At 36.6% G+C, this 122,408-nt stretch overlaps 1 protein-coding gene across 1 annotated transcript; it reads right to left on the bottom strand.

Annotated features, from left to right (window-relative positions):
* Positions 1-5,009: 5,009 nt before the first annotated feature.
* Positions 5,010-64,840, bottom strand: SH3BGRL (SH3 domain binding glutamate rich protein like). The gene is made up of 4 exons (XM_058536254.1): positions 64,653-64,840; positions 18,402-18,587; positions 13,650-13,730; positions 5,010-7,422 (listed from the first exon to the last, which is right to left on the bottom strand). The coding sequence occupies exons 1-4, from the start codon at positions 64,695-64,697 to the stop codon at positions 7,390-7,392; spliced, it is 345 nt and encodes a 114-aa protein (XP_058392237.1). The 5' UTR covers positions 64,698-64,840; the 3' UTR covers positions 5,010-7,389.
* Positions 64,841-122,408: the final 57,568 nt, after the last annotated feature.

The raw sequence follows: 122,408 nt of genomic DNA, 5'->3' as shown, positions 1-122,408 counted from the left end.
TTGAAGAGTCAAGAAATCTTGAAAAGGAAGAACAACGTTGGAAGACTCACAATTCCCAATTTCAGAACATACTGCAAAGCTACAGTAATCAAAACTGTGTGGTACTGGCATAAGTATGGAAATATAGATATATGGAATAGACTTCAATGCCCAAAAATACACACTCACATTCATGGTTATTTGACTTTTGACAAGGGTGCCAGGACAATTCAATGGGGAAAGAATGATTTTTTTATGCAAATGGTGCTTGGACAAATGGATATACACATGCAAAAAAAAAAAAAGTGAAGTTGAATCCCTACTCCATATCATATACAAAAAGTAACTCAAAATAGATCATAGACCTAAGTGTATGAAGTAAAACTATAAAACTATTACAGGAAAACATAGGAGTAAGTATCTATGACCTTGGATTAGGCAATGTTTTCTTAGATATGACAGCAAAAGCATAAGCAACAAAAGAAAAAATAGATAAATTGGACTTCATCAAAATTAAAAACTTTTGTACTTCAAAGATACCCTCAAGAAAATAAAAAGACAATCCATGGAATGGGAGAACATATTGAGAAATCACATCTCTGATAAGATGTGTATTTGGAATATATCAAGTACTGTTACAACTCAACAATAAAATGACAAATAACCCAATTAAAAATATTTGAAGGACATATTTACAAAGAAGATATACAAATGATTATAATCACATGAAAAGATGCTCAACATATTTAGTCATCAGAGAAATACAAATCACAACTACAATGAGTTGCCACTTTACAGCCGCTAGAAAGACTATAGTCAAAAAGACAAATAATAGTAAGTGTTGTCCATGAAATGGAGAAATTGGAATCCTCATATACTGCCGGTGGGAATGTAAAATAGTGCAGCCACTTTGGAAATGTTTGGCAGATCCTCAAATTGTTAAACATAGACCTACCGTATAACCCACTCCTATATATATACCGCAAAGAACTGAAAACAAGTGTTCAAACAAAAATATGTGTATGCAAACATTCATAGCAGCATTACGCACAATAGCCAAAAAGTGGAAATAATCCAACTCCCTATCAAGTGATTAATGGTTAACAAAATGCGGTTATACCCATACAATGGAATGTTACTCAACAATAAAAAAGAATGAATTACTGATGCATGTTACAACATGAATGAATTTAAAAACATGGTACCCAGAAGAAGCTATTCACAAAATACCATATATTGTATGATTTCATTTGTACAAAATGTTTAGAATAAGTAAATCCATAGAGACAGAAAGTAGAATAGTGGATGCATAGAGTTGAGGGAGTGGGAGATGGGGAGTGACTGCTAATGGATTCGGGGTTTATTTGTTGGGTGATAAAATGTTCTGAACTTAAATTGTGGTAATGGTTGCACAACTCTGAGAATATACTAAAAACTATTGAATTGTACACTTTAGAGAGAAGTCAAGATGGCGGCATAGGCAGACTCTGAACTCATCTACTCCCATGGATACAGCCAATTTACAACTACTCTTGAAAAAACTACCCCTGAGACAGAACTGAAGACTGGATAAGAGGAACCCCTGCAACAAATGACAATCTTAATTGAGGTGGAAGAGGCAGAAATGCCCTTCTGGAGAGAAAAAAACGCCACCATCACAAGCTGCAGCACTTCACGGCCACCCAGGAGCAGCCCAAAGGTACACAGCCTTCCCGGGAGGAGTGGGGGGCCTGAGCTGGAGAGCATGCCCACTATAGGCATTTTTTGGACCAGCACAACCGAGACAAGTGGCATAATATCTGACTTTGCTTGCTGCTAACAACATTGGGGAGTACCCCCAGAAAAGCTGGTTCACAAAGAAATTAAAGCTGGCTCTTAAAGGGCCCATGCACAAATTCACCCATTTCAGACAGCAACCTAAAATCACCAGAAAGAAAGGTGCACAGTCCTTTGGTGAAAAGAGACTCATCTGATAGGCTCTGAGAGCATCTCAATGAGAGGTGAGACCTCTTCAGGGACTGGGATATTGGCAGCGGCCATTGTTGTGACCTGATGTGGGCATACAGACACAGATGCTGGCAGGCGCCATTGGAGTTCTCCCTCTGGCCTGCTAGCCCAGGGTCTGCCCCACCCACTAGAGCACCAATTTAATCCAGCTCAGCCAGGGCAGGCAGCCTACCCTAGGGACTGGCCCTACTCAACAGCAAGCCCTCAGGCAACTTATGGGCCTCCTAAGTGAATTGCCTAGATTCTCTGCAGCCTGGCATGTGGGTCCACCTCTGTGGGGTAGGTCATGTGTGAGGAGCAGGTGGAGTGTGGGGCAGTGGTGGAGTGTTTGGGGCTCCCACCTTGGAGAGACTGGGTCCGCCTCAGGGGGTTGGGGTGCACGCACGAGGCAGGACTGTGTTGACTGTGTGTGTGGCCCTGTGGGCGGTGGGGCTTGTCAGCTGCAGAAGACTTGTGCTTCTCAAAGACCCACATAGGGGATTGGCCCCACCTTCCAAAGCCTGAAACTATTAGGTGCTCCTGTGCCTGAGGCCAGCCCCACCCAGCTGCAATCCTCAGAGAGCTGATAAGAGAGGTAAAGGCTGGAGGCTTATAGCACTTGATCCCCTGAGTCTAACAACCTGCCACGCTGGGAGCCTACTCACTTAATAGAAATACTGCTAAAGGAATGTGCTATTAGACCTTGCAACCAAATGTGCTGGGGCTTCCCACACCTGATAAAGAGACTGAAGGGCCCACAACTACAACAAGGGCCCACAACAACTACAAGCAGCTGAGCATTACAACAGCTGGCCAGGGGGACAGCTCAGCCTCCCTGGGTACCTATGGGAAGAGCAACCCAGCCACAACAGAAGGACACACGTAGCCCACACAGGGGTCACTCCTGGAACATTTGGAACTGGTGACAAGAGGGAAGCACAATGCTGGGCCTCATAAGGCATCACTTATATAAGGTCACCTCTCCAAGAGCAGGAGACGTAGCTGACCTACCTAATATTTAGACACAAGCACAGGGAAAGAGGCAAAATGAGGAGGCAAAAGAATACATTCCAAGTAAGGGAACAGGACAAAACCCCAGAAAAGGAACTAAGTGAAACAGAAATGAGCAACCTACCCAACAGAGAGTTCAAACAAAGAGTGTTAAGGATGCTCACTGATCTTGGGATAAGAATGGATGAACTCAGTGAGAACAGCAACAAAGAAATTGAAGATATAAAAATGAACCAATCAGAAATGAACACAATACTGGAAATGAAAAAATTCACTAGCAGGACTCAAAAGCAGGATAGAGGATACAGAAGAACAGATCTGCGAGCTGGACAAAAGACTAGAAGAAATCACCCAAGCTGAACAGATAAAAGAAAAAAGAATTAAAAAGAGTGAAGACAGTGTAAGGCACCTCTGGGACAACATCAAATGCACTAACATACATGTTATATGTGTCCCAGAAGGAGAAGAGTGAGACAAAGAGGCATCGAATCTATTTGAAGAAATAATAGCTGAAAACTTCCCTAACATAAGGAAAGAAAGAGACATCCAGGTATAGGAAGCACAGAGAGCCCCAAACAAGATAAACCCAAAGAGGCCCACACCAAGACACATCATAATTAAAATGTCCAGAATTAAAGATAAAGAGAGAATCCTAAAAGCTGCAAGAGAAGGACAAGTTACATACAAAGGAAACCCATAAGGCTATCAGCTGACGTCTCAGCAGAAATCTTACAGGCTAGAAGAGAGTGGCACGATATATTTAAAGTGCTAAAAGGAGAAAACCTACAGCCAAGAATACTCTACCTGGCAAGGTTATCATTCAAAATGGAAGGAGAGATAAAAAGTTTCCCAGACAGGCAAAAATTAAAGGAGTTTGTCACCAAGAAACCAGTACTACAAGAAATGCTAAAGGGACTTATTTAAGGGGAAAAGAGAAGACCACAAATAGGAAAAATTATATATTTCTGTGATAAGAGGGTAATGGATACAAACACACACAAAAGAGGTTAGATATGATATCAAAAACATAAAATGTGGGAGGAGGGGTGTTAAAGAGTAGAGCTTTCAAATAGAGGTCAACCTAAAGAGACCATCAACTTAATATAGATTGCTATATACATATGTTACTGTATATGAACCCCATGGTAATCACAAACCAGAAACCTATAATAAATACACAAAAAAACCGAGAGAAAGGAACCGAATCATAAACTAAAGAAAGCCATCAAACCACAAGGCAAGAGAGCAAGAGAAGAAGAAAGGAACAGAGAAGAACTACTAAAACACTGAGAACAAAAAAGTTAAAAAAATGGCAGTAAGTACATACTTATCAATAGCTACTTTAAACATCAATGGATTAAATAGGGTGGCTGATTGGATAAAAAATAAGACCCACATACATGCTGCATACAGGATACTCACTTCAGACCTAAAGACACTCACAAACTGAAAGTGAAGGGATTGAAAAAGATACTCCATGCAAATGGCAATGAAAAGAACGTTGGGGTAGCAATACTCATATCAGACAATATAGACTTTACAACAAAAACTGTAATAAGAGACAAAGAAGGGCACTACATAGTGATCAAGGGAACAATGAATTGTACACTTTAAATGGATGAATATTGTGGTATGTGAATTACATATCAATGAAGATGTTAAAAATGCAATCATGCTAAAATAATTATATTAACAGTATGGATACTATTTAGGTAGAAATTCAAAATTTTGTTTGCTAAATAAAAAAAGAGATAACTGATAATATTCAGGGACAGGGTTGGGGAGGCGGGGAGCAGAACACCAGAAGGTTCAAATTAATCAAATGTGAATGTCTCTAGATGGAGATTGGATTGGTGGTTACCAGAGGGATAATTCAGCACAGGTGTGTGGTGATGGGTTGTAATTAGTATTTGGGTGGTGAACATGATGTAATCTATGCAGAAATAGAAGTATAATGATGTACACCTGAAATTTATACAATGTTATAAACCAATGTTACTGCAATAAACAAAAAAATTTTTTAAAAATGTGAATGTCTCTTAATCAGTTTTATTGGAATTATTCAAAAGAAAAGAAATACCTTTTATTTTACATAGAAATATATGATATCAATGTCAATCTTTCTATGTCACCAACATCCACAACTGGGTAATAAAAACCATGTGAACCTTCCTTTTTCCTTTTGCTGAATGAACGGGATATGTGCAATGAAACCTGACTCCACAAAAGTTCTCTGTATTTAGACTTTCCCAATCAAGTAATTAACAACCTCTGTTTCAAAAATCTGTTTCCCCCAACACTCAGATTTCCACAGAAATGTTGACATTTAACAATACAATCAACAACCAATTTGCATTGTTTGGTGAAAATGGAAATCTTTCTCAATGTCACATATTCTTAAGGGCAAACCAGCTCAAAAATGGAAAATAACAGATTAGCAGGTCTGATTTACAAACAGAAAGATGCCAAAAGTAATATAACAAGTAGCAAGGATTATATTTTCCAGGCAATTTTGTGAAAATTCTTTATAAAGCTTACTTTAATACTCAGAATTTCACTGGCTTTTCTTGTATCTACCAGACACACAGTGCTCAGCTGACAGAATGAAAGATTTCAATTAAGGAAGACTTAATCCAACCTATTACTTTACATATACATATCTACTAATTGTAAGGTATAATCTAGTGGATATAAACATCTCAAAAATGTCATCTATTTTTGGAGAATATTTTGACATTGTTAACTTATTTGATGATAAGATAAAAGTAAAAATGGTCACTTAGAATATTGTAAGTAGCATCATCAGCATTTAATAAAGCTCAGGAGAAAATATAGACCAAATTTATTCTAGCATTTTCCAGCTATTACAAAGCACCCTGTTTTCCCTAGTGTTCTCCACAGCATATTTTTAAACAATGGAATAGTTCTTTGTTTGACTCCTGTATATACTGCAAAATTCAGAACCCTAAAAGGGAAATTTAGAAATTGCATTCAAATTGTTTTCTTTCTGTTATTTTCTCTTTTCTTCTTTCCCACCCTCTAAAATTACATATTACTCATCTAAAATTGCTATTACACTATTTAGAAATTCCAGGAACACATAAATTATGTTTCTAAAAGTACTGAGTTTATTTTAAACCATCGCATCAAGTTTGAATCTCAGTAAACAAAGCCAAGTCTTCACTATACGTTGACTTTGGCAAAGAGCATAGACTTGCATACATCAAATGATATGACAAAGTAATTTAAAGTAAAGGGAGTTTGCTTTAAGTAATAAAGTGGTGTGGAACTGAAGTACAATATGTACATCTTCTGGGTAAGTGATTTAGGCCAAAACGTTTCTTGTCTTCTTAGAAGTTTTCAGAATTAAGATTTTAAAAATTGACCCATTTATCAGATGCTTGTGCTATTCACTGGAATAGAGGCATAGAAAAGATTCTCTTTACTTAGATTAATGTATTCACACAATATATGCCTAAGTTCAAACAAAAAGGTCAAATATCTGGGAGATAGTGGCATTCATGATCACAAGTTGTTTTAAAAGGGTGAAAACACTAAGATTTTTTTTCAGCAAAGACCCAAGGAAAACCAGTCTTGGGCAATGAGTGCCAATCTATTTTATAATAGTTAATAAAAGTCTGAGCTCTTTGCAAAAGGATGTCATTTTAAACTTAGTTGCCATCCCACTTCCATAATATACATATGCATATTTCACTGGGGCAAGCAGCTTAGAAACATGATTGTATCATAGCTGTGTATTTAAGCAAGGAATTTATCAAGTGAATGCATCTATTTTTTTTTTTTTTGTGGGAGGTCATCTGTTCTGGTCGCTGAAATATGCAATGAAAGGCTACATTTAGAAGCCTTGAAAACCTGTGGTTCAGTACATAGAAGTTTCAACTATAAAAGAATGGGAATGTTATAATTATCATAGGAAATTATAATGTCTCACATATAAACATTACCTGAAACTATTTTTTAATCACAATAACGTCACATCGAAAAGGTACATACTTCACTAAAATTAATGAGGCAATTTGGGAACAAGAGACAGATTGTTTCTTTCTCTCTCTTTTAAATTCCTCAATGTAGAGCTACAGATATACTTAAGCTGCAATAATAATACCAAAAAGGGGGTCAGGTGTTTGCTTGTTAAAATCATTGAAGTACATAAAATGCCAGATAATACTATTCTACGACATCTACTTAAAATTTTATGTTCATCCCCCATTCTTCTCATATAATGTTCACATTTTAATTATATTTTCATTTTGATTGTTTGCATGCAAAAACAGCAACTAATCTATTATTTTAACATTAAGCCTATTTTTTTTGAAGCCAAGATAATTTTGTTATTTTATAAAAGCAATGGAGACTCCTTTTTCAGGATGCTGAAGGCAGAATGTTTAAGATTCATGCTTGCTGCTTTGCCTGAGCTTCTGCTTCCTGAAATGAAAAAACAAACAAAACAGATTTAAATATCACAAAGCAGACATCCATGTGTATTTTGGTTAGACTATATTTGAGCTGTCAAATTACTAAGAATATTCAAAAGCAGAAAAATGACCTTCAAAAAAGACTACTTAAAAATTCTTAACAGAAAAACTATAAAATAGAAACTTGTTTTTAGAAACAGATGTAATAGAGGACTGCCTAATAATTACTAATTGTTTGAAATAATTCCATAAAAGCAAGTGATTTATAATTATAGTTGATATTTTATCTAAAAGTAGCTGATTTACTTTTTGTGTGACTTTTTACAAAAACTGAGTGTTCAAAAGCATTGTCACCTAAAGTTTACACTTAGTTGTGTTTTGTTTAACTAAGGTTTAAATTGCTTAGAAAATACGCTATTTGTTAAAATGTTGTTGCTTTTAAGTTTCATGACAGTAGACACAAAAAGAAGACAGGTTGTCTTCTCTTCTGGACAGCGAGTACCTCTGGCATAGGAACTCTGACCTATAGGTTTGCTCTGGCACCTAACATAATACTTGACACAAAATACACTTCAAGGAAAGTTTATGGAACTAAAGATGGGTGGTAAGAGTGACTTTGGTGAAAGAAACTTCAGATTTAAGTTGTAGAAATCACGTATGCTAAACAATATCACTCTAAACACCTGTCACTAATTGAACACTTGAATAATTGAGTAATAGTCTCAGGAAGAGTGGGAGCAGCTGAATATTCCAAAATGAGCCTTTGATACTAGGCCCCAAAAAAAGGGAAAAAGCAAAAAATGATGCTGCATTTTTACAAAAAAAAAGAGGTAGAAATGAAAGACAAAAGGAAAACAGAGAAAACGCTGTAATTCATTCTTAATACATCCTTAACAAAACAGATGTAATACACTACTGACTCAACCTTCCAAAATTCCCAGTCAAAAAAAAAAAAAAAGTCCCGAAGTTCTTTGGAAACTTCTAACAAAGTGTTTCGCTGTCAAAATGAATATATATTAGACCTACATTATGCATTTTATTTCATTTTATAGAACAAGCTTCCAAGAATTTCCTCACACAACACAATGAATTTTATACTAAGATCCCTCAAAGGCCTAGCATATATAGTTGGGGAAGCAGCTGTATAAAAATGTGAATATGTCCTAATGTGAAGTCCTTCTTCTTATGAGCATCCAGTGCCTCTGAGTTACTACTATTTTGGAAATAGCCTAGTTCCCTAAAGTCACATCCTATCAATCTTTGCTGTAATTCATAAATTCCCTAGCTCTCAGTTACCCTTTTGTTTTTTTTCGCTGAGTACATGTCACCTTGAGCTAACATCTATTGCCAATCTTCCTCTTTTTGTACGTGAGCCACTGCCACAGCATGGCCACTGATAGACAGACAAGTGGTGTAGTCCGTGCCCAGGAACTGAACCCAGGCTGCTGAAGCAGAGCACACTGAACCACTAGGCCACCAGGGCTGGCCCTCGATTATCCTTTTTAATGGAAGAAATTACTAGCACAGACATCCAAAACAAAAGGCAATTCAAAATTCTTTGTAATTTGTTTTTAGAATACATCATATTTAAAGTAAATTATTTACTTATCTAATTATGTTTTATTCATAAAATATGTAAATTGTGCTAAAAGCTTTATTATTACCTAAAAGTAAGTAGTCAACATTTATAGAATCATTAGTTATCTAATCAACCAGAGAGCTTTAGAAACAGGCATATGAGATGTTCTCCCCCTCTACTCCCAATATAAACATCATTCCATAAATGCATTGATTTTGAGTCAGATAATCCTGAGTTCAAATTCTGCTACTCAATTATTATGTAGCCTTGGACAAATTATTAAAATTATCTGAGCACCAGTTTCCTCCTCTGTAAAATGGCATTGAGGACACCTAGCTCATAAGGATGGTGTAAGGATAAAATGAGATGTATATGAAATGTCTATCTCAGGCCCATTGCAGGCATCATGCTTTTCTCCTCTCCACTTTTTGACTAGTAAATAAGATCAACACCACAGCTATGTGATATTAACAAAGAGTTTCTCTTGGAGATGCAGTAAAATACGATGGGGTTAGTAGAAATAGGAATACTTCAAATCTCACAGCAGAGGCAGATTCCATGGTCCCTCCCTAGAGCAGGGTGGTTCAACCAAAGCTAATGAGAACATTTCTCTAACCAGCATCCTCTATTCCCTCAACATATTAGTGAACATGACTTTTCTGGGGGAATGGTTTTCCTCTCAACATGAACATCATCAAATTTTTACTTTTTAGTAAAATTATATCAGTTATTTTACCTCATATCTCAAAACCATCACCTCCACTGCAAATCAAGAAATGCTAGTGCTAAGAAATGATCTTTTGCATTAATAAAATAGACTAAATAGCAAATATTTACACACTTGGTTTTAAACATATCCAATATATAACAGCATATAAAAATTATTTGTCTTCTACAGAAAGATTCCTTGCTTTGTGGAAATATTTGCCATAGGGTACTTTTAAATATCAGGCTCCCCAGTGCATTGGTTTTCAATAATTTTTAAATGTAAAGACAATGTATGCAAATTATTTGGAAAAAAAAGAAAGGGAGAAAAAAACATGAATCCTAGCTATGGTTCCTTTCAGTCTCTTTTTTTCCTATGCATAGCTTTTAAATGTAATTAGAATATTAATTATACAGTAAAAACAATTCTGTAGCTCATTATAATGTATCTTTTCATAAACTACCATTTTTTAATGAGAGCACAAGTTCATTCAGTGGACAAACTATTTTTGTTGACCCTATTTTTGGACATTTAACTCGTTTTCAAAGTTTCAGGATTATACACAACACTTTGACACATACTTACATCCATAAAGTTCATTCAGTGTTGAATTAATTTGGATGACCCTACTGTTAGACATTTAACTTGTTTCCAAAGTTTTAGAATTATAAATAACATTTTGATTTATGGTTTTATCCATAAAGCTTTTTCCATGTATAGAATTATTTCATTAGGCTATAATACCCAATGTGAAATTACTGGGTGAAAGACTATAAACATTTTTGAGATCTTTGATACATATTTGCCATTCTGGTTTTCAAAAGGGAGTACCAATTTGTGCTATCACCAGTAATATGTGAGAGAATCTGTTTCAATGCACTCTTTTCAGCATTGAGTATTATCACTTTATCTTTGCTAATTTCAGAGATGAAAACTGTATCTCATTTTATCACATTTCTTTTATTAAGAGTGCATTTTTCCAATGTGGAATAACTAGTTGTATTTCTTATCACATATACTTTCTGTTCAGCCAGTTCTTCCTGGAAGGCTTATTGTCCTGTTAAATTAAAGAGGAAAAACTCTGAAAGCTGAGCTGAAGGATAGAAAAATTACCATTCTGATATCAAATTTATCACTTTTAGTCTTGGAAAGAACCTGTTAAATACTAACATTCAAAATCTCCCTATCACCAATCCACCCTTCAACTCCATTGTCAATTCCAGAACTCTTGTTGTTATCCCAATAAATCAGCTTCCTCTTGTTCCATCTTTGATAACATCCACTGTTCTTTTCTCTATCCGTACTCCTAGGCTTGAACAAGGATGGAAAAAAAAACACTATAACCAAGCTGACTGGCTCTACTATGGGCTCATCAACTGCAACATCAGCTGGGCTCTCCATCTTGCTCAGTTCTCCTTCCATTCATGATCTTAGCCTACTCCTTAGCCTATTTTCAATGAGTGAATCCTTTCAGTTCTCCTCAAAATTCTAATGTCCCAAATTTCCCATCACTCCTAGTAGGAGTAGTAGTAGTAAATGACTTTTTTTCTTATCTCATACTAAAGATAAACATTTTCAAATGTGAACTTCCCTAATTTTCCCACACATTAAAATTTCTATTTTTATCCTTCTCTCCTCATTCTCTCCAGTCTCAGAAAAAAACTGCATGTTCTCTCCCTTTCAAGACTAACTCCTTGGGGCCGGCCCCGTGGCGTAGCAGTTAAGTGCGCACACTCCGCTTCTGGTGGCCCAGGTTCGGATTCTGGGCATGCACTGACGCACCGATGCACCACTTGGCAAGCCATGCTGTGGCGGCGTCCCACATAAAGTGGAGGAAGATGGGCACAGATGTTAGCCCAGGGCCAGTCTTCCTCAGCAAAAAGAGGAGGTACTGGCATGGATGTTAGCTCAGGGCTGATCTTCCTCACAAAAAGAAAAAAAAAAAAGACTAACTCCTCCCCTGGATCACTCACTTTTCAGTTTCCTCCATGACCTTTATTTCATTTAGCAATCACCCAGGTTAGAAGCCCCAGAGATAGCTTCAATCCCTTCCAGTTCTTTACATACACAAGCATCTTATAAATTGCTAAATCCTATCACATGTAATTTTACTGTATCTCCTAAATCCATCTCTTTCTTTTCATGACTGCTGTCCCACTTTAGGCCCTCTCCATTGCTTTTCTGGACTCTTAAAGTACTCTCTAATGGGTTAGCCTATCTCTAATATCTCATTTCTCCAACGTTTCACAATCCATACAGCTGCCAAATTTATTTTCTTAAGACTTAGATGAAATCATATGTTAAAATACAGAGATAATCACATCATTGTCTTCCCCCTTTTCCCACCATGGCTTTTAGATGCCTAGAGGATAAAGCTGAAAGTACCTAGCATAGCATTCCTAATCTGGCCCCAACCTACCTAGTCAATCTCACCTCCTAATGCATCCCCCTTTATTTAATATGCCCAATTCTGGAGCCATGCTGCACTACACTCTGCTCTCTGAATATACTATCATGTGCAGCTACATCCCAATGCAGTGGTTCCTGTTGCTGCCTCTGTGAAAGACACTGTAGTCTCACTTCAGTATTTTGGAATCCCTAACAGCTCAAATGCCACTTCATCTGTGAAACCTTCCCCAAACTCCTTTTAGTAATTTATGATTATTTCCCATGGATTCCTACAGCACTTTATTCACATCAATCATACGAAATTTACCACAGTATGTTTTGAATTATTTGTAGACATATTTGTGGTATAATTATTTATATACATGTCCTTCACTAAGTTATAAACACTTTGAAGGTAGGGACTACGCTGTATTCTCTGTATTTGCCTCACCATCAATGTCAAGTCAGTACTTGACACTTAATAAATACTTATTCAATGAATAAATGAATGAAGGACTCCAACTTTTAATTAAAGGAGAGGGAGTCATCAGTCACAGAAAACAGACTATCCTTCCTTTCATACTTGCTCTAATCTGCATTGAAATAAATGACTTAACAACTTGGGTTTTACTAACTTGTTTAAACAAAAATGCCTTACCTAACATTTCTTTCAACTTAAATTATACAAAGCCTAAAGTAAGACATTTTATCCATGGAAAAAGAAAGCTGGGCAAGGAAACAGAATTTCACAGTGACTCAGACAACAATGCTAGTAAATGGTCTCTAGTGAAAAATCAGACAATAACACAGACTCTCAAAACTGGAGAAGGAGCTGGAGTTAGAAGAATCTGTTACCATAAAATCAGTTGCTAAGAGATAAACATAAAATAATAGAGCAAGGGGCATACATTCTGATTAAACCAGTCTGTGTGGAGATCTACAGTAAAAGGTTAAGGTATATTTAAAGTCCATAGCTTTGAGATATTTCATTAAATAGGCAATTTAATTTTTGATTCTTTTCTTTCTATGGTCTCCCCTGGGAACACTGCCACTTGAAAAATTAATTTGTTGTTGGCAGGGAAAAAGCCCCAAATTTAGCGAGCAATTTAGTGACCAGTTTTGAACTCAAATGCTCTTAGTTAATTTGAATGGATGACTCTAGCATTTGCTCTCACACAAAGACAATAGATGCTGCCAAGAAGATTACTATGAACTAAGATGCTTTCTGTCGACGTAGAACCACGCATGACAGTGGGAATAATGGAGTCTTTAAAATTGCTAACCACTTATTTGCGAATGGGTCAATGAGAAATTTGCTGCCTTTGGCAGCTTGATGGGGAAGTCACTCCACCTACCTCCTACTCATATACTTGATATGTATTTGATTATGCACATCTGTCTTCTCTACTAGGGATTAAGTGCATGCAGAGTAGGGACATTTCCTTTCAGCCATGTTGCACTGCCTCTGGCTTAATCTGAGTACTTAATAATGGTAGAAATCTTACTGATTACAAAACCAAGCAGCAATAAAATAGCTATAAAGCAGGTAAAAAAGGAATCATACCTTTGAACCAGGTGGTGCTGTCAAGCCTAAAAAGGCATACACTGCATTATTTTCTCTGGCTTCAAAGAAGGCATCATAGTCCTTAGTGAAAAGAAGGCAAGAAGAATTAGCAATATACAACCAACAAAGGAAAGAAAAGAGGAAATTTATTTAAAATGACCTGACTGATCAACCTCCTTGGGGGCAGACAGGCTAACAACTTCCATAATGCTAGAATTCTGGAAAGAGTAGTCAAGAGTCGAGGCTCATTGGGTTCCATTTAATGTGGGTGACAAGACACATGCTGCTCTGTGGGGCAGAAACCGTAAAATGGCTTATTCCACATCACATAGAATTTAAATCTGCCTCAGGGCAAGCAGCTTTCTCCCTAGTTGGCCCAAAACAGCCAACTATTTGCCAGTAAGAGGTTGCTTATTTCTGGTAAGAGGCTGTTGCTTCAATTCCTCATTATTTCTCTTCCATTATTTATTAAGGTAGAGATGTCCTCAGAACCTACAGCAAACCAGATATTAGCTAGTTATGCTCAAAGCCAGGAGAAAAGTAAATCTGCGCTCTGTTTGGAGGAAGGGAATGAGATTTTCATGAAATATGACCAAAAGAACAAACAAACACTAACAGGTTTCAATCTGGGGATCCAAGAAAAACATCACATGACTGAATTTGGTTGAGTTTCCTACAGTGATCTTCTAAGCCACCAAGCACGCTCCAAAAGTAACAAATAGAATTGCCTAAATTTGACTATGACGTATAATCAATAGCAAACCTACTTAGAAAACACAGCCATTGTCTATACTTGACCTTAGTTTGTTTGATTTAAAACACACAGAGATAAGCTTGGCATTTTGGCTGATTTATTAGAGATGAAAGCACTCGCTATTTGCTGGCTTCTCTCGTGACTGCCTCACTAACAGATTGCCAATTACAGGATTCTTTTCTAGCATGTATAATTCTTGGCACTTGGAGGATCTGGAGGTATAAAGTTTAGAGCCTCAAGGTCATCAAGCCATTGATGACCCTAAATTTGAACTCCACCCCAAGAAACATCAGAAGTTTTCTCTTACTTAGGGATTCTTTTAACTCAGTCAGAATTGTTTAGAGCAACTGGGATCTCCCCAAGGATTGACTCAAAGCATCTTTTTTGTGTACTCTAGATATTGACAAAGGAATAAATCCTAAACAACAGGCATATACGAGCAGCCTCTTACACTCTCTGAGCTCACTATTCAAAAGTGAAACTAACTGGACCTTGATACCAATTCCATACTGAGAAACATGACCTATAAGCTACACAAGGTAAACAAACAATATACATCATATCCACACTCAACCACTTGGAAATAACCTCAAAATGCTAGTTAAAAGAATTCAACAGTCATACAAGAGATTTTTTACTGACTATCATCAAAGCAACAACAACAACTCGTATCAGTCTTTAAATTCATGCAAACGAAAGTAGGTCTTCAACTGTATTAAAATCTGATCATGAAACGCTATGTAGGGGATTCTAGTTATCTCTGTTTCAAGTGTTTAGGGATCAAAATATATTATCACTTGTTGGTCTTGGACTTAGCAAACACAAACAGGTTTGTAACTCTTGAGAGAAAAGAATATCAGTTTCTCAATGAAGCCAGGTTAATTAATTTATTCCACAAATATGTATTGAGCATCTACTAGGTGCCAATCACTGTTCTTGGTACTAAGAATACAAGAGTAAACAAAACAGACTGTGACACAGTCTGCTTCTTCTATAGGAATTCTCTTGAGGAAAAATAAAGATACTTTATTACAACTCTGGGATTCCAATAACATTAATTCAGAATGTATTCTACCATATATTGGTATCATATTAATTATCATTTCATGGAAATGTGTTTGAGTTCTTCATATACATAGCGTAAGCTCTTTCAGAACAAAGATTATCCTTATAAATTTTGTATCTTCTATAGCAGAGCCTCATCTATGTAGGTAAGGTAGTACTTTCAGTCACATTCCAGTCTGGAAATAAGAACCTAAGCCATAGTTAAATGGTTCTCAACAGGAGGTCATTTTTCCCCCAGGGCCATCTTGCAAAGTCTACAGACATTTTTGGTTTTTCACAACTGGAAGGGTGCTACTGGCACTCATGGATAGAATCCAGGGATTCTGCTAAACATCCTACAATGCACAAGGAAGCCTCTCATAACAAAGAATTATCCAACCCAAGATGTCAATAGTGCCAAAGCTGAGAAACCTTGAAATAGTTTAAACAAGGGAATTTAATATGAAGAACTACTTAGAAAGGATTAATATGCTGAAAGCCAAACAGAAGATGATGAGGCAACCCAGAGATTAGCAATGGCAGGAAGCTGCTAACACAACTAGGGCTGAAGAGAAAAGTGGAGAAGGTGTTATTACAGAACCTAGGAGTTGGGCTCCTGGTAGAGCTGGTACCACAAAGGAGATGCAGCCACTGTCATGGATACTTCCAGAAACAGGAAGGAGAGAGATACCTTGGCTTTTCCTCTCCTCCTGTCCTTCACTCTCCCAAGCAGTATCTTCTATTATTGGCCAAACCCAATAGGTAGCCAGTTGGCATTGGAGACTAGAAAATGTAATTAGTTAGGGTCAGCCCCCAACAATACAGAATGGTGCAAGAAAAGAATGAAGATGCGATCTTTGAGTAAACAGGAAAATGAACAATACAGTGGTTTAATAGAATGAGTAAGAGTTTCTGGGGTCAGCCTGGTGGCGCAGTAGTTAAGTGCGTGCGCTCCGCTTCAGCGGCCTGAGGGTTCCCAGGTTTGGATCCCGAGTGTGAACCGACGCACCGCTTGTCAAGCCATGCTGTGGTGGCGTCCCATATAAAGTAGAGGAAGATGGGCACGGATGTTAGCCCAGGGCCAATCTTCCTCGTCAAAAAGAGGAGGATTGGCATCGGATTTTAGCTCAGGGCTGATCTTCCTCACACACACACACACAAAAAAAGAGTAAGAGCTTCAAAGTAAAACAGATCTAGGTTTAAATCCTAGCTGCATCACCTACTAGGCTTGTGATTTAAGAAGTCAATTAACCTCTTCTAGGCCTCAATTTCTTCATCTACAAAATAGGAATAACAATACTTACCTCATAGGATTAGCATGAGGACTGACTAATATAATATACAAAAAGCATGTAGCGCAATAGCTGACATGTTTTCTATGAATGATTGCTATATACTCTTCTCCCTAAGAGTATGTGTAGGGTCAAATCTTAATTCTTATCATTATTAAACTCCTAATGCAGCGCCTGGCACACAGCAGGCACTCAGTAGAAGCTGGATTCCTTTTCCATTAATAAATACTTGGTTGAGTCTCACTTCCTGCCCCTTCCTTTCCATCTTCCCATTTCTCAGTGATACTTGCCTTATTTCCATAACATACTCCATTCCCTTGCAGTGTGGATCCTGAGTGAGAAACCAACCAGGTAAATGTGCTTTCTCAAACGTTACCCTTATAATCCAAAATGTGTTTGTTTTCAAAAGTCAAACAAATTGAAATTTCTGCTTCAAAAAGGAGAGGTTAAGACAATATATGCTGGCTTAGATTAGACTACATGAACTCTGAGGTCTCTCCAGGCCACTGAGATTCAACAATTTGCAGAAATTTCAAATATAGAGGCATTGAGTTTCACTATCTAAATGAATAGCTTCATTGTCTTTTCTTTATCTGCAGGGTATGTCTTTACACATCGGCCCTGTTTGCAGCAAAAAATGAAATCTTCAGGCCTACCGCAGAACTGACAAATTCAATTAACAAAGAAAATACGTTGTGCCAATAACCTTTTCAGTTTTGCCATACATCTCCCCTAGATGCTCTGAATAGGCACATGAAAAGATCCCCACCAAAAAGTGTCCTTCTCACTCCATATAAACCTATGAGCTAGAAGATTTGGATTGCTGCCTCTAAAAACATTTGTTCCTCACTCATGCTAATTCTGAGGACATAGCAATGCAAATAGTTCTTTACTGGAAATTCCAATAGCCCTTACATGTGCTTCTGTACCATGTCATCACATGGATATGGCTTCATAATCATATGAACATTTGGAATATTTAATTGTTCCAGGTGTGTATGATTCTTCTCACACTCCACTCACAATCAGTTCCTTAAGAGAAGAGGCTGTGTTTTATTTATACTTGTACTTGCCATGGTGCCTAGAATGGCCCTAGGCTACAAATGAATATACAGGGAATGAAGAATAAAGGAAACTACTCCATGGTTTAAATAAAGACTAAACAAGATGGCATACCTGAAAGCACCAGTCACAAAGCAAAAACTCTATTTTTGTTTCCCTCATTCTTTACATGGGTTAAATTAATTAACTTAAAATTTTAAGAAAATTCATTAATGATACCAAAATAAAAGTATTACTAGCTTCAAGCAGAAAATAAGATATTCTTCTTTTTTAACTAATTTTAATCTAAATAAGTAAAGCAGCTGACCTCTTTTCAGAGGCTTCTTCATGGACATACCAGAAATAATACAATTGCTCTGGCTGGAATTAAGATGAAGAAATGTGAGGCCAACTATATGTCCAAGGTCTATTTTCATACATTTACAGGAAATTTTTTGGTAGATGACTCCTAGTAGAAGGCAAAATACCCCAGCTGCCTAGGATGGAATGAGAGGATGAACAGGAGACATGACTGTATGCAGATTTGGGAGTGGGGGTGAAAGATAGGATGGATTTGAAGCAATCCATTTGAAAGAACAAGCATTTAGATTGGTTCCTTACCCCACGGTACTGGCTTTCATTGAAAATCTGAGGTGGCAAGGGGTACCCTGTGGCTGGTCGACTGTTTTCAGGTACATTTTCTCTCATCCACTTCCGGTTTTCTTCATTGGCTGCAATATCTTTTTCTTCAAATCCTATTTTGTTAGCTTCTAAGAAACCAAGCACATCTTGCTGTTTCTTCTTAATCTAGGACCCAAAGGATAAGAAACTATATTGTTGAACAAACAGCTTTTGTTGTTTTATTTTTCAAATTCAACAGAAGTCAGTGTTTCCGAACTAGCAGAAATGAATTCAGACGTGGATCAAGATTTGTGGTTTCACAGAAGATATATGGTTTTCCCTCTTTATTATTTTGTTGTTAATGATGTCTCAACTGTACTGAAGAGCTTTCAGCCCACAGATTCTTTCATCAACCTGAATTTTTCTTTTTTCCATTGAAAATTCCCACATCTAATGATGCAGAAGTAAGGCTGACTGATGCATATCAATAACCTAAAGTTTAGTTAACTCAAAAGTATGAGTAGTGAGAAGCTGTGTTTTCTGATTATCTACAAGCTTCTCTTTAGTTCCAGCCCTTGTTGAAAGTCTTTCCAAACAACCAGAGTCTACTTCCTGTCTTAACAAGCATCATATAGTAAACAGAAATTAATCTTTCCTTGAGAACGTTACAAGCCTCTGAGTCTCTCTGCATTTCAATTTTCACTGTTTAGGATAGAAACTGAATAAAATGATATAACAGCTAAGCCTGCCTGTACACTATGTTTGGAATATACCTGTACCACTCATTAGCCCTTAACACGTGCTGCTAAGGGATCTTTCATATATGTCTGTGCTACTTCTTCAGCTGGATTAACAGGCAGAGATAATACACTTACTTTGTCTCCTAATCATACCTAGGAGAGAGCTTTAAAATAGTAAAATTAACATTTTTTAGTTAGGTTTCTCTTCTGATATGTATTTCTATTAGAACCTTAATTCACACATCTATGGTAATTTACCCAAATTTAAAACTATTACTTAATATTTCTGAGCTGCAGAGCACAATCAATAAAAGTTTCTTACGGAGTCACACTAAAAAGACACATGGAGCAGAAGCATCAGAAATATAAAATCAAAAGAAGCAGTCCTCCTAATGGAAATAAAAATGCAAAATAAAAAACTTCCACACAGTCAAGTCCCCTCTGGATTTACACCCCCCCACACACACACACATGCATGGTGGGGGATCAGAATTGGCCACCCCAAAGTGTGTCTCTTCGGCATGAGGAATATTTTGGGTTGGTTTACTTTTGAAAACTGAAGACTTGGGAGAAGCCCTGAAAAGTAGAACTTGTGCTTTGTAAGAGACATTTACATTTGTAAGGGAAATCTCCATTTGTAAAGGTATCTCCCTCTCTGTACCAGGAAGAAGAGGGGGATGACTTTTTCTCTAGAAACTCTTATCAGTGCAGAAGGCAAGGACTTAAATCAGCATAGTAACCTTACTCTTGTTTACTATGCTTTTCTGGTAATTTCCCATAGCTGACTCCCCCCACCCCCAACATCCTCCTTTGTCTTTTGCTGAAGATAGTATTTAAGATGAGAACCTCTGCCATTTTGGCAAGTTACCCAGTTTTTCCTGGGTCTCTCCCATATATACATGTTATAAAGCTTTGTTTGATTTCCTCCTGTTATTCTGTCTTAGGTCAATTTAATTCTTAGCCAAGCCAGAAGGACCCAGAGTATGTAGAGGATAGTCTTCCTCCCCTACACATGCATAAACAGAGATTACATTTTTGTCCTTATAACTTGCTTGTGATTGTGGGTAAGTAATTTTCTTTCTTATCACATACCCCAGTAAAAAAAATTCTCAATTTCTCCCAATAGGAACTGAAATTTCTATAGGCTATTTAGATCAGAGTAGAATGCCCTTCTTTAAAGATCAGCTACAATACAGCAAAATTTGCAACAAGGCAATTTTTCTAACAGGAATTCTATTTCCTTATTAGATTATAAAATCGAACTTTCACTCCTAAATATCCCTTTTAAATTCTGAGGAAAATCAATGTAAAAGTCAATAAATAATCAGAATTGAATGTCTAAAGGACTAACGCATTGGTGGAAGGCTCAATTAAATTGGTGGTTTTCGATCTCTATGATACAATAGGGGTGTTTAGTTAGTGTGAAGTGTGTCAAGTAATCTGTTGATCATTTGCATATTTACAAATTTAAGTAGATATAAAGATGCCCCATAAATATGGTACTTTTGGGCACTTGGCATCCCAACAGATATTTTTGAATGAATGAAAAGTTAACATTGTAGCTAACATATTAAGAATTATACATGGCCCTGGATGAATGTCGTCTGTTATGTCTGTGTGACAGACAAAAAGGTTGAGGACTTTTAAGATAAATGACTCTTTGAGGCCTTTGTCACCTTACTGAATGCTTACTATGCTGAGAACACTGTTCACTGTGTTGAGTTAAGATGGTGGTTATGTCAAATGTGAACATTTTTTCACCTTTGAATCTTCAGAGAATGTAAAAAAATTGTTTCCTAACTTGATCATATCTGTAAGTCCAAAATTTTACCTATCAAGTTTATTTATTTTATTTTTTTTTGGTGAGGGAGATTGGCCATGAGCTAACATCCGTTGCCAATCTTCCTCTTTTTGCTGAGGAAGATTGGCCCTGAGCTAACATCTGTGCCCATATTCCTCTATTTTGTATGTGGGTCGCCGCCACAGCATGGGTTGATGAGCAGTTCATCAATAAGCGCCCAGGATTCGAACCCGCAAACCCCAGACCACTGAAGTGGAGCGCATCAACTTAACCACTACACTACTGGGCTGGCCCTCAAATTTATTTTTAACAAGGAATATTTTATATCTAAAGAGTTATTGCCTTTCTTATATGCCTAGAAGCACATGTTCACTACAACACATCCTGACAAAGGGGATTCAGGTGATGCTAACTTCCTAATTCACCAATGGGACTTAAAGAGACACAGTGAACAGATGTGACTGAAAACCATATACTGCCAGAACAATTAGGAATGGGTGTCACAAACGTTCACTAAGGGATAAAATTTAAATTTCCTACAGGAAAAAAAACATCACTTTGGAGTTAAAAGGTTATTGATATCCTTTTCAGCACACAAATGTATTTGCAAATGGACAGTGGCACTGTCCAGGAATTTAAATCAATCTTTTTCAAAGAGCAAACCATGCTCCTCACCTCCACCCATAGAATGCCAAGTTATTTCTGCCTACATGTCAGGGTTTGAGATTTAAGGTATCCTTCCCTCCAAAGTCACAGAGCAGGCCTACTGAGCAACTGGTGCCTGGAAGAAACAACTGCTCTCCAGCTAGTCTCAGTAAGCTTCTTGTCTGTCATGCCAAGGGTCAAGTTTCTCTTAAAGGAAGCAAACTGACAAGGTTTCTGCTTTAGTGTGAATGTTCAAATGCAAAGGAAGAAAAAAACTTCAATAATCATGCTTCAAACTGGAAAAATAGGGTTTTTTCATGAAAGTGCCAACCTACCATAAAACATTTAATCAGGGTGGGGTTTTTGTCTTATTTTATAATCAACCTCTGCCACATCTTCTCAGCTGACACTTTAATGAACATTGACAGAGTTTCCAACTATGATGCACTAACATCTAAAATGATTGTCTGAAACTATATTTAGTAGCTATTCAACAATATTTCTTGGGTGCCTCTTCAGTGTATAAGAACTTTATAAGGTTCTCTAAAATGTCTAAAGAAAAATAGCAGAGATTCCCTCCCAAGATTACAATCTAGTGGGAGGGATCAGGCATAGCTATATTAAAAAATTCAATTACAACATAATATTTAAATATAAAGCTAAGACAACCATACAAGGTGGTTAGGTGAGAGGGGCCAAGTGAATGACAAAGCCAATGAGTGCAAGGAACTTAGAGGAGAGAGCAAGCACTTATTGCTATTATCAATGCCACTTAGACTAAGCTTAATAATGATGGCATGAATACTAAATACTACATCCATCTATATTGCATGCAATCTATAGTTTTAGCGAAAGGATGATGTACTTAGTATAAAAGTTCTATATGACTGGCCAGCTGTGAAAACTGAACTCAGAATTATAACATATTACACTAAAACAATGAAGGTAAAGTATTACAAAATGAACTTGGAAACTTTCTAAATGGATGGTCACAATTTCTATGACTAAATTCTTACACATAATTGAAGTCTATAAATTAATAAACAACTGTGTATTTTGTCCTTTTTTAAACAGGTTATAATTTGTGACCCAGTCAACTTCTGCAAATAGAAATTCAGATATATAGATCCCTCCAATTGGTTCTGTTTATTTCAAATGCTGCCCTAGGAAGGGCCATTCTACTTTGTAGGAAAATAATAAGCCTGTCTTTGCCTAGTCCGTGACTAAGGATTTAACAGTGGGGTGAAGGAGGAGTGAAAAATAGCATTTAAAACTGCCTTTTCAGTCTTTTACTCATCTACTTAGAAACTAAACCTAAAAGGAAAATCAAATCTGAATCCCCAGTTAGTCTTTTGGCACTGGATCACTGAAGTGTTGCCACTGTATAGTTTGCTAACCAGAGAGATCTTTATGCATTTTTAAATGAATACTCTCATGAGTTCTTAAGGCATTGGCTTCCTATTGCTCAATGTAACAGTACAACCGCAGCAAGAGACACTCGTTTTCAGCTTGCTTGTTTTGCAATATTTTCAAAAATGCTTTGGTCACAATCAGCCATGTAAAACTTATAATTCATATCTCTCTTTTTTTTGTGTGTGTGAGGAAGATGAGCCCTGAGCTAACATCCATGCCAATCCTCCTCTTTTTGCTGAGGAAGACTGGCCCTGGGCTAACATCCGTGCCCATCTTCCTCCACTTTACGTGGGACGCCGCCACAGCATGGCCTGACAAGCGGTGAATCAGTGCACGCCCAGGATCCGAACCTGGGCCACCAGCAGCGGAGCACGCGCACTTTACCGCTATGCAACGGGGCCGGCCCCTAATTCATATCTCTTTACCAACAAGTCTGCAACAAATCTGGGTTAAGATGACTATTAAGAATTTTCTTGTTGATTTTCCACCTCTACCCCCACTCCCTGGAGTTCTTCTGACAGATGTTCCAAGATGTGGCAACATAACAGCACAAGCTAAGGTTTGCTATTTTACTGCTGCCAAAAGAAAAAAAAAATTCTGTTATTATTTTCTTTTTTAGTTGCAGTTCTACCACATCATGTCTAAAGAGACGCTAAGGCCCAAGTAATTTAAAAAACAGAGCCTAGTGTGAAAAGAGGAGAAAGTAGATATTTAAAGGTAGTTTCTCAAAAATAACCACGTCTTAAGGTGATCATAGTAAAGAAAGTGCAGTCTTGCCCATTTTCTGGGTTAAAAAGGCTTTTCTTGACTAAATAAAATATCAGTTCTGAAAAATCTCATCTATCTAGCCCTTTCTTATCTGGCACTTTTATCTGTCCATACTTTTTTCCAGAGTTAGAAGGAACTTTATTCCCTCTCCCATTCCTTCAGAGATGGCTTTATGTGTAGACCCAGGAGGCTGTGAAATAAGCAGCACCAGGAGTACCAACCTACCCTAAAATTCTACTCTTCCTCTGATGCCTGAAACCCTACCATGACTGACACTACTTTGGTTTTCATAGAAAGAGAGGCAGTGTGCATGTTTGGATTGCAGGGAGGGACTGCTTGGAGAGACACAGGTAAGGAAGACAGTGAAGTTTCTTTGTTTTAGAATTTTTTCTCAGCGTTGTCCCTGTATAAACTCTAACAGAAGATCACAAGAAACAGCAGCAGAAATCACCTCCCCAGAGAATCCCAAGAGGAAATTTCCAAGCCTTACTACCCGTCTCATTCTTTTATTTTTTTAAATAAGCAACAACCCATCACTTAAAAAAAAAAAGTCCAACAACCTTTTCGAAGAGCACAATGATCTGAATACAATGCACTGCTCGCTTGGAAGTAAAAACAAGCTGTTTTTTTACTAGTCAGTAGCAGACAGAGGGATTAAGGTTCCTTCTGACTCTGAAAAACAGTATAGACAGAGAAAAGCTCCAGATTAAGGGTTTATAGGTAAGATTATTCAGAATTGATATTTCATTTAGTCAAGAAAAGCTTTTTTAATCTAGAAAATGAGCATGACTGTACTTTCACCTCTTGCAGGTGAACTTCATTCCCCTGTAGTCTTATCAAATGTACATGCCAAGAGAAGTGTTAGAAGATTAATAAATGATAGACATAGATTTGACCAAAGGCTAAAAGGCCACAGAATTGAAACATCTACTGTAATCCTGCTGCTATACTGACTCCCTGTGGCCAATTCCAACTCCACCCCCTACTGCTTAACTTTCAAGGTTCTGCATAATGATGCCCTGCTCTATGTACCTCTCTAAAAATATGCATTCCCCTCCCCATCCCAGATCAGATCAGGCTGCCTTTATTCTTCCCTGAGCTTGTTGTGCCCAAGACCTTAGTGCTTTTTCTTTGTTCCCTTCAACCGCAAGTCCTCCCTCTCTCCACTGATGCAATTCTAACTTATTCATCCAGGTTCACTCCCTCTGTGAAGCCATTGGTGGCGACTCCAGTCCTCTCCCTCTGACCTCCTACAGTCTGTGTCACACAGTCTGGAGATTAATCAAATAGTACCAACATTTGCTAATCTTTCCACTTGTCAAAGTCTCATCTCTCAATTAGTTGACAAGCCTCCTGAAGGGAGGGGCCCCGCCTTTTGTTTATGTTTCCCCACAGAGTGCTCACCTCCAGGCTGCACACAAAGTAGATACTCATTACTGATTGATATCACAATTTCATTTTAAATTCAGCACCACCAAAATGCTTTTTTTAATTTTTAATTTTAATAAACTTCAATTTTGGAATAATTTTAGATTTACAAAAAATTTGCAGATATAATACAAAGAGTTCCCATATAGCTCTCACTCTGATTCCCCTATTGTTACCACCTTACCTCACAGTGGTACATTTGTCACAGCTAAGAAACCAACATTGATACAGTACTATTAACTAAACTCCAGACTATTTAGATTTCACTAGTTTTTCCACTAATGTCCTTTTTTTTTTTCCTCAAGATCCCTTCCAGGATACCACATTACATTTAGTTATGTCTCCTTAGTCTCTTTTCATTTGTAACAATTTCTCAGACTTTTCTTGTTTCCCATGATCTTGACAGTTTGGAGGAGTACTGGTCAGGTATTTTGTAGAATGCCCCTCAATTCAGGTTTGTCTTATGTTTTTCTGATGATTAGATTTCCAGACTCTATGTTTTGGAAGCAAGTCAGTAAGTCAATTATACCTCAATAAAGCTGGAAAAAAATAGTCCAGCTCTATAAAGCAAGCTAAGTGCTCTTTTTAAAATTCTTACGGCATACTGGGAATCTGACAACACTTTCTAGAAAATTTTGAAAAAAGTTAGGGAAGTTTAAGAAAAGTTACGTGGCTATAATCAGCAACCTATAAGAACTTATTCAAAAGTAATACACGTCAATCTTAGTCATAGTCTTCGTCAGTCATAGTCTTTGAGGCTGACTGTGCTGAATTTCTCAAAGATTATTATCTGTAAATATGTCTTCAAAGGAAATTTCCTGAATTAAATATCTCATCAATCAAATTATATTGATGGGTTCTCCAAGATGAATTGGAGAAAACTCCATCTATTAGTGGGTTTTAGTTATGTTTTAGCCACCTCTTTCAATATCCAATATTTCCGCCACCCTCGAAGTACCGATGAGTGCAGAATGTACAATATGCCTACGTACATTCCATTTACCTAGGATTTGAGTGCAGAAAGATACTGACGATGATTAATATTTGCACACAGATTTTTGTCCATCCCCAACTAGCAAAGTAAGTCCTTATTCTCCAAAATATCACTTGGAAATCCTAGAACAAAGCTGATTAGAAGACAGAGCCTCAGAAATCTCCAGAGCCAAACATGGCACCTCAGTGCTAGTACATTCCATGGTAGGGAGATAGCAGCTGCTCTAAGCAAAGCATAGAAGGATTGAAGCTCAAAAGTTTCACAAGATTTAGAGCTTCTGGGCTCACAGAAGCTATGGGTCCATCCAACATAGAGAGACACTTCAGGGTATCAGAAGGTGCTCAGTAATTATTCCCAAATTCACAGGAATTTTAAGTTGTGGCTGTGTTCAGACAAGACTGGAAGACAGATATTGCCTTCTTATTATTCATACCAATTACAATTACCATTTATAGAAGGACAATTAAGTGACAGCAGCTAAAGTGGTGTTTTACATATGTAATTTCATTTAATATTCATAATAGCCCTGTAAGGTAGACATTATTACCTCTGTTTTAAAGATTAGAAGACTGAGGCTCAAAGAGGTTAAGTAAATTTACCCAAAGTCACAAAACTAGTGGGTGACAGGGCTGGCATTCAAACCTAGATATCCCTAACTCCAAAGCTGAAGTTTATTCCACTACATTTCTCTGTCCAGCTTCAAGATATTTTCTATGCATTTTTTTCTTAAGACACTTTTATATAAGGTCGACCACCTCTTACAAAAATAATACTGCTTCTCATGTGTTCTTACTATATAATTTAATTTTAAATTCTACTTACCAGACTATGATTTTGCTTCCATTATCATCCAAATGAGTGTGTACACAATTCAATCAATCTCCACATCATTATGAGCAAAAAGTGACTGGAATACCCAATTCCAACTCTAAGATCCTCTACTGCTAAGAAAGAATTACTGTTGAACCTCTGCCTAAGTAATGCTACGGGCTACCATTCAATCAAGAATGCAGTTTGTAAGTACACACTGGGCTTCAAGCCCATTGTTTTTACTCTGATAAAGGTAAAAATAAGATAGAGATATTATTTATGGTCTCAAGAAATTTATAAATTATAATTATAGAATTATAAATTCCACACTAGCAGATAACTTAAGCAATGGAACCTAGCCAGCCCTTAATTCAAGTCTGGCCTCTTTCTGCTGCAGGGAAGTGAGTGGATTAGGGCTGGGCTAATAAGGGTAAACAAAGAGACACAGACTTCCGGCTTTAAGGTGTGCTAACAACGGGGGCTGCAGAATTTTATATGTATCAGGTCCCTCTCTGCATTGCACCAAATGTAATCCCACTCTAAAGTATAATATAATAATTATTGAGTAAGTGCTTCCTATGGGCCAGGAATTATACTAAGCCCTTTACATGTTTTTTATTTAATTCTCATAATAATCTTACGAGGCAACTGCTATTATTTTCATTCCATACTCACAGATGAAGAAACTAATGCTCAACTAGATTAGGAACTTTCCCCAAAGCACACACTTGCTCAAGATCTGTCAGAGTAAAAAGCACCACTTAAACACTAAGCATAATGAATAACAAAATAATGTATCACCACACTTGTTATCTCATGCTAACTAGACTGTCAACTTAATGATGGCTCCTTGAGTGCATATATGGCTCATAATTATTTTGTATCATTCTTAATTCCAAAGATTGGCCTAAAGTAAGAGCAAGAAAAACCTGTTGATAATATTTTAAGAGTTTTATACCAGGGCAAATTTTCCTAGATGACTTCTTCTCCCCTTTCCCACTCTGAAGTTCTGTGATAATGAAACAAGGAAACATGTCACAAGCAATAAAAGCCTCCTGGAACTTTAACACCTGGTAAGAAAAAGTTCCAGTGAAGAAGTGTCGGGGGAAGAGGGAGAATCTCCCTCTGCCCTTTTCCTTAAGGTTCTTATGGCTGGCCAAATAATTAACAAGACAGGTTAGCAGGAGAAAATAATACCAAGTTTAATAACATGTATACATGGGAGAAAGCAGGGACACTGTTTCTCAACACAATAGCAGAAATTCTCGTCTTAAATACCATGTTCAGCCAATGACAAAGGAGGATTTTGGGGGTTGGGGGAGTCAGTTACAGGAGATTACCACTAAAGCACAGTAAACAAGAGTAAGGTTTATTATGCAGCCCCAAGGCCTCACCTTCCACATTGATAAGTCTCTAGAAATGAGCTCATCCCCTCTCTTCCCAATACAGAGAGGGAGATACCTTTACAAATGGAGACTTCCCTTGTAAATGATTGTCTGGCAACTCCTCGCAGGGCCATCCAAAGAATGTGGCCAGAGAGACAGAACTCCTGATAAGATGGGCTTGTTGGTGCCTTTTCTATTGTAACCTCTATCCTACATTATCTTTATAGCAGTCATGATAAATCTGTTCTAGGAAGGAGCCACCATGTCAAATTCTTTAGGCAGTTAGTGGGGGAGGTCAAATGTCCCTAGAGAAAACAACCAAGGTAAAGAGATAGATTTTAGGGTGGCCAAATCTTGATCTCCCACAAAAGCAATGATTCATACAAACTCTATTGCCTTTATAAAAAAAAAAAAAGTTGTGTCTCCATTTAAAACTCTCACATATTTAGACAAATAAAGTGTGAGGTTGAGAACATTCCAAAGTGCTTCCACAAAAGTGTCAGTGACTTGTGACCATAGATGGCTCCAGGAAATGAGTGCTAAGGGAGAAATAGGGTAACAGATGCTTTAGGCTGTTCTGGCAGCTTTGGGAGTGCCCTTAGAGCAAAAGCCTTCCTTGAGACAAATCACACTAACTGTTATAATCAAGTATCAAAGCTGAATATTTGTGACAAGTGCTAGTCTAACATATATGGATTTTATGTTCCAAAAAATTTCAGACTAATGTTGCACTATGAATTTAAAAATAAATAAACCAATTCATTCCAGCCTCCACATTCCTGCCCTAATCACTATCATTATCAATTCAGTACAATGAGTTTCTATACAGATTTCAATCCTCTTTAAGAGAAATTTGTCATAATAGAATGAAGGGAATTTGATTGGTATATGAAGAGGTATAAAATTAAGAGGTATAAAATGCTGGTGATTTTATAGTAAGCAAAGATGTTTTCCAACTCACCATCTCTCTATGAAACAAATTCTGGCAGTAAGAAAACCTAATTACACAAACCACGGCTTTCTCCTAAAGCCACACTTCCTGCAAATGCTACAGGGCTTCTAATTCCGGTTAGACAGATTCTCCAGGCAGCCTTCCCATATAAGGATAAGCAAAAATACACAAATCCTCCAACAGACTGACGTAAGATTACAGGGCAGGCAAATGAGAACCAAATATGGTAGCTAAATTCTCCAGCTCACAACAGATATTTTTTTCAAAAAGGCTGTAACCACCAACTCCGAACTATCATTTCTTGAATCACAAGAAAAGTAATAAGCAATTAATCTGTTCTTATTAGTGTTAACTGGATCACAAATATGAGCCAGCCTACCATGTATTACAGTAGCTCTGCCTTTTTCTTCTTTTCCTTTTCTACTACAGGAAAGGCTACTGTGAAATGTGCTGCTAAAGCGGACACATTGAACAACAGGGTACTGCATCTGAATAAATAAATTAGTCCAATCTGCCCCTGTACAGAAGGAAATACAGATTTCTCAAGTGCCCCATGTGAACAGCTTCTGCCCCATTGTAAGGAAGGTACTGTCCTACACTACACCAAGAAAAATATTCATGTAAGTAACATCATTTGGTACTAAGGATAAGTCCTGAGGGGATCACTGTCCTCACTTGAACTCCAGAATAGAAGAACACCCTGAGATCTGGTTCATGGCCATAAAGAGAAGATAATTTCCCCTACTTCTCACTACCAAAACCCCATGATTAAGAGCAGGTAAGATACTGTCTTTCTTTCCAACGATCATAACTCCCATTAGCATTATCATATGCCTTGGTAATTTTGAAGGCTATTAATTCAGTCAAAGTCAAATAAAATCAGAAGCATTTTGAGAGTGTGCATCAAGACCCAAGGAAACATACATGTTCCTTGATCCAATAATTTCACTTCTGGACTCCTAGTTTAAGTAAACAATGCAAAAAAGGGTATAAATCATGTTCCTGAAGAGATCATGCAATGTTTTGGTGTGGTTTTTTCATTGTTGTTATCATTAATTTGTTTGTTTTTCAGTGGTGGGGGATTGAAAGTTGCCTGCATATACAACCATTTGGACTTGGTTAAGTAACAGTGGTGTGATCATTCAAAAGATTGCTGTGAGCACACAGAAAGTGACAACAGTATGATTATGTAGCAACAAGAAAACATATTTATGATATAAAGAATGAAAAAGGAAGTCTAGAGAATCATGTATTTGCTATGATTCCAACTGTGAAAAGGAGAACTGTGTATTTTTTAAAGACTAGACAGGAATTCAAATACAATTATTACAACTGCTTAGAGATAGCAGGAGTGACTGCTTAGCACCTTGCTCGGGAAACTAATTAAGTTGTGTTGGGAGCATGAGATTATGGGGATCCCCCTGCCAAGTTTCTCCAGTGTTGTTATACTGCTTTACATAATTTTTTTAAATATTTCAAAAAATCAATTCATGTATATTGAGCTCTTAGTAGAGGCAGCATAGTATAGTGAAAAGACCATAGACTATGGAACCTGTGGCAGACACACACTCTCATGTGGCCCCCTATGATCCTCACCTCCTGGTATTCACTGCCTTGTATAATCCCCTCCCCCTGGAGTGTGGGCAGGACCTGCTACTTGCTTCCAATCAACAGAATATGAAACAGATGATGGGATGTCACTCTAGTGATGATTTTATGTTATGTAAGGCTTCATCTTTCTAGCTGACTCACACTAGAGTCTCTCTCTCCTTTGTTGGCTATAAAGAAGCAAGCTGCCATGAATACTACAGCCTCAAGGAAGTGAATTCTACCAACAACCACATGAGCTTGAAATGGATTCTTCCATAGTGGAGCCTCCAGATGAGACACCAGTCCTGACTGACACCTTGATTGTAGCCTTGTAGAAGATTCAGCTAAGTTATGCCAGGACTCCTGACCCACAGACACTGTGATATAATAAATGTGTATTGTTATAAGCCACTAAATTTATAGTAGTTTGTTAACACAGCATAGAAAACTAATACAGAACCCGAATGACTTGAATTTGAATTTCAGGTCCTCCACTTATTATCTGTGTGACTAAGCAGGTTGATTAACCTCTCTGAGTTTCAAATTCCTCATTTATTACTTGAGAGTAATAATACTCACCTCCCAGAACTGTTGCACAGAAAATTATAGATAAGAGAAGCAATGGGCCTCTCAACAATGCCTGCCACAAAATAGGCTAGACTGTAAATTATAAGATCTCTCATGGCTGGAGCCTTGTCTATCTTGCTCATCATTTTATCCAGTGCCTATTATCATGTCTGACCCATAGCAGGTGTTCTGTAAATACGTAACAAATGAATAAATAAATGAAAATAAGCTCTCAAGGAATGGTAGCTACTATTTTAAATACACATAAGGAACTGTAGTTATACATAAAGAGAGACAACTCTTGCCCTCAAGGTATTAAAAACAATGAATTACACCATAGAGCATCAATCACAATACAGGACAATCACAATACAGGACAGTTTTTCCAGAGCAGTATCATATAGCGAGGATATGCAGATGAGCCAGACTCTGTAATCAAACATAAGAAAATTTTCTCTGCACAATTCAATGTAATATTTCTTTTAATAAGCTGTGATCAGTATCAATAGAACCTATACATGAGGATGATAAAGAGATCTTTAAAGCAAGCAGTGTAGTCACTAGGTAGTCAATATAAGGCAAGTGGTTTGTAAAATGCTGGGCTGATGGCTGCGCATTCATAAAGTCTAGTGACTTTCCTTACTCACTTCATGGGGGTCTGCTAAGCAAGATGGGCTGTTTAGCACACCCAGCAAATGTTTGAGGGACCACTCAGAGACTTTAAATTTCTCCCTGAGAAACCTTAGAAAGTTGCAATTATTTATTGTATTACAGTAAAATTCCAGAAGTGTTGTACTCAGAAAAAGTGTCGATCAAAGTAAAAAATTTTATTCTGATAATAGTCCATAAAAAGGTGCTTCTAATGTAAAAGAGTCTAATAGAAAGTTGACTGGCAGCTAAATATTGTTAAGCAATACATTTCTTGAGCCCTAGAGTCAATTTCCATTAAAAACATCCTGCCATATTGTAAAACTGCTCTTTTTCCTAGATTGGCTTCTTTATCTGGCATCTATTAAACTGCTCCAAATGCAAAAGAATTACCATTCCCAACTGATAGATAAATCTGAAGCAGTAGAAACAATTCCAAAGTTAAATCAATTTGAACCACAAACACTATACGCACAACACTCAGCTAGTTTTCACTGAAAAAAATCCACCAACATTTGTTTCTGTGAAAAGGGGAAGACCAAAAATATTGCGAAACAATGAGTAAGGAAGTCATTGACAATCTCTGAAAGTCCCCCAAATCATTCTATGAAGACCAATAATACTCACATATACAAAGACACATGCATATTCTCAGAAATGTAATTCCTAATAAATCTAGGTTGAAAGAAAATGATTTCTCCACTTCCCTTTACTTTTTCAAAGGGGAAAGAAGCTGTCTGTGCATATGACCTACTGCGTTTTCAACCCAATAAAACGCCTCTTTGCTAGGACCAAATTGTCTCTCAGTACAACAAAAATATTTTAAGGCAATGGTCTTTTGAATTCAAGAGTGGCATTATGGTGGCAGTAGAAAGAAGGGGAACAAAACATAAAGAGTGATTCAGGGAGGTTTGATCTATTGCTAATACCATCACTCAAGTAGGGAGAGAATCGCAACCTAACACCCATCATGAAGCAAACCATCAAATGCAGGAAAGAACCATAAAGCTTTTGCTTGTTGATCAAATTCATGGAAATGGCACAAAATGCCCCAATTCAACTTACTTAAATTCAATTTATTTACCCTTAAAAATTACTATTCTATCAAATACATAATAACAGGAGATATCAAATCTTTGTACACGTTATCTAACTGGGTAATTTTCACAAATAATTCTGTCAGAATTTTAGATCACAGGGTCAGCTTTCCAAACAATGAAACTTTGTCTAACTAAATAGAATGCTTTGTTAATATCATATAATGAGACAAATATGCATGGCTTTATTTATTTTACACACTGAAAACAAACACAATCACCCCATTAAAAGCTGACCCTTAGTTACAGTCTATTCTAGGTAAAAGATTTTAAGTGGCCTTATACAAACATATGATGATTGCAATTTTTTGCTTTTTTAAGGATTTGCGAGAATTTCCACAAAGAAATGTATATTACTAAATGTTGTTTAACAATCTAAAGTTGTTTAATGAATGTTTCCTCAAGGTTGTACAGGCTCAGCTGAACAGCTCGGAGAACAGCTGAGTTGTGAGGATCTGCATAGAAAAGGCGTGTTACAAACATCGGAAAGGCATGTTAGATACAATATTTTTAGAAGTCAGGATGGGAAACCAATCTTTGGCAGACAAAAGGGACTCAGTTAAAAAGAGGATTGAATGAATTAACACATATAAAGTGCTTAAAACAATGCTGGCACATAGTAAGCATTCAATTAATGTTAGTCGTTGTTATTACCGATGTTATTATTATTTCCATAGGTGAGGAAGGCAGTATTGGTGATTGGCAATAATACTGAACTTTGAGTCAGAAAACTTGCTTCAAAATTTGTCAATTCTACCTAATGAATATGTGATCATAAACAAGTCACTTAAATTTTCTGGGCCTCAGTTTCCTAATGTCCAAAAGAGGGACATAACTACTTACGCTCATAGGTTATTATGAGTATTAATGCGAACATATGAGAATGTATAGGAAAGAACTTTGTAAATATAATCAAATAAGAATTTAATTCAATAAAATCACTTGACTTTTCTCTCTTTACCATACTCCTCACTTGATTCTATCTAATCCCCATGGTCCCAAGTCTCCAGGCTGTGTCTGCTTCCTTACTGGGGGTTCCCTGATACTTCAAAGCCATATCAGGGCTTCTCTGCACTATTATCTATTTTCTCTCTCTCTTTCTCTCTTACACACACACATACACACATACACCACAAAACTTACTAGACTTCAGGTCAGTTTCTTTCTTTTTCCCCTAGAATCCTATGTACTATATCTCGGTTGGTTCCCTGGACTAAGACTAATTCCAAACACTACCACTTCTTTTAGAAAGTCAGTATTCATTCTCCAAACTATGCAGTTTTCAGCCCTTTAAGAAAGATCTGGCTTGGTCTTCCAAGTCCTCAGCTCCATAGCCCTAGTTATACATAGCCACTTGATGCTATTTGATGCTGTACCTGTTGTTCAAAATGCAGATTCTTGAGTCACATTCCCATAGATCCTAATTCAATAGGTTTACAGTGTCCATGAATGAAATTTCTAACAAGTGTCCTACAAGATTTCTGAAGCAGGTGGTCCCCATACCACACTGTGAGAAACAATGAAATGTTTATAGAACACTTAACATTGAGTCAACTGGCAGCCATGTCAGGACCAACAGTTGAGAATGAGAAGTAAACAAATAAAAAATAGTTGTCAGCTAGAAAACTGTATAAGTTCAGTAAGGAGCAGTCAGGTGATAATACCCCAATGGTCTCAGGGAAAGAGATGGCTGGTTACACAACTAAAGTGAGTTTGTGCAGTTGGTGTAGGTTATATAATAACAAGGAGAAAAGAAGGGAGGGAGGGAGCTAAGAGTAGAGTTGGCAGTAACACATGAGGATAGAAGCCATGAGTACAGTTAATAAGTGGCAAAATAGGGATTTGAACCCAGATCAAACTGATTTTGCTATACTAGTGGATTTTTCAAACCTTAGTGTGACTTGTAATATAACTCAGGAGATCTAGACCTGGACGCAGGAATCTGCATTAGAAAACACCCCTATAGGTGCAGGTGGGCAGTCTGTAAATCATAGGTGAGAAACAATGAAGTATTGCTTCTCACTGCTTGCGTAAGTCACTATTTCTCTCCCTCTCCCTATTTCCACGTCAGCCTTTCAGAGATACCCAACTACCTAGCAAGTCCAAGCCTTAAAAACATAAATTCCCTGAGCTCTTTCCTCTTTTTCCCATCCTTGCAATTTCTGGGTTCTTAAAATTAGAGACTCCTTTAAACTTCCCAAAGATAAGGGCAACTACCTTTCTGAGACAGCTCGGTAGTGGTCTCTGCCAAGCATACTAGATCCTAAACCACTAAACTCATAAACACATGTTTTCTTTTCTTAAAGTTAAAAATCATCATCATCATCATCATCATCATAATGATAGCCTTACATTTTATCAAGTGCACACTATATGCTAGGCACAGTGTGAAGCATATCACATTCTTTCTTAATCTTGAAAAGAAATCTGTAAGGTTGATATTATCTTTATTTGAAAGATAAAGAAACAGAGGCTCTGAGAGGGAAAAGTTAAGTAATTTACTCAAGATAACTACCAGTAAATGGTGGTTTAAACCACTACATGGGATTCGAATCCATGCAACCTGAATCCAAAGTCTGTACTCTTAATTGCTCAACTCTACAGCCTGTGGAAACCCAGATGTTTCATGACTACTTGCCAACTCATAAATATCTGCAATAACTACCAGCATGAGTCAAAGACAATGCCACAGAAATTTTAAAGGCAGGTGAAAGGACATAGCCCAAAGCCCAGAATTATAATCCTTCACGATATTAGAACATGCCTGATAAATCTCTATTACCAAGCTTATAGAGTCATGATTGAGTATTTGTGTGCCTCAAGATCCAGAGAGGTTTAATGATTTTAGAGGGAGACAGAACTGTAAAAAAAGAATAATTCCAGTTAAGTCTCATCTAAGAACTTTGAAATTTCCATAAGATCTATTGCTATGTTAAATATCATGTATCCTCTCACAACAGAAGAAAGTTTTTCCATGTTATAAGAAAAAAAATTCAATGGAGAACATTTTGCTGTAACATAAATCATAAAACAATATAATCAACAATCACATCTACTGGCTGTATTTAGATGCAAAATAATCAGAACAACATTGGAAGAAAAGAATCATTAAAATCTTAAAAAGGAAAATCTGCACTGACCATTTCCTCATGCATAATGCAGAACTGATTTTATAATGTTTGCTTTATTATTTTTAGCAAGTGAACAAGTTAAGGAATTTCTACTTTAGTGCAACCTATTTGTAGTGAGAACCTACTTCTTTACATGCAATTTGAGGAATTTAGAAAGGGCCAATGAAGGGACCACCTATGTTTTTGTGACTTGCTTCGGATGACCTGTGAAAAATAGATTATACTGGACCATGGAAAGAGCCTAGGCAGTAGAGTTAAATATTAACAGTAAAGTCAACAAAAGACTAAATAATCTGTTGAATGATGGTCTAGAAACAACACAAGCGTTCTCAACAGGATATTCAAAAACATTGAGGTAATTATGATGGGCCTGCCAAATGAGGAAGTACAAAAGCAAACAACTGCTATAATTTCTGTGGACTCCAGGCTTACCAGTTCAAATTCACACTTACTTTACCAGCATTAACAATAGCTAACTTCTGCCCTTCTTACTAGAATAACCATAACATAAAATCCTAGGTATAGATCTCGGCTGTGCAAATTTAGTCGCTATAAGAGTTTGGCCAAATTATTCAAATACTTTGAGACTCGGTTTTCTTATATGTAAAATGGGCATAATACACCTACTTCATAGAGATGTAAGGACTAAATGAGAGGAGGAATGTAAAGTGCCTGGCTTTAAGCCTAGCATTCCAAAAGCACTCGTTAAATACAAAGTCTTTCCACACCCATTTCCTCCTTTTCTCCTAACTCATTCTTCAAACTTGAGCCCAAGTCCTACCTTCCCTAGAATATATTTTAGGCACACTGATTTTCCTTATATCTGCATTCTTATAGAAGTGGTTTCTGATCTGTGGTCCAAAGATCACTGTGGGGAGGGGGAGTGAGGAGGGAGGAACAGAGTTATCTTAAAGGGCCTACAAAGCTCTAAGCACACAAAGCATTTTCTAGAGACTGAAAGAGTAAGTCTTGCACTGAAACATACAACTATATTTTCCAATACGTATAAATACTGTTGTGTAAATTATAATACAAATTCATTTCAAAGTGTTACCAAATTCATGGTAGCTTTTTGTTATTTTCTTAATCAATGGACAGCAAAAATTCAACTACTATAATGGTAGATTTCCATATTTATACTTTGAAAAGCTGGATCCCACTATCACAAGTGGCTCTATAGTTGTATGATGTTCTCCAGTTGTTTCAAGCAGGCCTGGACCAGAGTGAAGGAATTGAGGCACTCATCTCGAGTGAAAACTTAAGGGGCACCAAAAAGCTCAGTAATCAAGACAAATAATATTTTCAAAAATTTTAATAAAAATTAATGCAAAAAATATATGATGAACAAAATATCAAAATTTTAAATAAAGATATGATCTGACAGCGCCAAGATTATGGTGAGGTGAACGAGGTGAGTCAGACAAGTGCAGGGTCAGATCCTGGTTCATAAACATATTGAGGATTTGACTCTGCACTCTGCATGTCTAAAGAAGAAGGAAAGACTGGGTCACTATTTCACAATATGAAAAGTGTTCATTAAAATGTTCAGCTGGATCTATTAAAGAGTAAGCTAATCCATCCCATGAGTGCTTTCACAAAGAAAAAGTTGCCTTTGGCATGCAAAAACCAAAGCAAGCACAAGAAAGAGAGAGAGAGAGGGCTTGAGAAGAGAGAGAGATGGGTATGCACATCGAAAGTCTGAATTAAGTAATAGGAAAAACAGTTCTGAAAGAGTATCAATTAAGCAGTAAAAGTCTTGCTGTTCAAAATGGCTGACAGCTAGCCTACATTTATTTCCAGAGGGCAGGTGACATCACTTTCTTTATCATTATTATCATCATCACTACTATTTATTGAATACTTACTGTGTGCCAAGCACTACAATGAGAGCTTTATCTTGTTTAGTCATCACAATGACTGTGTTGTATATGTACTCCTATTACCCCCACTGTATAAACTGAGTTTCAGAGTGAATTAAATGACTTGTATACAGTGCTGTACCTACTAAAGGATTTAGGTACAATATGAAGTTACCCAGGTATATCTGTAATAACAACAAAAACAATAATATCAAATAACATTGAAAAGTTACTGTTTTAAGCACCGTACTAAGGATTTAAACTTTGTAACAGCCAAGTAAAGTAGGTATTATTATCTCTGCTTTTTTACTGAGGCTTATAAAGGGGTGTGTGTGTGTGTGTGTGTGTGTGTCTGGATATATACTATATATATCTAAAATAAATTTCCAGGCCCAAGATACTCAGTATATCTAGTCAGCCATTCTCCAAGCCAACTCTAGGCCTTCTCACCCCAAACAGGGTGACTATGTGGCCCCAACCAATTAGATCTTTTCCATTTTTCTCTACCTTGTTCTTAATTCTTTATCATATAAAAGATTCCTTCCTTCTGCCCCATTTTGCAGTTCTCCAAATGGAGACTGTCCGCTTCGTGAAGTGTTAAACAAGGTTTGTTTGTATCACCTAAATTGTTTCCTTTAATCATTTTTTAACTATTTATATATATATATATACACACACACACACATACATATATATGAGCATAAATATATATTTAGCATCTACTATGTGCCAGGTATTATGCTAAGTACGACACACATGATCTCATTTAATTTCATTTGCTAGTGTACAGAGAACGTTGCTACTGCAGCCTTGTACCCAAAGCTGCCGCTTTTACAACTTGGGTCTTCTAACAGCTTGGCATTAGTCTTTATCTGACTGAGTTCCATATACTATAAGGGTCTGAAAGAATTTCCTAGAGACATTATTGCTATAGCCTATGGAAACTAATGAAGGTTACAAAACCAGAGCCAAAGATTCTTGGAATTTAAATGGAAAATATTCACATTTTAATCCCAAAATAAACTGACCAGCATGGTTGTGTGGTTTTTCTGATAACAACTATGTGTCATTTTTCTACACCAACAACCAATTCTCCAAATATCTGACACTAACTGGTGTCCAATAATACAATACAATTCTGAGACTACCTGGAGTTAGATCAGAGCCTGTAGATTAGAGGGCTCAGTCCCACAAGACTGCCCTCAATTCAGAAGCCAGCCGCAAGTGGGGTTCCCAAGTGATCCACACTTCTGCCTGGCCAACTACTAATCAAGGGTTCCCACAACACCCCCTCAGGATTGGTAATTCACTAGAACAACTCATAGAACTCAGGAAAGTGCTCTACTTACTATTACAGTTTATTATAAAGGATACAAATGAGCACCCAGATGAATAGGTACATAGGATGAGATTTGGAAGGGCCCCAAGCACAGGAGCCTCCGTCCTTGTAGAGTCAGGGTGCACCACCCTCCTGGAACATGGATATTGTCAGGGGAAGAGGGAGAATCTCCCTCTGCCCTTTTCCTTAAGGTTCTTATGGCTGGCCAAATAATCAACAAGACAGGTTAGCAGGAGAAAATAATACCAAGTTTAATAACATGTATACATGGGAGAAACTCAGAAATGAGCAACTCGCCCCTCTGTCTAAGCTGCTTGCTTAAGTATTGCAGCTAAAGGCAAGGAGCCTGTTGGGGGTGGGTAGTGGCCTGGGACTTCAGAGGGCAGGAGGACAATTCTTTTCCGGGTCATCTATAGATAATGTGGTCAGGGAGAGACAGAGTTTTTTGATAAAAGAGGCTTGGTGCCTTTGCTATTGTAACCTCTATCCTATGTTATCTTTATAGCCATCATGATAGAAGATCTCTTCCAGGAAGGAGTCACCATGTCAAATTCTTTAGGCAGTTAGTGGGGGAGGTCAAATGTCCCTCAGAGAAAACAATCAAGGTAAAGAGATATATTTCAGGGTGGCCAAATCTTGATCTCCCACAATATATTGGCCAACTTTGGAAGCTCCCCCAACCCTGTCATTTAGGAGTTTTTATGGAGGTTTCATTATGTAAACATGATTGATTGACTCATTGGTCATTGGTGATTGAACTCAACCTCCCGCCCTTGTCCCCTTCCCTAGAGGTTGGAGGGTGGGGCTGAAAGTTCCAACCCTCTAATCATTTGGTTGGTTCCTCTGGAGACCAACTTTCATCCTGAAGCTATCTAGAGGCCCCACCCTGCCAAGAGCACGCCATTAGCATAAACTCAGGTGTGGTTGAAAGGAGCTCATTATGGATAACAAAAGGCCTTCCTATCACTCAGGAAACTCCAAGGGTTTTAGGAGTTCTGTGCCAGGAACCAGAGTCAAAGAATAAATATGTATTCTTTTATTATACCATAATGGTATTCTAAAATTTAAATTAGTCATTTTGAAAATTGTTAGCACACGTTAATTTTGCACCAAATGGATATTCTGTTTTGAACTTAACTATATTTAAATTTTCAGCTAATTTTGACTAGTTCACCACAAAATTGACGACACAATCACCATTTAACAGATAGCAATTCAGTTAAATTAACAACTGCTGGCAGTTGGTAAGAGTTAGGAATCCCCCTTCGAATCAGCTATAGCAACAAGTCAACTGCTTTCTAGCAGAGGACAAAATCCTATAATACAGCTTACTACTTTGTTTAGATCCCCACGTTCAGACGAAAATGATTAAAAAAAGAAAGTGTCCAAAACTATAACCTAAATTTCTCTAGTCTGAAAATGACAAATGATAGATACTGATACCTTCAAAGGCTTACACTATATACAAAATGAAATTCAACTCTCCTCATTAAAAAAAAAAAAAACTGACACTGTGCTTCACAGCTGATTTAAATGATAAAAAGAGGAGTGATGAGTATTCACTTGACTTCAAATTTACAAATAGAACTTCATCTGCAAGTCCATCTTTTACATATATGTCTGGTGAAATCTGTCATTCTTGTTGGCAGAAAACTATTTTCCTGAAAGACTGAGTGAACAACACTTGTGTTCACAGTCTTCTACTAAAATAATATTTAAACCTGTTTCTGCATGAACATTTTTCAAGGGCAATCCAACATATTTTTTCTGGCTTCTCTCCCTGAAGAGCCACAGACCACCAACTAGTGAACATATTTGCCTTACTTCAATGTATCAACACATCGTTCTAAAGAGCACCTGGGAGTCAGGTGACCTGGAGTCTAGTCCCTGAGCTGCATGCAGCTCTTTATATATATAACGCGGGATTTGAAATAGCTAATTTCTAAGGACACTTCTTACTCTGCCATGCTGTTTTCCATGAAGTCTTCCACTTTAACAGCCAGATAAAACGGATAGGATAACTGATGTGCAATTCTCCCCGAATCTCTATCTCCTCTGGAAACTAGTTGCAAAAATAAGCCCTTGCTTTACCTGAAGAGTGTTCTGTAAAGAAGCAAGCCTTCTAGTGACCACTCTCCTGATAGAAGAGTTGTCTACTCAGTTTACACTGATGAAATTGTTGATGTTACAAGTGCAGATAACTAAAACTCTTCAACCTACTGTGACCTAATTAAGAACTCCAAGAGACCAATAATCCCATTTAGGACAAAGTTACTACAGAAGACCCCTAGCATATTTTTGATGTTAAGGCAAGTGAGGGAAACCCAGCTTTCATCCCATTTGGCTCAAAGTACAAATACAGATATCCACAAGCTTATCTTTATATGTCAAGAGTCAGGGCCACACATTACAGGGATGAACGAAGTCAGGGATGTTATGTTGATAATAGTGCCAATAATACACCACTTTAAACTTGTACAGGATTTTAGAGTTTATAGTTTGCCATTGTGGTCTCAAGGCTCTATCTGATCTGTCTTCTGACTTCTACTCCAATTTTATCTCAAATTATTCAAGTTGCTCCAGCCACACCAGGGATTGCCTGTATTCTTCAAATATGCTGAGCTCATTTCCTCCTCTAGATCTTTGCAGTTGCTATTCCTCTGCCTGAAATATTCTTTTTCTTGCACGTCATCTACCTGGTTCTTCCTTCTTTCCTTCAGGACTAAGCTTAATTATCACCACCACAGTGGGAACTTCCCTGACCACTCTATCTAAAGTAAGTCTTTTGTTATGCTCTCACACTAAACCCTGTCCTCTTCCTTCATGGCACTTATCACAAGTTTTAACTATATATTCATTTATGTGTTTACTTCTTTAGTATCTACATTTTCCATCAGAATGTAAGCTTAATGAAAGTAGAGGCTATGTTCACTGCTGAATTTCCAGGGACATAGTCAAGCACATAGAAAATACTCAAAATATACTTGATGAATGAACATACATTACAACAACCTCATGGAATAGGTAGAACAAGTACTAGTATACTCATTTTCTAGTTGAGGTCACTGAAGTTCATAGAGACTAGGGGACCTATAACATAGCCATGAATGGTAGAACTAAAACTCAGCCTCTGAACTTCCTACTCCAAATCCAGTGTGCTTTCTACTACACCACATGTCTAGAAACTCCCTAATTACTAGTAACCCCATGTCATTTAATCATTGACACCTCCTCCATAGTCTCTGGAAATGAATTATAGGCAGCAGAGATGAATATGCATCACAGACTTCCTTAAAAATAAAGTTACCCAATTGTCTATGTTCTTTTCAAAAGAGGACCACCATTGCATCCAGGCCACTTAGGATTCCCAAACTTCAGTAATAGTTAATCTTAAGACCTCTAAGTCCTATATGTAACTCATAAGCTATAGCTCATGTTGTCGTAATTAATGTCATTTTGTTGAACATAAAAATTTAGAGTTATATACCCAAAACATATGAACAAAGTAAAGTGGATTAACTATATACTATGGTTTAAAATGGACTGTTATTGTAAACACATTAATATTAACTACCACTAAGAAAGGTCTATACATACTTATGTGCAATCACTGTAATCATATTTTCTAGAGCCCTAGTATCTAAAATTGACTGCTTGGTGAAATATATGAGAGAACATGAAGCTACATTATCACAGTTTATTTTGTAATAACTCCTGTAAACTGCTAGAGAGTGCAGAAATCCAAGAAATGAGTGAAGTATGTTATAATATGGGTTAATACTCTAGGCATTAGTTCATCATTCGTTGTACTCAGCCCATTATTGGCTTAGGCTATTTAACAACATATTCAGCTTACAGAACTAAAACAACAACAACAAATTTTTTAAAATTCCATGATTTAAAGAGCGATTGTAGGACCGGCCGGGTGGCGCAGCAGTTAAGTGCGCATGCTCCGCTTTGGTGGCCCGGAGTTCACCGGTTCGGATCTTGGGCACGCACAGACGCACGGCTTGTCAAGCCATGCTGTGGCGGCATCCCATATAAAGTAGAGGAAGATGGGCACGGATGTTAGCCCAGGGCCAATCTTCCTCATCAAAAAGAGGAGGATTGGCATCTGATGTTAGCTCAGGGCTGATCTTCCTCACAAAAAAAAAAGAGTAATTGTAAGTAAAAGGCTATTATTACTTAAAGCTTAAAAAGCAAATGAAATCATTGTGCCTTTTAGATACTTATCAAGACAGCAAGTAAAAATAAGTCATTTCTAAAGCAAAAGTAAAAACACAAGACAACTAGTTTTCTTTAGGCTAAGAAGCTGTCAACAGTCCCATCTGATAGCTTGTTCAAGAATTTTTCTGCATTCTTCACATAGACTTGAGCCCCAAGGGTTTTGCAAGCAATGAGACAGGCTCTCTTTTCTGAAATAGACCCAGCAGAGTAAGTGCATATGGTGGTGAGAGATGTACAGAAGAGAACATTTTGATTATTTTTAAGTAGAAAAATAAAATAGAACTCTTAAATGAGAGACTAATTGATTGCTGTAGCAATGACTCTGGTGATCTCCTTCTGATCAAAATACAATGTGGCAGTTTTAAATCCATGAAGTAACTGAAAAATCTGCACCATGTTTCTCAGTGGTGTGGGATCTAACGACCAATTACTCAACATTTGGCCTCTGGCACTCTATTTTTCACAATGACATCATTGTTGTGAAAAGCCCAAAGCATTTATTTCAGTTACAACTTCACAAATCTCCTCAGGACAGGTTTAAGAGATCTGTAATATAGGCAAGGTTAAGCCCAACTTTACCTAAGAGGAATAAAAGCAGTGACAGAGTTAAATGAATTGGCCAAGAATACATGACTTATAAATGGCAGAGCTGAGAATTCTATTAATATCCTATTGTCACAATAACAAATTACCACAAATTTAATGGCTTAAAACAGCACAGATTTATCCACTTACAGTTCTGGAGGTCAGAGTCTGAAATTAGTCTCATGGGCTAAAATCAAGATGGTAGTTGGGCTGGTTCCTTCTGAGGTCTCTAAGGGGGATTCCATTTTCTTCGCCTCTTTTAGTTTCTAAAGGCCGCTTGCCGTTCTTGGTTCGTGACCCCTTCCTTGCATCACTCCAACCTCTTATTTCCATCATCATATCTCCTACTTCCCCTTCTGTCATGAAATTTTCCTCTGCCTCTCTTTTATATGGACCCTTGTAATTGCATTTATGGCCCATCTAAATAATCTAGGATAATCTCCTCATCTCAAGATCCTTAACTTAATCACACCAGCAAAATCCCTTTCGCCACATAAAGTAACATTGACAGGTTCCAGAGAGTAGGACCTGGATACCTTTGGGGGCTATTATTCAGCCTACCTCATAAATAAAACCAAATCTAAGCACATTCATGCTTCATCCATTAAGCCAAGGATGATTTACCCACAGCTATATGGCTGCCATGGGTTGTTACTGGTTTTCTGTGTGACTCTGAGATTCTCCCAAAAGAAATAACTCATTGTCTGTCTGCCTGTCTCTCACTGACACATAGTTAATACAGATCATCGATGTTGTGATTTAAAATAAAAGTCTTCTTTTGAAAAGCATATGTTAATGAAAATATACATGAAGTATTTGAGTCAATTTGCAACAGCACAAAACTCTTTCATAGTAAAAAAAATTAAATTTTGTTGAATTCTAGCTTGAAGATGGCCATCTATCAGTAGACCAAGATGTAGAGTAAAAACCAGGCCTATATATCAAAAAGTGAAAAGGATGGTTGGTAATTATCTAGTGAGTTCAAGTATTGTAAATTAAAAAAATCTAGATAAATCAGATAATTGCTTATCCCCACCTCACCCCATTCCATCCCAAAAATATCTTTACTTCCATAAATTAATTCTGGAGATTCCATCTGAATTACAAAGATTAGTTTTGACATCGGCAATTTACGGAAAATTGCATATGTTCTCCCAGCAATGCCTCTAGTAAGCTGTGTGACCTTGATCAAATCCTTTCATCCTCTGAAATTCAGTTTTATGTGTGAAATGAGGTTAGAAAAGATGAAATTAAAAGTTCCTTTCAGATCAAAAGTTATTACCATGAATGACACAAATCACCACCTAGAATAGATGTTCTTATTATAGTGAAATACAGTAAAGTCTAAAAATACTCATTGAAGCTGGCAAAATTCTAATCTTCACTCTGCTGCTACTTCTTTAAGAATGCGAGGACTAGTCATTTAATATCATCATACCCTAGTTTTCTGTCATTCACTGATGCTTAACAACCTTCATATAAACTAAATATCCCATTGCTTATTATCTTCATGAAGCTTTGAGAAGAATAATTATTATATAGCACGTTAATTGCCTTTAATATGAGAGATATGACATATTTGTTTATTCATAAAGATCTCAGGCATAGAAAAGCAGAGAGACTTGCTTAAAATCTCTCTTGGGGAAGAGAAACTTTGGGATTAGACTTCAAGATAGCCCTGTGTTTAGTTCCTTCTGCCAAACTGTCTCTATAACTATCTATATTATATAGTCAGAAAGTGTTCATATGAAGAAAGTTATACTGACAATTCTCATAACATACTTTGTCCAGAGTGATGTGTCTCTCTCAACAAAACAGGCAGACAGACACAATTCCTGTGATGCCAGATTAGATATTCCAGGGCTCGGAGCACAGTCCCATACAGACAATTGCAAAATGAATGGATCATTGGAAAAATGCTCAGTTGATTCCTATAGGAATCTTATCCTGCTTTTTCAATACTGGCAATATTCTAGAACCTCCTATTTTCAATTTTCTATACTATGTCGAGGGAAACCGAGACTATTTAATTTGAACATTGGTACATTAGCTCCTCTAACAAATTACCATAAATTTAGTGCCTTAAAATAACACAAATTTATCATCTTAAATTTCTGGAGGTCAGAAGTCCAACATGTCTCATTGGGCTAAAATCAAGATGTTGGCAGGGCTGCATGCTTTTCTGGATGCTATAGGGAGGAGAGAATCCATTTTGTTGCTTTTTCCAGCTTCTAGAGGCTGTCCGCATTCCTTGGCTCATGGCCCTTTCCTCCATTTTCAAGCCAGAAATGCCTGTCAAATTGTTCTCATATGGCATTGATCTGACACTGACTCTCTTCTCCATTTTTCACTTATAATGAACCTTGTGATGACATCAGTGTACCTGGATAATGCAAGATAATTTCTCAGCTCAAGATCTTTAATTTAATCACATCTGCAAAGTCCCTTTTGCCATGTAAGGTAACACAGTCACAGGCTGCAGGGATTAGGATGTGGACATCTTTGGGAGGTCATTATTCTGCCTATCATAATTGGCTCTAACATAATAATTAATCCACTGTGATTGTATACAGGTATTCACCTGTGTAAATTCACCCAATGAATTTATTCAGTGAATGTAGCTAAAGTAGTCCAATGATCATAAAAATGCCCCTCCTCAATTCGTCCTAATAGAAAATTAGGGATTTGAAAATCACTTTTCCACTTAATTATAAAACAGAAGCACAGCTCTTATCTCTATCACAACATTTATTCCCAGTGCCATTGCCATCAGAGTCTCTCCAGTCATAAGGACAATCTGAACACAACATTCATCTTAATATGCTTTTATTAAAATTTACTGAATTGCTCAGAAATGTGTGTATGTATATATATATATAGCTATATATATATATATATATATATATATATATAGCTATATATATATCTCCAAGATTACATTGAAGACTTACACTAAAGATTTCAGGATTAAAATAATTAGTGAGGCTCAAATTAGAAGGTGGTAGCCAGGATGGTAAATGACGTAAAATAGATGCATCATATGGAATATTTGAAAGAACTAGGGATGCTCAGTCTGGAGACAGATATTCAAAAACTATCTTCAGAAAACTTCTAGCTTGGGCCGCCCGGTGGCGTAGAGGTTAAGTTTGCACATTCCGGCAGCCTGGGGTTCAACGGTTTGGATCCTGGGCATGGACCTACTCACCACTCATCAAGCCAAGCTGAGGCGGCATCCCACATGGAGGAACTAGAAGGACCTACAACTATGATATACAACTATTTGCTGGGGCTTTGGGGAGAAAAAATAAAAGAGAAAAAGAGCAAGATTGGCAACAGATGTTAGCTCGGGGCCAATCTTCCTCAAAAAAAAAAAAAAAGAAAGAAAGAAAGAAAAGAAAACTGCGAGGAGACATGACAGAGGTCTTACCCCAGGTGAAGGGCTCTGACATCAAGGAAAGGATTTACTTACAAACACAAAAATCCAAACCACTGGGTAGAGGTTAGAACAAACTACATTTTGGCTTAATTTAAAATTCTTTTAAATAACTAGAGTTGTCTAGCAATGAAACAACCTATTCGAAGAATTACTAGAGGTTGCATTTACTAACTTAGTAGTTAATAGTAGTAGTTATTAATAGTTAGTAGTAGAAGTTAACCAGAGTTGTCTAACAATGGAACAATCTATTTGAAGAATTACTAGAAGTATCAATGGAGAAGGACAATATTTAAAAGGCTGTAAAAAAAAAAAGGAGTTTGCATTGAATAAAATGTTGGACAGATTGGGCTATAGGTTCAATTCATCTAGAAGATTCCATGGGTCTAGAATTAGACTTTGCCAATAGATACAAGCCCTTCCATATAAGATCTGACACTAACGTTGCTTATTTTATTAAGGCAGCAACATTGCTAAGAAAAGCAAAGCAATTGATCAACACGCATTTACTGAACATCTCTTATGGGCTAGGCACACAAGATCATTTTTAGTACATGAATGAAGATGTTTATTTAATGTTGTATGTGTTTATGTATATGTTTATACTAATGTGCAATAGAAAAAAACAGGTAATTAGCATATCAAATCCATTATTTCACAGATACTATTTTTGGGGATAAATCAAGTGCTTTATTCATGCATCCACTAATTCCATAAGCATATATTCATTACATACTTTCTGGGGACTGGGCACTGTATTACAGTCTGAGAATACAACAGAGATGGACAAAACAAAGTCCCTGAGCCCAAGTAGTTCACAGTCTAGTGGGGAAGACAGATACAAACAATACAATATGCGATGATATTAAAATATGCACAAAGTGTTACTGGATTATAAAAAATACACTTAACCTAGGTTGAGGGTGTTTTCTGGAGAAGATTAAAGTATATTTAGGAAGGTTAATATGGGGACTCTGGGTGGAATGCATTGCAGAGGGAGAGACAATTGAGAGAATGGTTGAATTTTCTCCCAATAAAAGATAAAGTATCAATTTAATTCAGCTGGGATTTAGCCTGTAGTTCTGAGAAATATATACATTATCAAATGGATGCTAAGATTCCTAAGTCATGCCCTCCTATTTCTCAAGTTTAACATTATCAACATAACCCCATTCATTATGGAATAAAAACTTTCATAGGAGGAAAAGTTCAGCTAATATTTACACATCCATAGGTTTCACGAAAGAATATCCAAAAGAACGTTGGGCTGAATGTACGTGTCTAAAAATCTGACAAAGGCCTAATTTTAAAAAAGAAACTTCATTTTTTCAGAAGAAAAATTAATTTACTGCCTATGTGTAGGTTAAGATACAGCATTCCTCTTTCTCAGGCCTTGATTTTATTTACAGTATAATTGGTGGTAACGCATAATTTTGGTTAACAATACAACTAGGATCATTGTGTTTCCTTAGTCTTAATTATATAAAATTAATAGAATTGGTATTGGGGGTGGCAGAACTTACCTCAGGCTTGAAACTCATGAAAAAAGGCCTGGGTGTTGAGTGAAATATAGTCTCTACTTGTACAGGGCTTTTATGAGGAAACCAGCTTTACTTAACTCTGCATATCATTCATCAGGTTATTATCTGATCTATTATCCTCTTTAGAAAAGACTGAAGTTGAGTCAGTTTTAAATCATTAATTTCCAAAAAGAAACCATAATAACAACCCCGTCATGGTTTTTCTAGTGACCTAAAAAAAAAAAAGTCTGTATTCCCATTCCAAGATTTGAGGAAAAAGAAGGAAAAAAAATTGTTGAACAAAAAAAAAAGAAAAAAAAAAAATGACTGAACAAAGGATAGCAGTCCTTTTATTGTGTCAAAAAATGGGGTTTAAGGAAAATACAGTAGAATCCTAAGGGAGGTTCAAAATAAGCTTTTTGTATAAAAATGAAGTTAGTAAATGCAAACCACCTTAATCTCACAGATTAATTGTGACCTGAAATAATGTTTTCCTCTAATATGTATTCTTGATTCACTCTCTGTCTTGCCTCCATCTATGTGGTTTTAGGTTAAGCACATAACCTGTGCCTTAGCTTGTCTTCCTGATTCACAAATTTTACTTTGAAGAAGTCATATTTGAGGTATATACTGTATGGTTTCACAAAATTTGTCTGTAATCTAAGATGGTCTCAAGACTGGAATCTACTGCAAACTTGCATGAAATAGTTGAAAAATACCCAAAGAGAGTAGACTTTTAATATTTTACAAATAAGTATAAAAGCCACTAACTAATAGATTCAGAAGAAATGGAGGGTGGGGAGGAAATCATCCAAAAAGAGAAAGATTATTAATGAAAAGAATGTGATCATTTTCCATAACATAGGATTATCTTTCCAGAACACAATAAATATACAAAAGTCTTTATATGTGACAATTCTAATTTGGAACTGTGAATGTCACAAGCAGTATTATTAGCCTATTTTCTGGAGTTGAAAGTCCTGTATAACCTCTTCTTCGTACCTTTTTCCCTGCTTAAAATATAACTTCTTTGGGTCACAACTTTGTTATTAAACCTCACGCTCAACTACCTGCAAATTAGTGTGCATTCTTACAAAGGCATAGAAAAGAACCAGAGAGCCGAAGGAGGGAAGAATGAGCGAAGGGGGTGTGGGGGGCGGGCGGGAGAGAGAGAGAGAGACAAAGAATGTAAGAGTCTACAATATTTCTCATTAAGAGTTCATTTTCAATGGAAAAGGAATAATAGGTAGGACTCTGTTCTGTGCCAATATTAGGATTTCAAAACAAAACAAGGAGCTAAGGTTCTTCAAACTTAATCTTGGACTCCTAAAAACAAACACAAAATTCCAATTTATAAAAGAAAAATAGAAAGGTCATTCTGCCTTAACAGTTTTAACAAATTATTTTGAGCTGCTAATGAAAACTTATTTTCTTTCAAAGGAACTCAAAGTACTTGCTATTAATCAGATTTTTAAAAATCTAACATTCGTGGGAAGTAGTAATAAAGTCATTTCTTCTATTTTATAGAGGGGAAAAAAGCATAAAGATTAACCCATTATCCTAAGGCCTTTACTCCTAAATCCAGGGCTTCCTTGTTGATTAGTACACTAATGATGGAAAGGATTCCAAATAAACCACTATTAAACATTAAAAAGTCACAGCCTTCAGTTCAGAGTTCTAAAACAGCTGTGTTTTCTCTACTACAGCAAGCAGTATAATTCATAATTTCACAAGAAAACATTTTTCTGGAAATTGAATCTTTTAAAGGAATTGCATTAGGTCTTATATTAGCCATGTCATACAATTTTCTTCATTAATAATACCATCAACTATCATAAATGAAAAATGCCCAAAACTTGGGCTTTAGGGAATTATTGATTTAAAAATGTTTAAAATGCTGATTTTCAGATTAGTTTAAATTCAATAAATCACAAGTCTCACAAAATAACCAACATATGGGAATATTCCCTTATGGCATCATCTTAGAGTGTATCGATCTACAGGCATGAACAATACCTAGAATGCCTCCTAAAAAAGCAGAGGGGCAGAAGAGAAGAAAATCAAATCATGAGACCTGTTATAAGCTTTCCAAAACAAGGTAGGTTGTAAGCTCTTTCAGGAGAAAGACCTTGTCCCCCACAGAGTTGAATATTTTATCAGCAGGTATTTAGGAAATATATGTTGAATTGATGACTGGTGGATTTCTATGTACTGTATAGTGCTTTACTTCCTTTGCTTCCATGGTTTCAAGAATCTGATCTCCCTCTTCACTACACATAAAGAGGTAAAAAATATCCTTCAGTGGTCACCCAGATTTCCACAATCTTATTCCCAGAGTCTAGGACAACAAGGAATTGAAAGTAGTATTGCGGCATACTACCAAGGGAGGTTGTATATTTCCTTCTTCGGAGTACTAAGAGAAAATTGATTACAGTCTTTCTGGGACAGTTCACAGGCAGTCCTTATGTGGATGGACTGGACGACCTCCCATGATCTCTTCTATCCAGATGTTTCTAATATTTTATTTTCAGCAAGTTTGACGCTGGTAAAAAATGGAAGAGAGCGGAAGCTATTATATTTTTTACAACGGAGAAGGAACTTCCAGTGTTATACTCTAGGTTTCTTAATAACACGTGACATTAATCACAAAAAGATTAATTTTTCCCATGCCCCTTTTACCCAGATATAGTTGTTTTAGTCTCCCACTAAAGCACTATCATAGAAATTTGAAAGCCGTAATGCTACTTTAAGAACAACCCGGTACTAGGAGAAAATTTATCCACCAGAACAGCGGGGCCCAACTGGATTTTGATGCTTATTAACTCTCAGCAGCGAAGCAACCACTTTTGACAGAGTTCAAACGTTGTGGTGGGGAGAGTTAGAAATATGTTTGAAGGGGGAAGGAGGAGCTAAAATTATCTTTACTTATCTAATGATTTGGTGGAAACATAAAGGGAAATATTTCAGCACATAGCCTCTTTGTCATATGCTTGACCAAAGGCAAACATTGAATAGCCCCCACACTGGAAAGTCTGGCTCAAGATGTGATCCTTATCAAATTTAATTATAGCAGTGGCATGAACTAAACCCAAAGTAAATAAAGCACACTGATACACAGAACCCTGAATCAAACACTGAACCATACTGTTAGGAATCCTTTAATCCTTAGAAAAGAAGGAAAGAGGCAAGGAGAGTAGGAAGAGTGAGACAAACATAAGATGGATGCAGTGTTATAAATAAAGGAGTTAATGAATACGCTTCAGATTTTTGTAAAGCATAATCGTTTACACAAAAGATCAAGGCCAGGGTGATCCCAAGGTGAAGGGATTATAGAGAATTCTAAAAGGCATTTTTCAGATAATGAAAAGGGGGCCTAGTGTGTTTTGTTGCAGAATCCCAAGGTAAGTGATAGAAATAGGCAATTAAACCACAAATCTTTAACTTGTCATCACTGCTACATTTGGCTTTAATCAGAACTGCATAATAATCATGTCGGTGCAAAATGTTCAAATAGAAGAAGTGCAAACTGTGCTTAGGATCTACTTCCCACACCCTTCTCTAGTGAAATAGCAGGAAAACTGAATAAAGGTTGAATTGAACTAATAAACTATCACTGTTTTCAGAATAGTTATTCAAGGAGGAGATCATTGCCAGGGTGACTGGAAGGGGTGGACAAAATACATTGAGACATTTACTGGGGGGCAGGAGAATACTGATTCCTGTGAGACAGGGTACCAACTTGCACGCAAGTAGTCCCTAAAGTACTTCTGCCTTTGAGCCCCTCATATACGCCTCCTTATTTGCAGACCATATAACTTTGTCCCCAAAATAGACACCCCCATACTTCCTCTCTTATTCTGGCTCAAGGAAGAAGCTGAGGAATCTTTATTCCTGGCCCTTTTTCTGCCCTTGAGGACCTGAGTCCAGAGTCTAGCCCAGTAGATGGCAAGAAATATTTTTTGAATGAATGAATGAATTTTGGGGTGAAAAGAAGAGAATCCTCGGCACAGCCAATAGATTCAGAATTGGCAGGGCCTATCCACATAATTTATTAAAATTGTCCACCCCATGTAAGGCTCTGCAGTTGAGCATCTCTGCCAAGTGTTTATATGGTATGTGTGTAGACACATACTATTACATTTGTTCAATGTAGAAGCATTGAACCAGAGCTCCATAAACTCTCTGATCTAGAATTTAATAATTTCATTTATATGGAGTCCCAAATTTCTAATTTCTTTCCATTTATCTTTCTTTGTCTTTTTTTCTTGAATTGCCTTCACCAGATCCCAAGTCAGCTCAGAAATCTTAATGGGGTTATCTGCCTACTGACCTTCCAACTCTATACTCCCAGTTTCCTGGAAGCTACATTAAAATTGGGGAAAGGGGGACTAAATGCAAAAGACTAAATTGAAAAAAACAGATAAGTTGTACTTTCTTATGACTAAAATAATCCATCTCCCAGTAAGAAGTTAGAGCGTACAGAGCAATATTTTCTAAAGAGTCCAACTGGTCTTAACTGACATTTGGCAAGTGGTGTAATGTAAATTTCCAGCTGTTCTTCATAATTTCTATAAGAACTTCAACTTTTCTGCTTATTCTCTTACAAGGCTAATTTAAATTTACCACTAAAAATAAAGATATTTTGCTATATGGTCAACATAGATTTTATATGGTAACTAAAATAAGCAAAGGCTTTTATACTTTAAAGACAATGCTTTCTGAAGTAATTTGGATTTTTCTTGATAAAAAATGTTCATTGGACATTTTCAAGTAGAAATAACATAAAGATGTTGATTTGGTTTCATTGTTCTCTAATCACAAATGTTCATCTTCTCTCTCTGTCATAATTTCCAAAATATTAATTCTTGAATATTTCAACCACTAATCATTGAGTTAGTTTAAACTTGATTCTACAGTGAAATAAAAAATCAACAGTATTCCAATAAATCTAGGCTGGGAAAACTGACAAATAGGATTTTTCAAGGCAAAATTCCAGTTCACTTAGTTTTGTTCTTTTTTAATAGCTCTAGAATACTGTTATTTTAATTCTTTTCAACTATCTTCCTTCTTTCCTTTCACCAAACTACTCGAATATTGGACTACATACTCAGATCTTCCTCATATGCACTGCATTTCTTAATGCTTCCCAATCAGGCTGCTGTCCTCACCATTACACTGAAACTGCTATTTCCAAGGTCACTAATAATTTCCTTATTTTGAGTTCAATGTCCTTTTAAAATTAGTTTTTATGATTTCTGTACGGCACCAGCAACAATGCTCACCCTCCTTGGAAACTCTTCTCTACCCTAGTTTCCATTAATGGACACTACTCTGATCTCTCTTAATGAATCTTCCTGTTTCCTTTTGCACCAGCTTCCTTTCACATCATCCTGAATGTGAACATTCACCAAGGTCCTGTCTTTGTTCACAGCCCTCTTCTCATCTCACTCTATAATTCCTCCCTCCAAGTGAGCTCATTCTTTCCTATGGGTTCAAGCACCTCTTTGTGAATGACTCCCAAATTTACTCTCCAGACACCATCTTTCCCAAGTTCTAGTCATGCACTTCCCACTAGTAACTAACTGCACATGTCTATTTGGATGACCTGTTTACACTTGAATTTAAACATGTCACGCATTGATGCAGCAACAAATATTTATTTAGAAACTTACCATGTATAAGCATATTCTGGGCAGTAAGAAGCTCATGGTCTAGTGGAAAAGGTAGATAAGTTGTTGATATCACTGTCGAATTTTGAAATAGTACTATTCTAAAGTAGAGCTCTACAAAGTATCTTTTTTTTGAGCTTTATCTTTATCTTTTATTTTTTTTGTTTATTGCAGTTACAAAGTATCTTTAATTTTGACAGGCCCATCAATATTAGAGGAGGAAAGCTAGGATATAAACTGTAAAAACATTGATTTGGCCTCAAAATCTGTTTTTGATGTACAGAAATCTGCCTTACATGACTTAAAACAATTACTGTGGTAGAGTCAATCTCTATAGCTTGAGAAAATGTTTAGAAGAAAAGTTTAATGCTATTTTATACAACAATATGTCATCTGTCTTTTTTATCATATGCTTTTACATAGAATAAGGGTTCATCATTAATCATATGAAATGACAATTGCTCCACATTTTTACTAAAACAAAATAGACACATATATTAATGTCCCCCATTCCAACATCAAATATTTCAAGAAATCTTATGACATCAAATGGTGGTGCTTTTTGCAATTGTGGGTATAGAATTGGGTTATCTCACTTCTTGGGAGATAGTCTAACTACTTTTCCTTATAATTGTTTGTTGGAGCAATCCATGTTTTGACAAATCAAGGATTCAGATTTTGCTTTTTTCTTCCCCCGGAACTTTTAACATGAACTGTTGCACAATATGGTATCTAATTGTTGTACCAATAGCCCCTTTTTAGATGTTCTCTATATATTCCAATCAATAAGATGTTTATGCAATGTTTCCCTAGTTTTATACATTAACCTAAAAGTACAATTCTAATACTTCCCTATCCAACCACATTATGCAGCGAAAAAATCAAATTCATCTCTGTAAATGAGTCACTTTCAAAAAGTAATTAGATATCAATTTATAGTAAATCTACTTGGGCATCTAAACATAAATTATTTAGATAAGATTGTGCTTGCTTTGTGTTTTAAAGTATCATATGGTACATAACTTTTCATGAAATCTAGAGTCACTGACTTTTGAAAGCACATACATAGTACGTGGCTGGTGGAATCTCTCCCAAGCAGTCCCTGACATTCGGGCAGTGTAAGGTTCCCCTGGAATGTATAGTTTTAATTCTCGAAGTCAACCTTTTGGTAAGTCAGACTAAACTCCAAGTGAGATATATATACCCCTCTCTTAAGTCCCCCATGCAGAGCCTGATCATAACCACATAATTTCTAAGGGGATACAAAAACATACCAAACAAAAATCATTCTTCAATGTCAACTTCAAAATGTAATCACAAGTCCTAATGCAACTGAACAATAACTAAATGTTTAGTCACATTTTCCTCATAATATTTTTGTACTTGCCTTTCAACAACCTCTTTTTTAAAAATCAGATAAATTCAAAGTCTGGTATAGAATTGGCCTTATTCTGGATCTTGTCAAACTTCCTTCTTATTCCCTTTAAAACTCACCAGGTATTTGTCTTGTCACCTGGCTAACTCTCTGTATTATCGCTACCACCTGATTTTCCTGTCAACATTGCTTAGAAGATTTAAATTTAAAACATTTATTCCTAAAATTTTAAGTAGAAATTCTCTGAAAAAGCTTCATCCCAACCACTGCCTCTTTTGAGTTCAAAATATTCAGTTGATGACCAAGACCAATTGTTTAAGTTTCTGAAAGTGTGAGATCAGATTTGATAGTTTTCAGTAATAGATTTCCAGTAATAACACTTGTAGAAGCTTTCTTTCATGATACTTTTCATTTTTTGTCATTTATATTCCACTTGTGAGGGTGATAAGAAGCAAAGAAAGGTTTAGTGACGTACTCAAATCACATAGGCAACAGCCAATAATGTGTACCTCACCCTAAAGCTATGTGCTCTAGCTAAAAGCTTAAAAATCCCTTTCAAAAACAATGTCTTATCTACTTTCAGTTATACTGCCTTACACAAGGTAATTTTCTTATACTGGGATAAATGTACATGTTCTGCATTTTAATTAATAGTATATACTGAGCTGTTATTATGACTTTGACTTTCTGCTCTGAAGAATTCTAAGTTCTCTACCTGATGTAACAGGCCATTAGAATTATTCTCGGTACTGCTATAGACCAATTAATTAAGAAGTACTTTTCATGATTTTCTAAGTTCATCAGAAAGCAAGCATTTTGCAATGACTTTTAAATTAGTTTCAGAGCCACAGTCACAGCGGGTAATTAATAAATATCAATCAGAAGCAGGATAGCATACAGGTTAAGACCACGGGTTCTGGAATCAGACAAACCTAGGGAGTGCTTTGCTAGCTCTATGACATTGCTAGCTCTCTGACTGTTTCCTCTTCTTGGAAATGGGCACAATAAGGGCCAGCCCCGGTGGCCTAGGGGTTAAGTTCAGTGCACTCCACTTCAGCTGCCTGGGTTTGGTTCCTGGGCATGGACTTACACCACTCTGTTAGTGGCCAGGTTGTGCTGGCAGCCCACATACTAAAAAATAGAAGAAGACTGGCATGGATATTACTCAGGGTGAATCTTCCTCAGCAAAAAAAAAAAAAGAAAAAGAAAACAGGCATAATAAGAGTACTGACTTCATTGAGTTGTCACAAGAATTAAATGATATAATACATGTAAAGTTCTTACTGCTATGCCTGGCACATTTTAAGTGCTCAATGAATGATAGCTCTTATTATTATCAACTAAGGCTGACAAATTATTTGCATAAGAAACTAAAGTGAGATGAATTATATTTTTAACATATTAAGTAATTGTCTATGCTCATCTTCTTTCTGAATCAACTTTGAAATATCACACTCGGGGGCCGACCCCGTGGCGTAGCAGTGAAGTGAGTGAGCTCCGCTGCTGGCAGCCCAGGTTCAGATCCCGGGTGCGCACTGAGGCACAGCTTTTCGGGCCATGCTGTGGCAGTATTCCGTATAAAGTGGAGGAAGATAGGCATAGATGTTAGCCCAGGGCCAGTGTTCCTCAGCAAAAAGAGGAGGATTGGCATGGATGTTAGCTCAGGGCTGATCTTCCTCACAAAAAAAAAGAAAGAAAGAAAATATCACACTGGATAGAAATGGTTTCTGATATCATACAGGTAAAATACATTGTACTTATGATTATGATGAAACAACTGACTGAGTTGTGGTGGTGAAACAGACAAAATTTCTCAGGTTGTAACTATTAACTGAGATGAACATTCTCTGGTATTTAAAAGGTGAAGTTCTATTTGTCTTGATTCACTGTTGGAAATCCCCTGAGCCATACTGTTTGGCTCCACTCCAACTCTGTAATAGGGTCTCATTTCCATTAAAGACTAAGTCAAAGGGACAGAACTCTAAGACTACAGTCCAGAACCAGAATTTACAAGTCATAGCAGCACTGCCTTCCTGATGAATTTAGACGATTTACAGAATCATAAAAAGCCACCTTTTAGTTATGTTGGTCTACAGCCACACAGAGAAACTTCTCAGGGAAGAGGATCAAAGTCATAAAAGTTCAATTGTGGCACAAATGCTATTTAAAACTATGCCCTTGGTTAGGCAATTTTATAAAAAAAGAACAAAATTGTATATGAAAATGGTGCTTCTAACCTCCCTATCTCCCCTCCTCCTAGTTTACTAGGATTATGAAGGAAGGCATGTTTGCCTAGTTAGGCCTCACCCAGTCTTTTTCTTTCTTTTCAGGCATCATCCATTCTTAAATGACAATTAAAAATTCTTACTCACATGACAAGATTTTAATGTACTACTGACATAATTTCTGTTCAATACCTATACACTAAGAGGATGAGTAAATAACACAGTGTTTAGGAGTGGGTTCTAGAGTCAGAACAACCTGGGTTTTAATCTCAGTTCTGCCACTTGTAGTTCTTTAATCTTGAGCAATGTATCTAATGTTTCTGGGTCTTAGAGATGCCCCCTCCAATTACATGAAATGGATCTAATAATAGTACTTATCTCACAGTGTTATTATAAGGATTAAACTAATTGAGATAACATATGTAAAGCACTGGGCATAGTGTGGGACATATACGATGCAAAAATAAGTGTTAGCTTTTACTATTACTAGAGTCAAATCTTGATTAGTCAGGTTAATGAAAGGGTAATGAAACAAAAAATCTGGTGACACTGACACTGAATACTTTTAAATATATAATCTTTGAATTTGTCAGGATATTTTTAAATTTATACTTAATTTTTGCCTGATGATCTGGCAGTCTGCAACACTTCAAACAAACCAATAAAGCCAAAAGGTGAGACATTAGGTTAGAAAATAATCCCTTTGCTTAGAATTCTTCTCTACTGGCCAAGTGTACGAAGTCAGCTTTGCCACTCATATTAATAAGAACAGTCATCATAAATGAGCTGCCTCTTTTTTCTAAAAGTATGTTTGTTTAATCTTGGTCTAGATTGGAGGAAGTAATTAAGTACTGGGTTAAAAGGCCTCCTGGTGGGCTGCAAAGTAGAACTGAAAGCAAACAGATGGTCAGATAGTCACCAACAGATTCTCAATCTGTTTAATTTTATCAGTAAGAAATTAAATACAACATTCACCCTTGATAATTCAATAAAAGCAGAAAATATTCATGTAAAAGATATATGTTTGATTGCACAATATATATTTCAGAAAAGAATTTAGAGATTAACTACAGAGAATTAGAACATTTGACCTATTGTGTCTGGAGCTTCAATTTATTCTTTTTTCCAGCCAACCCAGGGGGAGGATTGACCTTAAGGTCTATTGATCAAAACCCTTCCTCAATAGAGTAACTAGTCTTTGAGATAGAGATGAATCCAGTTTATTTTATTTATTTACTTTTTTTACAAGGGAAGATTCACCCTAAGCTAACATCTGTTGCCAATCTTCCTTTTTTCTTCCTTTCCCCCCAAAAGCCCCAGTACATAGCTGTGTATTGTTGTAAGTTTTTCTGGTTCTTCTGTGTGAGCCACCACCACAGCATGGGTATTGACAGACAACTGGTATGGTTCCACGCCCGGGAACCAAACCCGAGCTGCTGAAACGAAGTATGCCAAACTGTAACCGTTAGGCCATCAGGGCTGGCTCGAGATGAATCCACTTTATGCTTCTCTCCTACGAGATTATGAATCTTTTACTAAACTTCCGCAATACATTCTTCCCTATAACCATTTGACTTTTAAGCACCTTTTTAAATGCCCAAGAATCATCATTATTGATAACTGTGTTTCCCCAGCCTCTTTAAGTCAGGCCAAATTATTCCAAAGGCTTTGCCATTGTTGCTGTGAAACTTAGGAAATCCGTCATCAAATACAAGGCACCAAGTTGAAGGCACTGATCTTGAGTTCCTGCATTTGCCATGTGAAAGCTGCCATTTTCCACTGTTCAGTGCATCCAAAAAGCATGTCCAAACAGTCATCTGATAAACATTTTCTGATTTTGCTCTTCTAAGTAGTTTATGAGTACCTTTAAGCAGCATTCAAACAAACCTTGGTAGCTATGACAAAGACCATAGCATGCATCAAATCAATGTTCAATTTATAAATACAGAGACAGAGCAGCAAAATACTATGTCACCTAAGATGCAATTACTTGAGAATTATATAGATGGAGAACTGTGGCTTGTTGTTCTTTTTTTTTTTTTTTAAATACTTCTTTTCTTTTTTTTTAACTTTCTTTTTTTTTTATTTTATTTTCCCCCCAAAGTCCCAGTAGATAGTTGTGTGTCATAGCTGCACATCCCTCTAGTTGCTGTATGTGGGACGCGGCGTCAGCACGGCCGGAGAAGCGGTGCGTCGGTGCGCGCCTGGGATCCGAAGCCGGGCCGCCAGTAGCAGAGAGCGTGCACTTAACCACTAAGCCACCGGCTGGCCCTGGCTTGTTGTTCTATATCCATATTATCAAATGAAGAAAATACTGTAACTAGTGACTCATGCTTTGGCAATTACAAGTGTTCGTTTTATTTACTTGTGGACTGAATACTGCTATAGAGGAAAATTACGTTTATTTCATTTACTATATGGATAATTAAAGCTACAACTAGTTTATGTTTTAACAGTCATAAAAGAGACCATTTTTAAAAAGTTATTCCATAAATAAAACCCTCAGAAACTATCTATCTACTACAATCTAAAATTTCTAAACCAAGCACACTTAGAATGCATAGAAGCCATGAAAAGGAGATTATTATGATCTGAGGGAAAGAAGTATGGGAAGAAACTCCCAAACCAGTTAAAATTCTTCACTATCAACACTCTAGCAATTCTGATCAAAGGCCAATGTTGATTTTTGTTAAAAGTTATTGAAATTTATTAAGTTATATAGGCTCTGTACTTACTATTCCTTTTTCATTAAATGTAAATTTACAGGGCATTACAATCTCAAGGAAAAAAAAAAAAAAAACCTTGGTGTATACTACTGTGTTACAGCCGATCAAGACATGCATGAACAGGCAGAAATCACTTCCTATAGACAGATAACTTGGGAGCTGCATTCCTCCTAAACGGTTTCCATAAAAAGAAACAGCATTAAGACCTGAACTTTCACACCTTGACCTATAAAAGACCAGTTCCAAATATGCACGTCTTTTCTATCTCCCCGGCCTTGAGTGAATAATCATTTACCCCACTTACTGACATTCACCTTTAGACATACTATTCCTCCTCCACACTAGCTCCTCATTTTTCTATTCCCCTATATGTATATGCCCAAGCAATTCTTCCCCTTACAGGACTTATGCCTTTCTGTACCTCTCACCTCATGTTCACATTTATCTCCTTATGCCTCCTAGCTGTCACGCATCACTGGGAGGATATTATTTCTTGGTGGTTAAACACACGTTATTTGGATTGAAACAGTCTGTGTTGGATTTAAGCTCTGTGGCTTACTAGTTGTGTGACCTTGAGAATGCTGCTAACCTTGCTACACCTGTATTTCCTTACCTTAAAAATAAAGATAATCATAGTACCTAATTCATAGGACTAGAAATTGTCAAGAAAAAATGAGATAGTACCTGACACACTTAAGTTTTCCTACTAATTACCATTATTATGGCTACTGTCAAGAAATCCCTCGCAAAAACCAACATACTTGCTTCCATTTCTACTTTTGAGAAGCAAGTGCTACTCCTCTGTATTGGGGCAGAGTTGAGTACAAGTTTGAAAGCGTTTTTTTAATTTTTATTTGGGCTATGAAGGAAAGGGAGTCTTGAGACAGAATAAATTGATATCATTCTGCAATTATCACAGATCCTCCCCTGGCCAATAAAACATCTAATACTGGTTATTTTTATGGACAACCACTAGAGTCAGAGAAAATAGTCAGGGATTACAAATCTAAAACCAATAGCTTTTTAAAATATTCTTCAGACACTTAGTCATTCATAGGAGTATCTCACTTTGCACAATTGCTGGGTTCACAATAGGCTGCTTGCTCCAAAATTTCTAAATCGTGTGTTAAAAACAACATGGCAGCGATCTTAAAGGAAAAACCTTAGTATTGTAAACTGAAGAATCTCCATTTATGTTATAAAGGAGCTCTTCCTGAAGGACACTCACTTTATATTGTTTTAGCATTATTTAAAAGTACTTTAAGACTGTAATAAAACAAGGATTTATTTTGGCAATATGCAGTGGAATTTCGATGACACATTCATAAGAACTATAATTATGGCAACAACAGACAAATCTCTAATTACCTGTAAGAAAAAAATTGAAACAAAACACCAATATGATAAATATTTCCTATTTTCATAGTCTTCAACAGTGGAGTCTAATAATGGGCATAATAGGAGACAGAAGTGATTTTTTTTTTTTTTTTTTTTTTTTTTTTTGTGAGGAGATCAGCCCTGAGCTAACATCCGCCAATCCTCCTCTTTTTTTTTTTTTTGCTGAGGAAGACGGCCCTGGGCTAACATCGGTGCCCATCTTCCTCCACTTTATATGGGACGCCGCCACAGCATGGCTTACCAAGCAGTGCGTCGGTGCGCGCCCGGGATCCGAACCAGCGAACCCCGGGCCGCCGCAGCGGAGCGCGCGCACTTAACCGCTTGCGCCACCAGGCCGGCCCCCAGAAGTGATTTTTAAGGTTCTTAGGAACTTAAGTTTTAACAAAGAGAGAAGTATAGTTGTTCTTACTAGAAGAGAAATTATGAAAGGAGTTTCTTATGGAATCTGCTTTTGGGGGAGGAGTAGAAGAGCGAAAAAGCAAAGAATAAATAGCAATATTGAAACTGCATATCACTCAAAGTGAAACTAACTTCCTGATCTGTTCAATCTAACTAGGGGTTTAACTAAAGGTATTAAGCTGGTCTTTAAAATTTTATAAACTGTATTGGACTTGAGACTCTGAGTAACTCAAATATTACTTTGACATATTAGAATTAATATATATGTAAAATAATAAGGCAAGATGCTCATAAAGTGAGGTTCAAAGGCAATATAAAATGTTTTCTTTTTTTCAACCTAAACTTGCTCAAAAAAACGTAAGGTTAAGTATTCTATTTCAAAACTGTCTAAACACACCCACATATGGCGGCCAGAGGAAACAAAGTTCAAGGTTCAAGGTTCTTGTAATTTCACATAACCTTCAGTTCTATCCCAAATCCTCTTAAGGGTAAATAAGCAAAACAAAAACAAAAACAGAAAAACACAACAAAAGCCTGGAATAGCTGCTGCTCTAAAGCTCAGAAGAGGGAGGGAGTTCCTACACCCTACATCCTGAACCCAAACGTTGGCTCTTGCCACAGTTGGCTTTTCTGTTGAGTTGTAAAAAATAGAGACAATTTCATTTATCATGGATATACACTCAGCTTTCACTCCAGTTTATCCTATTGCTCCACACAGCTGCTGAAAAATTGTTATTCTAAATTAAGAGCACATGAATGGGTGGGGGGGAATGTCCTATCATTTGAAGCAGCAGCAATTCCAGTCTGCTACTACACAGGAAGCCACTTGTTAGTTGCCGTTCCAGTTCCCAATACTATATTTGAAGCAGTTAGGAACTGTTAGAAGTAAAACTGCTTGAAAAAAAGAAAAAGTCAACATAAGGGACAATATGGGAGAAAAAAACAGGTCCCTTGTCACATTAAGTTTAAAAAAAAACACAACTTTGTATCATTGCTCCCAACTTCCCCTCCCATTCTGTCTAGTTCTAACAGACTCTTTAGGCTGAAGTTCAACGCCCTTTCCTACACACTAGAAAAATAACTCTTTGATTACAGGGGTCTCACTTCTGAAAATAATCACAATGCCTCAGTAGGCCTCCACTCAATCGTCATCAGTTAGAGCACCCCGTTTCAGTACCTAGAGCACATATGTCTAATGTTCCACTCTTGAAACTCACCGGTGTGTTCTTTTACTTGACTTCTTTAGTTAACCCTAAAGACCCTATGCCACCATCTCCCATCTACCAAAACTCGGTAGCTTTCTTTTTCCTTCAAAGAAGAAATGTGGCCCTAACGTCCTAAGGCAAACAAAGTTCAACTCCCTGGAAAAACGAAATAGATGCAACAAAGAGAAGAAAGGGAAGAAGGCGGGTGGGGCGGGGTGGGAAGGAGAAGCTGCCAGACGAACTTCTGCAATTTAACGGTTCTGGGGCAGCAGGAGACTGGGGCGTAGGAAAACAACAAAGGTGGGTTCCCCACCCTCCTTACCGCCGTAGAGCCAGAGGAAGATGCAATATACACACGGATCACCATCCTGGGAACAGCGACTGCGGTTGTTTGCGGTCCTGAAACTACTGGAGAGCAGCTGCAGCAAAGGCTGGAGTCAAGCTAGGGGGCCGAACAGAGGTTGGAAGAGAAGGGTGGGGGAAGGTGGAAGGGGAACTCGCCAGAGCCCCGCCTCCTCCCTTGGCTGCTTTTACTGGGCTCGGAGCGCTGCACTCCCAGCCCCAAACCCCGGAAGGCACAGGCTTGTTTGCATCATTTCTTTCTTTCTTTTTTTTTTAATACGGAATCTCGAATAGCACCGCGAGATCTGTTGAAACATTTATTTTTTACGATTTCCTTCCCGAGAAGAGAGAGAGAGGAGAAAGAAAAAGAAAAAGGGAGCATTGAATTAAATTAAATTAGAATGAAAGACCTTTTCCCAAGGAATCTTAAAAGTTATGCGCATAACTTCCTTCTCAGAAATGTATGCAAATAAGACAGCTTCCTTGAAAGAGGAAGCTCTATGTTGAATCCGGACGCTAGTAAGAAAGCCCATGCTCTCAAAGCCTTGTGCATTTTTAGACTCATATAGTGATTGTTCTGATGTTAGCTGGTGGCAGGAATCAGACACTGAAGGACTGAGCGATGCCACAGAAGGTTTAAGAAAAGTTTCAGGTTTCCCTAAGCCCAGAAACCGCAGGATTGGTTTTCTTTGAGTTTTGCTTTTTGTTGAGAGAGGGAATCCTGCTTCTGTGAGAATTCGCGGGAGGCCTGATTGACTGGCAAACTCAACAATGGAGGAAGAAATTGCAAACCAAAAAACTGAAAATACAGTGTAAGAAAATGAATGATTTTTGTTTTGTTTTGTTTGCTTTTTAACTGGCTGAGGAAAGAGAGTTTGGATCATATATTGCAAGAGATGTTGAAATGGGGAATAGAAAGATCAAATGGTTGTTTGTTGCTCTAGGGAAATGAGCAAACAATTGATAATGTCCAGAGGGACCATATACTTCAGAGTGTCATTTCAAGTTCTCATATTATGTCAAATGAACAGAATAAGGAACTTGCAAGGTGACAAAGAGTGGAGAGAGGGAGTCAGTCACCTGTCCTACTTTACTTTTCCTTTGCATTTTGTCCTCCCTTTCCATTCTAGTGGTTTATCACCTTTGTCTAGGTTCAGTAATTGTAATAGCTTCCTAACTGTTCCCTGTTCACAGGTTCTCCCTTCTTCAATTTGTGTGATCCATACAACAACTTTGAGAGGTGGATATTATTACATCAGTTTTACAGATGAAGAAACTGAGACTCAGGAAAATAAGTAATTTTCCCAAAGCATATAGCCAGTAAATTCCAGAGTCAGGACTAGACCTCAAGTGCAACCAACTCCAAAAGCCACCTTCTTAAACGTCATTGTAACACACTGTAACACATGGGAAAGTACTCAATAATTGTTGGCTATTTTTATTCCTAAAATATCACTTTCATATGTCACTAAAGACACACAAGCTGAAATACATAAGATAGCTCTCCATTGACTATCAAACCAAACCTAAATTATGTTTATAAGGAGCTCACACCATAATCTGGAACTACAGTATCCATACAGTCTTACCATTGCTCCCCCAGACTAACTTCCCTGCATAATCATTGTTGATTCCCCACTGCAATCACCACACTTTTCCCCATTTTTATGATTTCGCTCTTCCTGTCCCTTTCTTCACCTTTTTCCCACTTCCTAATACCCTTTTCTGTCCTCTCCATCTGTCCAACTCTTACCTTTTCTAGACACAACTCAAAATCTTTATACAAATAATCAGGCAGAAGTAAGTCAGGGTGATCTAGCCACTCTTATCATTGTCAACAACAGGGTGACTGTTATTTCCCAGCCCATAGGACAGGAAAATCTTCCTTCAGGTTTTGATTTGTCAAGATGGGTATAATTTGCTGTATACTAACATAGTCCAACATAGTCAACATTTATTCTATTTGGACCTATAGTCTTTTTTGAATTGATGAAAAACACATAAAGAGAAAGAAAGAAAAATTCTTCTAACCGACACGACAAAATTAATGTCTCCAGAGAACTGAATGGCAAGATTAGCAATGAGTTCAGTGGCCCTTGTGGGAGATCAAGATTTGGCCACCCTGAAATCTATCTCTTTACCTTGGTTGTTTTCTCTAGGGACATTTGACCTCCCCCACTAACTGCCTAAAGAATTTGACATGGTGGCTCCTTCCTAGAACAGATTTATCATGACTGCTATAAAGATAACGTAGGGTAAATGTTACAATAGGAAAGGCACCAACAAGCCCCTCTTATCAGAAGTTCTGTGTCTCTGGCCACATTCTCTGGATGACCCTGCGAGGAGTTGCCAGACAATCATTTACATTTATAAGGGAAATCTCCATTTGTAAAGGTATCTCCCTCTCTGTTTGGAAAAGAGAGGGGGATGAGCTCATTTCTAGTGACTTATCAGTGTAGAAGGTGAGGCCTTGGGCTGCATAATAACCTTACTCTTGTTTACTGTGCTTTAGTGGTAATCTCCTATAACTGACTCCCCCCACCCCCAAAATCCTCCTTTGTCATTGGCTGAAAATGATATTTAAGACGAGAATTTCTGCTATTGTGTGGAGAAACACAGTGTCCCTGCTTTCTCCCATGTATACATGTTATTAAACTTGGTATTATTTTCTCCTGCTAACCTGTCTTGTTAATTATTTGGCCAGCCATAAGAACCTTAAGGAAAAGGGCAGAGGGAGATTCTCCATCTTCCCCCAACAGTTTTGGCTTAGTCAGCAGGATCCACACTGGCTGGCAAGTTGCCTTCTCTGGCTGGAAGACCTGCCTTCTCCCTGGACTACTGCAGATGATGAGATATGGGAACACCTGACAAAAGCCGGCAAAAAGGTAAGACTTCTTACCATGTCAGCCTCCTGGAATCTCTATCTGCGGAGTCCGGTGGAAGGAAACGGTGAGAATTTTTTCTCTTTCTAAATTTAGATTGGCAGGAGAAAATATTTGGGAAACTAGTTTCTTGTGCTTTTAGTGACTCTTGGTTTAAATTTGGTAGAGTACTCTTGGTTTTGATCTTGATCCCTTTTCCTCCCAGAGTAGTCTCTGTCTTGTTCTGTGTCCTGAGAAAACTTGGCTTTGTGACCAGTGAGAATATTCTCCTTGGTCTCCACCATACGGAAGATGCATTTACCGGAGTGCACCTTGGTGGCCAGTCGAGTAGACTGGGGTTCCGAACTGTCTCTTTGTCCGGCTGTGCCAAGCTCTCAGGGGAGTTTGTCATAAAAGGCCCAGTCCATAAGGGCTTTTGTCGTCTTTACCTTCGTTGCTTGTTAGTGCTGGAAAAATCCCATTCCAGTATCGCCTGCCCGGTGTCACAGATTAGTGGGTCTGTGACTGCAGGCGTCCCACTCTATTGTGGGAGACCGGAGACACCGTTCACTACACCATCCTTACCGCCTGTGCAACGAAGGTCTTTACTTTCTCTGAATATCTTTGGGAGTGAATTCTGTGGATCACGGGGGCTACATCATCTGTGTCCTCACCAGGGACGCCACTTTGCGTCCATGGTAAATTTCTTCTAAGCGTGGAAAGTTACCTCCGGGTCCTTCCTTAAAAAGGCTTATTGGTTTGAGTCACTATTGGAATAAATATACAAATGAAGATCCTACTCGTCAATGGCCAGACGACAGATCCTTTGAATTGGGAAAACTTCTAAATTGGGGGAAAAAAAATGTTTTGAGAGCTCTCACATAATTGCTTATTTGGTACCTAGAAAAGGCCAGAAAAAGGAAGGAAAAAAATTTGAATAGCCTTAAGACCTTGACTCAGGTTACAATAGAATTGAGAACATGTAAAAGTGTAAGTGTTGATAAGATTATAAAGGTTGGAATGTTTGAGCTAATTTTATATAAAGAGGTTACATCAACTTTGCCTGAGTATGTTTTAAAATGTCTGACTGGGAATGCTTCCCTTGTCCAAAATTAGAAGACCAAGACCTATTGATAAAAGTCTTAATGATAACTATGTTTAAAGGTATAAGAGGTGATGAAATTGACATAAAATTTTGTAGAAAAAAACTGATGTTATTTCTATTACAGAACTGGTTAACAAAAATAGTAATTTAAATGATGGCTAATTTTATCTGAAGTCTTATGAAGTGTTGTAGGCAATCTAAATAATTATTGGAAAGAAGTAACTAAATAGTTGTGAAAAAGATAAATGTGGGATAAACTTTAAACAATAATTATGTGTTATGGTGGTTACAGCTTCCAAACTCTTTTTGGTGACTTTTAGAGTTTTGCTAAAATTTATGATAAAAAATTCTCTGAGTATCATCATTTCCAAATGAGATAAGATATTAGACATTGATTGCTAAATGTACATTTGTCTACTTTTGGCTTTTCATTACAGGAAAACTAAAAGGTGTTTTGGGTCTATTGGTAAACATGTGTTTTATTAAAAGATTATACTATAAAGTAACATGTTTCTAGAAGTTATGAAGTGTTTATAAATTTTCCAAGCCACAAGATACTAATGTAAAAGAAAGTTTATAATTGTTTAGTTTTTACTTACAAATTAAGGTTTCTAAGGGTTAAAATTTCTAATTAATATATGTGATTGAAGCTACTAAATATTAAGAAAAATATGTCTGTGTACAAGGAAAGTAAGATGTATAAAGAAGGTGCAAAGAATGGAAATATTTTGTTTGGTTAAGAAAGATAAATTTGTCCTCAAGTACTAGAAGGGAAAAGAAAGACATGGGACAAATTCTGAATGTAAAAAGAAAGTTATAGAAGGTTTGTGGAAGAGGAATTCTGGAGAAGGAGTTTTTGCATGGTCAAGTTGGCTAAGATTGAAATAAATTTAATTAAGTAAATGAGTTTTAATAGCAGAAATAAGCTGGTGCAAAATTGAAATTTCTCAAAAAAGGATAATTTGCTTAAACTTGATAAAGAGGTTATAAAAGATTTTTCTTTACCTTTGAGTAAGTCTACCTAAAAAAAAAAAACTGTTAAAATAATTTCCTGTGTTCAAAAGACTGAGGTCTCTCTATTAAGGCTTTTTGGACTGTTAATGTTATGTTTGCTTTGACTTTTTATATTTTTGACAAGCTCCCCAAAATTCATATCTTAAATAAAGTCTTTATTTTTACTTTTTTTCTTTGGGAATTTTCAAAGGGCCCTGGAACTTCTCAAAGAAATTTGCTCTCTTCCTATAAGGAGAAAGATACTAAACTTATTAGGCTGATTCAGTATGTTAAATTACATGGAAAGCATTGTCAGACAAGTGATGATAAGCCTGCTTAGGTGGTATTATGTGGGCAAATGTTATTGATATATGTGTTTTAAAATTGTATAACATTACTGAAATGCTGATCTGTCCTGATTATCAGTCATAATTCTGGTTATTATTATTTTAAAGTGTTATATGTCACAAAATTAACCAAATTTCTTTGTCAATTGCCATTTTGAGGTCTTGTTGTTTACAGACATTTCTTTGCTCTAATGCTTTTGCAAAATGTTTCAACTTCAGAAAAATTCGTGGAAAGGACTCTGACATTTACACTGGAACACAGTGACAAACTTTCTGACAAACTTTCTGATCATAAAACTGAACTGGGTAAAAAAAGTACAGAAATCTGATGGAGAGACTGATAACTTCATGAAGCTGCTAACAAAAAGATTGGGATCAAGAATGGATTACACAGGACTGAATGAACTGATAAGGATGATTATAATTTTTATGATTTTTCATTGGAAGTATTGCTGAATTTTTAATGTTTTGTTTTTTCAGATTTAAGGAAAACTTTTTCTCTTTTCTCCTGAGCTAGCTATGACTTATAACAATTTGGTAAATGATATTTTTGTAAGTACAATGGAAATATTTATCTTTTCTCTCTATCTGATCCCTCAAATTTGGAAACTCTTAGTGAGTGAGTATTGTTGTTTTCATGGCAATATAGTTATTTGCATAAGTTCAATAAGAATCTGTTCTCCTTATAACAGGACACAATTGGAAACACTGGTTATATTACCAAGGTTGTGACTGGAACATCATATTTGCGATATAACCATACAGCTTTTGAAGAATGAAGATTGGTCTTTATGGAATAAAGCCATGTGGAACTATTGGCCTGGTACCTTATGTTCCAAGCAGCACTTACCAGGATAAATAAAGAATGTCACTTATCTGGCAGGTACAAGGAACCTCGAAATATTTTGGGGGAACCTTGGAAGAGAGGAATTCACCCAAATCTGTAGGTATTACAGGCGAAGTCTGATGACAAAATCCTTGGCTTGGTTTTCCTGGCCTCGAGAGGCCTTTGAAGTTCAATCTGAGATTCCTTATAAAAAGTTCCAGCAAAACAGATTTAAAAGAGCCTATGTGATCAATTGCTATTCTTGCTGTACTTATGTAAATAATTGGGCCAACTCTATTGGAACTAGACTTATTTTGCAAACTAGTTAGTTTTAATTTGGCTATCTTTGATAAAAATGAGGGTGATTTCAGAGAGAAAAATTATATTTCAGTAAAAACTATTTCAGTATAAATTTGCGGATATTAGATCCTAGTTTTGTTAATTGTCTTTTAAGGTTTTTGTTTTATATCTGTTGACGGGACTGGATCCTGATTTCTTCTAGTCTCCTAGAATATCTGGCTACAGATCTCCAAACTAACGTTTTTGATTTTTTCCATCATTTTCATTTAAAATCACTGAAAACTGAACCTGCCCTTTTTCCTGAAGCCTTACAAACTAAAGCTGATGGACTTGATACAAACTTAAGAGATTACTTGATGGCATCATCAGAGACATTTTAAACTGCAAAAGATGCTTTGACGCTGACATCTAAAATTCTTCTTCACTGGCTGTCCTCTGAACTCAAAAACTGCTTTACAACTTGCTCTAACCATTAACCTTGTTTTTCTTTTGTTTACATGGAAATGCTTCTATTAAATACTTGATTGCTTGCTTCCATAATATAGGCGTAACCTTGAGAGCCCACCTGCATCACCACCTTCCAAAATGAACTTAATTGAACTGATCTATTATGAGGACAAAAAAAATGTGTTCACTGAGATGAAACAGCCTACCAACTCAGCTTCTGGACTATGAAACTTCTTTAAGTTTCAAAAGGACTGTGAAACTTTTAGTTTCAAAGGCGGGACTGTGGGACATCAAGATTTGGCCACTCTGAAATCTATCTCTTTACCTTGGTTGTTTTCTCTAGGGACATTTGACCTCCCCCACTAACTGCCTAAAGAATTTGACATGGTGGCTCCTTCCTAGAACAGATTTATCATGACTGCTATAAAGATGTTACAATAGGAAAGGCACCAACAAGCCCCTCTTATCAGAAGTTCTGTCTCTCTGGCCACATTCTCTGGATGACCCTGCGAGGAGTTGCCAGACAATCATTTACATTTATAAGGGAAATCTCCATTTGTAAAGGTATCTCCCTCTCTGTTTGGAAAAGAGAGGGGGATGAGCTCATTTCTAGTGACTTATCAGTGTAGAAGGTGAGGCCTTGGGCTGCATAATAACCTTACTCTTGTTTACTGTGCTTTAGTGGTAATCTCCTATAACTGACTCCCCCCACCCCCAAAATCCTCCTTTGTCATTGGCTGAAAACGATATTTAAGACGAGAATTTCTGCTATTGTGTTGAGAAACGGAGTGTCCCTGCTTTCTCCCATGTATACATGTTATTAAACTTGGTATTATTTTCTCCTGCTAACCTGTCTCGTTGATTATTTGGCCAGCCAGAAGAACCTTAAGGAAAAGGGCAGAGGGAGATTCTCCCTCTTCCCCCGACACCCTTATCTGGAACTTTGAAGGATGGGAAGATGATTCCTGATGTTTAATTTCTTTTAAATACAGATGTATTAATCTAAGTGAAAATTTCCCCAATAAATTGATATATAAAGAAAATCTGTTGGTTCTTATTAAAAGCACTTGAGATACATGGGGGATGGACTTTACCAGTATTTTTATCCTAGAAATTAACATTATAGGTTATATTAGACTTCCTCCTAATACATTCAACCATCTCAGGAATGTATATTCTAGAATGATCATTTTTGCTTCATTTAATCCTTCATAGAGCAGTCCTCAAAACCATCTGTTCATATAATTTGACTGGAAAGGTTAAGACCTGATTAAAGCTAGATGGATTAAAGGGTTTTCAAACAGTATTTGTGACCTATTGCCATAAGAAATCTATTTATCAACCAAATGTTATTTTTCAAAAATAATAAAATTAATGCATGCTGCATGCAGAAAACTTAGCAAACATTGAAAAGAAAAAATCACCCATACCCCTGTATCTGAAGAGAACCACTTTGAATATGTTGGTGTAAGCCCTTCCAGGCCTAGTCAGAGGTAGATAGGTGAGGGTGGGTGTGAGGGGTTGACAGAAGCAGCAGGAAGGAAAAGAGAGAGTGAATATATTCTAAAAATGTATTTATTATAAGATATATACTATTATGTAAATGGCTCCTTTTCCCTTAGAAAATATATTTTAAAATTATCCCATGGGGCCGGCCCCGTGGCTTAGTGGTTAAGTGGGCACGCTCCGCTGCTGGCAGCCTGGGTTCGGATCCCAGGCACGCACCGACACACCGCTTCTCTGGCCATGCTGAGGCCGCGTCCCACGTACAGCAACTAGAAGGATGTGCAGCTCTGACATACAACTATCTACTGGGGCTTTGGGGGGGAAAAAAGTAAATAAATAAAATCTTTAAAAATAAATAAATAAATAAAATTATCCCATGTCAGAAAATATTATTCTACATGATATTTAATAGCTTTACATGATTCCATTTTATAGATGTACCAAAAGTTATTTAAACAATTCTGTATTATTGAACATATTGCTTGTCTTCAATTATTCCATGTTATCGTTAATGCTGCAGCATATATTTATCAATAAATTTTTGTCCACATCATTAACAATTTCTTCAGGGTAAATGCCTAAATATGAAATTGCTGGCAAACTGGATAAACACTCCAACTTATTGTTACAAGGTTATAATTTTGGCCCAGTATTGCCCTGATTTAGAACAGAAACGAATGTTGATTTTGTCAGGGGAAGAGGGAGAATCTCCCTCTGCCCTTTTCCTTAAGGTTCTTATGGCTGGCCAAATGATTAACAAGACAGGTTAGCAGGAGAAAATAATACCAAGTTTAATAACATGTATACATGGGAGAAAGCAGGGACACTGCGTTTCTCAACACAATAGCAGAAATTCTCATCTTAAATACCATGTTCAGCCAATGACAAAGGAGGATTTTGGGGGTGGGGGGAGTCAGTTACAGGAGATTACCACTAAAGCACAGTAAACAAGAGTAAGGTTTATTATGCAGCCCCAAGGCCTCACCTTCCACATTGATAAGTCACTAGAAATGAGCTCATCCCCTTTCTCTTCTCCAAACAGAGAGGGAGATACCTTTACAAATGGAGATTTCCCTTATAAATGTAAATGATTGTCTGGCAACTCCTCGCAGGGTCATCCAGAGAATGTGGCCAGAGAGACAGAACTTCTGATAAGAGGGGCTTGTTGGTGCCTTTCTTATTGTAACATTTACCCTACGTTATCTTTACAGCCATCATGAAAAATCTGTTCTAGGAAGGAGCCACCATGTCAAATTCCTTAGGCAGTTAGTGGGGGAGGTCAAATGTCCTTCAGAGAAAACAACCAAGGTAAAGAGATAGATTTCAGAGTGGCCAAATCTTGATCTCCCACAATTTCATTGAAGAACTAGCTGATGTTATCTCAATCACAAGAGTTGGGTTTTGGAGGTGTGAGGTGAGGCCTTATGGCCATGGTTGTCGAGAATGGAGTCTAAGGACAGTTCTTAGCAGGTTTTACTACCCTCTCCTCCCTTACTGATTTTCCTGATATAAGTCCCTTACACTCAGCACTTTTCTGAGGTGGTAGGTAAGTTCCTACAAATACTTCCCTCCCCCATATCCCCTTTGATGGACCAAGTACTCATACTGGTAATGGTGCCAGAATGAATACAGCACTACCCAAAATATATGTTTTGGTTCCCTGTCCTGAATTTATGGGCCAAATGCTGAGCTAGAGAGTGTAGGAGAGTTTCATTCCCTTTTCTTTCTCTGGTAATTCCTCACTTTCTTGTTTAGACCTTTCATGTTTTTAAGAAGATTTTGTAAAGTGTCTTCTAACATTTTAAATTATCTTCAGCAAGATGGTTGTTCCAGATCACCTAGTCCACCATTGCTAGCAGCAGAAATTTACTCTATTTTTAAACTTTTGAGAAAGTAAAAATATTATTTACACCACAATACAAAAAGAAGACTACAAAATCACAATTAAGAAATGTTTAACAAAATATCTACGAAACATTACCATGTCAGTCTTTACATATTAAATTTCGTATTCATAAAAATTTCATTTCATTTGAGAACAGTTTGGAGTTTAGATTTTTTCCCCTCCATCAGCAGAATTCTCAAGTATATGTAATAGTTGCAGAGAAATCACCATCAAGCATAATTTAATGAATTGCTTGGTGCTGAATAATTTTAAATTTAAAAACAAAGTTGTAAAATCTTACTAATATTTTTATTTAATATTTATATTTAAGTAAGAGGGTGGGGGGATGGTGTGAAGATAGGTGGCATAGGCGGACTCTGAACTCACCTCCCCCCACAGATACAATGAATTTACAACTACTCTTGGAACAATTACCCCTAAGAGAGAACTGAAAACTGGATAAAAAGAACCCTGACAACAAGTGCTGACTGAAGTGGAAGAAGCAGAAATTCCTTTCCAGAGAGAAAAAAGCCACCTTTGAGCCATGACACTTCATAGATGGTCGTCAGCAATCTTAAGGTATGAAGCCTTCCCTGGAGGAGTGGGGGATCTGAGTAGGAGAGAGTTACCACAATAAGCAGTTTCTGGACTCAGCACAACCAAAACAAGTGTCATAATAACTGGCTTTGCTGGCTATTAACTACAACAGTGAATATCCCCAGAAATGCTATGGGGCAAAAGGGGAAAAAAAAGCCTGCTCTTAAAGGGCCCACAGACAAATTCACCCATTTCAGAAAGCAACCTAAAATTACCAGAAAGAAAATTGCACAGTCCTTTGGTAAAAAAAAGACTCACCTGATAGGCTCTGGGTGCATCTCGGTGAGAGATGAGACCTCTCCAGGGACTGAGACATTGGTGGAAGCCATTATTGTGACCTAGTGCAGGTGTGCTGACACAGATGCTGGTAGATGCAAGTGGAGTTCTTCCCCTGGCCTGTTAGCCCAGGGGTGGGTGCCACCCACTAGAGCACTGATTTAATCCAGCTCAGCCAGGCAGGCAGCCCACCCTAGGGACCGGCCCCACCCAATAACAAGTCCTCAGGCAACTTGTGGGCCTACATAGGTGGGGTGCCTGGATCCTTTGCAACCCGGCCACTGAGTCTGCCTCAGCAGGGCAAGGCACACGTGAGGGGCAGGCCTGCATTGTTGGAGTGCATGAGGCCTCTGCAGTGGGGTGACTTGGTCCACTTCAGTAGGTCAGGGCACACACACAGGGCAGGACTGTGTAAATGGAGGGTGTGCCCCTGTGGGTGGTGGAGCCTGATAGCTGCAGCAGACTTTTACTTCTCAAACAGCCATCTAGGGGATCAACCCCTCCTTCCAAAGCCTGAAAACATCCTGTGCTCCCATGCCTGGGGCCAGCCCCACTCAGCTGCAACCCTGAGACAGCTGACAGCAGCCTTGCAGGCTGGAGACCTACAGCAATTGTAAGCCCCTGAGCCTAGAAACTAGCCACTCTGGGGGGTCTACTCACTTAACAGAAAAACTGCAATAGGAATGTGCTATTAGACCTTGCAGCCAATAGTGCTGGGGCTCCCCACACCCTATAAAGTGACTAAAAGGACCATAGCAGCCACACACAGATGAGCATTACAACCAGCTGGCCAGGGGGACAGCTTAGCCTTCCTTGGTACCTCCAACAAGAGCAACCATGCCATAACAGAAGGACACATGTAGCCCACAAACGGGTCACTCCCGGAACATGTGGAATTGGTGAGGAGAGGAAAGCACACAGCTGGGCCTTATAAGGCATCTCTAACATAAGGCCACCTCTCCAAGATCGGGAGATGTAGATGACCTACCTAATACGTAGATATAAGCACAGAGAAAGAGGCAAAATGAGGAGAAAAAGGAATACATTCCAAGAAAGGGAACAGGACAAAGCCCCAGAAAAAGAACTAAACAAAAAAAAAAAATAATAATCTACTTGACAAAGAGTTAAAACAAATGGTCATAAGGATGCTCATTGATCTTAGGAGAATGGATGAACTCAGTGAGAACTTCAGCAAAGAATTGGAAAACATAAAAAAGAACCAATTAGAAATGAAGAATATAATACTGGAAATAAAAAAAATTCAGTAGAGGGACTCAATAGCAGAGTAGATGATGCAGAAGAATGGATCACTGAGATGGATGAAAGACTAGAGGAAGTCACCCAAGTTGAACAGATAAAAGAAAAAAGATTTAAAGCAAATGAAGACAGTCTAAGGGACCCCGGGGACAAGACCACGCACACTAACATCCATGTTATATGTGTCCCAGAAGGAGAAGAGAGAGACAAAGGGGGAGAGAACCTATTTGAAGAAATAATAGCAGAAAAATTTCCTAACCTAAGAAAGGAAACTGACATCCAGGTACAGGAAGCACAGAGAGCACCAAGCAAGATAAACCCAAAGAGGCCCACACCAAGACACATTATAATTAAAATGTCAAGAATTAAACATAAAGAGAGAATCCTAAAAGCCGCAAGAGAAAGGCAACAAAGTACATAGAAAGGAAACCCCATAAGGCGATCAGCTGACTTCTCAGCAAAAACCTTACAAGCTAGAAGAGAGTGGCACGATATATTTAAAGTAATGAAAGGAAAAAAACTACAATCAAAAATACTCTACCTGGCAAGGTTATCATTCAGAATGGATGGAGAGATAAAGAGTTTCCCAGATAAGCAAAAACTAACACAGTTTATCGCCAAGAAGCCAGCTTTACAAGAAATGCTAAAGGGACTGATTTAAGTGGGAAAGAGAAGACCACAAATAGGAATAAGAAAATTATCAAAAAAAAAAGCAATAAAGTCACTGGGGAAGGCAAATATACAATAAAAGTAGCAGATCAACCACCTATGAAGCTGATATGAAGACCAAACGACAAAAATACTAAAATTATCTATTTCCATGAAAAAAGAGTAATGGCTACACATTCACAAAAAAAGAGGTTAGATATGACATCAAAAACATAAAATGTGGGAGGAAGGGAGTAAAAGAGTAGAGCTTTTAGCAAGACGTCAAACTAGAGAGACCATGAACTTAATATAGATTGCTTTATACATGGGTTATTACATATGAACCTCATGGTAATCACAAACTAGAAACCTATAATAAATACACAAAAAATTAAGAGAAAGTATCCTAAACATAATACCAAATAAAGTCAATATACCACAAGGCAAGAGAGCAAGAGAAGAAGAAAGGAACAGAGAAGAATTACTAAAACACTCAGAAAAAAAGTAATGAAATGGCAATAAGTACATTCTTATCAATAGCTACTTTAAATGTCAATGGACTAAATGCTCCAATCAAAAGGCATAGGGTGGCCGATTGGATAAGAAAAAAACAAGACTCACTGCATACAAGAGACACACTTCAGACCTAAAGACACTCACAAACTGAAAGTGAAGGGATGGAAAAAGATACTCCATGCAAATGGCAATGAAAAGAAAGCTGGAGTAGCAATACTTACATGAGACAAAATAGACTTTAAAACAAAAATTATAAAAAGAGACAAAGAAGGGCACTACATAATGATCAAGGGAACAATCCAAAAAGGGGATATAACACTTATAAATATCTATGCACCCAACATAGGAGCACCTAAATATATAATGCAATTATTAACAGACATAAAAGGAGAAAGAGACAGCAACACAATAATAGTAGGGATCTTTAACACTACACTTACACCAATGGATAGATGATCAAAACAGAAGATAATCAGGAAACACTGGCCTTAAATGACATATTAGACCAGTTGGATTTAGTAGATATATACATAACATTCCATCCAAAAAACACAGAACACACATTCTTTTCAAATATACATGGAACAGTCTGCAGGATCACATATTAGGTCACAAAACAAGTCTCAGTAAATTTAAGAAGATTGGAATAATACCAAGCATCTTTTTTGACCACAATGGTATCAAACTAGAAATCAACTACAGGAAGAATATCAGAATAGCCACAAATATGTGGATATTAAACAAAATGCTATTGAAGAATGATTGGGTCAGTGAAAAAATCAAAGAAGAAATAAAAAAATACCTGGGGACAAATGAAAATGAAAATATGACATGCCAAAATGTATGGGATATAGCAAAAGTGGTTCTAAGAGGGAATTTTATAGCAATCCAGGCCTACCTCAACAAAGAAGAAAAATTGCAAATAAATAATCTAACAGTGCACCTAAAGGAACTGGAAAAAGAAGAACAAAGCCCAAAATCAGTAGAGGTAAGGAAATAATAAACATCAAAGCAGAAAGAAATGAAATAGAGACTAAAAAAAAAAAAAATAGATATCTCATTGTAGTTTTGATTTGCATTTCCCTGATAGTTAATGATTTTGAACATCTTTTCATGTGTCTGTTGGCCATCTGTATATCTTCTTTGGAGAAATGTCTGTTCAGGTCATTTGCCCATTTTTTTATTGAGTTGTTAGTTTTTTTGTTGTTGAGATGCATGAGTTCTTTATATATTTTGGAGATTAAGCCTTTATCAGATGTATGGTTTGCAAATATCTTCTCCCAATTGTTAGGTTGTCTTTTCGTTTTGTTGATGGTTTCCTTTGCTGTGGATGAAGAAGATGTGGTATTTATACACCATGGAATACTACTCAGCCATAAGAAACGATGAAATCCAGGCATTTGTGACAACATGGATGGACATTGAGGGTATTATGCAAAGTGAAATAAGCCAGAGGGAGAAGGTCAAATACCATATGATTTCCTTCATTAAGTAGTAGATAATAACAACAATAAACAAACACATAGAGACAGAGATTGGATTGGTGGTGACCAGAGGGGAAAGGGGGAGGGATGAGGGTGAAAGGGATAATTCGGCATATGTGTGTGGTGATGGATTGTAATTAGTATTTGGGTGGTGAACATGATGTAATCTATGCAGAAAGAGAAGTATAATGATGTACACCTGAAATTTATACAATGTTATAAACCAATGTTACTGCAATAAACAAAAAATTAAAAAAAAAAAAACAATAGAAAAAATCAATGAAACTAAGATCAGGTTTTTTGAAAAGATAAAATTGACAAGCCTTTAGCTAGACTCACCAAAAAAAAAAAAAAAAGAGAGACAGAATGCTCAAATAAATAAAATCAGAAATGAAAGAGGAGAAATTACAACAGACACTGCCAAAATTCAAAAGATTATAAGAGAATACTACAAAGAGCTATATGCCAACAAACTGGATGATCTAGGAGAAATGGATAATTTCCTAGAATCGTACAACCTTCCAAAACTGTATCAAGAAGAAATAGACAATTTAAATAGACAAATGACTAGTAAGGAATTTGAAACACTAGTCAAAAACCTCCCAAAAAATAAAATTCCAGAACCAGATGGCTTCCCTGGTGAAATCTACCAAGCATTCAAAGAAGACTTAATACCTATCCTTCTCAAACTCTTCCAAAAAATTGAAGAGGAGGGGAAGCTTCCTAACTTATTCTACGAATCCAACATTACCCTGATACCGAAACCAGACAAAGACAACACAAAAAAGAAAATTAAAGGCCAATATCACTAATGAACATTGATGGAAAAATCCTCAACAAAATACTAGTAAATCAAAAACAACAATACCTTAACAAGATCATACACCATGATCAAGTGGAATTTATTCCAGGGATGAAGGATGGTTCAACATCTGCAAATCAATCAACATGATACACCACATTAACAAAATGAAGACTAAAAATCACATGATCACCTCAATAGATGCAGAGAAAGCATTTGCCAAGATACAGAATCCATTTATGAAAAAAATCTTGAATAAAATGGGTATGGAAGGAAAGTACCTGAACATAATAATGGTCATATATGAAAAACTCACAGCTAATATCATTCTCAATGGAGAAACACTGAAAGCTATCCCTCTAAGAATAGGAACCAGACTAGGTTGTCCACTTTCAGCACTCTTACTTACCACAGTCTTGGAAGCCCTAGCCAGAGCAATCAGACAATAAAAAGAATTAAAAGAGATTCAAACTGGAAAAGAAGAAGTGAAACTGTCACTATTTGCAGATGACACGATTTTACATATAGAAAATCCTAAAGAATCCACCAAAAAACTGTTAGAAATAATAAATGAATATGATAATTTGCAGGACACAAACTCAAGATATGAAAATCAGTTGTGTTTCTATACACTAACAGCAAAGTAGCAGAAAGAGAAATTAAGAATACAATCCCATTTACAAGTGCAACAAAAAATATCTAGGAATAAACTTAACCGAAGGGGTGAAAGTCCTGTACACTGAAAACTATAAAACATTGTCAAAAGAAATAGAAGAAGACATGAAGAAATGGAAAGATATTCCGTGCTCTTGGATTGGAAGAATTAATATAGTTAAAATGTCCATACTCCCTAAAGCAATCTACAGATTCAATGTAATCCCTATCAAAGTTCCAACAACAGTTTTCACAGAAATAGAACAAAGAATCCTAAAATTTATATGGAACAACAAAAGACCCCGAATAGCCAAAGGAATCCTGAGAAAAAAAGAACAAAGCTGGAGGTATCACACTCCCTGATTTCAAAATACACTACAAAGCTATAGTAATCAAAACAGCATGGTACTGGCACAAAAACAGACAAACAGATCAATGGAATAGAATCAAGACCCCAGAAATAAACCCACACATCTATGGACAGCGAATTTTCGACAAGGGAGCCAAGAACATACAATGGAGAAAGGAAAGTCTCTTCAATAAATGGTGTTGGGAAAACTGGACAGCCACATGCAAAAGAATGAAAGTAGACCATTATCTTACACCATACACAAAAATTAACTCAAAATGGATTAAAGACTTGAATGTAAGACCTGCAATAATGAAACTTCTAGAAGAAAACATAGTCAGTACAGTCTTCAACATTGGTCTTAGCAGCATATTTTCAAGTACCATGTCTGACCCGGGAAGGGAAACAATAGAAAAAATAAACAAATGGGACTACAACAAACTAAAAAGCTTCTGCACAGCAAAAGAAACCATCAACAAAATGAAAAGGCAACCTAACAACGGGGAGAAGATATTTGCAAACCATATATCTGATAAGGGGTTAATGTCCAAAATATATAAAGAACTCATACATCTCAACAAGAAAAAAACTAACAACCCAATTAAAAAATGGGCAAAATATCTGAATATACACTTCTCTCAGGAAGCTATACAGATGACCAACAGGCACATGAAAAGATGTTGAACATCACTAATCATTAGGGAAATGCAAATCAAAACTACAATGAGATATCACCTTACACCTGTTAGAATGGATGTTATTACCAAGACAGAAAACAACAAATGTTGGAGAGGATGTGGAGAAAAGGGGACGCTCATACACTGCTGGTGGGAGTGCAAACTGGTGCAGCCACTATGGAAAACAGTATGGAGATTCCTCCAAAAATTAAGAATTAATCTACCATATGATCCAGCTCTTCCACTGCTGGGTATTTATCCAAAGAACGTGAAAACATGAATGCTTAAAGATATATGCACCCCTATGTTCATTGCAGCATTATTCACAATAGCCAAGGCTTGGAAGCAACCTAGGTGCCCATCAAGGGACGAATGAATAAAGAAGATGTGGTATATATACACAATGGAATTCTACTCAGCCACGACAAAGGATGAAATCTGGTCTTTTGTGACAATGTGGATGGACCTTGAGGGCATTCTGCTAAGCTAAATAAGTCAGAGGGAGAAAATCAAATATCATATGATCTCACTCATAAAAAGAACATAAAGACAGCAATAAACAAGCATGCAGAAACAGAGATGGATTGGTGGTTACCAGGTGGGAAGGAGGGAGGGAGGAGAGTAGAAGGGGTAATTAGGCACATGTGTATGGTGATGGATTGTAATTAGTCTTTGGGTAGTGAACATGATGTAATGTACACAGAAATTGAAATATAATGATGTACACCCGAAATTTATATAATGTTATAAACCAATGTTACCACAAAAACAGATAAGGGAAGGGGAGTGGATTACAAAATAAACAGATGTTTATTAAATAAAGAAAAGTAACAAGGTAGGTACTTTTTAATTTTTATATTTTGATTCTCTGTGGAGTGGTGTTTCCAAAATAAGAGTGCCTGTGTTCTTGAGGGTCTTCAAAGAGCCTTGACTGTTGAATGGAACCACCAACAATGTTATTCAATGATGCCCATGTCCCCACCTTTCTTCCTGCTCTGGCAGATGGGAGACTAAGAATATAACACTTTCCCTCTATTATCAGACAACACACTAACACATAAATATCTAAATCAAAAATAAAATCATGCACTTTGGAGGACTTACTGTTGTTCTGTCCGAGTGTTAGCAGCAAGGGCAATATCTGCAGTGGATATAGGGTAGGTTAAATAGCAGTGTGTTGTGCTTAGGAGTTTTAAGCCTATCTCACTCACCTGTTACATGGAATGTGCATCAGCAGGAAGCAACTTTAGGACTTGGTGCCAGAAGCTGTCTTAGAAGTATTGAGTCCAAAGTTCTGATCTCACATAAGATGTTATGTCCATAGTTGTAGCAGCTAGAGAGTGCCATATACCTATGGAAAATAAATGTTCTGTGCTTAGAAAAGCAAGACTTAAAGATAAAATTTTTATCAGCTCTGTACAGAATTCCAGCAGAGGGGTAGAATGTCACGTCATCCATTGTCCCTGAGCAGTGACAAGAAAAGTTCTCAGGGAACAATAGGACTCCAGGCAAGAGAAATAACTATCTCTAAAGCCTTCTGATACTTTCAGTAAAAGCTACTGGCCCATTATTCTTTCATTGGTTATCACTGATTCCGGAAGACTAGTGAGTCAACTTGTGAAGATAACTCAGTTATCATTAGTAAAAGATGTAGTGGGGATAAGGTGGAGGGTGACTTCCCAGGTATTATTTCTTCCAAACAGAGGCCTGTTTTGAGATCTCTTTCGTACACACACACACACACACACACACACATGCACAAAATCATGATTTATGGAATTATAAATCTGAAAAATGCCTCAGAGGGCAGTCTAACCCCCTAGCTCCCTCCACACCCTAACAATATTAACACCATCAAGTGGTTCTCCAGACGTTGCTTGTGAACACCACCAGTTACAATGAACTCACAATTCCTGAGGCATACCTGTTCCATTTTTGGTCAGCTCATAACTTTAGAAAATTTGTTTCTGAGGTTGAGCCAAGAACTATTTCCTTTTATCTTTCTTTACTACTAATAATTTGCAGATATAAACTTATCTCTGTTCTTGTGAAAGCCTTTGTAATAGGAGGCCTTCTCTCCTCCCAGTTAATATTTCCAGTTTCTCTAACCATTCTTCATATGCTGTGATGTCTAGAGGTCTTTCCTGTAAATATGTTCCAGTTTGTCAATTGCTCTCTTCTGCAAAGGGTGGTCACCAGAACTGAATGTCATGCTCCAAGTATGGTATGACTTGCATTGTGTAAAGTAGTGTGGAGTCCTTATTCAGGACCCTGTGTTTCTCTTTTAGCCTTGCTATTCGGTGGGGAATTGTTACCTCATTGGGGTTTTAATTTTCATTTTAATTTTCACTTCTTTTACTAAGGAGTTGTGCACCTTTTAACATATTTATTGCCTTTTGGATATTTTATTTTGTGGAATATCTGTTCAGAACTTTTGCCCATTTTTTTAATTTGTTTGTCTTTCTTTGTCTCTATTTCAAATAGCAGCCTTGTGTTGCTTATATGTGTTGTAAATAAATTCTTCTAACCTGAGGCTGGGATTTTTACTCTTTTAATAGTGCCATTTTATGAACAATAGTTCTTATTTTTAAGTTGTTTAAGTATATCAATCTTTTCCTTTATGGTTAGTTAGCTTTTAGTTAGCTTTATGTCAATTGTTTAAGAAATCTTTCCAGACCCTAAGGACATGAAGATGTTCTCTTATATTCATTTATAAAAGCTTTATTGTGGTGCTTTTTACATTTAGAGCTACAATCCACCCAGAATTGATGTGCATGTAAGGTTTGAGATATGAATCAAATTTAATTGTTTTACAAATAGATATCCAATTATTCTAACACCAGTAATTGAAAAAAAACATTCTTTTTCCACTGCTTTGTAATGCCAATTTTGTCAAAGATCAAGTGATCATCCATGCATGGGTCTGTTTCTGGTATCTCTATTTTGTTCCATTTGTCTGTTTGTCTACCCTTGCACCAATACCACACTATCTTACTTACTATCAATTTTAATTGATATATGGTACAACAGATTCTCCTACTTTGGTCTTCTTCATCAAGTATCCTGACCATTTGTAGTCCTTTATATTTCCTTTTAAAAAGTTAGAATGTTTGTAACTACAATATAAAAATATAATTGATTTTTGTATCATGACCTTGTATCCAGAAACTTTGCTAAACTCAAATGTTAATAATTTATCTGTATATATTTTGGATTTTCTATTTACATAATTATATCATCCAAGAAAAATGACAGTTTTTTTCTTTCCAATCTTATACTTTTTATTTTCATTTTCTTATTGCACTCACACCTTCAAAACACTCATTCCTCTTAATCTTTATGTATAATAAACAACTCCAAAACTTAGTGGCATGAAACAACCATTTTATCATGCTCAAAGATTCTACGGGTCAGGAATTCAGCCAGGGCACAGCAGTGAGTACTTGTTTCTTCACTACAATATCAGAGGCCTCAGCTGGGAAGTCTTGAGGGGTGGGAGTCACTTAATGGCTGGAGGCAGAAATAATCTGTAAACTCCTTTATTCGTGTATCTGGTACCTATGTTGATGTGATTCAAAAATCAAGCTCAGAGACTGGAGGTCTTGCATGTGACCTCAACATGTGACTTAGGCTTTCTCATGACATAGCAGCTTCAGATAGTTGATCTTCTTACAATGCATCTCAGAGCTCCAGCAAAAAAGGCAGAAGCTGTATCAGCTTTTATGACCTTACTTTGGAAGTCACATAGCATTACTTCTCCAAAGAGCTATGCTCCAGAAATAGGGAAAACAAAACTTGACCAGACTTCAAAGTGACTTTGATTAGATTAAGGTAATCTAGGATTGCTCCAAAAGCAAAAGTAATTCCTCTTTGGAATAGGATAACATCATCCAGAGCCTCATTATTACCACAGTTTTTTCATGTATAATGTCTAGCACTCAAAAATAATCCTGCTTAAAAAAGAGAAAAGATGTGACTGAAAATCAAAGACAAAGAGAATATCATAAAAGCAGCCAAAGAATAAAAAGACATATTACCTTCAAAGGAGCAGTCAGCACCTATTGCTGAATGCTCCTCAGAAAAAAAATGTGAGACAGAAGACAATGGAAAGATATCTCCAATGTACTGGAAAGAACACAACTGCCAACTTAGAAATCTAAAGCCAACATAAATATTCCTTATAAACTAATGTAAAATAAACACATTTTCAGATAAACAAAACAGAATTTTTCACCAGCAGTCACAAACTAATTGAAATACTAATGGATGTATTTCAGGCAAAATAAAAAAGATTATAGATGGAGGCTGAGAGATGCAGCATGGAGTGAAGAGCCATGAAAACGGTAAATATTTCAGTAAATCTGAAGTGAACAATGTCCATGTAAAAGAATGATAATAGTGTCTTGAGGAGTTTAAAATATGTGCAATTAAAAGACATGAGAAAATGTTAATGTAAATTGGATAAATGTAGTTCAAAGGTTCAAAAGTCATTATATTACCTAGGAAGTGGTAAAAGTATATATCTATATGTATCTATCTATATCTATCTATTTATATCTATCTATCTATAAATAAGCTAATAGAGGATTAAAATGGAATAACTAAAAGTTAATCTAAAAGAAGGAAAGACTGGAGAGAAAAAGGAACCAAGACAGGTGAGACATCTAGTAGTAATAAGTTATATATGTAAAAATATATATATATGAAATACATTACATGTAAATAGAGTAACCAATCTAATTAAAAGATTGTCGGGGCCAGCCTGGTGGCGCAAGTGGTTAAGTGCTCGAGCTCCAGTCAAGCCATGCTGTGGCGGCATGCCATATAAAGTTGAGGAAGATGGGCACGGATATTAGCCCAGGGCCAGTCCTCCTCAGCAAAAAGAGGAGGATTGGCAGATGTTAGCTCAGGGCTGATCTTCCTCACACACACAGGAAAAAAAGATAAAGATTGTCAGACTGGATAACCATAAAACTCAACTTTATCAGATCTATAAGAGAGATATGTTAAATCAAAATATACAGAATGGCTGAAAATAAATATAAAACAAAAAAGACAGAATTTTAAGGAGAAATAGACAAATCTACAATTATAGTGGGATATTTTAACAGACTTCTTGCAGTAATTGATAGAAAAAGTAGGCCAAAATCAGTATAAAGACATAAATGATTTGAAAAACATAATTTTTTTTCTTTGATCCATGGATTGTTTGGAAGTAAAGTTGCTTAATTTCCTCAAACATATGGGGATCTTTTAGTTTTCTTCTTGTTATTGATTTCTAGCCTGATATATTCTGTATGACTTCAATCCTTCAAAATTGATTGAGACTTAATGGTGCAACATATGTCAATTTTTGTAATATTTCATGTGCACTTGAAAAGAAGGTATATTCGTTGGGTACAATATTTTATTTATATCTATTAGGTCAAATATTTATGATAAAAAAGTTTGATATCAACTTAAAAATGTGTGAGGGAGTATATATGTTTTCAAAATTCTTTTGGGATAATGCAAGCAAAATGCTTCAAGATGACTGATTTGGAAGATGTTTTTCCATCTTAGATTAATAAAATGAATTTTTTCAAATGCCTTCTAAAAATTACAATATAATATGTCTGCTCATTCTCCTTTCTACTACTCTAGTAACTCTATGAAGAAACAAACTAGAACCATATTTCCAAAACTATATTTTATAAAACATTAGTTTGGGGTAATGTTGATAAGTAATGCACACACATACACGCATCCCACAATATAGTTCTGTGCTCACATTTGAGAAAGACTGGATACTATGTTACCCTATTAAAAACACAGAATATACTTTAGTGTATTAAAACTCTGAAAAGTCCTACAGTAAATACATGTGATGACAAATGTTTAACTTTGATTAATCTCATGTTTCCTAGATTTATTTGGTCATAGAAAAGATTTTCTTCTTTGCAACACTATCCTATTAACATTCAGTGTTTTGAGGGACGCCATTTAGGTAACACTGGTCCACTGGTCTAGCCTAATATATTCTTAGTGAACCAATACTGACTTTTAGTGATCCCTATTTCCTTTTCAAAGTACCTTTTAATCCACTTAGAATCTTTCTTAGAATTCCACAGTTTCATTCAAATAAATAACATGGTTTTCTCTCATTATCAGTCTTACAGAACCTCTTTTATTCTTATTAAGAGTACTAATAGTTGTTCATCAATTTCATTCACTAATACCCTCACTACTCTTCTAAGTTGTTCTCCATGCCTTATAGAGCCTGAGGTTTAGGATAAGAGTACCACATGTGAATACCAAGTTTATCTGTAAGTATTTGGAATGGGGTCATATACTACAATAAAGCAGATAAATGCTACTATTATTAAAAGATAGACTGCAGAAAAGAATACTTATTTTTATATGATAAGACTGGGAAAAAATACTTTTGGAGTGGTTATTATGTGCCAAGCACTGTGTACAGCACTATATATGCACTATTTCATCTAAATCTTCATAACAATCCTGTAAATAGCTATTATTGTCCATATTTGACAGGAGATAAAACTAAGGCATGGTGTTTCAGTAACTTGTTCAAGGTCATGTAACTAGTAAAGAGAGAAGCAATATTTCAAAAGCAGCTTTATTTAAGTTCATGTGTTCTTAACCACTGTGCTATACTGCCTCCCTGAGGACAAAGACCGTATTTCATTTATATCTTAATACTTCAGAATGTCCAGCATAGTAGTTGCTCAAAAAATATTTGCTGAATGAATGAATACATAAGTAAATACATTTCAGCTAGATCAAGGAACTTTCATGCATTCAAAGAATTTATGTGCTATAGGAAAATATCTCTATCAGTCTTGGAACTTTGATTCCTACTTATTAATTGCCTACTAGTCTAGAAGCCTGTCTAAATACCATTAATGTCTTTCAAAATTTACCCTTGAAATTCTGGAAACTAAACCAAAAGGAGATTTTAAAAACAGGTTAATAGATTTCTGCATGTCTTTGAATAAAGGACTGTAGGATGTGTGAGGTCTCCAAGGATAAGTGCATCAGTGTAATGAGCAAAGATGTTTTTTAAAGTTTGATTCTTATTTTCCACTAATGAGACTTCATTATTTTACTAGAGAGTGATCATCTTAGATATCACTAAGTATTGTGATGGTATTGGCATCATTTGTTAACTCGGGAATTATAGAAAAATTATTTCTAATTTTTCAAGGTCTCTCAGTTCAACATCCTAATTGAATACCTACTATATGTCCAGGGGTTCACAATCTCATAAAGACAAACAAATCAATTAAATAATTCTAATACGACATAGTCATAAATACAATAAAAGAGACAAAAGCAAGATGTTATAGGAAGAGATTCATTAAGACAAAGCGGACATGAAAAGATTATACTCATTCAAAAGACAATTTACTGGGCAACTACCACATGACAGGCACTGTGCACATTATGAAAAAGTTAGAGATGCGTTAACATGAGATTCTTACACTTAAGAAGTTCATAGCTCTATAGGAATGACTGACAAGAAAAAAAATTATGGTACTGACCGAGGAGTGTTATAGAAAATTGCATATGCAATAATGTGGGAGCAGAGTAAAGGGAAAAATTAAATCTTCTTGGATGAAATGAGGAAGGCTTGCTGAAGAGTTAACATTTTTCTTTTAAAGTGTTATTTATATTGTTTTGAATATGTAATATACTGAAGTGGTTTAAAAATAAAGCAATAAATCAAGGTTTATATTAAGTCCCATTCCTATCCACTCCCCATCTGCACCACCCATCCTTAGCCCCTACAAATAACTGCCTTTATTAGTTCTTGTGGATACTTGCAGTGTTTCTCTATATAAATACAAGAAAATGAAGATATATGTCATTATCATTTCCATCCTTTATTTACTCAAAAAATATTATACTATAGATCCTCTTCCTTTTTTTTCTTTTCTTCTCAACTGTATATCCTGGAGATCTTCCCATATCAATATATAGAGAGAGGTTCCTCATTTTTCTTTTAATTGAGATAACATTGGTTTATAACATTATATAAATTTCAGGAATACATCATCATATTTTTTGTGTGTGTGTGTGAGGAAATCAGCCCTGTGCTAACATCTGCCAATCCTCTTTTTTTGCTGAGGAAGACTGGCCCTGGGCTAACATCCATGCCCATCTTCCTCCACTTTATATGGGATGCCGCCACAGCATGGCCTGACAAGCGGTGCGTCAGTGCGTGCCCAGGATCCGAACCAGCGAACCCCGGGCCACTGCAGCGGAGCGCGTGCACTTAACCGCTTGCGCCACTGGGCCGGCCCCCATCATCATATTTTGATTTCTGTGTAGACTACATCATGTTCACCACTGAAAGACTAATTACCATCCATCACCATACACATGTGCCCTATCACCTCTCCCATCCTCCTCCCCTCTTCCCCTCTGGTAACCACCAATCTAATCTCTGTATTTATGTGTTTGTTGTTGTTATTGTTTTTATCTTTCACTTATGAGTGAAGTCATATGGTATTTGACTTTCTCTGTCTGACTTATTTCGCTTAGCATAATACCCTCAAAGTCCATCCATGTTGTCGCAAAGGGCAAGAGTCCATCTTTTTTATGGCTTACCCCATATTCCATTGTGTATTCCATTGTGCCACATTATACCACATCTTCTTTATCCATTCATACATTGACAGGCATTTAGGTTGTTTTCAAGTATTGGCTATTGTGAATAATGCTGTGATTAACATAGGATTGCAAATATCTTTCCACATTTGTGTTTTTGTGTTCTTTGGATAAATACCTAAAAGTGGTATAGCTGGATCATATGGTAGTTCTATTCTTAATTTTCTGAGGAATCTCCATACTGTTTTCCATAGTGGCTGTACCAGTTTACATTCCTACCAGCAGTGGATGAGGGTTCCCTTTTCTCCACAATTTTTCCAATACTTATTTCTTGTCTTGTTAATTATAGCCATTCTGATAGGCGTGAGGTGATATCTCATTGTAGCTTTGATTTACATTTCCCCAATAATTAGCAAGGTTGAACATCTTTTCATGTGCCTGTTGGCCATCTGTATATCTTTCTTGGAAATATATCTGTTCAAACCTTTTGCCCATTTTTTTCATTGGGTTGTATGTGTTGAGTTCTATGAATTCTTTATATATTTTGGATAATAACTCCTTATCAGATATATGATTTGCAAATATCTTCTCCCAATTTTTAGGGTGACTTTTTGTTTTGTTGATGGTTTCTGTTGCTGTCCAGAAGCTTTTAAGTTTGACGTAATACCATTTGTTTATTTTTTCTTTTGTTTCCCTTGCCTGGTGAGGCATGGTATTCAAAAAGATACTGTTAAGACTGATGTCAAAGAGCATATTGCCTATGTTTTCTTCTAAAAGTTTTATGGTTTCAGGTCTTACATTCAAGTCTTTAGTCCATTTTGAGTTAATTTTTGTGTATGGTGTAAGATAATGGTCTACTTTCATTCTTTTGCATGTGGCTGTCCAGTTTTCCCAACACCATTTATTGAAGAGACTTTCCTTTCACCATTGTATGTTCTTGGCTCCCTTGTCGAAAATTAGCTGTCCATAGATGTGTGGGTTTATTTCTGGGCTCTTGACTCTGTTCCATTGATCTGTGTGTCTGTTTTTGTGCCAGTACCATGCTGTTTTGATTACTATAGCTTTGTAGTGTATTTTGAAATCAGGGACTGTAATACCTCCAGCTTTGTTCTTTTTTCTCAGGATTCCTTTGGCTATTCGGGGTCTTTTGTTGTTCCATATAAATTTTAGGAATTTTGGTTCTATTTCCATCAAAAGTGTCATTGGGACTTTGAGAGGGACTACACTGAATCTGTAGATTGCTTTAGGAAGTATGGACATTTTAAATATGTTAATCTTCCAATCCATGAGAATGGAATATCTTTCCACTTCTTTGTGTATTCTTTGATTTCTTTCAACAATGTTTTATAGCTTTCAGTGTACAAATCTTTCACCTCTGTGGTTAAACTTATTCCCAGGTATTTTAATCTTTTTGTTGTGGTTATAAATTGGATTGTATTCTCAATTTCTCTTTCTACTATTCCATTGTTAGTGTATAGAAATGCAACTGATTTTTGTTATGTTGATTTTGTACCCTGCAACTTTACTGCATTTGTTTATTATTTCTAATAGTTTTACAGTGGATTCTTTAGGGTTTTCTATATTAACATAATGTCATTTACAAATAGTGACAGTTTTACTTCTTCCTTTCCAGTTTGGATCCCTTTTACTTCTTTTTCTTGCCTGATTGCTCTGGCTAGGACTTCCAATACTATGTTAATAAGAGTGGCAAAATGGGTATCCTTGTCTTGTTTCAGTTCTTAAAGGAGTAGCTTTCAGATTTTCACCATTGAGTGTGATGTTAAGTGTGGGTTTGTCATATATGGCCTTCATTATGTTGAGGTACTTTCCTTCCATACCCATTTTATTCAGAGTTTTTATCATAAATGAATGTTGTATCTTGTCAAATGTTCTCTCTGCATCTATTGAGATGATTGTGTGATTTTTATTCTTCATTTTGTTAATGTGGTGTATCTCGTTCATTGATCTGCAGATGTTGAACCATCCCTGCATCCCTGGAATAAATCCCACTTGATCACATTTTGTGACCATTTTAATGTCTTGCTGTATTCAGTTTGCCAATATTTTGTTGAGGATTTTTTGATCGATGTCCATCAGCCATATTGGCCTGTAATTTTCTTTTTTTGTCTTGTCCTTATCTAGTTTGGTATCAGGGTAATGTTGGCCTCGAAGAATGAGTTAGGAAGCATCCCTTCCTTTTCAATCTTTTGGAAGAGTTTGAGAGCGATGAGTGTTAAGTATTCTTTGAATGTTTGGTAGAATTTACCAGGGAAGCCATCTGATCCTGGGCTTTTGTTTTTTGGGATGTGTTTGATTACTGTTTTGATCTCCTTACTAGTGATCAGTCTATTCAGATTCTCTATTTCTTCTTGATTCAGTTTTGGAAGGTTGTATGATTCTAAGAATTTCTCCATTTCTTCTATATTATCCAATTTGTTGGTGCATAGCTTTTTGTGGTATTCTTTTATAATCCTTTGTATTTCTGTGCTTTCCATTGTAATTTCTCCTCTTTCATTTCTGATTTGATTTATTTGAGCCTTCTTTTTTTTTTTTCTTGGTGAGTGTAGCTAAAGGTTTGTCAATTTTGTTCATATTTTCAAATAACCAACTCATAGTTTCCTTAATTTTTTTCTATTGTTTCTAGTCTCTATTTTGTTTATTTCCACTCTGATTTTTATTATTTCCCTCCTTCTACTGATTTCGGGCTTTGTTCTTCTTTTCTAGTTCTTTAGGTGTACTATTAGATTGTTTATTTAAGATTTTTGTTGTTTGTTGAGGTAGGCCTGTATTGCTATAAACTTCACTCTTAGTACCACTTTTGCTGTATCCCATAAATTTTGGCATGTTGTATTTTCATTTTCATTTGTCTCTAAGTGATTTTTGATTTCTCATTTGATTTCTCATTGACTCAATAGCTGTCAGTAACATTTTGTTTAATATCCACATATTTGTGGCTTTCCCAGTTTTATTCTTGTAGTTGATTTCTAGTTTCATACCATTGTGGTCAGAAAAGATGCTTGGTATTATTTTGATTTTCTTAAATTTATTGAGACTTATTTTTTGGCCTAATATGTGATCTCACCTGGAGAATGTTCCATGTGCATTTGAAAAGAATGTATATTCTGTGGTTTCTGGATGGAATGTACTGTATATGTCTACTAAGTCCATCTGGTCTAATGTGTCATTTAAGGCCAATGTTTCCTTATTGGTATTCTATTTGGATGATATATCAATGCAAGTGGAGTGTAAGTGTCCCTACTATCACTGTGGTACTGTCAGTTTCACCTTTTACATCTGTTAATAATTGCTTTATACATTTAGGTTCTCCTATGTTGGGTGCATAGATATTTACAAGTGTTATGTCTTCCTGTTGGATTGTTCTCTTTATCATTATGTAGTGTCCTTCCTTGTCTCTTGTTACAGTTTTGTTTTAAAATCTATTTTGTCTGATATAAGTATTGCTACCTCAGTTTTTTTTTAAATTTCCATTTGCATGGAGTATCTTTTTCCATCCCTTCACTTTCAGTTTGTGAGTGTCTTTAGGTCTGAAGTGTGTCTCTTCTATGAAGCATATATATGGGTCTTGTTCTTTATCCATTCAGCCACTGTACATCTTTTGATTGGAGCATTTAGTCCACTGACATTTAAAGTAGCTATTGATAAGAATGTACTTATTGCTATTTTGTTACTTTTTTTCTGGGTGTTTTAGTAGTTTTTCTCTGTTCCTTTTTTCTTCTCTTGCTCTCTTCCCTTGTGTTTTGATGGCTTTCTTTAGTGTTATGTTTGGGTTCCTTTCTCTTAATATTTTCTGTATTTATTATAGGTTTCTGTTTTGTGATTACCATGAGGTTTATATATAATAACCTATGTATATAGCAATCCATATTAAGTTGATGTTCTCTTAAGTTTGACATCCTACTAAAAGCCCTACACTTTTACTCTCCTCCCTCCACATTTTATGTTTTTGATATCATATTTAACCTCTTTTTTGGTGTGTGTATCCTTTAACCTCTCATCATGGAGATAGACATTTTTAGTCCTTTTTTTCTTTTGACCTTCGTACTAGCTTTATAGGTGTTTGATCAGATACCCTTACTGTATATTTGTCTTTACCAGTGATTTTTTCTTTGATAATTTTTTAATTTTTATCTGTGGTCTTTTCTTTTCCACTTAAGGAAGTCCCTTTAATATTTCTTGTAAGGCTGGTTTAGTGGTGATAAACTCCTTTAACTTTTGCTTGTGTGGGAAACTTTTTATCTCTCCTTCCATTCTGAATGATAACCTTGCTGGATACAGTATTCTTGGCTGTAGGTTTTTTCTTTCAGCACTTTGAATATATCATGCCACTCCCTTCTAGCTTGTAAGTTTTCTGCTGAGAAGTCAGCTGATAGCCTTATGGGGTTTCCTTTGCCTTTCTCTTGTGGCTTTTAGGATTCTCTATCTTTAATTCTTGACATTTTAATTATAATGTATCTTGGTGTGGGCCTCTTTGGGTTCATCTTATTTGGTGCTCTCTGTACTTCCTGTACCTGGATGTCTGTTTCCTTTCTTAGGTTAGGAAAGTTTTCAGCTATTATTTCTTCAAATAGATTCACTGTCCTTTTGTCTTTTCTCCTTCTGGGACACTTATAATATGGATGTTAGTGCACTTGATGTTGTCCCAGAGGTCCCTTAGACTGTCCTCATTCTCTTTAAATCTTTTTTCTGTTCAGGTTGAGTGATTTCCTCTTCTCTTTCAACCAGATAACTGATCTGTTCTTCTGTGTTATCTACTCTGCTATGTTCCTGCTAGTGAGTTTTTCATTTCCATTATTTTATTCTTCAGTTCTGATTGGTTCTTTGCTATATTCTTCAATTTCCTGTTGAAGTTCTCATTGTGTTCATCTATTCTTCTCCCAAGATCAGTGAGCATCCTTATGACTATTAATTTGTCCTCTTTATCAGGTAGATGGTTTATCTCTGTTTCATTTAGTTCTTTTGCTGATAATATGTCCTTTTTCTTTATTTGGAACATATTCCTTCATCTCCTCATTTTGCCTACTTCTCCGTGCTTGTGTCTATGTAATTAGGTAGATCAGCTACATCTCCCAATCTTGGAGATGTGGCCTTATGGGGCCCAGCGGTGTTCTTCTATCTTGTCATCTGTTCCAAATATTCCAAGAGTGTCCCCTGTGTAGGCTATGTGTGCCCTTCTGTTGCTCTTGCTGCAGGTGCATGGGTAGGCTAGGCTGGCCCCAGGCCAGCTGGTTGTAAGGCTCAGCTCTATGTAGCTGCTATGGTCACTTTAGTTACTTTATTGAGCAGGGTAAGTCCCTGCACGGCTGTCTGGGAGGTCTAATGGCACACAACTACTGCTATTTTGCTGTTAAGTCTGCTTGCTAGGTCAGTAGGTTGGTTGCTAGGCTCAGGGGCTCACAATTGCTTTTGGCCTCTGGCCTGCGAGGCTCTTGTTAGCTCTCTCAGGAGTGCAGAGGGGTGGGGCTGGCCTCAGGCATGACAGCACACAATCATTTCAGATGTTGCAAGGTGGGGCAGATCCCCTGTGTGGCTGTTTGAAATGGCCAGTGGCACAAGTCTGCTGCAGCCAACACACTCTACTTCTCATGGGCCCACACACCCTACCAAAGCAGGCCCACTCTGTGCGCATGCCCCACCAAGGTGGACCCACTTGCTCTGTTGCAGAGGTCCCACATACCCCATCTACACAGGCCCACGTGTTCCCTATGGTCTTGCTGATGGGTGGGGCCAGTCCCTAGGGTGGGCTGCCTGCCCTGTCTGAACTGGATTAAATCAGTGCTCTAGTGGGCTGGGCAAACCCCTGCCAGAGGAAGAAATCCAGTGGCATCTGCCAGAGTCCATGTTAGCACAACTGCACTAGTCACAATAATGGCTGCCACCAGTGTCTCAATCCCTGGGGAGGTGAGCCTAACCGCCTCTTGCCTCTCTGAGATGCACTCAAAACTTAGCAAGTGAGTCTTTTTTTTTTACCAAAGGACTATGTACCTTTCTTTCTGGCATTTTTGTGTTTGTTGCTGGAACAGGTGAATCTGTGCATGGGCCCTTTAAGAGCAGGCTTTTCTTTCCCTGAAGTTAGGTAGTTTTCTGGGGATATTCTCTAATGGTTTTAAAAGCCAGCAAAGTCAAGTATTGCAGGAATTTGTCTCAGTTGTGCTGAATTCAAAGGCTGGGATGCCTATTGTGTCTTGGATCTCCCACTCAGATTCCCCACTTCTCTGGGAGAAGCTTCGTACCTTTAAGGTTGCTCCTGGCCATGAAGCACTGTGGCTAAGATGTGGGTTTTCCCTCAGCACAGCTGTGTTTCTGCCTCTTCCACACATTGGTGTTGTCCTTTGTTGTGGGAGTTCTTTTTACTCAGTTTCCACAACTCTCTCAGAGGTAATTGTTCCACAGGTAGTTATAGATTTGTTGTGTCCATGGGAGGAGGTGAGTTCAGAGTCCTCCCACACTGCCATCTTCCCAGAATCCTAGTCCTTAAATTGAGAGGTTCCTTATTGTTTTTTTAAGGAGATCCATAGTACTCCATTGTATGAGTGTATCATAATTTATTCAACCAGTTCTCTAGTGATGGGCAATTGGGTTATTCCCAATCTTTTATTATTACGACCAGTACACCAATAAATAGCATTGTATACATATGCAGGTATATTTTTAGACAGAAATTCTCATTAAGATTGCTGACTCAAAGGATACATTAATTTGTATTTTTAATAAATATTACAAAATCATCCTTCATAGGTATTGTCCTACCAAAATATATGAGAATGCTTGTTTCTCAAAGCTGATCAGTTAAATTCCCTCTCATTTTAGTTAAATGTATATTTCTCTTATTATGAGTGAGACTGGGCATTTTTCATACATATGGGGAATTTGTATTCATTTTCCTTTGATCTGTGCATTCATGTCTTTTTCTAATTTTTCTATTGGGTTGCTTGTCTTTTTCATATCAATTTCTAGGACTTCTTACTAAACTAGAAAGTTTAGCTCTCATCTGTAATATCAGATGCAAATATTTTTCCAGTTATTCTTTATACATTTAAACATTTTTTTAATGAAGGTTATTTATTTTTGTCATGCAGAAGTGTTTTTTTTTAAGTAGTTGGCATTATCAATCTTTTTTTTTTTTTTTTTTGGCTTCTGGATTTTGAACCATAGTTTAAAAAGCCTTTCTTATACCTTGATTATAAAAAACATTCACCTGTGTTTTCTGCTCATCATTTTGTAGCTTTGTTTTTTTTTAACATTTGGAGTTTATTCTGTGTTCAGTGTACATTACAACAATCTCTTTGCATCTATTTCTTCCTTTGCTTTTTGCTGGAATATTTTAAGGCAAATTCCGGAAATCATGACTGTTCACTCCTAAATACTTTAGTACGCATATCTAACCGATAGGACTTATTTTTCCATACAACTACCATGCCATTATCATACCTAACAAAATTAACAGTAATTCCTTAATACCACCTAATACCCAGGCTACAATAACTTTTTCCTGATTACTTCAAAGATGTCTTTTAACAACCATTTATTTTTTTCTCTCATCAGTATCCAAATAAGATCCACATTATCAGATGTGGTTGTTATGTCTCTTAAGTTTGTTTTATTCCATATCCCCCTGCTTTTTTCCCTCTTATGTATATATATTTAAGGAGCAGAGAGAGGAGAACCAGAAGAGTGCAGTGTTGCTCTTTAAGACTGACTTTAAAGACTTAAACTCTTTGGAGAAAGAAATAGGATTTAAACAAACATAGCATTTAGCTTTGTCCAACACATTTAATTTTATCAAGACACATGATTTAAAAAGTAATTTGTTTTTGATAAATCTAAATTTTATTGCATTACCTAGAATTCTTCAAATAGTTCCTTGTGAGCATACTTATCGGTTCCCATTTTATATACTTATTGTCATATTTGAAATATTTTCTAATGAGAGTACAAAATAATTTCAGTAATGTATCATAATTTGAGTACAGTATGTACAATGACCCTGAAGCAGTGTGGCCAGAGTGTAGTGAGCCATGGTTCAAGTGACTTGAGATGAGGTGCAAAGAGACAGGCAGATGTCAAACTATGCAGGGCTTTCTAGTGCCATTAAGGATTTTGGCTTTTATCCTGAGAACAACAGGAAGTCATTGAAAAGTTTTAATATTTCAATTGTACACCTTCATCTCAAGAAAATTCTGAATATTACTATGTTGATTAACTAGCTCACATAAAAATAAACAAAGAAATGTAAGGTGTTTGGCTGTCATCCACCAACACGTGAGTCAAAACTGAGTAAATTATGTTGTCAAACCTGGAAACATGCCATTACATTTCAGTTCACATTTCCACCAACTCCTGAAGTTTATGCAGAACTAGAACTGAGCTGCTATCTGACATATAAGAATTCAAGGTTCAAAAGTTTCTATTCAAAATGAAAATAAATTATATTTGTGAAAAAAGAAAATTTATACAGACATTACCTTTTCAAGTGCTACTTTAGTGCCATTCATTTCCCTTCCCTCTTACTTAAGATGAATATTTTTTCTGCAATGAAAGCTGCAATTTCATTGCCACTGGTTGGTCCATTTATAAAATCCCATTTTCTCATAAGCACATCTCAAAAATGTATTTTATCAATCACTTAATGTTCACCAGATGAGACTTATTTAAGTGTAATACACAAATTGGATGTTAAAATAAAAGCAGATTACCCTGAGTCATAATAACAATGTGCTATTCTTTTGACAGTGCTGTACATTTTTCCATGCTCATTTCAATCTCTTAAAATCAACCTTCTTGGAAGGCAGCATTTGTAGTGGAAGAAACTTCAGGACAAGTCAATCAGAACAGGATCACAATCCCAATCCACCATGTATTTGTAGTATGTCTTGGCCAAGTCAGAGTCTCTCTGAGTCTCAGTTTTTTCATCTACATAACACCTAACATGCAGAGTTGCTATGGAGGATTGAATGAGATAGTTTATACAAAGCATCTGGCACATAGTAGATGTTCAATATAATTATGATGTTTTATTGTGATATTTAACATACTCAATGGTAGATTTGGGGGGATTTGAGATATATTAGCATTTCTCAGTATATATATTACCAGTTAGCTGATAATCTCTCATTGATAATTGATACATCTCATCATTGATATAGCTCATTGATAATCACTCATTGATAATGTTTGAGGAATCATTGATTTTACTCTTTATGTCCCTAGTGCATCCACTTATAGTCTTATAAACTACGCCATTGACATTACTAGATGAAGTGATTTTGCCTGATTTTGCTTCATTTTCTTAATATATTCAGTTCTTTTTCTGTTATACATTTATTTTCTTACTCGAAAAGTAGTATAACCATAAATGACTTTCGTTTCCCAGGCCACATCATCATGGATGTAACACAGAGTTATTTTAACAATCATCAAATAGTATTTCTATGACTCTGGACTCACATGCTTTAAAAACTCTAGTGCCTGCTCTACCTCACCTGACTTATGGCCCCGGTGCATCACAAATAGATTTGCGAGTCCTTAGGGGACATCTCTCAGAGGCCATGTGAACCAGTCCTCTTGACTGCCACTTCGTGACTCCCATTTTCTTCATCTCTTGCTGTAGTAATGCCTCCTGTCTTTGCCTATGCCAGAAGAAGCTAGGGAATCCATTGCCTTTTAAGGCACCACTCATTACTGATGACTGTTGAAGGTTCTTACTGCTGCAGGTACTCGTGAACATTTTTACACTAAGGTTGCTGATATCTACTGCCTTTGCCTGGGAGGGATATCTGGACAGAGGATGTCATCTCCCATCTGAGGTTGCTAACATTAATGCTCCTGATACTTAAATATAAGGATTAAACAATGTGTCATGAAAATGACACAGCTGAGGTGAAACAGCTGTGTAATGAGGTGAAGCAACTCATTACATTTTTTACTCTCTTTCTTGTTTGGTATTCCTCTAGGACTGAAATGTGAGTCCCTGTGAGTGAGCTGGGTCAGTGACTAATCCAACTGAGTGATATATACGTGTGCTGTGATTAAAATTACTCTTTCTAATGGGGCTTACCCATTGTCTTTGAACTCATCTTGAGTTCTATGACTTTTTCTTCCTTGAGGATGAGTTATTTTCCAAAAGGTTCTTTGGCCCCTCAGGTAGCTAGGCTCCCGGCACTACTTTTCCACCAGTTCTCCAAGTATGCCCAGATATGTCAAAAACCTAAATGGAACAAAACTTGAGTGCATACTGAGACCCCCTAAAACTTTTTCTTCCTGGTAAAAACTTTGTAGTACATGCTACAGTCTGTATCTTCACACAGGAATAAATTCTTGCAAGAATGGGAAAATAAGCAATGTTTTATCTAGGCACTTTAAGCTTTTTTCACAGCCTCAGATTCTCACATACCAAACAACCTTGGACTTTGTGACATCCCCCCTGGCACAACCAGGGTGATAGAATAAAGCTGGGCTATATAATCCAGATTTCAAATTACCTCTGCTTTTTCAAGATGAGTATTTTCTTTTCTGTCTCTGATCCCTTTTACTCTAGATAAGTAAGCTTCCAGGTTTTTTATGTCTTCTGGAACTTTCTGAGGCCTCTCTGGAGGAGCCACATGTTCAAAAAACACTGTCCATTAGAAATTGTATGGCTATGGATGACAGACTCCCTAGCTTATGATGACAACCACTCCAACCTCATCTTCTGACTCACTCTTTACCCTAGCTTCTCTGTTTCTCATGAATATCAGACACAGTCAACTATAAACTTTTCCTAGGCAAAGGACAGATGCTTCATCCTCTTGCCTTAATTCCTAAGCACTGGGTTCACAGATGTAGGAAAAGTATATTTCCCTAATTCAATAGGCAATAGACCATATTTGTAGACCCCCCCAGTATTAGATCCACCCTATTTTCTGCCAACTCTTTTTACACAGGTAGTGGCTTCAAACTTTAGTCCCACTAGATGTGGTGTAAGTGTTCACCTGTCATTCATTTTATACTGAACAGGAAGGTCCAAAGTCTGCAATAGTACTCATCACCCATCTTGGAGTCCCAGGCATCACACTTGAGCACTGACACCACTGCTATGGGCCACAGTGATGTTTCATCTAAGAATTTCCTATTGTTTCTCACTTTATTTAGCCACATGGTAGTCAGGCTTACTGAATTTCCATTCTCAACACCCACTCCAAGTTAGGGGTCTGTGGATAGTCAGGATTCCTGCTAAATATCCAAAAATGAAGGGAAAGAAAGTGGTATTTTTCTTAGAGTCTTCATAGCCAAGTGCTAAGAATGTCATGTACTGGTTCTTAACCCTTTTGTTCTGCCCCCACTCCCCATTTTCTGGCATTTTCAGTAAAGTTTAATCAAATATTTTAGGTTGTGAATCTCCTGAGAGTCATGATGGGGTGGTTCTGGATTTTTGTGTGCCCATCACCTGGACTACTTTGCATAGTAGCCTATATATAGAGAGAAGCATTTCTTCCATAAAATCTAAGCAACTGTGATTACAGCCCTTCAATTTTGGGCATGATGGGTGAAAGAATTAGTTTCCAGGAGTCTGCTATCTGGTTTTAAAAACAAGATGTCTTTGTTCATTAACGCTTTGGGCTTGTCATTATGAATTGTTTCCAGATAGCTGCCAAATTTGGACATCTTTTGCAGTATGCAGAAGTTTCACAATAGATTTAATGTCTTCAATCACCCTTGGCAAACAAAACAAAAGAAAATCCAGGTCTAAATTATTTCTACAGTCTTTTCTCAATAGTCACAATCATTGTTAATGCTCTCAAAAATATATGTTGATAAACTCTGAGAAAAATCAAATGTGTAAAAAAAATTGGATGTTTCTATTTCCCTTGCACAGACCAGTGCAAAACTTGGCATAATACCTAACTACTTCCAAATTATGTCATTCTCAAAGTAAAATCTTAGTCACTCTAGAAGAATATTTTTTGAACTGCAGATCATAACCCATTAAGTAGTGAAATCAAGTCAGTGGGTCACAAACAGCATTTTTATAAAATGAAGTAGGATAGGATAGAGTAAGAAATATAAGCATACATGGCATTTAGAAAAATAATTATTTTTTGAAACTTTTGTTGCAGTTATATTTTTATGTGTGTGTATGCATGCATATATGTTTGTGGATAGAGCCATAATATCTATTTCATACTGTGGATAGTAATAAAAAAAATATATTTGAAATCCATTGTTGTAGAAGAGTAGCTAATCCTCTTGGCCTAGATGGCCCTTTTCTCTTGGCTCATCACGCTCTACCATAAATTGAGGCAGCAAGGATTTATGTAGGACAACATAGCTGACAGCTACTACAGATATTGTCTGGAGGCAGGTGCAAGCTTTCGGACATGTTTGCTAAAACAGAGTACCAGGTACTCTGGGAATTTGAAATAGATCTAATTTTTCTCCATGGGGATAGTTTCCATTTCCTAGAGGTTGAGTACCTGAGATAGCATATTTTTGTTGCTAATATTGGCCCTGTAGCATTGATTGAAACCTATAATCTAGGAAAACTACCACCTGTTTATGCCCAGTAACATCTAATCTGAAAGTGTTATTCAATCCCTTCTCCAAGACAAGCAAGAGGTTGGAGACAGTAAAGACCAAGGCAGGATATGGTATCCTAGGAGTCAGTGCCAGCAATGATACAGAAATGACTATTTGGGATCTTGTTGCTCATGCAGCTGGGTTGGCTGAGACCAAGAATATAGGAGCCTGTGCCTAAACTTCTCTGCGGTTTTTTGCATGAGTCCCTCTTGAATAGCATCATCACAGAACTAGTACTTTTCTAGAGATTTTCTCGAATTGGCTATACTTGGAACTTTAAATAGCCAGCGTCCATATTCTTCCTGGCAATGCTGTCATTTAGAACTACCAATACTTCTATGTAGTTCATGTAATCCATCACCTTTCCATTAGGTGTTGTGACGTGGCAGAAACTTCTATTTTTATCTGAAGTATCCTCTTAAACTGAAATCATCAAAATTAAGTCAATTCAAATCTTAAACTTGGAATTTTCTAGGATGATATCCAAGAGGAAGAAATAGAGATTGAGAGTTGTTTTCCTTTTTTTTTTTTTTTTTTGTTTCTAATTCTGGTGAGATAGTACGTATATGATAAGTAAGGGGAGTTTCATTAAGGATATATCATCAGTCTGCTGCTGGAAATAATATTCTTGGAGTCAAAAAGGCTAAAATTAGGCTCAATGAGTGCCATGTACACCACAGCAGGGTTGATTCAACTCACCTCAAAGGCTGATACGGGGGAAAGATAATGAGTTCACTTTTAAATATGATGAGTTTGAGGTGCCTGTGGGTCATTCAAGCAGAGATGCCAAGTAGATAATTGAGTATGTGGAATTAGAGGTAGAAATATAAATGTGGGGCCGGCCCCGTGGCTTAGCGGTTAAGTGCGCACGCTCCGCTGCTGGAGGCCCGGGTTTGGATCCCAGGCGCGCACCGACGCACCGCTTCTCTGGCCATGCTGAGGCCACGTCCCACATACAGCAACTAGAAGGATGTGCAACTATGACATACAGCTATCTACTGGGGCTTTGGGGGGAAAAATAAATAAATAAAATTATAAAAACAAAAAAGAAATATAAATGTGGGCATCATCAGCTTATAGATGGTAATTGAAGCCATGGGAGTGGATGGTAACAAGGAAAGAGTAGAAATTTAGAAGAGAAGGTAGTACGTAACTGAACTCTTGGGTAACTCCAACATTTGATGTCAGATAAAGGATCAGTTCAGAGCCGATGATCTTTCCACCATATCAGGCTATCTCCCAAACAGAAGGGGAATTGCATTTAATCATTTGATACAATTTTATATTAAGCATCTCTTATATGACAGAAATTATTGTGGGCATTCGGATAAATCAGTAAACAAAATCCCAGACATTAGGGGAGCTTATTGTATAGTAAATTTCTTTAAAATGAAAGAGGGGTTCCAGAGGTCTTCTCTGTTACAAAGTCTCTGGTTATCTGAGAACCTTCATCCCCCACCTTCAATATTGGAAAGAAATCCTAGATGCCATCCTATTCTCCCCTTTTCCCTGCTCCAGCATCTTTGTTCAGTGTTGCAAGTGACTTTAGCTTTCTTACAAATTTGCTGGTTGCTTTGAACAAGTAAAATAGATAATAGAGCAATCCAGAAATTACAGAGGCATTGACCTTGGGCAAAAGTAAGGAGAAAGAACGTCACATAAAAAGGAATGAGAGGCATTCATAATGAAATAAATAACATTATAAATCCAAGTTAAGATAAGTGGACAAAGAAATCTCAGTTCCTAGACTGACAAAATATAACAAAGATGGGACAACATAGCTACATAGTATTGGAAGAAGTAAGGGTAAAGGGGTGGGCCTGGTTTGAAAATAAATGCCAGCATGCATTAGGAAAGGAAGAATCAGAGGGAAGAGAGAAAAACTCAATCATCTTTCTGATTCTGTTATCTTTGCTCTTGTTATCTTGGACTGAGTTTTACTCCCATCAGAAGACAAATTGATGTGACTCAGACTACATAATAAAAACATTGAACTAAAATTTGATGATAAAACTTTAGACTTTCTCAGCATTTTTGAAATAGCCCTGTTATTGTAGGGAGAGGAACCACCAACAGAAAGAGCCAAGTAACACTTAATGAAAGCTTTTCTGCTTCTCCTTAAAATAGTCTTAGTTATGTGAGGCCTCTATCTGCTTTTGTGCATCCTTGAAATTTTATACCAACCAAAGGGCCACTTTTAAACAAATATGAAACTCCAGGGCTTTATGTAGCAACCCAAGGATACTTATAAAATAATTTCTATTCCTAATGATTTCATTTGTCATTTCAATACCCCTGGCTGCTGAGAAATGGAAACCTGCACAATATCCTGTCTCAAGTCTCAGGAGCATATTAGTGTACCAATCCTAATATGCAAATGGAGGACTCCTAATATGCATTTGGAGGAATTGCAAATGGAGAACTGATAAGAATCTCCAGAGGCTAGGGGCCTTTTCAAACTTCACATTCCCTCTTTCTACCCCCTGTAGATTATACTACATACCTCCTATCCTTGTACCTAAAAGTCACAGCTGTAGTAAGACTCTATTTCTTACAAAAAGAGGATTCATCCCTCAGGTGTGTTAGGAGGGTAGAAAGGTTGAAGACTGAGCTGTTTGATATATTTAATATATTCCACAGATATACCTCTCTGACAAACTTCTAGTCTAAGCAGTAATGAGTTTTCCATAGCTGTATTTTTTCCAGGCTAAAATTTTAAAAATACATCTTTAAAAGTCTAGAGATGGAGTTCCTCAGCCAGAACTGTCTGGTAGAACATTCTACCTGTTTGGCTAGAACCTGGTTTAGGAATGAAGAGTACTGGCTATCAGGTCCTGTTCCAGTTACTATTGCTGTATAACAAACCACCCAAACTTAGTGGCATGCCACAACTGATTTATTATGCACACAGATTCTGTGGGTTAGGAATTTAGAAAGGACACATAAGGGATGGATTTTCTCTGCTCGATAGTGTCTGGGGCCTCAGGTGGGAAGATTCAAAGACTGAGGGCTAACATCATCTGAAGCCTCACTGACTCCCATGTTTGGCAATTGATGCTGATTGTCAGCTTTGATCTCAGCCAGGACTCTCAGCTAGAACATGTAACATCTTCATGTAGCTGCTTAGACTTCATCACAGTGTGATGGCTGGGTTCCAAGAGCAAGTGTCCCAAGAGTCACAAAATAGAAGCTCTATCACCTTTTATGTTCTAGCCTTGGAAGTCACATAGCATCGCCTGTGCCATAGGTACAAACCCACTCAGATTGAATGGGAGGGAACATAGACCCCAAATCTTGATGCAAGAAAGGTCAAAGTCACATTTTAAGAAAAGCATGTGATATGGGAGATATTGTTGTAGTCAACTTTGGAAAATACAATCTGCCCACTATCTACAACAATTAACATCCTTCCCACATGCAAAATATACTGATCTCCTCCTCCAAATCTAATCCCATTATGACAACAGTTTAACTACCAGATCTCATTCTCTAAATCATGTCTAGGTGTAAATAAAGATCCTCAGATTTGGTTCTTTGGGTACAGTTCCTTGAGTATCTCTTGACTTGAAGATATGCAAACTAGAGTTACAAGTTATCTACTCCACATACCCAACATACAGTTGTGGGAGCAGGCCTAGCATAACCACTATAGACAGTCTGATGGAAATGAGAGGAGGGGGGAATGGAAAGAATGCAGCAATCACTGGTCTATAGCAATTCTGAAATCTAGGTATGGACATGTTGTCACTTACTTTTTTAGTCCTACTGCTTGGAAGTTGCTCTCTATCACTCCTCACTCTACCCTCTGGTCGCTTGGTTTCACCCTCTGAGTCATTTTTCCTTGTTTCATAAAAAAAATAGCTCATGTTTGCAGCTGAGTAGTTTTCTCACCCTGCTTCCTCTTGTAGTAGTCTGGGAGTCCAAAGGTCTCCATTTTGTACTATCTCTATCCCTTTAAGTCCAAGCTGATACAATTCCTTGAAAAACTTTGTGGGCTTTCTGTGTACTAATTTATAATCTACTCCATTAGACAAAAGCCATAACCAAAATAGATTTCTGTAGCTTTGGCTCCCTGTGAGACTGCTGTGGGATAACTAACTTAAAGTTCTTAGAAGCCTTATTGTTTAGCAAAAAGGATCCGTAAGTTATGCCCTTAAGATCTTTTGAAGGCCTTTGTTGGTCTGAAAAATTCTAGGAGGAATTGCCTTACATCATTTTGAGGTTTTAACAAAAGATTTTACAATCCCAATCTGGTTTTGATCTTTAGCCTAAAGCCTTTTCTTATTTGAGAATCACTGTCTAGAAAGGCTGGGAAAGAGAAACAGTTTTCTATTTCTATTTTCAAATCTAACAGATCCTGGATTTTTTATAATAAAAGTTAATTCTTTAGCTCACATCTCTTCTTCCACATGTTATGATATTCAGTGAAAAGAAGGAAGAGGGCACTTTCACTATTTTGCCTATAGGTCTCTATATACAGATAGATCATCAAGTTTATTAGGTATATGTTCTATTTTACATGTTACCATAGAAGAGCATTGCTGATTTTCTGCTACTACATAACAAGGGCTTCCTTTCCTTCAGCTTTCTGATTTTCTTTAAGCCTTTACCAACAGCCCCTTCAAGGCCCTATACATTTTTTCTACTACTCTCCTCAAGGCCCTTCCATCTTCCATCTGCTGCTTGGTCCTAAAGCCAACACCGTACATTTTTGGTTTTTTTATAACAGCACTCCACTTACAGGTACTAACTTCTATTCTGGTTAACTCTTGCTGAGTAACAAATCATCTCAAACTTAGAGGCATAAAACAACAGCCAGGTTACTATGCTCACAGATTCTTTGGGTTAGGAATTTGTAAAGGACACAAAGATGTCTTGTTTTTGTTCAAAAATGTCTAAGGCTTCAGCTGGGAATACTCAAAGACTGGGGAATAGAACCATTTGAAGGCTCATTCATTCACATATCTGGCAGTTGATGCTGGCCATTGGCTAGGGCCTTAGCTGAGGCTGCTGGCCAGAATCCTACATGTGGCATCTCCTTGTGGCTACTTGGAGACTTCTTTTCATTTAGATAGATCACCCTGAGGGCACCCATCATCATGTGTCCAAGGGGTCAGTCATTACAACTTGGAATAATCAGACCAATTAGAAAGCACAACTCATCTCTGATGCATTAGGCACTGTTCTGGTGGCAATTCAAGTAAAAAACATGCATGTAATAGGTAACCAGAACCTCTGGATGGACACATTGCCATGCAAGCCTGGACAAAATGGGGTAACAAAGGCCACTTAATCCCAAGAGATTCTCCAACATGGAAACGTTATAGCCATCCATCAGTAGTTGGATATAACTCATCAGATATGAATGGTTGGCAGATGGTTACACATAGCTTTGTGTGAGGCACTCTGTGAAAGACACCAAAGTTGTAGATTGCACTGGGAGCCCATGGTACAGAATGATTGGTTGAAGATGTCAGCTCAAAAACTGCACACAAGTTATATGCTTCTGGAAATTACCACATGGTCTTCCTAAGATAATGATAGTGAACTTGATGAGATTTCTATTGATCTTGCATCTGGAATGATGCACTTCAGTAAACCACAAATGTTTCTGAATCTAGAAACACCCAACAAGTCCTAAAGCTGTTAAGATATTCTTATCAAGGTTGGTATAAGATTAAGAGTTGAGATCACGTTGTACATACAATTTTGAATTGGCCCTCTTCACCTAATAATATATTGGAAACATTTTTCTGATAATTGCATTGTCTTCATAACTGGAAATATTAATTTCATTGGTTCCCATACATTCTCTCAGGGTTTAGTTTGCATAAAACATATTTGAATGACATTAAAGTACACCAATAAATAATATCTACATTTCAAATTTCAGAAATGAATATGGTGTAGGGATATGTTTTAAAGCAAAGGAAAAGTGCCACCTTTCAATTTATATACTGAGTTGAGCTTTTATCGTAAATAAACTTTTTAAACTATTAAAAAACTGATAGAGTTTCACAGGTGAGTTAAATAGTAACCAAGAGAGCAAAATTATCCTAGAATCTTTGCTTACCACCTGTTTGAATTCTCTCTTTGGCTCAGATCACCATTGATTCATCCTATCACCCAAGACTTTCTGTGTAGCATTTCTCTTGGACTCTCCACAACCTAAAGTGTAAGACATGACCATCATATTATGAAACCCATAGCTCCAGAAGTCTTATACATATGGACATAGATGAGGTGGCAGCAATCCTGCAGTCCTTTCATTATTTTTTTGGAAGAAAACTATTACAGAACTATTGGCTCTGTAATCAAAGGTCTTACTCCTACATAGCAGGGCACCACATCTGCATAATTGTCCAAGCATTTCATACCTTTTAAGAACAGTTTCCTTTATCTGGGCCAGGTTATGAAATTCTTTACATAACTCCATGGACACTCAGGCCTCACACTTCTGAGCAAGGTAGAACAGTTTAGATATCCTGCTGATGGAGGACATATAGAAATGAGTCATTCTGCATGTTCAAAAAAGTCACTCCCTATGTCAGACTTATGTTGGATTAGTATTAGCATTCTGGATGGTATGTGACTTCCTCCTCATGAGGTGATGCCAATACTTCCAGAGCAGGAGGTTGACACTGTGCAAGAATTTCAGTTGCTGGAAAGGATGTGCTATGGAATGATGTTGTCCTAAACATGACATTCCAGGAAAGGCTTTCCACACTTTTATGTGAACAACTGATTTAGATAGCCAAGGCTGGCAGCCTGGACCTATGTGTATCGTTGAAAGGCTACCTGGACATTTAGACCCATCTCCTAGCCGTCCTGGTTCACTTTAGCACCATCCATGACTGAGTAAATGCACCAGCATGAAATACCTTATTGCAGAAAAGTCAGCCACTTTATGTATGCGTGCCAGGTCCACCAGCAAGAAATGCTGCAACTATCCAATAATGATAAAAATCAGCCAAGTTCTATTCCTCTAGCTGTATCTTAAGTCTAGGGAATCTTGGCTGCCCAAATAACCTGCCTATAGACCCATATAATGACATATTTCAGAGCATTGGGGAACTCATTCATGGTCCAGGTGCCCAGACTCACTCCAAGCCTCCACCAGAATTAGTGGGAACATGTAATGAGCATCTGCTACTGGGAGAGACCTATCATCCATTAGAACTTAATAGGATAGGGAATTACATGGGGCTACTCATACGGATGTTGGTACTTGAGCTCAATTGGTCTAGGCCCATAACTGAATTGTCATCTGGAGCATCCTGGACTATTAGCTTCATCTTTGCCTAGTGACAGTATCAGTGATCACTGGTTTTTCAGGTGTGCCTGCTTTATCAATCACACTGACAGCCAGAGTGCCCAACAAGAAATCGATCTACTAAGTCATCTTTGAACAAAATGCAGGGGAGATACCCTGTTTATTCACTTACTGAATAAGTAATTATTGAGGACTTGCTATGAGATAGGCACTTGGGATACAGTGGTGAGCAAAACAGACAAAAATCTTTGCTCTATGAGACTTATGTTCTAGAGTGGAAGACAAAATAATAATAAAAAAAAGTAAATTAAATTAAATAGAAGATTAGAAAGTAATAAGTGCTATGGAGATAAATAAAGCAAGGAGGGCCGGCCCCATGGCTTAGCGGTTAAGTGCGCATGCTCCGCTACTGGCGGCCCGGGTTCGGATCCTGGGCGTGCACTGACGCACTGCTTCTCCCGCCATGCTGAGGCCATGTCCCACATACAGCAACTAGAAAGATGTGCAACTATGACATACAACTATCTACTGGGGCTTTGGGGGGGAAAAAAAGGAGGAGGATTGGCAATAGATGTTAGCTCAGAGCCGGTCCTCCTCAGCAAAAAAAGAGGAGGATTAGCACGTATGTTAGCTCAGGGCTGATCTTCCTCACAAAAAAATAAAAAATAAAAAAATAAAGCAAGGAAAGGGAATAGGGAGATTAGTGTTAAATGTGATCATCAGAGAAGGTCTCCCTGAGAAAGTAATATTTAACCAAATACTGGAAGAAGCTGAAAGAGCAAACAATGTAGCTATCTGGGAGGAAGAGCTCCAGACAGAGGGACCCAGAACTGGAAATTTTAACTCTGCTTTAAATTTTGAGCTGAGGCCTCAGTCATTGTGATTAAATAACAAGTGAATCAGCATGATGCTAGCTGTTGCTGAGATGTGTTTGTCCTGCTTTACTTCCTGCCATACTCTGGCCTACCTCAATATAGATCACATTCACATAGTACAAATATCTGCTTCCAACACTACATTGGAGGCAAACTTATTGCAGGAGGATACCAGCCATTTAACAACTACCATGATCATTTAATTCCTGAAAAAAAGAATGGCATTGTATACTCTTTAGACGAAGGGTCAACAAATTACAGTCCACAAGTCAAATCTGGTCCGCTCTCTGTTTTTTTAAATGAAAAATTTTTTGAGATAATTATAGATTCCCATGGAGTTGTAAGAAATAATACAGAGAGATCTCATGTGCTCTTTACTGTTTCCCCCAGTGACAACATCATTCCAAACTATATTACAATAACACAACCAAGATAGACATGATACAATCCACTGATCTTATTCACGTGTCCCCATATTTTTGCACACTCATTTGTGTGTATGGATTTGTATGTTTATTAAGTTCTATGCAGTTTTATCACATGTGTAGGTTTATGTAGCCCTGACCAAGTCTAGACACAGAACAGTTCTGTCACCACAAGGATCCTTTGTATTGTGTTTTCATAACCACCCTCTATCTCCTTCCCACCCCTTACTCTGTCCCTAATCTCTAGCAATCACTAATCAGTTCTTTATTTCTAAAATTTTATCTTTTCAAGAATGTTATATAAAAGGATTCATAAAGTATGTAACCTTTTGGGGTTGGCTTCTTTCACTCATATTAATTCCCTGGAGATTCATTCAGGTCGTTGCATATATCGATAGTTCATTCCTTTACATTGCTGTGTAGTATTCCATGGTATGTTGTTCCACAGTTTAACTATTAATATGTTGAAGGACATCTGAGTTTTCACAGTTTTGACTAGTAGGAATAAAGCTGCTATGAGCATTCCTGTGCAGGTTTATGTGTTAACGTGTTTTAAATTTGGGGGGGAAAATGTCCTAGAGAGCAACTGCTGAGTTGTAGCTTAATTGCATATTTACTTTTATAAGAAATAGCCAAATTGTATTCCAGAGGGGCTGTACCATTTTACATTCCCACCAGCAATGTATAAGCAATCCAGTTTCTCCACATTCTCACCAAAATTTGCTGGTGTCACTATTATTTTTTATTGATGTTTTAATAGTTTATAACATTGTGAAGTTTTGGGTTGCACATTTTTGTTTGTCCATCACCATATATATGTCTCCCTTCACCCTTCGTGCCCACCCCCTACCCCCATTGCCCCTGGTAACCACAATACAGTTTTCTCTGTCCATGTGTTGGTTTATATTCCACATATGAGTGAGATCATACAGTATTTGTCTTGCTCTTTCTGGCTTATTTCGCTTAACATAATGCCCTCCAGGACCATCCATGTTGTTGCAAACGGGATAATTTTGTCTTTGTTTATGGCCGAGTAGTATTCCATTGCATATATATACCACATCTTCTTGATCCAATCATCAGTCGAGGGACACTTACACTTAGGTTGCTTCCACTTCTTGGCTATAGTGAATAATGCTGCAATGAACATAGGGGTGCATAAGCCTCTTTGGATTGTTGATTTCAGGTTCGTTGGGTAGATTCCCAGTAAAGAGACAGCTGGATCATAGGGTATTTCTATTTTTAATTCTTTGAGGAATCTCCATACTGTTTTCCATAAAGGCTGGTGTCACTATTTTTTATTTTAGCTTTTCTTATAGGTGTGTATTGATGTCTCCTTGTGGTTTAATTTGCATTTATCTGATGCCTAATAATATTAAACATCTTTTGTTGTGCTTATTTGCCATCTGGATATCCTCTTTGATGAAATGACTGTTCATGTCTTTGCCCACTTTCTAATTGTTCTTAATTGTCAAATGGGTTATGGTTTTATTTTTTTTGTTAAGTTTTGAGGGTTATTTATATATACCAGATCTTCGTCAGACATGTGATTTGCAAATGTATTTTCCCTGTTTGTAGCAGGTCTTTTCATCCTCCTCACAACATCTTTCACAGAAAAAAATTTTGTAATTTTGATGAGGCATAATTTATAAAATTTTTGTTATGGATCATGCTTTTGGTGTCAAATATAAGAATTTTTTGTCTAATCCTAGATCTGAAGATATTCTTCTATTTTTTTTCCTAAAAATTTTATAGTTTTATATTTTACATTTAAATCCATGATCCATTGTGAGTTAAGTTTTTAAATAAGGTGTGAGACTAAGATCAAGGTTCATTTTATAGCCTATGGATATTCAGTTGTTCCAGTACCATTTGTGAAAAGACTATCCTTCCTTTATTGACTTGCTTTTGCACCTTTGTCAAAAATCACTTGTCTGTATCCATTGATCTTTATGTCTATTCCTCTGTCAATACCACATTGTTTTTATTACTGTGACTATATAGTAAGCCTCAAAATTGCAGGAATGACTCTTCTTTTCCAAAATGGTTTTAGCTCCTCTAGGGCCTGTGCATTTCCATTTCAATTTTAGAATAAGCTTGTCTATGTCTACAAAAACCTTGGAATTTTAATAGGAATTGCATTAAATATATAGATCAATTTGGAGAGAATTGACTTCTTTACTATATTGAGTTTTCCATTCCATGAGCATGGTATGTCTCTCCATTTATTTAGGTCATTTTTGATTTCTTTCATCAGCATTTTGTAATTTTAAATATACAAAACCTGTGCATATTCTGTTAAGTATACACCTAAATATTTCATTTCTTTGCAGTAATTATTAATGGTGTTGTGTTTTTAATTTTGGTTTCCACATGTTCACTGTTAGTATATAGAAATGCAACTGATTTTTGTGTGTTGATCTTGTATCTTCCAATATTGCTGAACTCACCTTTTAGTTTTAGAGATTTTTTGTAGACATCAGTGGATTTTCTATGTAGACAATTATGTCATCTACAAATAGGGTCAGTTTTATTCCTTCCTTTCCGATCTGTGTGCCTTTCATTTCCTTTTCTTGCCTTATTGTGCTGGCCAGAATGTCCTGTAAAATATTGAGAAAGAGTGGTAAAAGCAGACACCCTTCCCAATCTTAGGGAAAAAGCATTCAGTCTTTCACAATTAAAAACAATGTTAGAGCAACTAGAAGGATGTGCAGCTATGACATACAACTATCTACTGGGGCTTTCGGGGGAAAAAAAATAAATAATAAAAACAAAACAAAACAAAACAATGTTAGTGCAAGGACTTTTATAGATGTTCCTTATTAAGTTGATGTAATTTCCCTCTACTGCTAACTGGCTGGGAGTTTTTATCAACAATAAGTGCTGAATTTTGACAAATGGGCCTTCTGGGTATATCGATATGACCATATGATTTTTCTTTTTTAGCCTGTTGATATGGTGGATCACTTGGATTTTCAAATGTTGAACTAGCCTTGCATACATGGAGTAAAGCACACTTGGTCATGGTATGTAATTCCCTTTATACCTTATTGGATTCAGTTTGTTGATATCTTATTAAGAAGTTTTACACTTAAGTTCATGAGAGATATTTGTCTGTAGTTTTCTTATTTTATAGTGTCTTTATCCGTTTGGGGTAGCAACATAATTCTGGCCTCAGAAGTTAGTTGGGAAGTGATCCTTCGAATTTTTGGAAGAAATTGCATAGAATTGATGTTAATTATTTTTTAAATGCTTGGTAGAAAAGACTGTTTCATCTTGGTTGAGGCTTTGTAGTTTGTGGTTTTTAAGGAACTGGTCCATTTTTTCTAACTTGTGCAATTTATGAAAATAAAGTTGTTAATAGTCTTCCCTTACTACTCTTTCAATAGCTGAAGGATTTGTAGTGATATCCCCTGTTTTATTCCTGATATTGTTGATTTGTGTCCTTTCTATTACTATTTTTGACAGTCTTGCTAGAGTTTTGTCAATTTTATTGAGTTTTTTAGAGAATCAGTTTTTTATTTCATTGATTTTTCTCTAATGCTTTCATATTTTAAATTTAATTGTTTTATCACATTATCTTTATTATTTCCTTCCTTTTACATGCTTTGGATTTATCTTGCTCTTTCTAGTTTCTTGAAGAACTTAGATTATTGATTTGAGACCTCTCGTCTTGTTTATTATAAGCATTTAGTGCTATGAATTCCTCTCAGTACTTCTTTAACTGCATGCTCTATGTTTTGATATGTTTATTTTTATTTTCACCTAGTTCTATGTATTTTTTCCTATTTCCCTAGAGAGTTTCTCTTTGACTAATAGATTATGTAGAAATGTGTTTTTTAACTTTCAGGTAGTTGAAAATATCCCTGTTGTCTTTCTGTTATTGACTTCTAATTTGATTTCATTATGGTCAGAGAAGATATCTGCATCATTTCAATTTTTTTACATTCGTTGAGGTTTGTCTTATGGCCCTGGATACAGTCTATCTTGGTGAATGTTCAATGGTGCTTGGAAAAGTGTGTTTTCTACTGCTGTTGGGCGTAGTGTTCAATATATATTACATCCTGTTGATTGTATTGTTCAGATCTACATCCTTGATGATTTTCTGTCTAGCAGTTCTATCAGCAGCTAAGAGGGGCATGTTGAAATCCCCAACTATACTTGTGGGTTTGCCTCTTTCTCCCTTCAACTCTATCAGTTTTTGCTTCATGTATTTGTTTTGAGGCTCTATTGTTTGATGCATAGATATTTAAGATCATTATGTCTTCCTGGTGGATTGATCCTTTTATCATTATGTAACATCCCTCTGTCTCTAGTAATTTTCTTTGCTCTGAGGTCTAGTTTATGGGATATTAATGTAGTAACTCTTGCTTTTTAAAATTAATATTTGCATATTATATCTTTTCTTACCCTCTTACTTTCAACCAACTCATGCCATTGAATTTGAAGTGAGTCTCTTATTCACAGCGTATAGTTGGGTTATGTTTTGTTTTTGCTTTTTACCCACTCTGCCAATATTTGTCTTTTGATAGATATATTTATACCATTTATATTTAATGTTATTGTGGATATGTTAGAGCTTAACTCTGCCGTTTTCCTATTTGTTTTCTGTTTGTTACCTCTGGTTGTCATTCCTCTGTTTCTCTTTTCTTGCCTTCCTGTTTATTACTTGAACATTTTTCAGGATTCTACCTTGAATTATTTACAGTGTTTTTGAGTGTATATCTTTGTATAGTTTTCACAGAGGTTGCTCTAGGTATTGCAATATACATATGTAACTTATTACAGTCTACTGGTTTCAGTATTTTACCACTTTGAAGTGTGGAAACCATACTTCCATGGAGGCCCCTTTACCTTCCCCATTTTTAAAATGTCATTGTCTTGAATATTTGATGGTGTTATAATTTTTGTTCCAATCATAAAATATGATTTATAAAACTCATGAGGATAAGGATAATCTATTGCATATACCCATATTTTTAACAGCTTTATTAAGATATCATTCAGATACCACATAATTCACTCATTCAAAGTGTAAAATTCAATATTTTTTAGTATAACTGGATTGTGCAATAATCATCACAATCAATTTTAGAATAGTTTTGTCCCTCTAGAAAAAAACCCTCTACCCATTAGCAGTCAATCTCCATTCCCCAAAACTCCCCACCCCTGCAAGCCCCCAGACAACCAGCAGTATATTCATTTTCTGTCGCTATAGATTTGCCTTTTCTGGACACGTCACATAAATAGAATCATATCATAGATGGTCTTTTTGTTACTGGCTTCTTTCACTTAATATAATGTTTGCAAGTCTCTTCCATGTTGTAGCATGTATCGCTACTTTTCCTTTCTATTTCTGAGCAATATTCCATTGTATGAATTTATCCATTTATCAGCTGGTGGACATTGGGTTCTACTTCTTGGCTTTAATGAATAATGCTATTATGAACATTAGTGCACAAATTTTTGTGTGGATGTATGTTTTATTTCCCTTAGATATATATCTAGGAGTGGAATTACCAAGTCATATCAGATCTTTTACCCATTTTTAAATTGGTTTATTTATCTTTTTATTATTGATTTGTAAGAGTCTTTTACATATTCTGAATAAAAGTCTTTTATTAGATATATCATTTGCAAATATTTTCTCTCATTGTGTGGGTTGTCTATTCACTTTCTTGATGATATTATTTGCAGCACAAAATATTTTAATTTTTATTAAGTCTAATTTATCTGTTTTTCTTTTGTGCTTGTTCTTTTGGTGTCATATCTAAGAAACATTGCTTAACCCAAGGTCACGAATATTTACTCCTACGTTTTCTTTTAAGAGTATTATTGTTTTATCACTTACTTTTATGTATATGATCCATTTTGAGTTAATTTTTTTGTATGGTGTGAAGAAGGAGTTCAGTTTCACTTGTTTGCATGTTAGTATCCACTCTTCCCAGTGCCATTTTTTGAAAAGACTTTTTTTCCTATTGAATCTTTTTTGCACCCTTGTCAAAAATCAGTTTATTACATATGTAATGATTACTTTCTGTATTCTCAATTTGAGTCCATTGATCTATTTATCCTTATGCCACTGTCTTAATTAATGTTGTCTTGTAATAAGTTTTGAAATTGGGAACTGTGAGTCCTTCAACTTTAGTCTTCTTTTCTAAGATTACTTTGGCTATTCTGGGTCCCTTTAATTTTCACATGAATTTACGGATTGTGTTAAATGTGCAGATCAATTGAGGTGGAGTTAGGGGAGAGTGGAGTGTCACTGATAATGGGTACAGGTGTTCTTTGTGGGGTGACTTAAATATTCTAAAATTGTGGTGATGGTTTTACAACTCTGTGAATATACAAAATACATTGAATTGTACACTTTAAATGAGTGAATTTTATAGTATGGGAATTATATCTTAAGGCTGCTTACTGAAAGGAAAAATAAATCTAATGACAAAATTTGGAGTTTGGTCATAACAAATTTAAAATATTAAAGAAGCCAAATATTAAATCCAAATTCATTGTAATATTCAAGTTCAATATGAAATCAAATGATAGTGTTCAAACTCATTGTGAAGGTCCTAAACTGGTTGTAATCTGTGCTTGTAACCAAAGAGCACAATAACACAATTGAGAAATGGCATTACAGCACATAGCATGATTTCTAACAGGCTAAAGTTCAATATTTAGTCAGCTGCTATGTTTATATTAGACATGTTTTGTAATATGCATAAACACTGTGTATTTTTAGTGTCACTCTTGTTTGCCAGATGTAAATCTACTCATAGATTCATAATCAATAGATTCATTCATTTTTTGGTAATCATTGAAAACAAACAGGTATTTTCATGCACATTATAAGAAAACCATTTTAATAGAAATCGAATTTACTAAAATCACAACCATTTGTATATTTAAAATTCTAATTAAAATATTGAAGTAAATTGGTAACCAAAAAACACAGGATTACTAAGTTAAAAGGATAATGGCTTTAATTGTTCATATGTCAGTGACATTATATGGTATACATGTAATGGTATACATGCCACGTGTTTGTCTGTCTTATCTAGTCTACATATTATACAAAGAGCCTGAATTATTCCACAAATCAGCTGGCTGATCCACACCTGCCCCTGCTTGCCTAAAATAGTAGCTGGTCAAGACCATATTTTCTATTTTGACCGGACACTTATATAGTCCTCTCCTCCTCAATTCCAGCACAGTTCATTTGAATGGGTTTACCTGGTTGTACTCAAGGCACGGTCCCACTTCTCTCTAATCAAGCCAGAAAAAAGAAATGTTACCCATTCAGCACTGCTTGAGAAATACATAACCCAAATGGTCATCGAATTATCCAGTTATATAAAAAAACCCAGGCAGCTGCACTGAGCCCTGGGAACAATGCCAATGCCTCTGACGAATGCTTTTCAAAGTGTGGACACACTACCATAAGTGGTCCACAAGATAATTTGGGGGGATACATTAACAAGTATTCTAATAGTTATGTATTTATTTTTATATATATTATGAAAAATAAATAATTAACATGACTCTGTATTTTAACAAATTTTACCTCTTTAGGATGAGTAAAAAATATAGAATTATTAGTAATTCTTTACTTGGAATGCCCATCTCTCTTCTTTTGTCTTTACCTTCTCAGTAAAGCCTTCCCTGACCTCCCCACTTTCAGACAGTGTTAGTTGCTTCTTACTCTGATTCTCATACTATTTGCACATATCTCGATTATATCACATTTCAGATTACATTATAATTTTTGTAGGCACAGCTATCTCTGTACTAGATTGTCAGTTCCTCAAGAGTCAGAGCCAAATCTTTGTAACCTCAGTGCCTAATGCAGTGGCTAGGCCCTGGGAAGTACTCAATGAATATTTGTGGAATGAATGAATGTGAATTACAGCTGTGGTCAGAATAATTGCATGCTACAAGCATTGATATAGTAGCCATTTCACAGTTGGAGGCAAGATGGTACTGTGTCCAAGAGGGAACTGAAAATTTAAAACTGCAAGACAGGAAACCAAACATAATTAATTCTCTAACTAATTACATTATCAAAATTTTTTATGATGAGTTTTTTTTATAATGATGGATTTCCGAACTAAGATTCAAAAGCAGAACTACTGGATAAAATAAATGTTGAAAGAACTGAAATATAATTAAAAGAACAGTCTCTAGAGTCAAACTCATCTGAGTTTGAATTCTACCTCAGCAATCACTAGCTGTATCATCTGTAAATTGACGACTAGAGATAATTCATGTGAAGTCTTTTAAATAGTACCTGACACATAGTAAGCTTTTAATAAATGGTAGCTGTTATTATTAATTTAATCTGGAGGAAATCATGAAATATCTTACTAATAATCTCCAAGTAGTGACTTTGTGAAGGTCTAATCAAAGAGAAAAATATAAAGAAGTCTAGTTCCCCCTCTTATCTCGCTCCCATTCCCACCCGAATCCCTCTCATGATGGCATTGTGATCATTACCTTCCCAATTTATGCCAAAAACGAATCTAAAGCACAGCTGATCTCTCTCCCTGAAGTTCCTGGTATAGATCTTCTCTATACAAGGAAATAAATCATTTTCTAATTCACACTTTCCTGGTGGCAAGCTGATAATTGTTTATAATTAAAAAGTTTTTTCATCCAATTTCTACTGGGTTAGACTAAATCACAATACTGTCAACCCAGGAAAGTACTTAATTAAGCAGAGGAGGTGACAGTGAGTCAGTGTATTTTTCTGGAAAAATTACAGGCCAAGAGTTGAAGTAGGAGACCTGATTTCTATTCTTAACTTTGCTAATAACTTAGAAATCTTAGGTGAGTTACTATTGCTTTAGGCCTCAACTTCCTCAGTTATAGATGATAAGTTCTATCCTAAAACAACTGACTCATATTTTGGAAGAAAATAAAGCTGTATCCCCCTTCACTCCTTAAAAAAAATAAAGTCCAGAGGGCCGAACAAATATTTAATTATAAAAAGTGAAGCTATATAATTTCTAGAGAGAAGTGTGAATGGATGTGTTTATAATGTGAGAATGGGGAAGTTCTTCTAAAAGAAAACACAACCAAGAAGTCATAAAGAAAAAGTGGTAAGACTACATAAAAACTTAAATCTTCTGTCTGGAAAAACATACCACTATAAAAAGCTCAAAAGATGAAAGAGAAAAATTAAATAGAAAAATAAAGGATATGGTCAAATAATTCACAGAAAAAAATACAAATGGCCATCAAACATATAAAAAGATGTTCAACTTCACTCATAATTGAAGACATGCAAATCAAAAGTAGATATTTTAACCTATCCAATTGGTAAAAATTAATATGTTTTAAGATACTAAATACTGGCTAAGGTAAGGGAAGTGGGCACGCTTCTGTTTTGGTGAGAGTGTAAACTGGTGCCGCTCTCCAGAGCTGATTCTTGCTGCCTGTCTCTGAGGCACTTCTGTTCCAATCATTCTTAGAGATACTTCTCTTACAGTATTCCTGCTATCTAATTTGGCATCCTACAGCCATGTTTTAATCTGGGAAACTATGTGCAAATAGGTACACTGGTCCCACTATCTCATCTCCCATCACCTCCTCTACCTTGAGGAAAGGTCAAAGTCTCCTTCAGTATGGCTCTTTTCCTCTCTTCTACTCTTTGGGACTCCTTTCTCTCTTTGATAAACAAGTTCCACAAATTCCAAGAACCTAGCCAGTTTAATTTTCATAGCATAGCCATCAGCAACTGGCTGAGGGGAAGAAACACAAAGATTCGGCTAAGTTCTTGAAATGGAAACAAAATACAAATTAATACTTAAAGAAATTATCCTGCCACAGTTATTTTAAAGATGAAATTAAGATGACTAAATATAGTAAGATACTACTTTTTATGGGCAAAAGTTAGCATAAACTCACAAAATAATGTTTCTGTTTTCAAGAGCTAAACAAATAATATTTTTCACAGAACAAAACACACCTCATGAACGAAAATAGCATGTATTTTATGACTTTTTAAAAATCTCCAGTGTGGGCCTTATCCAGAGGAAATTAAGTGCTGAATGGCAATTAATATCGCAAATTTAGAAGTGAACTAGAACATAAAAACAAAAGGAAACTGAAGGAGTGATTCTATTTTCTCTTCAATTTGAATCAGCAATAAGTCCATACATGAAATAGACTAAACAACATATAATCCAACAAATAAACTATTTAGTGGGCATATTTTTAAAAGATATTGTCTTATTTGCATTTAGACAACGTAACCCTGAAACCAAAGGAAGAAGTTTCAAAGATATGTTTAGCTTACTGGAAATAATGAAAATATGTAAATGTAGATTCATACTATTGTCATTAAAATGTGTAAGAATTAAGCATGTCCATTTGTTTGAATGGTTACTCACTTCAATATAAAATATAATTTCCCAAGTTTTAATTAAGTGGGAAAGGAACGAAGCAT

Source organism: Diceros bicornis, chromosome X (genome assembly GCF_020826845.1).
Source record: "Diceros bicornis minor isolate mBicDic1 chromosome X, mDicBic1.mat.cur, whole genome shotgun sequence".
Lineage (NCBI taxonomy): Eukaryota > Metazoa > Chordata > Mammalia > Perissodactyla > Rhinocerotidae > Diceros > Diceros bicornis.
The sequence above is the reverse complement of the archived record's forward strand: the minus strand, read 5'-3'. Positions and strand labels throughout refer to the sequence as shown.

Bases quoted from the DNA above. Each gene is read 5' to 3' on its own strand.
- SH3BGRL (XM_058536254.1), bottom strand. From the start codon at position 64,697: ATGGTGATCCGTGTGTATATTGCATCTTCCTCTGGCTCTACGGCG. The intron at 13,731-18,401 runs GTAAGGAACCAA...CTTTTCACTAAG, and splicing joins ATGAAAGCCAGTACCGTGGG to GACTATGATGCCTTCTTTGA. The intron at 7,423-13,649 runs GTATGATTCCTT...TTTTCATTTCAG, and splicing joins CAGCACCACCTGGTTCAAAG to GAAGCAGAAGCTCAGGCAAA.